We start from the raw sequence: 144179 nt of genomic DNA, 5'->3' as shown, positions 1-144179 counted from the left end.
AAGTGAAACTACCCACTTGTTAAATCTTATTTCTTGAGTTAAAAGGATGTCACGTGTTTGAATGGTGGTAGTGAGCTATGGGGCTTATGAAGCAATTTCTTAGAAAATGTCACTTGTCTAGCTTTCTAGACAAATGAAAAGGCCACATGTTGAAATGGTGGGGGGTTGTAGCCTATGGGCTTTAGCAGGAATTTCTCATATATTGCCACTTGTCTAGCTTTCCAAAAAATGAGAAGGCCACTTGTTTGAATGGTGATAGTGGATTGCGGGCTTTAACAACAACTTCTCAAAAAATGCAACGTGTCTAGATTTACAAAATAAAGAGTTCTAACATGATAGTTTATTTAGGCTTAGAATTCAGACATAAGCTCTTCAAATTAACATAATAAAGAGCTCTTAATATTCCAACGAGATCATATTAAACTTCAACTTAAATTAGGCCATGTTTGTATGGGATGACAATGCCAAACTGAAACAAATTTAATCTAAGTTCAACTTTGCAGCTATTTTGTAGGTATTGGATCGATTTTGCAATGTAAATGAAGGTAAATTTGTAGTCTGTTATATCTGCATTCAAAACAACGAGTGTGAAATTTAGGCTTAGTTTGGAAGGAGTATAAATACAATTATGTATAGTACAAATAATACAAAATACAAGGGTTTGCACTCTACAAATTTGTATTTATACTCTTTCCAAGCTGAGCCTTACTTCCAAAAAAAGTATAAAATTTGCACCGATGCATGTAAAGTGTGGTTACAATTTTTTTGGTTCGTGTAACTAAAAGCAGCCCTGCATTGTTTTTAATATCTATTCTTTCTTTTTATACATGTCAACCAAACAAACAACATTAAGCTTAGATGGACAAATACATACATCAGTGCAGAAATGTATTCAATGAATTTTGCACTTTGATCTTTTGACCCATTCATTCTTGTTGATGGATAAAATTTAGGCCCCGTTTGGTTCACAGGAATAGGGGTTTGGAATCAGAATTGGAATGGGCTATTCCAATTCTAACTATTTGATTTGGCATTTTTTATTTGAGGGAATGGACATTTTCTGTCTCTCTTGGGAATGAAATCTCATTTTTGCTGATTTTAATTTTCATTTTCATTTCTGTCTGAGCCAAATAGTTCATTCTGATTCCGATTCTGATTGCAAACCAAACAGACTGTTGGGCACTCAAAAAAAAGAAAGGTTTAAGGAACAATAATGGTCTAATTAATCTAATAACCAGCAGCTTATTTAGAAATGCAAAAGCTTATGGTGGCATTCAAGCAAAAAATGCAAGTTCAACAATGAACGCGCATCCAACTCCAGTTTTCTTATACCTCGCCATCCCAGAGCTCCTAATAGTAAATTGATATTTATTAATAATTTAAGAAGCATATATATATATATATATATATTATTTACTGTATTTATTATATTTGATATATATAGCATACGTACTTTTTTATATATGTAATAGTATCGGGCCAGGCTTATTTGAGAAAGCCCAAGCTCGAGCTCATAAGCCTTAAATTTTGTCCAAGCTTGAAAAATAACGGGTCAAGCTGGGCCGAACCATCAGGCTACCTGGCCCATGAATAGGTCTAATTGTATATATAAACAATTGTATACATAAAAAATCCTATGCAATAAAAATTTAAACATCTTTTTCAATTTTTTTTTTTTAATGGACCTCTCATAGCTTGGCCCAGTTTGTGGCATGGCCTGGCCCAAGTTTCGGCCCAGCACAACCCGATTTACACCTCTACTTGGCTTGGTCCGCTGCCGCCGCCGCCTCTACCTCCACCCACCTCCGCCCCAGGTCTACGAATCTCAATGACTACCATCCACCAGCGTCGTCGCCTCTACCCACCTTCGGCAACGTCGCCTCCACCTCTGACAACACCAATTAGACGACATGAGGTCACTGTCGGCATTGTCGGAGGTGGGCAGAGGCATTACCAGAGGTGGCACAAGAGGATGGTGGTCATTGAGGTTTGCAAGGCTGGGCTGGGGCAGAAGTGGTTTGGAAGAGGAAAAAGATGAACAGTGTTTTTGCCCTTATTTGATATATTTTTTAAACAGTTAATCTATTTTAGAAATTATATTAAAAATATTATTTTATAGATATTAGGGCCCAAAAGTTGCCCTTATCAGCTATAATCCCTTAAATCTTTTAGATTTTCCCATGCACCGCACGGGTCCCCACTAGTATATATTAAAATTGGTCTGTCCATGTCAACATGTCTCTCCTTTTAAAGAAGTATTTATCTATTTTCTCCATTTTTTGTATTTTTGTATTTTCTTTGGTTTTAAAATATATAACAGTAATCATTGCTTATCTTGATTAGATTAATAAAGTTGCACTAAGTTTTCCAAGGCCTCTTATTTTAACGCATGTTATTATTACATATGAAAAAAGACATTTAAGAGAGAGGGAGATCTTTGGGTTTTTCAAGGCCTCTTATTTTAATGCATGTTATTATTACATTTAAGAGAGAGAGAGAGAGAGAGAGAGAGAATAGTAATAATATAAATAGGTTGAGGTTAAACAAGGAAAAAATTATTAATTCAAAAAACCACTAAACTTTCACTAAAAATAAATATTAACAAACTTAGAAAATAATACAAATGTGTTTCAACCCCACTTAAAAATGCACACACACACACACACACACACACACACACACACATATATATATATATATATATATATATATATATTAAAATTGGTCTGTCCATGTCAGCATATCTCTCCTTTGAGAGAAATTATTTATCAATTTTCTCCATTTTTGCATTTTTTCTAATTTTCTTTTATTTTAAAAATATAAAACAATAATCATTGCTTATCATGATTAGATTAATAAATCTACACACTATTAGATAGCTTTTAGTTTTCCAAGGCCTCTTGCATGTTATTATTATATTTAAAAAATACATTTAAGAGAGAGAGACCTTTGGATTTTCTAAGGACTCTTATTTTAATGCAGGTTGTTATTACATTCAAGAGAGAGAGAGAAAATAGTAATAATATAAATCAAGTTTTTTTAAACTGAACCGAATAATGAATCGGTTAGAGGTCCGGTTCCTAGGTCAAATGGTCCGACCATTTGAACCGGATGGACGTCCCATTCTAACAAAAAAATTAAAAAATTAAAAACGGCCCAAACCATTGGACAATTTAAACAATTTGACCACCCGGGTCAGTGGTTTGTTGACCAAATCAACGATTTTTGACGAAATAACGGTTCTGGGGTAAAAGGGAACCAATCACCTGACCAGTTCCCGGTTTTTCCAGCTTGGTCCGATTTTGAAAACCATGATATAAATCAAATAATATAAAGAAGTTGAGGTTAAACAATCAAAAAATTATTAATTTAAAAATCCACTAAACTTTCACTAAAAATAAATATTAACAAAACATAGTAAATATTAAAAATGTGTTTCAATTCCACTTAATGAACACTATAAAAATAAGAAATTTAAATATAAAAATATTAATTGATAGTTTTAATAATATTATAGATAACTTATGAGTTGAGACCTTAATAAACGCTAATAAAAATATTAAATGATAGTTTTAAAATACCAACAATTAATTAAATATCCAAAAATTTCTAAAAAACTAAACATAATTAAAATATTAAAAATAATAATGAATATCAAAAATTAAGAATATTTTATATTAAAAAGTATAACTAATGGTTTATTATTATTAAAAATACCAAAAATTAATAAAAATTACCCAAGCTAGAAATTATTGAAAAATATTGAAAATCAATTGTATTTCTTGTTAATTGTGGTATTTTATTTAGTTATTTACTTTATTTTTACTGAAAGCAAAAGCAAATTTGTTTTGTAGTGACTAATATGCAAAAATAAATGATGAAAATACTTAAAATTATTGAAAAATACTCATATGAAAAAATTACTAGATAATAATGAAAAAACACCAAAAATTAATTAAAAATCCAAAAATTTTGACAATCCTAAAGCTTAATTAAACTACTAAAAATAATGTATTTTATTGCAAAAAAAATACTGAATAATAATGAAAAATATTGTATTTTAATTATTAATTGTAACATAATTAACAATAATTATTTTTAAACTATAATTAATAGTAATTATAATTTAAGCTATAAATAGTAGAAAATTAGATTTAGTTAGTTTTAGTCAAGAAATTAGAAATATTTCTGAAAATATGATAATTTCCATAAATTGTTGTGTTTTAAAAATATATAGTAATTTAATAATTACAATATTTTAATAGTTAACAATATTTTAATAATTAATAATAAAAAGTAACAAATCATTTATAACTTAACCTAACCCGATTAGATCTATAAATTTATAGGCTCAAGCAACTATTTTGTTTTGAGTTAGGTCTAACTAAGATATGTACCATGTTCACACATTATCTGTGATAATCATATCCAAAGTCTAATTGGGTATCAAACTTTTGGAGTCCAATGATGGCTTTAGCAGATAGGACCCAAGCTAAACAACCCCTAATAAGCTCAATTTGAAAGTTATATGCGTATGTGGTAAATACTATTATATAATATTTAAATAACAAATTTTTTATTAATATATATATATATATATGTTATATTTTTTTATACTAGACTAGAATTAAATAAAATTTTAATTAGTAAAAAGTCATAGTTTTATAATTAACATGGACCTCTTTATCAATAGAAAATTTGGCTCGGTTTGCAGCCTAGCCTGGACCAAGGTTCAGCCCAGCACAACCCGATTTACACACCTCTATTTGAACCCATCCAATACTAGGGACGGGGTGGAGAAATTCGAGGATTCCCAATCTTTGATGAGGAGTGGGGTGCCTTGCCCCTGAACTCGCCCAAGATTGAGGAGTGGTTGCCTTGCCTTGAACCCGCTTGACACTGGGGACGGGGCGGGGATGGGGTAGAGTGTCTTGACTGTGGGGTAGGGACAGGAATAGGGTGCCCCACCCTAAACCCACCCCGTTGTCATTCCAATATAATTGTTAATTATTAGTGAAATTAATAAAAATGTTTGCTTTTGTAATTATTTTTATTTATTTATTGTTAATCAAAATTTCATTTAAAAATAATAACAATTATTAAAATTACTACAAATTATTAATAAAACTAAATTTATTAAAAAATATTTGTTCATATTAAATTAACAATAATTATTTTATGTAAATCAACATTAAATGAATAATACAATTATTAAAACTTTAGATATTTAACAACAAATTTTGATTACTAATTTAATATTAGATAATAGTAAATAAAATTATTAAATCTTTCAGATTTTCCCGTGCATCGCACGGATCCACGCTAGTATATATAATAAAATTGGGCGGTCCATGTTAGCAAGTCTCTCATTTAAGAGAACCTATTTATCTATTTTCTTAATTTTTTGTATTTTCTTATTTTCTTTTGTTTTAAAAATATAATAAAATAATCATTGCTTATCTTGATTAGATTAATAAAGCTATAGACTATTAGAGACAGACCTTTGGGTTTTCCAAGGCTTATTATTTTAATGTGTCTTAAAAAAGACATTTAAGAGAGAGAGAGAGAGAGAGAAAGGGAGTGAGAGGGAGGGAGTAGTAATAATAATTACTGTATTTTAAAATTTATAGTATTAATAATAATTATAATATTTTAAATAAATAATAGTATTTTTAAATAATTATCAGTGTTTATTCAAAAACAATATTAAATAATGCATTTATTAATTAATATAATGTAAGTTATAATTTATTAAAAAATAGTATTAACAATTATAGTATTTTATTAATTAATAGTATTAACTGTACTTTTAATTAATACATTATTTTTAATTCATATAGTACTTTTAATAATTACAAAATTTTTAATAATTAAAGTATTTTAAATAATTAACATTATTTATTAAAAATAATGTATTTTTTATTAATAGTATTTTTAATAATTACGGTATAAATAATAACCATATTTTACAGTAGTTTCAATAATTGTGGAATTATTAATTACAATATTTATAAATTAATTGTGTTTATTAAAATGCTGTATTTATTAAAAAATATTAATATTTTTATTAATTTGTTAATTAACAGTTTTTAAATTGTTAATTAATGTAATTTATAATTTAAATTGTATTTTAAATATTATTTAAATTATATTTGAAACTATAAGTAATATAATTAAATTTTAAACTGTAATTAAAAGTAATTATATTTAAATTTAATTTAAGCTATAAATAGCAGAAAATTACATTTAATGAACAGCAATTAGGCAAGAAATAACCAAAAATAAAGTGCCAATAATTTTGTAATAATTACCAAAAATTATCCAAGAAATTACCAAAAATGGATTAACATGATTTCTAATAATTATGATAAATTTCCAAAAATTAAAAATAAAAATATAACCATTGAAATTACTTTTTGAAAATATGTACTAGTTGTCAATAATTTTCAAGAAATAAATGTAATTGGTTCATAGTATATTTAAAATACATTTGTTTTTTCGCATAAATTATAAATTATCTAATTTAAACATTACAATCCTTGCCTATAATGATATTAGTTTATAGTGTTATAATGGAAAATAGAAAAAAAAAAGTGTTTACTATTATTCACTATCAAGAAAGCGTGTGCATCGTACGGGTCCCTGTTAATAGTTAAAACAAAACAAAACTCTACATTGTGACTTCCAGAAAAACCTATGACACACTCAGCTTTCAAAATTTCAAACAAAACCTTTTTCCCAGTACTGATTTTTTTTTTCATAGAAGAAGAACAGATGTATTAATTCATGCATGAAAAATGCAAAAAAATGGAAAACAAAATGAAATAACCAAAAATTAAAATTCTCGATCACTTTCAGGCTGCACTCAGTAAAGCTGGATGAGGAGCTTAAAACTGTAGAGTAATAGTTTGTGAGCTGTGATCCTTTTTTTTAATTAGGTTTATAATTTAACCAGTGTGAGACGCACCTTTTGCATATTTTAAATTGTTTTAAAATAAAATTGGGAGTTAACATAAGGAACGGTGACAAAGGTGAAACCGTGAAATTAAGGACTTCCTCGTGAAGTATCACAATTTTTATTTTCTGAACATCCATGACAATGATTTGGCCATGTCCATGACCCTTGTATAGATCATCGATTATCAATTAGTTTATATGATGCATTCCCACAACAGAGAAATGATAAGAATATTTCACCGAATGATTTCAAAAAAAGAAAAAAAAAACCAATGACAATGAAAATTAAATAAGCCAAAAAAATGTTTACCAAATAGGTTGAGGCATGGACTGAAATGCAAGACAGAGAAAAAAACTAAGGTTGTATTTGGTTGCAACGTAAATAAATTTGTATTGATTCAAAATCATGACAGTGCAAATGATTTTAGTATAAATTCTGATTTATTTTTGTTTCAAATATTAGAATTTTTTGTTTGATTGCAGTACAAATGAAGCAAATTAAGACATAAAGCAGAATAAAGTAAAACCCAAGACAGAATTTGCATTTTTTTTTTTCATTTGAACTCTCATGTATTTGCACTGGTGCAAATAAAATTACACTTAAACCAAACGCATCCTAAAGATTAAAAAGGGAACGTATCTCAAAAAACCTTCCCAGCTAAAGATTAATCAGGCCAAAATCACAGTCGCATGCAGAACCTTCCCAGCTAAAAGTTGAATTTAATTATCGGGACCGATTATAGTTAAAATTATATATTTTTTTATTTAAATAATGACTTAAAATTTAAATTTTAATAATATAATTAAATTTTAATGATAAAAAATATTAAATTATTTATATGTTAATAAAATATTATATGTATTTAATAATAAAATAGTTGACTCTAGGTCTAAATAGGCTAAGGACAGACGAATGGGAGCTGATCCAATTATTAATGGGGTCAAAAACAGTTATATATAACTCATACATGCTGACATGCATAGAATGTAGAGAGGTATTCACGATGTATGGCTAAAATTAGTGTAAGGACCGTGTCAAGACCAATTTTGTGAGGACGAAGCATGATATATGTGCCAATCAGGAGGCTGTTTGGATTTGGCATTTCTTGCTCTACTTGTGGTGAATAACCATTAATTGTTGAAGTCTCCCTGTAACAATTTGTATAAATCAACCTAAATGTTTGGAACCGAAACGAAAATGATAGTATACATGGAAATGCCATAACCTTTCATAGTTAAACCCCTTCTATATTGTCCACTGGCTAACTGGTTATTCAAGTTTACACGGAAAATCAATACTTACATAGAGAGAGACTGAGACTGAGACATAAGGAATGGATAGGATCACATCAGCCGAAGCATGCGCAGACAAAGATGTGGTTGAGTGTATGGGTGTCAATTTCACATGATTTGGTCCAATTTAATCCGGTTCAATGTGAATCTATTACAAATGGATCAGACTTCAATCCAGTCCAATGAATATTTTGGATTGATCCAATTTAGTGTCAGGACCGCCCAATCTCTTGAAATTCGTTTTAATTTAGATTGTTTCCGATTCAAACCTGGTCTATTGACACCTATATTCTTGTCTTATATCCTTAATATTTTTATCTTATATCTATGGGCCAAATTTTGGCTTAATCCAACTCAATCCAATATGAATTCATTATGGATGGAACAGGTCCAATCCAATCCAAAAAATACTTTGGACCATTAAGTCTGGATTGGTCTAATTCAATATGTCTTATTCATCCATTCAATCCATCCAAATTGATTTTGGTTTGGACTAGGTCTGACCCCAAACTAGTCCATTGACATTAGACCTGTTCATGAGTTGGGCTTGTGCTTGACTTTTGTCAAAATTTGAATGGGCCCGGCCCAACACAATGGAAAGTTATGCCCAAAGCCCAGCCCGTAAACATGTATAATTGACACCCTTAGAATATGTTTCGCATCAATGTTGCAAATACAATTCTCAGAAGACGGTGTCTTTTTTCTTGTTTTGAAACATTGCTACCAGGTAGGATGTTTCCTGAAGCAACAGCACAACCTTCTGTTTGGTACCAGTGCTCCATATCTGTTTTCAGCATTGTACCCATTATAGGAAGTCCACGTTACTGCCACCTCATGTCATCGTTGGTAGCAACAAGATCCAACCTGAGAAAGTGTCGAATTCGACGTTGCTCCAAACCACGCCCTCTCGATTTCCAAGGCGTGGCTTGGAGCGCCGTTTTCTATGAAAAAATAGTTTCAAACATATTGACGTTTCCTAGAGCATTGATTTTCCAACGTGACACTAATGTGCCACCATTTTCTGGAGCAACGACATTGATGCCAAGCAGACACTTAGTTGAAAGAGCTCTACACGTTGCATCATTAATGGAGACTGGGAGATCGTCATCAAATCAATCAAAACACAGATCTCCCATCCACTAAACATCAAACATATCATCAAAGACATCTTGGTGCGTGTAGATTGGAGGGGCAAGAATTTAGGCCCCGTTTAGTTTGCATGAATAGAGGTCTGGAATCGGAATAGGAATGGGCTATTCTGATTCCAACTATTTGGTTGGGCGGAATCGGAATCCCATTCCCATTCCTGCTGGAATAGCATTCCCTCCCCCTCCCTTGAGAATGAAATCTCATTCTTGCTGATTCCAGTTCCTATTCCCATTCTCATTCCTGTCTGAACCAAATAGACTATGGGAATGAACCATTCTAATCTCAATTCCAAAGGATTTTGATTCCAATTCAAATTCTGACTCTGATTTTAAAGCAAATGGACAATTAAGTTAACCACACTCTTCCGGGAGGCTAATAATCATCTCGCAGACCTGATAGCTAATCTTCTTGGTTATACTGAACAAATAGAATATTACCAAACCAGTAGTATAGCAATGATAATAGAGAGGTAGAGGCTTGAAAATCATTGGGGTTGCACTATCCCACACCAGCTATTTTTCTCTTCCAAAGCCATTAGAACCAATGATAATGTTTCACGTCACTACGTTAGTAACAAATTCATGGGTCCCACTGTTAAAAAGTGGAAATCCCATGCATTTTATTACTGCCGAGGAACATTGGGAGAATGACCAATTAGCCCAGGTCAGATTTTTATAGCCTCAAAGTATAAGGGGAATGCATCCTGATCGCCAATTGATGCCAAATTCACAGGCAGGATGTGGTTTATAGGGGGAAGGGGGAGAGAGTTAGGGGGATGGAATTCAGAATTCTGCATACTTCTCCGTATTTTTTATTATTAATTCGTTCCAAAGCCAAGCTGTTCATTCACAGACCAGATCAGGTAGGCACAATTGTAGGAATGTTAAATGTTTGATGAGCACTTAAATTTTTTTTTAACACCTATCCCTTAATATTAGTCTGGATCGTCTGTCCGCAGGGGACGGAAAATTTTCTGTTCCAACCAATATAATTTGAACACGTCCTTCATTCGCTTGAAGCCAAGAGTTAACGGAGTCCAGGCTTTAAAGTCAAAAGAACTTAAATCTCGTTTGTTGGTTGTTCTAAACTTTTAATTTCTTGCCTTGCCCGTCCAGATTCATTCCATCTCAAACCTCTCTCTCTCTCTCTCTCTTTCCCCGGTCACCTCTGGTTCCGCCCTTGCTATCGACCACCAGAGACCACTGCTACCAACCGATGGAGGCTGCTTTCAACTGCTCGACGCGACCCTCTCTCTCAAACTTCATTCTTCTTCCCACCTACAACTGCTGGAAGAGAATAATTCATAGTATTTTCTCGTTTCTTGATATTTCTTTTCATCTTTGAATATTTTAAGGGACGGCCTACATTTCCCACTTGAAAACGGAAGCCCCGAGAGGCCGGCCTCTTCTCCTTTTCCCACTCTCTTTTTTCTTGTCATTTTTTCCTGTTATGGTAAAAGTCACAGTCGAACTTGACACTTTGGTGATTTCTACTACTTTCTCTGAGTGACAAACAAAGCAGGTGTTGTGCATTAGCTCACTGCTTTAGGAGTGGGAAGGTATCTATAGGAAAACATGGGAGAATTCTGTTATGGGGGTGAGAGAAGATGGTTTGTACCAACTTTCTATTAATAATAAGATTTCTACTGCTTCTACTTATGTTGATTGTGCTTTGTTTGTTTGTTTAGACTCTTACAAATGGCATTTGAGGCTCGGACGCATAAATAGAGACAAATTAAAAAGGATGTGTGACAATAGTATGTTACCTCAAATGGACAGATTTTAAAATTTGTGAACCTTGCTTGCAAGGAAAAATGCATAGAAAACCATTTGGAAAGGCTAAGAAATCTAAGGAATTCCTAGAAATCATTCATTCAGATGTTTGTGGACCACTTAATGTGAAAACCCATAGGAAGATGGAGTACTTTGTGACTTTTATAGATGACTTTTTAAGATTTGACTTTATTTATTTATTAAATAAAAAATCTTATGTTCTAGATAAATTCAAGGAATTCAAAACCTTAGTTGAAAACCAAACAGGAAAAAAAATAAAAATACTTAGGAGTGATAGGGGTGGAGAATACATTTCCGAACTATTTGATAGTTTTTGTTTAGAAAATGGAATTATACACCAATTAACTATTTCTTACACAACCCCAACAAAATGGGGTGGCTGAAAGAAGAAATAGGACCCTCTTGGACATGCCTAGATCTATGCTAAGTCATTCGAACTTAGGAAACCAATTTTGGGGGGAAGCTTTATCTACCGCAGTTTACATATTAAATAGAGTCCCTACAAAGATTAATAAACTAATTCCCTATGAATTCTGGACAGGTAGAAAACTTGATCTTACAAATCTAAAAATATGGGGATCTACTCCCTATGTTTGGGTACCTAACCAACTTAGAAACAAATTGGATCCTAAAAGCTTCAGAGCAACATTTATTGGGTATTCTGAAACATCAAAAGGTTATAGATTTGTGAGACACAAATCTAATGGTTCTCTTGAATTAGTTGAAAGTAGGGATGCTGAATTTTTAGAAGATAAAGTTGACCCTAACGATCCTAAGAAGTTGGTTGACCTTTTTGAGATAGAAAAAGAAAAGGTTGTTGAAAGTCCTATTGACTTTGAACCTCCTAATTTGGACATAATAACTAGAATACAAAGACAAAGAGTTCCATCTTCTAGATACAAAGACTTCTACTCATTTCAAAATGACTATATAACAGATTGTGAAGTTCATCCATTAAATTTTACAAAGGCAATGGCCTTTGCTGATCATGCAAATTGGAAAATAGCCATGGACGAAGAGTTTGACTCGATGGTTAGGAATCAAGTTTGGGACTTAGTAGAACAACCCAAGGATAAGAAAGTTATAGGGTGCAAATGGATACTTAAAAGAAAGTTAAAACCCAATGGGTCAATAGATAAATATAAAGCAAGATTGGTAGCAAAAGGCTACACACAAAAAGAAGGAATTGATTTTGAAGAAACTTATTCCCCAGTTGCTAGATTTACATCTATTAGAATAATACTTGCTATGGTAGCCTATTTTGATTGGGAACTATTTCAAATGGATGTAAAAAATGCATTTTTAAATGGAGAACTCAATGAAGACATATATATGCAACAACCAGAAGGGTATATTGTAAAAGGGGAAGAAAGAAAAGTGTATAAGCTAAAATGATCTTTATATGGATTAAAACAATCTCCTCGTATGTGGTATTACACTTTTCACAATGCCATTATAAAACTTGGTTTTGTTCCAAATATTTTTGATCACTGTATATATGTCTTGAATAGTGGGAGTTCCATTATATTGCTATCTCTTTATGTAGACGATATCCTAATTGTTGGAAATGATAGAAAAAACAAAAGACTGGCTAAAATCCCAATTTGAAATGAAAGATTTAGGAGATGCCTCATTTGTTCTTGGGATAAAAATAGAAAGAGATAGAAAAAATAGAACACTTTCACTATCTCAAGAAAAATATATAGATACTATTCTTAAAAGATTTAGAATGGATGAGTGTAATCCTATTGACACACCAATAATTCAGTCCACAAAATTGACCAAAGATATGTGTCCAATGACTAAACAAGAAAAAGATGAAATGGCTAAGAAACCTTATGCTCAAGCAGTGGGCAGCCTAATGTACACCATGTTGTGCACTAGGCCTGATTTAAGTTTGTCATTAGCTTAGTTAGTAGATATCAAAGCCACCGTTTTCAAAACCGGACTGGACCAGAAAAACCGGGAACCGGTCACCTGACTGGTTCCGTTTTCCTTCAAAACCGCTTTTTCCCCCAAAATCGTTGATTTTGGTCAGCAAACCGCGGAACCGGCTGGTTAAGCGTTCGAACAGTTTTGGCCGTTTTCCAAATTTTTAATTTTTTTAAATTTTTAAATTTTTTTTGTTAGAATGAGCCGACCGTTTGAACCGGTAATCGGACTCCTGACCGGTTCGGTCATCGGTTCGTTTTTAAAAACCATGATCAAAGCAATCCAGGAAAGCCTCATTTGCAAGTAGTAAAGAGAACTTTTAGATATCTCAAAGGAACTAAATGTTGCTAACATATTGTTGTGATAGCTTAAAAATATTATGATATTGTGATGCTGATTTTGCAGGGGATGTTGACGATAGAAAGTCAACTACTGGGTATGTCTTCCTTTTTGGAGGAGGAGTTGTTTCATTGGCCAGCAGAAAGCAATGATGTGTTGCAAAATTCACAATGGAAGCTGAATTCATAGCTTGCAGTACAGTAGCCTCAGAAGCTGTATGGATAAACAGGTTTCTAGAAGACTTCAAGATAAGAGAGTTGCAAAGCGATCCGGCTCAAATATACAATGACAATGGAGCTGCAATTCAGACGACAAAGAATGGCGAAATAGGCCCCAAGGGAAGACATATAGAACTTCAGTACAAATATCTATTTGATATCTACGAAAAGAAGGAAATCCAGGTAGACTATGTGCCTACAAAAGGTATGCTAGCTGACTCATTTACAAAGGCTATTGCAAGTAATACTTTCGAGAGGCACATTTACAGTCAAGTTGGTTCAAATCTGTATTCTTTGGCTTAGTGTCCGAGTGTCAGTCAAGTGTTTTATCTGCCCTCTATCAGTCTGCTGTTAGAATGATGAGGGACTAACAATTATTGCTTAAAACGAGTTAATTAAAGATAGTTATGTTTTTGACTCCAGTGAAAAAAACTTGGAAGAAAACTAGTTAAAACTTGCCGAGTAATTGACTGTTTCAAATTCATCCCTTTACTCTGATAAGTTAACTTGATTACCACTCAACTGGATCAATTTTGCTGGTTTCCTACATCAAGCCATGTCGTTTTTCTGTAGAGAAAGGCCGCCATTCGCGATTGAACTTGGGGTAGATACCACTTGTTTTGTAATTTGTTTTCACATGCATCGCCAACAGCACTCAGTTGTGCTCTGGAGTAGGTGGTTCATTGTGGGAGAGAGTTGCACAGGGTAGAAGGCCGAGTGAGGGATATAAAAAAACCAAAAACAGAACCACCGCCAAAGACTTTGGTCGGAGTAGACAACTCATTTGTTCTGAGAATAAACTTCTAGAAAAAGCTCGTGGGACCTCAAACTGCTTTGTTCAATTACGATTCAACTCGAAGGAAGCAGCCCTACGACTAAAGCATGTTTGAAATGCCGGGGACGAGAGACGAGAGGGAAGAATAAAGAAACAAAGTTTCTGGAGAGAGAGAGTGGGGGAGGGGAATGAAGGAAAAAAGAGGAACAGAGAGAGGGGGGCGGCTTGAGATGGGGAATGAACGGCAATTGAGACTTGAGAGCCGGCTGTTGCAGCAGACGAATGTACCGTGGTTGAGGAAGGAGATGTATTTTTTGAGTTTCAAATTTAAGCGGGTTAACAAAATTTGATAATTTTTTACTTTTGAGTTGCGATTGCCGTTAAGTACTTGACTATGTTAATTTTGAATTTGGAATGAAGTGGTGCCGTGGATACTCCTTATTGGCAGGGACAGAGTTTTCTGTCCCCTGGGGACAGACGATCCGGACAGAGACCGCTTTCTGTGCACTGGACACGTGAACCCGCCAATCACAAACGCCTACATCAGCGTGTTTAAAATTTACTAGTTCAACGGACGTTTATCCGTTAGTTAAAGAATCCGGTTGAACCGGACACAAAAAGACAAAAACGTCAAACGCACCTTACACTATTCTTCTTCCCATACTTTCCTCCGCCAACCCCTAGCCCAGAAGCATCCACCTGCGACCGACAATCTCACTGAACACAGAAGCCACTGGAGGCGGCACGAAATCAAGTTGATGCGTTCTCTTCTTCCTCCTCCTCCTCTTCTTCATCTTTTTCTTGACAAGATGACCGTCTTTGCCGCCATGAACGCAAGAATCATGGGTTCTGGCAAAGAAACTGTCATTCTTGCACATGGGTATGGAGGAGATCAGTCTGTATGGAACAGAATCCTTCCATACCTAGCTCAACGTTGCTGTGTCTTAGTCTTCGACTGGTGCTTTTTCAGGCGCCGTGGCCCATCTCAACCTCTTCGACCCTGATAGATATTCTTCATTTGATGCTTTTGCCAACGATCTCATTGCTCAGATACAGGAGCTGAACTTGAGCTCCTTTGTATTTATTGGGCACTCTGTGTCAGGTATGATAGGATGTGTTGCGTCCACTAAAAGACCCGATCTATTCAAGAGGTTAATACTTCTTGGAGCTTCTCCCAGGTAAATATCCTCTCGCTCACTCTCTCTCTCAGATTAAGTTTTTTTTTTCTATTTGTGTTGATATTAGTTACTTGAATGCACAAGACTATGAAGGAGGATTCGAGAGATCAGTTGTTGAGCAAATGTTCATGACCATAGAGTCCAACTTCAGCTCTTGGGTTCCAAAATCCGCCCGTCTTCTCATAGATGAAGAACACCCTCTGGCCTTGGAGAAGTATGAGAAATGTTTGGGAAGAATGAGGCCAGAAATTGCGCTTTCATTGGCTAAAACCATCTTCTTGAGCGATGTACGAGATGTGCTGGAGTGGGTTCAGGTCCCATGCACCATCGTTCAGACTTCGCACGACTCTGTAATTCCGATATCCGTCGCTCGCTACATGCAGAGCAAGATCAAGGGCGAATCGACACCGGAAATCATTGAAAACGATGGGCACTACCCGCAGCTAACGGCCCCTTGTTGCTGCTTGATGTTGCTGCCTGTTGGTAGAGTCATCGGCGTTAGTTTTGATGACAAGACTGAGCTACTATTTCCGGCAGCCGACGGCACCTCTGTTGCTGCTTGATGTTGTTGGTAGAGTCATCGGCGTTGGTTTTGATGACAAGACTGAGCTATCATTTCCGACAGCCGACGGCCCCTCTGTTGCTGCTTGATGTTGTTGGTAGAATCATCGGCGTTGGTTTTAATTCTTCTTCTTATGTTTTTGTGTCCGTTCAACTGGATTCTTTAACTAACGTCCGTTAAAGTTAATAAATTTTAAACACGCCAACATGTGTGTGTGATTGGCGGGTTCATGCGTCCAGTGCACAGAACGCCGACTCCTTGAAATATTGTACTATATTGTCAGAATATTCTGGCAACCATTACCCTCGCTTAGGCTTGAAACACTTGTTTAGGTATTCATTGAACGTCTTTATTATATTATAGACGTCATCATAATACATTACGGCACATCTCCCGATATTTACATGGAATTACCATCGGGAAATCTTACCAATACACGGCCGGAATGTGCCGTGGGACGTTATGAGGAACAATATTGTGGGGGCTGATTTAGTCTCTATTGCATCCGATTCCGTTTGTTCAATTAATCCTTGCTTAATAAAAGTATACACTTCGACGTGGCCGATCTAGGATATCCATTCAATAATGGATCATCCTAAGTACAAGACTCTGAACAGCAGTAAATCAGGATATCAAGTGCTAAAACATAAATCAAAGAATGCAGAAGGTCCACCGAAAGTGCATTACTTGACTACATGCTCTATTTCTTGGACTCTTTGAAGTATGTACGTAGGTTGTTTGCATCAAGGTTTTTAAAATTGTTCCGGATAACGAATTGATCAGAGGTCTAGCTCCCAGGTTGAATGGTCGATCCATTCTGAGAAAAAATAAAAAATAAAAAAAGGTCAAAACCAATGAAAGGTTTGAATAATTCAATTGCTTGGATCAGCAGTTTATTGATTAAATTAACGTTTTTTTAATAAAAATCTGCTTGTAGAAAAAAAAAACAGAACTAATCACCTAATTGATTTCTAGTTTTTTTAGTTCGACCATCTGGTTCGATCCGATTTTGAAAACCATGATTTGCATATCAGCAGGAACAAGCACTTGGCTCATTAACTAGCTAATATTGCAATGGGCCGGTTACAACCCACTTTAATGAACCCTATCACGTCATGATTGCGTTGGCTTTAATCGGATTTTCGATTGGAATCAGATTGAAGTCAGGCATTTCCAATTTAACTAATTAACATAGTAAGACTATTGTGATTTAATAGAAAATAAGAAATGAGAGATTAGTGGAAAAGTTTTTTTGAAATTAATTGTGAACCTTTTCCAACTCTCTGTTTTTCTCAAACCAAATACAGCAAAAGGATATTATTCGTGATCTGGGATAGATCAGATTTATCAAATTTTATTTAGTCTCGTCTGGTCATGTTCAGGTTTGAGTGACTTCACATTTATTTAGGTCCCAGTTGGTTTACAGGAATAAGGATTTGAAATTGGAATTGGAATGGATTATTTTGATTTCAATTATTTGATTGAGCGGAATCAGAATCCCATTTTCATTCTTGCTGGAATGGCCATTCCCTCAAATGTGAGAATAGTCATTCCCTGCTCTTCTCTTAGGAATGAAATCCCATTCATGTTGATTTTGATTTTTTTCATTATCATTCCTATCTGAACCAAACAGATTAGGGAATAAACTATTCCGATTCCAATTCCAGATATGAACCGATCCTTAGTCATTTATTTTGAAATCAATAGCAAGGTTTTTAAAACCAAACTAGACAATGAAGCATTCAAGGGTCCAGTTCTTGGGTTGAACGGTCTAATCATTCAAACCGAACGGAGGTTTGTTCTGACAAAAAAATAAAAAATGGCTAAAAATTATTGAATGATTTGAACGATTCAACCGCCCCAGATCAACAATTTGCTTACCGAATCAATGATTTTTGGCCAAAAGACAGTTTTGAAGTAAAATGGAAGTGACTAATTCCTAATTTTTTCAGTCCGAACGTCCGATCTGGTCCGGTTTTGAAAACCATGATCTATAGAGCAATTTTAAACTTGTGAGCCCATTACTAGAGAAGTTGAGCAATTAAACTATCAGGTTGTGTTTGGGTTGAAATTTCTGTTGAGTTGAGGATAATGGACCCACGCCCAGCCCAGTACAGCCTAAGTCGCGCATGCATTGTAGAAGTCCCACGTAAGTAATAAATCGGATTAGAGCTTTCTTATCCATGCACAGCTTGACAGGTAACTAAACACAGAAAATCTCTCAGATTAAATTGTTGTAACTCATCTCCTTGATTACCTATACTAATACAACAATTGAGCCACGAAGGTAGCGTTTGGAACGGCTTATATCTGTTGGGTTTCCCTCTTATGTGGAGGATGGCCCAAGAAGCTCATGTGGTATTTTTTAGCCCATGGATGAGGGTATTCTTGTTCAAATGAAAATAGGAAAATGAAATAACCTTTTAGTGGTGTTGGTTGCCAAAAAGATTGAGAGAAGAAGAAAAGAAAAAGGAAGAGAATCCCGTGCAAAAACGGAGAGAGAAAAGGAATGGATTCTTGAAATTCCAGTCTGCGCAGTTTTTCATCTTGTGCTTCGATCGAATGTCGTTTATGGTCCGATTGACCTTTTGCAGACATGTTCGCAATTTAAGGTTATTAAATCTGAACGGTGGAGATCTGGTTTGTCTAACTGATTTGTGAAATATGAGTCCTCGAACAGAGAGGATGATCATGACTCTAGTTGAAATTTAGGTTTAGGGTTGAAATTTATGAACATGACATTACTTCAGATCTAGTTGATGCTCGGGTTAGGGTTAGCTTTATGATTATCTCATACATTAATTTATTTGGATACATGATAATCGTATAGCCACCACCACATACTATCATTTATTTCATTTAAAATAATCACTTTACTTAATCATAATTGGAAATACTAAAACCTTGATAACATATTTTATGTTTTATGAAAATTTTATTCTTGATTTCCTCTCTATTGTTTGCCACCCATATCTTGCTGCCCATAAAAGATCTATTACAAGTCATTATAATAAATTATAGTCATTTCAAATACTTTTGTTTTCTGAATTTTATACTTAAAGAACCAATAAAAATATCAACAAACAAATACTAATAAAACATAAAATTAATATATGTAATGAAAGTTGAGTTAAGACCTAAGATTAAGAAATTTTACGAGATTTTAAGGGATGGGAAGAAGGTTGAGTTGGGTCCAACCCGAAGTTGACTTTGGGTTGGGGGTTTAGAACTTAGGATTGGGTTAGGATTGGCCTTAACCCAACTTAACCAGGCCCGACTTGCAACCCTATAAATGAAGGGAAATTTGCAGCCAATTACGTACCATAATATTTGCAATTAAAATGGGTGCAAAATTTTCTTTGAAAAAATAGTTACCAACTTTTCACCGATTGCATGGCTTCAAAATGGTTGCAAAATCTTTTGATCAATAAGACTAGAAAAAAGATGTAGATTTCTATTATATCTTTTTATGTCTGCGAAACAAATACGAAATAACATTAAACTTGTACTGCGATTTGCACCTATCCCATCTAAACAGGACAAATACATATACCAGTGCAAAATTGAAGGAACTTCGCACTGTGCTGTAATTATGACCGATTTGGAAATGCAAATGCTTATGGCATTCATACCGCTAGAACATACATATACATGTGAGGAACAGATCTGGTCTCACTCTTTACACCTCACCATCCCAGAACTCCTCTACGGATTTAAAGGGCCCATTTGCTGAGATAAACGTATCCCCATCGAATCCTCTACTCTGTGCGATCTGATTGATCTTCTCAGATTCTTCATCGCTCAACGCCCAATTGAAAATATCCAGGTTCTCCTTCAGCCTCTCCTCGTTGGAGGTTTTCACCAACAAACCCACCCCTTGCTCGTATACCCATCTCAGACAGATCTGCAATTCACCACTTGAAACCATTCCAGCATCAGCGGCGTCTTATTTGTTTCTCAACCATCACAAGTAACTACTAGACGAAGGTTTAGGTGGGGTGGATAATTAATGCAGTGTTATCACTGTAATTGAGGGCCAAAACAGAACAGAAGGGGAAAGAAAAACAATTAGTTGAATTAAAGAAGCAAAAGTGTTAGACCTGGGCGACAGACTTTCTTCTTTCTCTGGCAATCTCAAGGAGCAATTCACACTCCATCACTCGGTTGCTGCCCCAAATAGTTCCTTTGGCTCCCAGAGGAGAATAAGCGACCACAACTATCCCTCTGTCCATGCAGAAATCTCTCAGCTTCTTTTGTTGCCAAAGAGGGTTCATTTCCACCTTGCATATATATAGTCATTGATGATGGGATCAAATCAGAAATCACCTTTAAAAATCAGCAAAAAGGAGACCTAGCTATATCACTCACTTGATTGACTGCAGGAGGGATCTTTGCGATGGCGAGCAAATTTTCAAGTTTCTTGCAAGAGAAGTTGCTAACTCCAATGGACTTTGTGAGGCCAAGCCTTTGGCACTCTTCCATGGCTGCCCATACAGATTTTACATCCATTGCAACAATTACCTCCTTCTGCGGTGGGATTTCCAAATTCCCGGTCGGCTTCATGCTTACTGGGAAATGAATGAGATAGAGGTCAAGGTACTCCAACTGGAGCTTCCTGTAAACAATAACAATAAATTAAGATGAACGAGTTCAGCTGCCGCTGGTAATTGATTTTATGTTGAGATCTATCTTACTGTAGAGTTTCGCGAAGGGCGGGGAGAACAAGATGATGATGAGCATCGCTGCACCATAATTTGGAGGTAATGAAGAGTTCATCTCGAGATTGAATGAGGCCAAGGCTAATAGCTTCGGCTATAGCTTTACCCAAGTGTTGCTCGCTCTGGTAAAGGGCAGCCGTATCGAAGTGTCTGTAACCTAACTGGATTGCGCGGAGTATGGGCAACTTGGATGCTTCGGAAGCATCAAAGGGATAACTTGCCGTGCCCATACCCACGAGCGGCATCAGGTAACCAGAGCTGAGGGCCACCATGGGAACACTACTAGCCATCTCTACCTCTAATTCCTAGGTAGTAAAAGTTGTAAAATTTTGCAATCTATCCACACGCCATTTCCTGTTTATATACAGATGATCATCAGTCTCTACTTCCATCTGTAAAATTTATACAAGCACAAGTAATGAAGGAAGCCATTTCTGTTTTGGCTACTTCAAGGAAGGACGAAAGCATACGACTTGCTATTTGTCCACATCGATCAATATGTCAAGTTGTCAACTTGATTAAGAGGGGAGAGCCACTCAAAAGTCCAAACGAACCGTGGTCTCCCCTGGCCCACCTGGCCACCCACATAACACGTGAATATCTCATCGATAGATAGACACGGATAGCGTTTTTATGGCCAACAAATGCGGAGTAGAGAAAGTGACCATTTGGTTTTTCAATGCCACTTATTTTAATGCATCTTATTATTACATTTAAGAGAAGAGAGAGATAATAGTAATAATATAAATCAAGGTTTTTAAAACTGGTCCGGACAATAAACCGATCAAAGGTCCAGTTTCCGGGTCAAACGGAAGGCCCATTCTTACAAAAAATAAAAAAATTAAAACCATTGGACAATTCAAACAGTTTGACCGCCCGAGTCAGCGGTTTGTTGACCAAATCAACAGTTTTGGGCAAAATAACGGTTCTGGGGTAAATCGGAATCGGTCACCTAACCAGTTCCCACTTCTTTCGGTTCGGTCCGATTTTGAAAACCATGATATAAATCAAATAATATAAATAGTTTGAGGTTAAACAATCAAAAAATTATTAATTTAAAAATCCACTAAACTATCACTAAAAATAAATATTAAAAATGTGTTTCAATTCCACTTAATAAATGCTAACAAAAATAAGAAATTTAAATATAAAAAATATTAATTGAAAATTTTAATAATATTATTAGATAACTTATGAGTTGAGACCTTAATAAACGTTAATAAAAAATATTAATTAATAGTTTCAAAATACCAACAGTTAATTAAAAATCCAAAAAAATTTGTAAAACCTAAACATAATTAAAATACTAAAAATAATTAAAAATATTGAAAATTAACAATATTTTATATTAAAAAGTATAATTAATAGTATTTTATTATTAAAAATACCAAAAATTATTAAAAAATACCCAATATATAAATGATTGAAAAATACTGAAAATTAGTTTTATTTTTTATTAACTTTGGTATTTATTTAGTTATTTAATTTATTTTTACTGAAGGCAAATGTAAATTAGTTTTGTAGTGACTAATATGCAAAAATAAATGATGAAAATACTTAAAATTATTGAAAAATACTCATATGCAAAATTTACTAGATAATAATGAAAAAACACCAAAAATTAGTTAAAAATCCGAAAATTTTGAAAAAAAAACTAAAGCTTAATTAAAATAGTAAAATTAATTAAAAATAATGTATTTTATTACAAAAAATACTGAGTTATATTGAGAAAAATAATGCGTTTTAATTATTAATAGTAATATAATTAATAATTATTATTTTTAAACTGTAATTAATAGTAATTATAATTTAAGCTATAAATAGTAGAAAATTATATTTAATTAATTTTAGCCAATAAATTAGCAATATTTCTAAAAATATGATAATTTCTAGAAATTACTATATTTTAATAAATACAATACTTTAATAATTAATAATAAAAGTAACAAGTCATTTATAATTTAACCTAACTCGATTAGACCTATAAATTTGTAGGCTGTAGCAACTATTTTCTTTTGAGTTAGGTCTAACTAAGATATGCACCATGCCCACACATTATCAAGGATAATCAGATCCGAAGTCTAATTGAGTATCAAACTTTTAGAGTCCAATGATGGCTTTAGAGGATAGGACCCAACAAAACAACCCCTAATAAGCTCAACTTTGAAGTTATATGCATATATGGTAAATATTATTATATAATATTTAAATAACAAATTTTATATTAATATACATAGAAATGTTATATTTTTTTATACTAGACTAGAATTATAAAAATTTTAATTTATAAAAAATCATAGTTTTATAATTTACATAGGCCTCTTTATCAACAGAAAATGTGCAAGCTCGAGCCCAAGCCCGGCCCGACCAGCGGGCCTAGATCTTGAGCCCGAGACCAGCCCTTATATAGAGTCTGAAGCTCGAGCCCGAAGCCCAATCTGTACGCAAAATGTCTTATTTTCAGTATTGTTTTATAAACTAATATTATATTAATTTAGTAATAAATTAATAAACTAATTTATATTTCCTAATAGTAAATTGATATTTATTAATAATTTAAGAAGAATATATATATATATATATATATATTATTTACTATATTTATTATATTTGATATATATAACATAAGTACTTTTTTATATGTAATAGTATCAGGCCGGGCTTATTTGAGAAAGCCTAAGCTCGAGCCCATAAGCCTTAAATTTTGTCCAAGCTTGAAAAATAACGGGTCAAGTCGGGCCGAGCCATCGGGCTACCTGGCCCATGAATATGTCTAATTGTATATAGAAACAATTGTATACATAAAAAATCATATGAAATAAAAATTTAAACATCTTTTTCAATTTTTTTTAAATGGACCTCTCATAGCTTGGCCCAGTCTGCAGCATGGTCTGGCCCAAGGTTTGGCCCAGCACAACCCGATTTACACCTTGGCTTGGTCCGCCGCTTCTCCCTCCACCCACCTCCGCCTCAGGTCTGTGAATCTCAATGACTACCATCCACCAGCGTCGTCGCCTCTGCCCACCTCTAGCAACGCCCCCTCCGCCCACCTCCACCCCAACCCTGCAAATCTCAATGACTACCATCCACCAATGTCCCCGCCTCTGTCGCCTCCACCTCTGGCAACACCAATCAGACGACATGAGGTCACTGTTGGCGTTGTCCGAGGTGGGCGAAAGCGTAGCCAGAAGCAGTGCAGGAGGATGGTGGTCATTGAGGTTTGCAAGGCTGGGCTGGGGCGGAATTGGTTTGGAAGAGAAAAAAGATGAATAGTGTTTTTGCCCTTATTTGATATATTTTTTTAAAAAGCTAATCTATTTTAGAAATTATATTAGAAATATTATTTTATAGATATTAGGGCCCAAAAGTTGCCCTTATCAGCTATAATCCCTTAAATCTTCTAGATTTTTCCATGCACCACATGAGTCCCCGGTAGTATATATTAAAATTGGTCTGTCCATGTCAGCATGTCTCTTTTATAATAAAATTGCCCTTATCAACATGTCTCTCTTTTCTCCATTTTTTTTGCATTTTTTCTATTTTCTTTTGTTTTAAAATATAAAACAATAATCATTGCTTATCTTGATTAGATTAATAAAGTTGCACACTATTAAATAGACCTTTGAGTTTTCCAAGGCCTCTTATTTTAATGCATGTTATTATTACATTTAAGAGAGAGAGAGAGTAGTAATAATATAAATAGGTTGAGGTTAAACAAACAAAAAATATTAACAAAACTTAGAAAATATTAAAAGTGTTTCAGTCCCACTTAAAAATACACACACACACACACACATATCTCTCCTTTGAGAGAAATTATTTATCTATTTTCTCCATTTTTTGCATTTTTTCTAATTTTCTTTTGTTTTAAAAATATAAAACAGTAATCATTGCTTATCTTGATTAGATTATTAAATATTAGATAGCTTTTAGTTTTCCAAGGCTTCTTGCATGTTCTTATTATATTTAAAAAATACATTTAAGAGAGAGAGACCTTTGGGTTATCCAATGATTCTTATTTTAATGCAGGTTATTATTACATTCAAGATAGAGAGAGAGAATAGTAATAATATAAATCAAGGTTTTTAAAACCGAACCAGACAATGAATTGGTTAGAGGTCCGGTTCCTAGGTTAAACAGTCCGACCATTTGAACTGAACGGACGTCCCATTCTAACAAAAAAAAATTAAAAATGGCCAAAACCATTGGATGATTTAAACGGTTTAACCACCCGGGGTTAGCGGTTTGCTAACCAAATCAACGATTTTTGGCCAAATCATCAATTTTTGGCGAAATAACGGTTCTGGGGTAAAATGGAACCGAAATAATTGTCAGTGGCTTGTTGACAATGAATCGGTTAGAGGCTCGGTTCCTAGGTCAAACGGTCTGACCATTTGAACCGAATAGACGTCCCATTCTAACAAAAAAATTAAAAAAATAAAAACGGCCAAAACCATTGGATGATTTAAACGGTTTGCCCACCCGGGTCAGCGGTTTGCTAACCATATCAACGATTTTTGGCGAAATAACGGTTTTGGGGTAAAACGGAACCGATCACCTGACCAGTTCCTGATTTTTCCAACTCGGTCCGATTTTGAAAACCATGATATAAATCAAATAATATAAAGAAGTTGAGGTTAAACAATCAAAAAATTATTAATTTAAAAATCCACTAAACTTTCACTAAAAATAAATATTAACAAAACTTAGTAAATATTAAAAATGTGTTTCAATTCCACTTAATAAACAGTAATAAAAATAAGAAATTTAAATATAAAAATATTAATTGATAGTTTTAATAAAATTATAGATAACTTATGAGTTGTGACCTTAATAAACGCTAATAAAAAATATTAATTGATAGTTTTAAATACCAACAATTAATTAAATTTCCAAAAATTTTTAGAAAACCTAAACATAATTAAAATACTAAAAATAATTAAGAATATTAAAAATTAACAATATTTTATATTAAAAAGTATAACTAATTGTATTTTATTATTAAAAATACCAAAAATTAAAAAAAAAATTACCCAAGCTAGAAATTATTGAAAATTATGAAAATACCAAAAATTAACTCCCTTGAGAATGAAATCTCACTCTTGGTGATCCCGGTTCCTATTCCCGTTCTCATTCTTGTCTGAACCAAACAAACTATGGGAATGAACCATTCTGATTTCAATTCCAAAAGATTTTAATTCCAATTCAAATTCTGATTCCAACTGCAAAGCAAATGGACAATTAAGTTAACCACACTCTTCCCGGTGGCTAATAATCATCTCGCAGACCTGATAGCTATTGTTCTTGGTTATACTGAACAAATAGAATATTACCAAACCAGTAATATAGCAATGATAATAGAGAGGTAGAGGCTTGAAAACCTATTCCCACACCAGTTATTTTTCTCTTCCAAAACCATTAAAACCAATGATAACGTTTCACGTCACTACGACAGTGACAAATTCATGGGTCCCACTGTAAAAAGTGGAAATCGCATGCATTTTATTACTGCCGTGGAACATTGGAGAGTGATCAATCAACCTAGGTCAGAATTTTATAACTCCATAATACAGGGGAAATGCATCCTGATTGTGAATTGATGCTAACTTCACGAACAAGATGTGGTTTATAGGAGGAGAAGGCTAGTCAGAATTCTGCGATGTATCCGTACTTCTCCATATTTTTATTATTAATTCGTTCCAAAGACAGGCTATTCATTCACAGACCAGATCAAGTAAACACAATTGTAAGAATGTTAAATGTTTGATGAGCACTTAAATATTTTTTTAACACCTATCCCTTAATATTAGTCCGGATCGTCTGTCCCCAGGGGACAGAAACCAATATAATTTGAAGACGTCCTTCATTCGCTTGAAGACAAGAGTTAACGGAGTCCAAGCTTTAACGTCAAAAAGAAATTAAATCTCGTTTGTTGGTTGCTCTATACTTTTAATTTCTTGCCTTGCCTGCCCAGATTCATTCCATCTCAAACCTCTCTCTCTCTTTCTTTCTTTCCCCGGTCACCTCTGGTTCCGCCCTTGCTATCGACCACCAGAGACCACTGCTACCAACCGATGGAGGCTGCTTTCAACTGCTCGACGCGACCCTCTCTCTCAAACTTCTTTCTTCATCCCACCTACAACTGCTAGAAGAGAATAATTCATAGTATTTTCTCGTTTCTTGATATTTCTTTTCGTCTTTGAATATTTTCAGGGATGGCCTACATTTCCCACTTGAAAACGGAAGCCCCGAGAGGCCGGCCTCTCCTTTTCCCACCCTGTAAATGTTATTGAAAATGTTGAACTTTTTCAGATTAGAAAATATGCCAAGTATGAGAAAGATAATAAGATTGCTCGTTCTACTATTTTGATTTTTATGGAACCCGATGTTGAAATCTTATTTGAAGAACATAAACACACCAAAACAATATTTGATACTGTTACTGAAACATATGAAAAAGTAACATAATCTTATATACACCTTCTCATTGAAAAATTTTAGGGTTTTGAAATAAAGGAAGAAGATTCCATTATTGATAGTGTTAATAAAATGACTGTTATTGCTCAAGAATTAACTGCTATTGGTAACCCTATACTTGACAAAATTCAGGTTTCTACTATTCTACATAATTTACTTAAGTCATGGGAACAAGTAGTAATTTCACTTAATTTATCCGGTACAACTGTCACTATGCAAAATTTACCCATGTTACTTGTTGTTGAAGTTGAGAGAAGAAATAAAAAGAAGAATTCCCATGCCTTAATAACTAGTCCTACTCCACCTGAACCGTCTAAATTGGGTGAGAAACCCAAACCCAAGTTCCAAAAGGGCAAGGGTAAATGGTTCAAAAAGAACAACTTTAACAAAAAGAAGAAAATAACTTGTTATAATTGTGGGACTTTGGGTCATTCCAAATACCATTGTCCTCAAAAGAAACAAAAGCTTGGTACTAACACCAAGGGAGACCTCGGCTCGGCACCTTATCAACTAAGAGAGACCTTAGCTCAACTCCTCGCCTACTAGGGAAACCTTAACTCGACACTTCAGCAACTGAGGGAGACCTCGATTTGGCACCTCGACAATTGAAGGAGACCTTGACTCGGCACTTCAGCTGCTTGAGAGACCTACAATCAAAGGTAGCCGAGCTCAAACTCCCGAGCTTTTGACACGAGTTGAGCTCGAACTCGTGCTCAAGTCTCTAATTCAAATCGAGCTCGAACTTGATAGTTTATGAGCGAGCACCTGCAATGTAGAGCCCCCTTCGCTAGTAAATCATTAAAAGGAAAAAACTTTGTCCACGTTGATACCTCAAATCTGATGTGACATAGCTAGTCCCATGCGATTCAGATGAGTTACAAATACATCATTATTTTAATTCCAATGCAATTCAAATATGTTACAGATACCATGGTTTTCAATATAATATTCAACAGTCAATATTTATATAGATTTGTGAAGTAATGAATAAAATTGTCATTTCTGCAAAATTAAATACTTATTGAAGAAATATCTCGCCAAACACCCTCACCCCAACAAGTACTTAAGTATAATTAATTTGGGGAAGGAGTCACCAACTCAAACCACTTATTCAGTATTCACCGAACATAACATAAGTAGGTTGTAAAGGAAAGAACTTTGACTGTATGTTGTTAGCCTCTATTGTCTACACTCTAGAGGGGTTTTCTCCACGATGTGCAACGTGGTCCTATGCGATCCAACCCTAATGTGCTAGAAAGTTGTGCCATATCAGTGTTTTAAAAAAACTCAATACATCACATCGAGTAGACCTCAAAATTGAACTTGATAAGGTAGGTTCCAAGTTCTGTCTTAGAATCAAATCAAATCGACCCATAATTATACCCTTAGTTATAATTACAAGTTTATAAGTTGACAAATTATTCATCAAACTAGTATCTTAACTTTCCAACTTTAAAATTTCAAATCCATTATAAATTCAACATATGAAGCACAAAAAAATGTTATGTTTATATGTATAGTAATTTAGAATTTTAAAAGGATAAAAAGGCGTAGGAAATAATAAATCTAAGAAATAAATATTTCAAAATCATAAACTCATAAACTATCTTATTTACATTCAAATGGTAACTCCAAGTATCAAACTTTCATATTCATATTCAAATTCAACTATTAAACTAATTATCTAATTCTAAGTGTTAAATGGTTCAAATTAAAAAAAAAATGTCTTAATTCATATTTATTTTAATGATTCCTAAAATCGTGAACTTAGAAACAATTCATTCACATGAAATCATTATCTTCACAAATCACATATTGTAAAACATATGAATTCTTTTTTTTTTCTTCTATTTTTACAATTTCTTGAAAACAATTCATATATCTACTTGCTACTTATAATAGAGCAAAAGGAAATCTAATTATCTAACTTCCCAAGATAAAAATCATTTACAGGAACAAAATTACTAATTCTTTCAGTATTAAAATAGTTATCTTATGTTTGTTTTTATTTCAAAAAAAAATAAAAGATTCAGAAATAAATATAAATTTTAGTGGATTTATTGAAATAATAGCTCATCCACTCTTATCTAAACACCCAAGTCTCCAACACAACTTGTTTGGAACCTAACTCTTCTTCCAATAAGATCAAATTAAAGCTCAAATTTAATGATTGAGTAGATTTTACGCCTATACCATTTGTTTTTATTGCAACACAAGAAGAAAATTTTCATTGAAGGTTACTGTCCAAGATTATTTCTTTTCAATTTATAATTTATATTGTAGCGGATAAGAACCAGAAACCATCTTGTTTTAACTCCTCTCTAATAATACTGTTGTTATTTGTTTGGTGGAGTTGGATAAGAACCTTCACCACATGTGCTTGCTGTTATCAGTTTGCTTTTGGTTCTCTTTGGTGTTATTTGTTTACTTAATTTTTAAATTTTTTAAATTTTTAATGTTTTTATCAATGTAAGAATATTTAATATATATTTTATAATTTTTTAGTTATTTTACAATTGTTTTATAAAAAAATAATATTTATTGGCTAATATTAATTCATTGATACATTTTTTTGAAATATTTATCATAGAAAATGCAAAAATTAGATATTTATGATTAACTGTGTATATCATTCATAAAATGTACATGAGATATATGGAATCAAAAAATTGTGGTGTGAACTAGTCCATACCACACTACAGAATACCACTGTGGGTGTTTTAATGTTTTTATCAATGGAATAATATTTTTAAATATTTAATATATATTTTATAATTTTATAATTATTTTACTATTGTTTTATAAAAAAATAATATTTATTGGTTAATATTAATTCATTGATGTATTTTTTTGAAATATTAAAACAGTTATCTTATATTTGTTTTTATTTCAAAAAAATAAAAGATTCAAAAATAAATATAAAATTTTAGTGGATTTATTGAAATAATAGCTCATCCACTCTTATCTAAACACCCAAGTCTCCAACACAACTTGTTTGGAACCTAACTCTTCTTCCAATAAGATCAAATTAAAGCTCAAATTTAATGATTGAGTAGATTTTATTAGGGACACACATGTCAAACCGAAACAAAATTCCAATTTGATTTGGTTTTACAGCAATTCCCATTGGGTAGACATCCGGCTCTACAACTTAAATGAATAAGGCTGCAACTTGGGCGGGGTTAGCCCAAACCCAACCTGAAAAGATTGAGTTGGGTTGGATTGGGTTGATACTCGGGTTAGGGTTAGGTTGAAATTTATGAACTTGACTTTACTTCAGATTTGGTTGATGCTCGGGTTAGGGTTGGGGTTAAAATTTATGAACATGACTTTACTTCAGATCTGGTTGATGCTCGGGTTAGGGTTGGGGTTGAAACTTATGAACATGACTTTACTTTAGATCTGGTTGATGATCGGGTTAGGTTTAGGGTTGAAATTTATGAACATGACTTTACTTCAGATCTGGTTGATGCTCGGGTTAGGGTTAGCTTTATGATTATCTCATACATTAATTTATTTGGATACATGATAATCGTATAGCCACCACCACATACTATCATTTATTTCATTTAAAATAATCACTTTACTTAATCATAATTGGAAATACTAAAACCTTGATAACATATTTTATGTTTTATGAATATTTTATTCTTGATCTCCTCTCTATTGTTTGCCACCCATATCTTGCTGCCCATAAAAGATCTATTACAAGTCATTATAATAAATTATAGTCATTTCAAATACTTTTTTTTTCTGAATTTTATACTTAAAGAACCAATAAAAATATCAACAAATAAATACTAATAAAACATAAAATTAATATATGTAATGAAAGTTGAGTTAAGACCTAAGATTAAGAAGGCTTAAAAGGGTTTATTAGGCCCAATATATTAAAAATTGCTTAAGCCTATTTAGCATTTTAAACAATTAATTAGTATTTTGGGTTATTACTGAAACGCCCCTTCACTTTCTTAAACTTACCCTGACTTTCCACAGCCTCAAGAAACCCCCTGTCAGAAACCTACTGTTAGGAAATGAATGCTTCTTATAAAATTACTGTACTACCTCTCCCTAGTTTGCCAACGAAAATTGTGAGATGATGAGATTTATTATACTACCCATCCATATAAGATACTTATATGAAGGTTCATTATCTCTTCATCCAAATGGGTTTGGGACCTTTGGGTTGGAAAGGATAAAAGAAGATATATTGATTTTTTGTCCTTTCACTTGTTTTCTTTTGTAAACAATTTTTAACACAGCATTAGGGTTAGTTTATCATTAAAAATAACTAATGGCCTAGCTAGACAACTTCTGTTAGTGATCACTAATAGTGACCTCACAAAACATAAGTTTTAGATCACGCAAATTTTTTGACCAGGGGTCATGGAGGTTTTGAAAAATTATGATAAATTTAAGATAATTGAGGAAAAGTGAAGGGGAGTTTTAGATAATAACACTAATATTTTTATACAAATGTAAGTATGTAGTAAGATACGGTTCAAGTTATCTAAATTCTGTTGGCTTGGCTTATCTAAGAGTTAGGCATGAGGCCCAACCCAAAAAATCTATATCTATACTACTATAAAAAGTGCGAATGAGGTCATATTTTTTTACTTTTTCTTGACTAAATTACCTCTCTTTTTTTTTAATTTTATCTCTTTTAATTTTCTACTTTGTTTATTCAATTCTCTCTCTTTAAGTCCCATATTTAAGGTATTAAACCCCATTCTCTATCATTAAAAATCTATATATTTTTAAAATTAACACAAAAAAAGATTTTTTTTTGTTCATCTAGGTGGTGGGTTTGCAGTTCAACCATTTTGGGTCAAATGGGTCAGCCCATGATGTCATAGTTAAAAATAGAAAAAATACAAAGAATTATGGAAAACATAAAATTAAAGAACAATTTTAGAGACACCTCTATTATTATATATTAATCATATAAACAAAAATAAGTGTGACAATAAAAATAAATTTTATTATATCTACCAAAAATAATAACTTTTATTACCAATGGAAATAGAATGTAAAATTTAAAATCAATAAAAAATAAAGCAATTCTCCATCTACGTGGCGGGTCAACAGTTCAACTATTTAGGTCAAATGGGTTAACCCATGATGTGATAATTAAATAATAAAAATATATGAAATTCTAGAAATATATAAATTTATAGAAAATTGTGTGTACATCTTTAATATTTCATATTCTTCATATTAAAGAGAATTGATGTTTAATTCATCACCTTGATAACTATGTTAAATGATTCAATGGTTTAATTAGGCGTCTATTTGGCATCATTGTCGTTGCTCCAGAAAACAGTGACACATCAACGCCATGTTCGAAAAAACAATGCTCCAGGAAATGCCTATTTGTTTGGAACCATTTTTCCATAAAAAACAGTGCTCCAAGCCTTGCCTTGGAAATCAAGAAGGTGTGGTTTGGAGCAGCGCTGAATTTAGCATTTCCTAGATCTACAGCTTTTTGCTGCCAACAGGGACATGAGGGAGGCGGTAGTGACAGGGGCATGACGTGGCACTGGATAATTGGTACCAGTGCTGAAAACGTTTCCTAGAGCATTGGTACCAAACAGAAAACGTTGTTGTTGCTCCAGGAAACGTCCTACCCTAGCAGCAACATTTCCAAAAAAAAAAAAAGAAGAAGAAGAAGACACTATTTTCTCAGAACAGTGCTTCCAACCCACACATCAGCAGCACCGTTTTCTCAGAAAACGGTATTGTATCTGCAGCATCCCAAACATATACTAGATGGGTCATCATACTATACAATCAATTCAATGGTTTTTTGTAGGCAAGTAATTTGGTGGTAAATGAACCCAAAATCCTAGTTGGGTGACAAGTCAACTGGTTGATTTGATCCTAAGATAAAAAACCAATGTTAGAAAAAGCTAGTGAAATAATGTTTCCCTTATATATAGTCAAATATGTCAACTTGTGATGTCATAAAAATACATACTAAAAATAAAACTATAATTTTTTATAAAATTATAAAAATTTTAAGCATGTCTTTAATATTATATGTTCTTTATAGATAAAAATAATTTTGAAAATGAGAGTTATTATTGTTAAAGTGAAAATGGCTAAAAATACAAAAAAAAAAGAAAAAAGAAACTAATGTGTTACCCGTGGTCGTTTACCTAATCAAATATGATAGTGGTTCAATTAGTAAGGTATTCTGGTTGTTGACCAAGTCAATGCCTTTTTTATTTTTCATTTTTTGCAAAACAAAGTGGGATGAATTAAAATTTAAATACATACTCAAAATTTTGTTGTGGTGATAGGTGAACCGACCTAATTGTCCGATTCAACCACAAGCTACCATTGATTACCATTGAGATAAACTACAAGTATATAAGATATCTGCTAGTTAAAAAAAAAAAAGGATTGCACAATCACTAAGACAGAACAACATTAATTTGGTTTGGTAGCTAATTGCATGCATATTTTATCAAACCTCTTGTTTGGTTCAGGCAAGGAAGGTGACAATCACTTGTCTTTGTAATGATGATGATCACTGGATGTGGTGGTCTTTTTGAGGGCGAACATGTTAAGATAGTGAAACCGCAGCTCATTTATGAGGAGGTGGACTCAGGAAAAAAAAAAAAGAAAGGTTTGAGTCTTCGGGTACTCACTTCTGTGAGTTCTGTCTCCACTCTCTACATTTGTCAGATCATAATTCAACGGTTTCAGGGGCATAGAGACCATCAACGTGGTCGTGTCAGATGGGATTTTAGGGTGAATTTCACTGGTCCAGGGTACAGAAGCAGAGGAATAGATAGAATAATTAGATGGAATTTTTTTGATGTTGAGGTTAAAAAGATAAGAACCTCTAAACCCTATATGACTCTGCCTCTCCATGGAAAAAAATGCCTATTAATTTCGTTTAATTAGGATAAAAAAAAGCCAATTAATTTCAAACCAAGGAAGAAAGTAAAACAAAAAGCTGAATTCATTATTCAATTTTGTACTTCTCTCAGGGTCAAGTAGAAAGTGAGTGGTTTTTGAAACTTAAAAGAGAGACAACTAGCATTTTGTCTTGTTTTCTATTAACAAACAAACCCTAACTAGCTTTTCACTAAACCCTAAAAGCCTCTCTCTCTCTCTCTTTTACTAAACCCAATAAAGCATTTCAATTTTCTTCTCTCTCTCTGTCTGTCTACAGGCAAAAGAGTCACATACAGTCTTTTTGATGGTATAAATAAAAGAATAAAATTGGAGTTCTTTTATTTTAGGTGGGCAGGCGCACGAAAAAGATAGAAACTTGGTCATGGGTTTCATGATAATTCTCTCCATGTGAGACTGTGGAGAGAGAGAGAGAGAGAGCTAGTTAGCTATCAAAGGCTCTGAGAATAGCACGAAATACTTTGAATTTTCTCCCTCCTTTCAACGCCAACACTCAACAGCAATCATCATGCCCTCTCATCACCTCCCCGCCTCCTCACCAATCTCTCCCCGTGACTCTTCTTTCTCGCTATCATTACTTCCTAACTATCACTTGCTCTTTTATCACCCACCAACCTCACCCTCACCCTCAGTATCGTCACAAGGAGAAGAAGAGAAAGAAGAAAAAGACGAAGATGAAACAGAAGAAAGAGAAAATGGGTACATTGCAGGAGAAGAAGAAAAGAAACCTCCTGCAGGTTAATTCCAAGCTGGATTGAATGAATGAAGGGTACTGTCGTTCATCTCTTCAAGCCTGATCAACATCACTTCTCTTTTCTCTAGGGAAGGGGAATCAAGCATCTCGGTCCGATCGATCATTTGCTGGACAAGCAAATCACCCAACTTTGGAAGTTTTGCGTATGTTAATCTTTTGTTTCTTTTCTTCTTGTAAAACGTACTACTTCCTGTTAGATTTAGATACGCTTTTATAATATTAGGGCTTCCGCTTAGGTTATTGAAGAAGAAGTAGAAGAAGAAATTAATTAAGAAGACATGATTAATTATGATGATATGGTAACGTGTGTATGTGAAGAACAGCATGATATGATCTCTCTCTCTCTCGCTTATTTGCTTGGTTTGAATGTTATAATACGTTGGTGCAGGTTTATGGTATATAATTTGCGAGATTTTAATTATATCCATCATCCTAAGACAAGGAGCTGTCTCAATTCTCAAATTAGGGTTTGGTTTCTTTTGGGCTACAGAGATTTAGTGTTGTTGTTTAAGCTACAGTTCTTCGAATAATCTTAATTCACAGGCGAAACACCAGCTTGGTGATCGCAACTCACGAGTATAGAACCCATGGATGTACGTTCGGACATTCATGCATCTATTTGTCCAGGCATTTGTGTGTTCCTGCACACATATATATGGGAAAAAACATAAAGATGAACACATGAAAAGATGTGTATACAGATAGCGTATACATGTCGATGCATGTGAATATGTGCGCATGTATATGTAGGGAATAGATGTGCATACATGCTGACTACATCCATGGAAAATTGAAAACCATCCTTCTTCTATGCCTTTTTTCATATGAAATGGAAACAATGAAAAGTACAAAATTTAGGTTTACACATTTGGGTTTATAAGTTTTGATTTTTAATTTTATTTGTACACTGTAATCCATGTCATTTGTAATTTTTTCGATTCCATTGTAAATTTTTATTTTTAATTTTATTTATATATTATTGTATTTTTTTCAATTTCATTTTATTATTTCATAATTATATACTTTAAAATTTTTTCAATTTCAATTTCATTGTAATTTCGTTTTTCAATCTTTTTTCTTTCAATTTTTCCTTCATAAAAAAAAAAAAAAAAATCATGCCAACTTACATGCTGGACCCCTTCCTTACACCTAGAGATATTTGCCTTGATTCTCATGCAAATCATAATTAAAAGTTAAATCACATATTTATTAGTATCATATTGTATAAGAGTTTTCATTTTTACTCTTTCATCTTTTACTTCCATACATACATAGCACATGTACTTATACTAGTTTTCTATCAGTCAATGCCAACTGGCACAATATTCTAAATTCGTAGTGCCGCATGAAAGTAAATATATTAAAAGCTCATAACACTTTATGAATATTATTTATTATTTACAATGTTAACTATTTTTTTTTTTTGTACCCATTTTAAATATGGGCTCATAAGTGTATTAGAAATTTTGTGCTAAAATATTTGAGTTATACTCTCATCCCTTTTATGATGATCAAATTGTTTTCCTTGCCATTTACATCAAAACAAATTAGAAGGAATAAAAAATGATGTTATTATTTTAAAGTGGTAAGGCCTGTAGATTGTTGTAGCAGAAGGTTCGGGGGTTATGGGTTTGGGGAACCGGGGAAGGGCTACCCTCAAGTTGTGTAGCCTCATGGAGACATAGGAAAATGGTAGGAATAAATAATGACTGAAATATTTTACATGTATTTGATTTGATGGAGAAAATGAATGGAGCCTCGCTCACTGCATTTGGTTACAATGCAATATAATTTTAGGGAAAATTTTTGGTCAGTACCATCTACATTGGTTCAGTGACGATTTGGTCCCCAAATTTTAAAATGCGATTATCCAGTATCCAAACTTTTAAAATGTGACAATTCAGTATCTGTCATTAACCAGTTCGTTAATCAGTTGTTAAGTGACATTTGAAAAGTCAAAAATGCCCTTCGAATGCCATTTAATTCTCTTTATCAACCATCCAAACATTGACAAAAAACTAAACAGTCCCAAATTCTAGCCTCTTCTATTAAAAAACGTTGGCGACTATTTAGAAGAATCTAGAATTTGGGACTGTTTATTTTATTGTCAATGTTTGGATGGTTGATAATGAGAATTAGATGGCATTCTTAGGGCATTTTTGACTTTTCAAATGCCACTTAATGGTTGATTAACGGACTAGTTAACGACAGGTACTGGATTGTCACATTTTGAAAGTTCGAGTACTGGATTGTCACATTTTGAAAGTTCGGATACTAAATTGTCACATTTTAAAGTTTGGAGACCAAATTGTCACTCGGGCAAAGTATAGGGTACTGATTGGGAATTTTCCCATAATTTTATTTGCATTAGTATAAATGCATGGGTGTGCAAATGAAAAGAATGCAAATTCTGATTTAATTTTATTTTGGATTTTACTTTGTTCTGCTTTAGGCCTTATTTTACTTCATTATGGCAAGTGGCAACCAAACAACATAATGTAAACTTTGAAACAAAAATAAATCAAAATTTGCACCCAAATCATTTGCACTATGATAATTTTGTATTAATGCAAATAAATTTTCACTACAACCAAACACACCGGGAGAAAGCATTTTGCCAACACAATCATGACTGGACTCAAACAGGTCTAGTCAAGTTTGGGCAGATTGCCTCTTACGAGTCTTACCCATGTTTTGCACCTCTACTTTTTTATATGGGCTTTTAGTACAATTTAGAAATAAAATAAAAGAATTATATATGAAAATATCATTACAAAATATATGCATACATATATTATTACTAACGGGGCCTATGTGATGGATGGGATGGGGCACCCCTCCTTGTTCCTCACCCCCATAAGTCAAGACACTCTACTCCATTCCTGCCCCGACCCCAGTGGCAGGGTAGGTTCGGGGCAAGGCACCCATTCTTCATTGGGGATGGGGAATCCCCAAATTTTCCCCATCTTGAGGCAACCACCTAAAAAAATCTAATTTATGGATATTCTACAAATAGGATTTATGGGAATTTTAGGGTATTTTAGGAATTGGATTATGACAATTTGGGGGTATTTTATAAATGAAATTATGGGATTCTAGGATTATAAGAATACGATGAAAACTTAGTGATATTTTAAAAAATCAATATTAAATCTACATATATTTTACTAATTTACCATCGGATTCTAGGAAAAAATATTTTCCTTATCCCCACCAAGTTTCTACCTTGTCCCTGTTTAAGATTTGAGAAAACATGCCCCATTCTAGGTAGGGCAGAGTAGGGCCCCAATTTTATAGGGAAAATTGTCATCCCTACAATTCTAATAATTTTCTATAACTAATTAACTAATAGTACATTAAATAACAATAAATTACAATATTTTATGATAATTTCTAACAAATTATTGAAATTGCTATTGATTAGCAGTAATGTATAGTAAATTAATTATTTACAATAATAATAAATTAATGTAAATTATTTACTTTTTAAGCCTAAATTATTTACTATTAATCCAAGTAAATGTAATTATAGTAAATTAATGTAATTAAGGTAAACTACATTGCTTTTAACATAATTTTTGTAGGCCCGAGCCCAAGCCCAGCCCGACCAACGATTCTACAACTTGGGCCCTAGTTCGACCCTCATAAAAAGCCCGAAGCCCGAGAGAGATAGGGAGAGAGGAATCGACTTACAGAATAGAGAGAGAGAGAGACCGAGAGAGAGACAGAGACAGAGAGGAACAAAGAGAAATCTGTTCGACTTCTATGAGAGAGAGGAAGATAACAAGAGAGGGAGGGGGGAAGATAACGAGAAAAGAGAGAAGAGAGGACTTGGTCACTCCACTCGTCAACACTCAAACGACAAACAATTTTACTCTCTTTCGAGAAACCTATTTCTGTGAGACCTGCAGAAACTCTCTTGTTTTGTTTCCTGCTTAGATTTTCTAGGCAGTTTCCTTCTTTTTCTTCTAGCTTTTTCTCTTACCCAGTTCCTACATTTTGAATTCTTCTGGCTTTAGCTATTACGCAGGTTCAGAAGTTTGAATATTACACTAGGACCGGTGTTGTTTCTCTTACTTTTGCTTTCTCTATTCCTTTCATCCTCTGCTTTGCCATCATGGACAAGTTACACTTTCTAAGAGTCTTTCGTTCTTGCAATGATCTTCCCGTTTTGAGTTCCTTTATTCACTGGAACTACAACCCATCTTTACCATCGGTCATTGGTGGTGTCGGTTAGAGTAGAGAGTGAGAAAGAACGAAATATGAGAAGGGTTCGGTTTAGGAATTTAGGGTTTAAAAGATATATATATATATATAAAAGTCGGGTCGGGCTTTTGTGACAAATCCCGAGCCTGACCCGCAAAACAGTTGGGCTCGAGCTTTTAGGCATGCGGGCTAATAACTATGTGCAAGCTCGTTCGGGGGTTGGGCCTAGTCGGGCCGGCCCATGAACAGGTCTAATTAAAAGTAAACCATTTATTGTTAATTAATGTAAAACTAGGTATAGTCGGAAGTCAACCAAGTGGTCTAGATCAGTATGGATAGACTTAATAATTTTCCTAAATTATTTAATAATTATTTATTGTAATAATAATAATAATATATTGTTATTTAAATAATTATGAAATTGTTTCTGATAGATTAATTTCCTAATTTAATTTTCCTAAATTTTTAATAATTATTTAGTTGAATAATAATAATAATTAAATATTATTTAAATAGTTTTGGAGAATATTTTTTCATACATTAATTTAGTAATTCTTTAATTACTTATTTAAAAAATATTTATGAATTATTAGTTAAAGAGTTTCCCTAAATTATTTTATCATTGCTAACTATAATTATTGAATTTATATAAATTAGTAAATACACTAATTAATAATATATTTTATTAATAAATTATTATTGTAAGAAACTAATACAAATTTATTAAATTGCAATGATTAATGTAAATTATTCTACATGTTGAAATTTTAAACATTTATTAATAACCAAAAATTATTAAATAATGGATTGTTTATTAATTTTTGGTAGATTATTAAATTATTTAATATTTGTTAAATAATGGATTATTTCTGAAATAATTATTTCATAATTTTTTGTAGAATATTTTCAAAAAATTTGTAATATTTTTCATAACTAATGGATTATTTAATAATAAATTATTTAACGATATTGGAAGATTCCATGAATAAATAGGCAACATCAAATTCCCCTTATTCCCACCTCTCTTTGCTTGAAATCACGTCTATAGATATAAACATTGTTTGATTTGGAAAACCAAATCTTAATAAATTATGGCCCTATTTTTATGGGAAAGTGGAGAAAATATAGGGGAATTAGAGATAGAAGTGAAGGAAAGGATAAAACATACATTAAGTTAATTAAGGAGAGAAGTTAGGTTGTTATAGAAAGTGAGAAACGTGGTTGTGAGGGGAGAGAGAGAAAACCCAATGGGAAGGGAGAGGAATGAAGAGAGAGGGTGCTGAGATCACAAATTGAGAGTGGTGGAAAGGGGGAGGAGAGAGAGTCAAGGAGAATGCATGATTGGGATAATGGAGCAAGGAGAAGCCAGGTGATATGGACTGTCTTGCTATATATATATATAGTTAGAAAAAAGGAAAGAATAAATATGTATTTTTACATGTGTTTCTTTTTGTGCATCCAAAATAATTATATAAAAACAATATAATGTATGGAGCATACATAAGATAAAATATATGAGAAAAAATCGGATGGGCTTAAGCTACGGCTACCGAAGGCCCCAAGTCCAATCAGAATCAAGTGTAACAATACAAAAGTTTGGGTTGGAGTGGATCAAACTCAAGAGTGTGATCTCCCATAAATAATTCAATATCTCAATTCCACACTAAGATGGGTGGATAGGAATCTACTACCACTAAAACGCTTTCAATATTGTTTCAATAGATCATTGCAATAATTCAGTATCTGAACTTTCAAAACATGCCAATCTAGTACCAGTCGTTAACCAACAATTAAGTGGCATTTGAAAAGACACAAATGCCCTTCGAGTATCATCTTATTCTATTTATCAACCATCCAAATGTTAACGAAAAAATAAACAATCCAAAATCCTTGCCTCTTTTATTCAAGAAAGTTGGGGATTACATCTCAATGGGCATTTTGGTGATCCCAATTTTCTTAAATAGAAAAGGCAAGGATTTGGGGTTGTTCATTTTTTGTTAACGATTGGATGGTTGATAAATAGAATTAGATGACACTTGAATGGGCATTTGTGTCTTTTCAAATGCCACTTAATTGATGGTTAATGGTAGGTAATAAATTAACACGTTTTGAAAGTTTGGGTACTAAATTGTCATGTTTTAAAGTTCAAGAACCAAAATGACATTAGGGCTAGAGTACAGGTACTAATCAAGATTTTTCCCTTAACTAGTTGGGACATTATTGATAATGGATCAGAATTGGAGTTGAGTAATGTTTGATCATATTAGCAATGTATTGTTTCTAATGAATTGGGATCTTCTCCTCACACTAACCTCACAACTACATCCCAGAGTGTATTGGAAACATGGCGAGGATATGCTATGACCGAGGTCGGTGTAAGGAGCATTGAAGAGCATATTCAGACTTGTTTCCAATATATTTATGAGCCCAAATCTGCCCCTCATAGAATATGCCTCACATCGACCTCACATGTCATTGTCCCACATTGGGAATATCTCCTATATTTATATTTATTATCCATGAGGATGTTCCTACTACAAGGTGGGATATGGTTGTGAGGTGAGTGGGAGGCGCATGTTGCTAATACAAGGCGGGATGGAGACCGGATATGTTCCTCATAGGCACCTCATACGCATATTCTACCATGCATTGGGAACATCTCCTGTGCTTATTAGTTATTATTCACGAGAGATGTTTTCAATGCACGGTGGATGTGCCTGTGAGGCGCCCATTTATGAGGTGAATGGGAGGCGCAATCTGTGAGGAGCAAATCCCAATCTTATATTAATATGCGGCAACGGCTGTAGGTGACAGGATTTGCTCCTCACAAATGGGCACCTCACAGGCATATCCGGTCTCCGGCTGGCCGGTTGAAACATGTTGGGAGCGCGTTGTTGGTAGCACCGTAGCAGATCTGAACTCTGAAGCCCCTACCATTTTGTTGGAGGGTAATAATAAATCTAATCAGATATTTCCAAGGATGGATAATACGGTAGATTTTTCTAGCAATTCTTTTGGGCGAAAGCAGTGGTGATAGGCCCCTAAATTTTCTCACACTGTTATCGCTGCTTCCTCAACGGGTGGTGCGCGTGCCGTGTCCTCAAAATATTCCTTTCTTAATTTGTTGTTGCCTGAAGGTCCACGCACAGAGCCAGCGGAGTAGAATACCAGAGAGAGAGTTTCGGTTGAAGTCGCCATGACCGTTCAGGCGTCGTTTTACAGCGTGGGAGTCCCAAGCTTCGCAGCTCCACCACCAAATCGCTCCCGCCATGTAATACGGGCGAAAGCGAAAGGTAAAGAACCAATCAATGATTTCTTTAGAGGCGTCTAATTTGCACCAAATCGGTTCCATCATACACTGACTTTTCCTTTTTTTTTTTTTTTATCGATTCGAATTACTCTTTGCTCCCCTGCATCAATTTTTTCTCATTCAAATCTAGCTACACGACTTTGTGTCAGAGTCCATAGGTAAATGCAAATATGCAATAGGCAATAGCTAACCATTTTTCCGTTGAGCACATGAAAGGGGAAAAAAGAAGGAAAGAAGATGATGAAGTTCGGAATCACGTGGAGACAGGATGATTTTCTTTTAGCTTTCATAGATTTTGAATTGATTCTATTCGCGGATTATTTTATATGCGAAAAAGAAAAAACAAGTCTTGTAAACTTATATAAACTGTAGAATTCTGCAAGAAATGGAACCAAATGAAATAAAAGGGGCAAATTAGAGGAATTACAATAGGATTTTAGGAAGAACCATAAAACATTAATCTTTTAAAATAAAACTGAATGCAAATTGGCAGTGCTGGTTTGTTTAAAGAATTAACAACATACAAGGACAGAAGCCCAACATATTTCCTAAAGAGACTTCGAATGGACCTTAAATGAAGAAAATTCTGCAAATCTTGATATGGAGTAATAATGGAAGGAAAAAAAAAAAAAGAAAAAGAATCTACACAAAGTCCAGCTTATAGGACCTCAAAGGCCTTCCTGTCTAATGGTCATTGAAGCTGGAGGAGATAATAATACTTATGGATTTACAGAATTTCTTTTTCTAAGACATTGAAAATGCAGTAAGCATGTGTAGTAATTAAGAACAAGCAGTTTTTTGCATCGGTAGACATGTGGATAAATGCCTGTAAAAATATGTTCCTCTTGTATAATTTTGTTACATGGAAGTCTGTAGCTTTCGTAAATTTATAGGTTTACCTAATCACAAGTTTTTCAAGATCTAATAATTGAGATTCTGTTGAATCCTTGTTATTATGGTGGATCTATTGCCTTTTTAACGTAGTTACATCATGATGTTTCTCTTTTTCGTTTTTTTGGCAGTGGAGCCTTCAGAGAAGTCTGTTGAAATAATGAGGAAGTTCTCAGAGCAGTATGCTCGTAAATCAGGAACATATTTCTGTGTTGATAAAGGAGTCACTTCTGTTGTTATCAAGGTATGTAAGTTTTGATTGGTGGTGCATTGAAGAGCCATGACTTAACATGCATCGACTCTAAACATTCTGTCTATTTTAAATAGTTTTTCAGTATTTTTTTTTTTGTGTAGAATTGTTCATGCTTAAGTAAATTAATGCATTCAGAACCTAGAAATTTTCTCCAACAACTATGATGTTAATTGCTTGTGAGTTTCCATTTAATGGGTGCTCAGGAGATATTTGGTCTTTCTAATTGACATAAGTGGCTTTTTTGTCTCAATAAAATGGCAATTTTTTAACAACTATACCACTGGGGAACTTGTTGAATGATCAATGTAGGTATAGTTATACACATGCAATATCATGACCTACTTAGCTGGCTAATGGAATAGGAGTTACTTGTAACTCTTACCACTAAACAAGGAATAAGATTGAATGAGTTTCTTCCATAAAGTGATTTAGTGTATTATTTGACCTACAAACTGTATTTTAAAATTTGTATTCATCAATGTTTCTTTTCCCACATCCATTGAAGATGCAACTGAATATGATTGCTTATTATTGTGGAACTTACACAGGGATTGGCAGATCATAAAGATTCACTTGGCGCACCACTTTGCCCTTGTAGGTAAATATTCTAACCAATCCTATTTGAACAGAATTAGTTCCTGACTGCTGAAAATAGGTGTTGCATTGTATCCAGTATTGATTTTGTTGTATATTCACATGTCAACCTCTAACCTTTCATGTTTCAGGCATTATGATGACAAAGCTGCAGAGGCAGGGCAGGGGTTTTGGAACTGTCCATGTGTTCCAATGAGGGAAAGGTATACGTATCTTCTTCTATATAATCCTAGAGATTTCCTTTTTGGGTGACAGTCCTAGTGGAAAGCATCTATTAGTTATGAAGATAAAGTTATTTTACCATGCAGCCCTTATTAATTAACTTCGTAGAATGCATGAATGTTAGGTAGGGATCAGATATAGGAGATTCGTTTGCATTCATGGATTGGAAAAAAGAAAAACAGTACTGGATTTTTTTTTTGGGCATTTTAAACCTAGTCAGACTGAGACACTTGGACTGTTCCATCCACGACTTTGCAAATTCACTCAAGTTTACACAAAAAACAGAACCAGACTTGCCATTTGGACACTGGCAAACAGGAATGAAGAAGGGAAAGATTCTTATGGACAAATTTGCCTTGTTCAGTGTATTGTGGGTCTTGGGGGGGGGGGGGAGGGATGATATTTGAGGATAGTTGTTTGTCTGTTCCGGTCATGATTAATAAAGAGAGTTGTACTGTTACATATAAGATTCTCTCTTCAAAACTTCTTTAACATACTAGCTATAATGGTACTTTTCCATGACTTTTAGTGGTTTTCACCTGTCCCAATCTTTTTCTACTTATGTACTAGGGTTGCTTCCTATGGATCAGGAGATCAAAACTTTGGTGGATACTAATTGAGGAACTTAGGACAATTAAACATTGGAAAGATATTTCATGGTCAAAACGATGACATGATATTTTGTTTATTTGGGACTTTTAGGAGGAAAAATCCAAAAAGTGGAAGCATTTTCTCTTCTTTGTAACTCTAAGATTTGTGAGCTATTTAAAAAGATCGAAGTTAGGGTCAACTCTGGCAAGTCAAACAAAAGGTGATACAGGTGAAATGTTGGAATCTTGACAGCTTTTCTATATCAGAAATGATACCACCCCTTGCATTGTCCTTTATCAATGCTTGCCAAGAGTGGCCAATGATATTGAATAGCCAAGGTGAGATCTAGAAGAGATCTTTTATGGCTTCATCCATATCTTCCTTTCATGGCTGTTTGAGAGTTTTGGCTTTCTTTTGGTTCTGTACCATATATGTGCTTGGCATATCCTATCTCAATATAATTCATATGTGTGTGTGTAAAGCTCCAAGTGGTTTTTTTTTTCCTCTAGTGAGGGTCTGTCTGCTTTTTACTACTTGGAAGTGGTGATCATAACAAAAAAATTTAACCTTAAGCAGAGCTTTTTTAACTAAAGCTAGAGTAGTGTATTGTATTCATTGTGTAAAGCACTATATACAAAACATATACAGTGAATGTCTTTTTGGTGAGGCAAGAATTCAGTTGGTTCAGCTCTGGTGCATTTGCAACACTGGTTAGTGAAAGTGCTTCACATCGTGATTTTTTGGCTTTGAATGGAAGAGCACGTTTCTTGTTAGGAAGGCACATTTTGATACATGTGGATAACAACATTAAAATAACTGGCAGTTTTCATAACAATTTATCTAAGAGTCACTTGAAAACGACTAATAACTTTGGGAAATTTTAACTACTTAAGAGTGGAAATAGCGTACGGACAACTGTTTTATGCATAGTGCCTTATGTAGTTAGGGGGAGTATTGAGAATGTTTTATGTATAAAGATTGTAATCAAATATTATTTAATGTAACATGTGCTGGTTTTTCTGATGAAAAGAAATAACAAATTAGTTGTTTTGCCTACCTAAAGACTATTTGATTGAATTTTATTTTATCAGTAACTGTAAATTTTTATTGATAAATAAGGTAATATACAGAAATTATAAAGAGATTAGTCTACAAAAAAAAGAGAACTAGCCCATTGCTGCTCTCCCCAAAGAAACTACCCAAAAGCCCTAAGGTATAAGCAGTACCTCCTTTAGTCAAAAAGATTACCTCCTCAAATCAAATACTCTATGTTTTTCCTGTTCTGGCTGGTGAATCAGCAAGATTGATTGCTAACTGTGGCACCCATGCAAAATTTGCTTCCAAGATATTTGCTGACATTGAAAACCTATTTTCTCCAATCTGATGTTGTTTTCTTTGATCATATTTACTCATTTTCTAGCCATCTGATAATTGTTATTAAATCTCCTTCCACAACCAGATTTCTGTATGTCATTGGTCTTTCCAAGCTTAATTCTTGGAGTGCAGCTAAAAATTCTACTTTCATTTAATTTCCTTCTCCTATTGAGCCTGAATATGCCACTGGGTTATCTTCTTCATGATTTTTAATAGCATCACCAGTTCCTGATAGCCTTGGGTTTCCAATGCTACTTCCATCAAAACTCCACTTGAAGATGTTATGCCGGGGGGGGGGGGGTCAACTCTGAAGTGCTTCTGTTCCTTAAATGGGCGCTGTGAACCAATTTCTAAGAATATCATCCATGGAGAACATTGCAGATTCCTTCCTAGCCTTTACCCAATGGATGATTCTGGTTTTTATCAGATCACTTACATCTTACACGGCTTGATCTCTATCAAAGAACATCCTATTCTGCTATTCTTCCCAGTAGTCCATATGATTGTTGCTTGTCTGCATCTCCAAAGGATTACCCCTCCTTTCTTCTAGGGGAGAAGAAAGAAGGTAAAAAGAAGTTTCTTATATCAAGTGGAGGTGTCTACCATCCACTTAGGACCAACTAGAGCAAAGAACTGTTCCCAAACACTAGAAGATACAAATCAGGAGGTTAGAAAATGCACGCTTGTTATAGGTTTATAACCATGATCCCAGATTCCCACCAACAAATAGCAAAAGAGAAAAAGCTACAGAAAAAAGTGCACGCCCATGTTTGGTCCTTAGTTTTGGAGCTCCTTTCCCTTTGTCAGGATGCTTGTTTACTTCTGATTCTAGAATTTGATCCCCCTGCCCTTCCAGGTTATTCTCCTGTACCTCCTTGTTGTATTTGATGAAGGAAATTTGGTATCGGGCCTATTGTCCTGTGCCACAAAAAATGAGGTCTTTTTTTTTGATAAATAAAAAAAGGGCTTTCTATTGAGAGGTTTTTCATCAAAAGGTTAATACTTGTGAGCTATTACAAAAAAGAAGACCTGACAAGAAATATAAGGCAAGGGCAGCTACTTTTTTAAGCCTACTTTTTTTCTCTCTCCAACAAGAAAAATAGGGAGAGTAGTAGAATACTACGGAGATGTGCTAGGGCAGCTGCTCTTGGTCTTTTGGGGAGGAGAGGAAGAATTTTCCTGAATATGACAAGGCATAAAGAAGAGATATTGGAAAAGATAGTGGTAAAAGTTTGTCATTGAGTCAAGACTTTGAAGTCCTTTCATCCCTTCTCCATGGAGGATATAAGAATATAACAATGGGTGGTTGACTCTTTTATGTCAAAACCCAATGGGTCCATGCTGTGGTCTTGTCTCAAAATATTGCTTCCAAGTTAAATTTTGATGGCTGTAGCTTGGATAATCCAGGACCCTTAGGTATTGGAGGGGTTATTAGAGACTGCAATGATCACATCAAAGCTATTTTCCCAGGACTGGTTGGTTTTGGAAACTCTACAAGAGCAGAATTATTAGCACTCCTACACAGTTTAAGATTAGGGCCATTAGGCAGATCACTAGATATCATAACTCTGGTTATAGGGGGATTCAAGAGTAGTAGTGGGATGGATGAGAAATGGCAGCATGGGAAGCTGGCATTGTGTAGTACATGAGATGGAGATTAAAGCAATAACAAGTCCCTTACACATCACATGCTCATGAATTCATAGATCAACAAATGGCTTTGTTGATACCTTGGCCAAGGGGGTGTCAACAGAAATCAGCTATTTTGGGGAGAGTTATATTGACTGTTCAATTGGTGGGTAAAATTTATAACTTAGCTTATGTAAAATCTAAAATAAAATGAAAGTAAAAAGGGTATGGTTATAGTTCTCACATCACTGGGCTGCTTGGCAGTTTTATATACTTATATTTTTCCTAAATGAAATTTAAAGTTGCCAATCAAAAAAGGAAAAAAGTGTATGGTTGTTTCACAGTTTGTCTTATAAAGAAAAAACACATGTAGGGTGAGAGAGCCCAATTAGGTATTTGCCTTCAAAGGAGAAGACTCTTTGATTGCACTGGAGATGTTAAAATTGTTTATGGTAGAAAGAAATAATAATGCATAATCTTTACATGATGGAAGAGTGGTCAGGTTGGAGATATCAAAATAGCTTTGAGTGAAAGATCTTCTTAGCAAAAGAAAGGAAAACAAGATATTGTGGCTGGTACTAGGAACTGCTTAGAAGTCAACTACCAACTTTATGCAATACACAATAAGAGTGAAAATTGTATGCAGAGATAAAGAATGCAATTACTTAAGAAAAGCTGCTGATTGACATGGATTTGTAATTATATAGCAACACTCATCTTTTCCCCTGATTACATGCCTCTTTTTTGACTTCCCAAGATACTCTAGGTTAAGTATATATAGTCATTGTGTATTTGTTTTCTACCTTGCTTTTTTAGTCAGTCGATTGATTTTTTTTTTTCGCATCTCGTCCATGTTATCTTCAGTTCTTTACAATTAATCAAAGGGATCAGGCTCCAGTGTTAGGTTAATGATAAGAAAAGAGCTCTCTGTGGAAGTGGAAGAAATGAGATTTATCTTTGAATGAATGGTTTGTTCAAAAATGAAGCTACAAGGCTTCAAATACTAAAAACTGCAAAATTGACTTTCTTTTGGGAGGGGGGGGGGGTTATTTTGCTTGGGTTAATGAAAATAGACAGACACACAGATATGTGTGTATGTATGTATGTATATCTTAGTTGAACATCATTTAGATCATGAATCATAAGTTTATTGTTTAATTATTTCATCTAGTCTGTATATCTTAGTTGAACGTCATTTTGCAGGAAGGAGTGCCATTGCATGCTATTCCTAACACCTGATAATGATTTTGCTGGAAAGGAGCAGGTAATCTTCTTCTTCTACCCCAACTAACTTTTTTGCATTACTCATATGGTCATACCTTTTATTGTATTACTTCTAAAATAAGTTGTTATTGAATTTATGTTATTGACCAGATATCTTTAGTTTTATCCTTTGTCTATAAATCAGAAACTATAATTGTTAGTGAATTTATTGTTAGGTAGACACTATTTTCTTCCACATGTTGTCAACTTGTTGCTATAAGGTATTCAACCTTATGGTATTGCATAAACGAATTTATACCAGTGTATTAAATCCCAGCCTGGAGGTTGAACTGCATTCACCATTGGGCCAATGAATAAGTTGTTCAACTGTCTGGGTCAACAGGTCAACCTGTGGTGTCATCATTGTAAAAAAAATAAAAAAATGATGCAAAAAACTGGTGACCTTTTAAAAAGGTCAGGAGGGTCAATGAGCATTGACCAAGTCAGTGATTCTTTTTAATATAGCAGGTTAGAAGTTGAGATGAGCCAGAGTTGTGATCAGGTCACTCTATCATCGTTCTGACCATCCTGGTCAATGATGGGTTGAAAACACTTTGTACTGGTTCCATGACCTGTTAGAAATTAGCATTGAGTTTCTGTCGATGAGAATGAAGATGTTTATGAAATTCAATAGGGATAATCATGTTTATGTGTCATCATTTGTCGTCATAAAACTTTCTTTCAATACCTAAGTTATAATACAACCATCCATGCTATGTGTCAATCTGGCAATTATTCCCTCTCCCATTTCAAATACAATGTTAAACATATGGTCACTTGAAATCACATGTCTTTGTTTTGGTTCTTGATGTCAGACCCCCAAACAATAATCAATATCAAAAGGGCCATCACCCAATGATGGTCCTGGCAATGCAAGGTCTTGGGGGGGATAGATTAGATATAGACCTAATGTTTGGCATTTTTTTTTGCACAAAATGGCCACACTGAACTTGAGGTTGCATTCTCATGCTTGTCATCCCAAGATTTTGTCATTGCACCAAGCAATAGTAGTGGCTGGAAAAGATTTATATCAAGCTGAAAATAGACCACAAGGCCCTCAGCTCTCATTTGAGATTAGCTTTAGCATACCCAACTAAAGTGGTTAAGAGAACTAAAAAGCATCTTAAAAATCAGGAAAACAAAGGGAAACAGATACAACTATGTTGTTTAAGGACTGCAAAAACTTAATGACAGGAGCTATAAATAAATTAAGAAAGATAAAGAGGCTGATAAGAGAGGAAATAAGAGCTAGGGTCATAATTTAGCAATGCAGAAAGAAAGATCAATGGGAAAGCAAATCTGAAAACACTAATGATAGAGTGAAATATATGATGGGTGAAATAGACCATCCAGGTCATAGAATGGCTTGATACTTGTACATATTTCATTCTTTTCTTAATCAATAAATGCTGTTACCATAAAAAAAATCCACCAAATGGAATGGGATGATGGAACAGGATTCATGTAGCAGACCTTATATAGTTTGGTCAAGGTTTAGTTGAGTTGAGTTGAGATATTCAATAAATAGATAAATACCTATTGTAAACTAAGGTAGACCTTACTAGAGTCAGTACCACTAGGTTTCTCTAGGAGTCAGCACCAAACACATCAATAGAGAAAACTCTTTGTTCATTCATTCAGTAGCTCAAGCAAGAAATTATGTGGAGTGTTTATAGAGAAACATGGTGGATCTTCTAAGATTTACAAAATATTCGATTTTCTTAAACATAGAAATAAAAGTACTTGCAATTAAAAATCTATTCAGAATATCGTGAAGATCTGTAGTAAATCTTGAGGATCCACCCATTGTTCAGCATATATTCAGAAACCAATCAAAGATTTGATTAGGAAAATTAAATCCTAATCATGTGGGATCACTTGAGTTGATTGTATTAATGGGCTGAATTTAATGGACTCTTGGCTCAACTCAATGACTTGTTAGACTTGAGTTTACTGGTAACTTTTTAGGCCACTGCAATTGGACTGGATTCAGATGGACTTTTGAAAATCCAATTGGTGACCTTCACTTTAGCTACGTGAAGGCCCATATAAACTAGAGAAAAGGATGGATTTCCCTTTTTTTCTTCGACTTCAGCCCCACATCATTCTCTGAAAATGTCAAGTCACACTCTTGCTTCCTGCTGTCCAAGTTCCCCAACTATGCATCTTAGGTTTGGCAGTATCATCCCCTCCCTCTTGCTATGGTTGTTCCTCTTCACTTTGATAGTCTTGCTTCTATGAATTATCTATAAAGTGATTTTATCATTCACAATAAATTTCTCATATGAGTTTAAATGTTTATATTAAAATTTATAATATTAATATAGCAATGAAGGTTTATGATGGATCCTCGTGATGATGCATTTTTTATATGGGATTGAAATGCTCTCATAATTTCTTTATCTTTCCTCTATTTTTACCTGTTATCAGATTAAAAAATAACTGAACAAATCGGACATCTACTTTTGCATTTTTTACATTGGATTGAAATGCTCTCATAATTTCTTTATGTTTATTGCTTTTATCGATATCGCTCAAGTTCTTTCTTTCTTTTCAGGCCATCTCCTTGGAAGAAATCAGGGAAGCAACAGCAAATATGTAACCATCGGTTTATTAAATTCACTTGAGCAATATGCCCACTTGTATGTATGATTGTATCCAAATCAGAAAGTAGTGTCATGTATCCTTTGTTTTACTTTTACCACTACCCTCGTTCTTATTCCTCTTGGGATGCGCTTCTGTACATTCAACTCTGGCCTGGTGAGAATTAATCCAATAATGAATTTAAAGGATTATTAGGGTGCCCGAGTTAAAAAGTTGATTTCTTCTTGTCTATTCCAGGGTTTTCTGCATTTTGCACTAGTTCATGGCTCGAAAGAAACCCTTAATGGTTCAACAAGCGTTGGTCACATCCTGACCACCTTTGACACAAAAATTAAAGCCTTGCAACCAAAAATTAAAACCTGTATTCTTATCTTCTATCAATGAACCTGATATTGTTCAAGCCGACTCAATCTAATATAAACCCATTAGGGATGAATCAGGTCCAATCCAATCCAATAAATACTTTGCACCATTAAGTCTCGACTGGTTTAATTCAATGTCTTATTGATCCATTCAATCTGTCCAAATTGATTTTGATTTGGATAGGGTTCAACCCAAAACTGGTCCATTCACACTCTACTTACTGAGAGTCACTTAAAAATGGGTCATTTTGTTAGCAAGCCCCAGGCCTCCAGTCTTCCGAGTGGGGCTGGAGCCTAGAAATGATCCAGCCCTACCCGTCTACCACCTGGAACTTAGTTGTGTTTTTGTTAGGGATTATTATTTCTGTCCAGGCGTGCTAGGTCGGGCCTGATTGCTAAAATCTTTGGGCCCCAAAAGCCAACTTGATCTGGAAATTTGATATATATAATATAATGTGTTTTATATATAATATTTTAGGAAAAATCTATGATGCCAAAAAGACATGGTACCGGAAGAGTTTTGCATTTATGATATTGATAACTGGTTGATTGGTCATAAAATTTTAGAATTGTCTTTCCCGTGTTATAATTGAACCCTAATATTTATAAATTTTTGTAATTTTTGAATATAAATTTAGATTAGGCTTAAAAATATAATTTACATTTAAGTTTTAAATATTTAGAAAAAAATAGTTTTATTAACTTATCCGAGAAAGCCTATGATGCAAGTCAGATATTAGATTTGAAGAGTTTACACAGTTTTGGGTCAAATTTTAACATATATTAACCCAAAAATTCGGATTTTACCATCACACCTCACACCAACTTTACAGCATCATGCAGCCATGACGAAGATGTTTCAGATGTGTGGCTCCAACAGCCTCTGAGGTTGGTGTGGAGCGCTTTATGAGAGTAAATCCAAACTCTCAACCAAGCTCACTTAAAGCAAGGTGCCAATCTATTGGTTGATAAGATCTTCTGCTGCTTATAGCAGAGACTTGGAAATTGGGATAAAACCCCACCTGCACTTGGGTTAGGGGGTTTATAGGTTTGGGGGATGGGGGATGGGCTACCCCATTGTTTAATCCCTTAGAGTTAAAAACCCAAGCCCACTAAAATTGCACCCTTTTTTCTGGCCCGAATGCCCAATCCAACCCCGGCCTGGAATATATTATCAGGCTCGGAGTACGTTCACCCAAATTGTCGGCGGCTAAAATAGGGGTAAAAAGCAAATTATTTTTTATTAAAAAGGGGTAAAAGGCATTGAAGCATATGAATTGATAAAAGAACACGTGGCAATTTAAAGGTCCTTGTCTATTGGTCCTGTCACAGATTCTTCCACGTGGCATAACACAATGCGCATCGTTCAGGGATGTTACCAGTTGACAATATATGGAAAAATCTATGACACCGGAGAAACATGGTACCGAAAGAGTTTTTTTTCGCATAGAAGACAACAGAGATCGTTTGATTGATTAGGACCTGGCCCCACGGAACCCTTCCAGCGACCAATACAGAAGATCGTTCAGCCTGAAAAGACAAAAATATCCTTTAATCCTTAGTACCAAAATCATCAACTTCAGGGGCATTTGAGTCTCATTAATGCAGAGCATTCCTCGGAACCTCCTCGGTCTTCACCCCACCCTAACACCCTTCAGACACCAGAAAACAGAAGCCTCACCGCCGGCCAGGGTCTTTTGCCCATTGCCCTCTCGTACTCCGAGTTGTACCGCAGAGGACCAACGCCGCAAACAAGTCTCTCTCGCTCCCTCTTTCCCGCTTCTCTCTCTGTGCTATGTTTTCTGTTTATTTTTTTAGCTCTCTTTTCTCGGTCTCTTCTTCTGCTGGAAATATTTTCTGTATAGGAGATTAGGAGTCGCCGACGAATTTATTTGAAAATCATTAATATATATATCCAAGAATATGAAAGTGGGACTCCTCACTCCTCTCGTCTCCTCCTCCTCCATGAGACCCGACTCTCGTTTTCGTTTTTCTTTTGGTTTCTATTTTCTCGTTTCTTCCCAATGATGACTTATTAGGTTTTAGTCTGGTTTGATTTGAGATGTGGTGAAGTTTCTTATCTTATTTGACCATTTGTAGCCTTGGTAGATTAACCTGTCCAGGTGTTTCGGGGTTTCCGAAAGTCAACCGCAGCTGAGCTAAATGTCGAGGCCCCCGCCCCAGGTCACGATAACCCTGGGGCGTACTGGTCAGGTATCTAAGTGTACTTTCTCTTCATCTTTTTTACGGAAACTAGGGTTTCACAAGCTGAGCTCCTTCTATTCCTTTCGTTGTTATTTTTATAATGCTGTATATATTACTGTTCTTAATGGGTTTTTCGATTTTTTTGTTGATGATCAAACCCTAACTGCGTTAGTCCGCTCATTCGCTGTTTGTTGGCCTTTGAGTTGAGTTAATCGTTTAACTTTACTTTTCTCTTGAAATTCGAGGAGGTTAGGAATTTTTTGACTGAAGGTGTCTACTATAAATGGAAAGAAAACCTTTTTTTTTTTCTTTTCTTTTCTTTTTAATCTATATGCTTTAGGAAATGAGTTAAGTACTAAGTTATTTATTTTCGAGAGGATTTGAGTGCTTGGGCATTTTTGCAGGTCGTTAAGAAACCAGGACCCGTAACTGATAATGTCCGTTCTGATTATGTTCCATCTTCTGGGAGTAAGCGATCCGTAAGAGAGAGACTAGGAAGTAATTTTGACAATCCCATGCTGTATGGCAACCAACCTAAAAATAAAAGGTGCGTTTGCCACTCAAGAAATGTTATGAGATTTTGTTTTTTTCATCCGAAGCTTTGTGGTCAACAAGAAAAGGAAAAAGAACTTGAAGTGGGTTTTTGATATTACCTAACACCATCTTCAACATTGGATCAAATCAAATCTTTGAAAACAAAGTCCTCATGTATCCCTGGACTTGGGTTTGTTTTTGTAACATATGTAGTATATGTAGATGGTTCTGGTCAAGGAACGAGTTCTGAGCATTTATGTTTATTTTCCCTGTACAGTATTACTGTGGCTATTCGATCTCAAAATTGATGGTTTATTGTGTTTTGCAGACAAAGGAATGATAGTAATAGGTGGAGTCCAACTAGAAACGATTTAGCTGGTAACAAACAAGTCTATCCATTTCATGAGGATTGCAATATCACTGCACTCCTGTTGTTTCAAAATTGTTTGTCTCTATTACTAACTCTGGTTCCACTGATGGTTGAAAGGTGCCCAGGTGGGTAAAGATGATCTTCGGTTCAAGCTCATGCAGAAACACATGTCTAGGCGAACTAGAAGTGATGATGGTGACCAAAATAACATGGACCTTCGTGAAAAGTTGTCAAGGACAGCACATTGTGCAGTGGCAATTGATACTCACCACTGCATGCCTGCACCAAAGGCCACTAACCTTTTGAGGCAGATCCCCCCTACAAGGAGTGCGGATGATTTGCTCCACATGGACTCATTGAGGAAATCATACTCTGCCTGGAGTATGGATGGATTGCGACATAGATCTCCAGATAGAATTTTAGGTAACTCTAGGGGCTTCTCCCCTCCAATGAGTATGGCTGAGCTGCGGCAAACTTCATCAATTAGGCAAATTGATGCTTCAAGACCCTCCGCTTATATGAGCAAAGAAGTTCTTGACAATTCAAGGCCTACAGGTCGTATGCCACTTATGACAAAACCTGGTGTACCTCTTGAAGCTGCAAAACCAGTTGCCTGGCTACCTCCAGCAAATGGCATCATGCAAAAGAGTTCATGCATGGTAAGGCATGCTAACATTCCAACATTTTCTTTTATTTCCTTCTTTCCTTTTAAATACTTGGTGAGGGTGCATTTGGTATGATAAATTTTTATATATCAAAAAGTTGGGTTTGGTTCTATTCTTAGTTTTTAAATTTCTATAGAATTGTATTTGTTTTTATGACCTCTTGAAGTTGCAATCTGTGCCATTCACCAAATAAATGTTCTAGATGAAGTAGTGCACATTATAACTTATCCCAAAAAGAAAAACAGAATCCAATTTTGAGACTCAAACCATGATTAGACACTACTAATATGAGCACACAGTTTTCTGGAAGAAAAGGTGTGATTTGAATAGTTCTAGATTTTATGTGGCAGAGAAGGAGGCAACCACAGGTTTGGTGTTGAATTGATAATGGTAACATTGCAAACGCCAATTGTACTTTAATGCAATTGCACTTGTATGATGGTTATTCATTTCAACATTGATATTTAAGGAAAAGGTCATTGGTTGTTGTTCTCTTGAACTTGAAGGACAATTTTTTGTCATAAAAAGTATTTTTTTTAGATCTCTATTTCTTTTGCCATCAAAAGTATTATCTTAACTTTAACTGTTAGTGTGTTGCCCATGGATGAGGCTAAAAATGGAAGTATCCTTACTAGATCTGCATCTTGAGTTTTGCAATTTCTACTTTCTGTGTGAGTGTTCCAACACCAAACCAATAAGATGCTTCAATTTGGGAGAACCGGAACCCAAGAGAATCTGATCCTCCAGTTGCTCGTGTGCTTCAGTGGCGGAGATAGTAAACATAGGTAGGGGGGCCAAAATCTAAGTGCATTTTTGTTTGATTATTTTCGGGCTATGTGGTAGGGGTTTTTGTGATATAGAATTTGGGTTTTGGTAATGGTAATTGGGATGGAATTTTTAGGATGTCATGTTTGTTTGAAGGGTTGATCACATTATGCCTAAGGAGTTTAGGTGTAAGTGTGGGTATGTTGTTTGGTGGGTGATGTCTTATCACCCTGATCTTTAATATTTTCTTTAATAAAGTTTATTTTTATTTATCTTCAAAAAAATCTAAGTGGGATTTCAATGGGTATTATGGGGATTTTAAAAGTATAGGGGATCATGGCTTCCCTCTGCCACCCCCTGGCTCCGCCCCTGGTGTGTGCTTATACCTATCACTACTTGCCTAAGACCAGTTGCCTTCTGTTCTCTGAGTCTGTTGCAGCTAGATAGGCTTACATCTCATTATGCTTTGCTTGGTGGTTTTTTAGATGTTCTAATATTTAATAATACTGAAGGAGTTTTGCTTGTTGGAATTTCCTGGTTCATTAACAAAAGTATACAATTTTTTACTTTTACCTTTTTTAGGAATTTTTACTTTTCCTCAAGGGCTGCCTTTTGGTGTTACGTAATTTATATTTTCATGTGTTGAGGTTTGGTCCCTTAATGCATATTCTCATATGTTTTATGTAGGGTGAGGAACCACCTAGTGTTGCTAGCCTGTTGCATTCACTGGGTCTGGGAAAATATGCTGTTCTCTTTCAGGCCGAGGAAGTAAGTAACCTGTTCCCCCTAAATACTTGTAAATTGACATTTTTTATAGGCTTATTTATGCTGTTTTAGTTTGGTAAATTCTGCTTCTAGTGAAATCCTAAGATAGCTCTCCTTGATGAATGGTAAAGTGAAGAAGTCCATTGCACTAGTTTTACTCAATCAATTATAATTATTTGTATTTCTGGAAGTCTCAGCCCATTCGAGGCAGTTGGAAAAAACTAGGAATGTTAACTCTAAAACATGATATCCATAAATTTCCATTGGATTTGTTCATTAATGAAGGTAGCAAGTTCTCTCAATTGTGGGTAAAATCATTTTGTTCACCCATCAAAGTTTTCCAGCTCTTAGGTATCTTGGGTTGAGAAGCCTGTTTAATTTGCAGTCACATTGTTTTCCAGCTGAACTAGATTATTGCTTGAAGAAGATTAGCTACTTCAAGATTTTTTTTCTTTTAGGTTTACACCACTCTTGGGCAACGTTGCTTGGACACGGACACAGGAAATGGAATTTGAAGCATCTCTGGGAGTCTGACTTGACAAGAAAGAAAATATGAGCCTGTGATCAGTCTATGGAAAGAATAGCATTACTTTGTCCTTTTTTTTTCGCTTAATAATGGTTTCTAGAAAGAATAACATCACTTGTACATATTAGCTATTTATGTAAAATAAAAAGTAGATGAAGAAAAATGTTATGTTGAAATGTCCATCAAGAATTGACAGAATGTCAAAACCCCATGTGTCTGATAATGGACAGATCATCTTAGGAGAGCCCATGCAATGATGCAACACTGCTATTTGGGAAAAAAAGTTCTAGAAATAGTAGCCAAATGGTGACTTACAAGATTAATAGAGTGAAATAAATGATTGAATTTGATCATAAAATCACTAGAGGGTGATAAAGGTTTTTCAATAGAATTGTTATCGACGGTAAGGGTGTGGAAATAATGCATCTATAGTATGTAATTGGGTAGTTGACCAAGTGTAGCTTAGGCTGCCAGGCATGTATAATCTGAGGGGACAAGAACCTTCTGAATTTACTGGAGCAATGCATCCAAGATTTCCAGAGTTTTGAAGCAAGTTGAGATGGATGAGTGGCAAAACTAGAAAGGATAGAATTACAAATCTCATGGTGAGGATTGTAATCATCTATTTTTATCTTGTAGTGTCACTGCAGAGCTCTGGGCTTGGCTTCTGTCTTTGTTTGGGTCTAGTTGGGATATGCCAGCAGAAGTAAGCACAATCTTTAACCCTTCTTTCTTCTCTTGGCCCCATAAAAGAGGAAGGAAAATGTGGAGATGCTCACGAGCAGCATTGTTATGGACAGTATGGGAAGAAAGGAATGCCAGAATCTTCCAAGAAAAAGGAAAAAGCAGTCAAACCTTAAAGGACTGCATTTTGTCCAGGTCTTTACATTGGTTAAAGGCTCTAGAATTATTTAACCATTTTACTTTTGCTGATTGTTGGAAGGTGTACTGAGGAATGAGGCTGGAGAGGTTGTCTTAATCTACTCTGGCCCTTTAGGAGTTGGGAACTCTATCCGGGCAGAACTGCTAGCTGCAATACAAGGAATGCTTCTTGCAAAAGAAGTGGGCGTGGAGCAGCTTCTGATTGAAGGAGACTCTAAGACAGTGGTGGACTGGTTAAATAATCCGGAGGATGTAACTTGGGGCTACAAAAATGAGTTAAAGAAATTCAAATGACTGACAAGAAATATGTCTATAACAGTACAATGGGTTGGGAGATCAGCTAATGCTTTTGCTGATGTCTTGGCAAAACAAGGGATAAATAGGGAAACATTGTTCTGGGCACAATTGTAACTATTGTTTTAATTTCAACATTCATGTTTTCTCTGTTGTAGTTAATGTATTTGCTGTTTGGAGAGGCTGCTCCTTGCGCCTCTAAGGGGATCTTCTTGTATGTATTCATTATTTTAATGGAATTGATGTTATTTATCAAAAAAGAAAGGATAGAATTACAAACAAGCATAACTGTGGGGAAACAGCTATTGGGATCCAACCTTCCTGAGATGATGTCACCATTTATGGTGGTAAAGGGTGACAAACCCTATTTCCCTTTTCATTTATGAGTATGACGATTTTTACGTAAATTGTTGTCATTCTTACTAGATGTTGGTATCAGATTTTTTCACCTGAAGTCTTAAACAAATTAGTGAAACATTGAACTCTATTATCTTTTTCATTCTATGAACTTAGAAACCAATGCAAAAATAGAATTTACTTAGGCAAGGTTATTTCTTCTTGCTAATATCAGATGTGCTTTCAATCTCATATTCAGGTGGACATGACTGCACTGAAGCAGATGGGGGACAATGACCTCAAGGAGATGGGGATACCAATGGTATGTATTTTCAATTCATTATATTTTTTGGGTGAATCTATGATGCTGGAAAGGTATGATACTGGAAGAGCTTTGACCAATCAAAACCCCTGTCAATTTTGATGAATATCACCTGATTGGTTACTACTTTTATATACCAGTTGATTGGTTATAAATTTTTCTGGTATCATGCTTTTCCATTGTCATAGTGGAACCCATATTTTTATATCATTTATACCAAATTTCTTGCCTTATTGAAATACTAATACAATCCAATTTTGCGTTGCTTTCTCTTGGGGATGGAAACTGGGTATGATACCTACCCCTCATTTGTATAATGCCACTTTGCTTCATATTTAGAGTACTGTTTCATCATTCATCTTCAGAAAAACTGTTCTCATCCCTGTCAGGTTCACTACATAAAATGTTGAAAACAACAGATGGGAGTCCATCTCCCATGTTTCTTAAAATTAGTATAGACCAGAGCCAAAATCCTCATCTACTTGGTCCATGATGCGAGCACAATGCCTCGACCCCAGCTATGAGCCATGCTCTTGGAGCAGCAGTCAAAACATTCAACCCTAATCTGCATGCAACAGTCACCTGCCTCTGACAGTGTTGAGGTGTATGCAACAAAATTCTATGCAAAACTACAAACCTTACTTTTAGCAGGAAATTATGTGTGATGTTAAACGTTAAGATCTGAGTTTATTCTTTGATTATATATAATTAATTGTTGGGTGGGAAGATTCTTAACATAGTTTGACATTTTAACCAATTTAAGAACATCGGTTAACATTTTAGTGACAGCCTGAAAGGTATTTGAAGAGATTCTTTATCTATGTTTCTACTTGCCTTGGGTAGATTGGTTGCTGTAATCCATTTACGCTGCATTTGACATTCCTTATTTTAAGGACTTATCTCCTTTTTTGCAATTAAAAAATCAGTATTCATAGGGACATTTTAACTATAGAAAGGAGATAAGTCCTTAAAATAAGGAATGCCAAGTGCAGCCTTAGTGCTGTAAATGAGCCCACTAGCTTGGTTCGTGTGGGAGCCTGGCCCTTGTTTAGCTAAACAAGTCTTGGGTGGGCCTGAGCTCATTTAATATCGCCATGTTTAGATACTATATAAGATATATGATCTATAATTAATATGTTGCAAATGATTAAATGCAAGTATTAGTTATAGGTCTCTCAGAATGGACTTAAGTTTGGGCTCCAATGATCATAATATCAAAATTTTGTTGAAAGTAAGCCAAGCCTGAGCATGAGCTCAAGTGTTAATTCAGGAGCCCCGAGCCCATGCCTAGCTGGGCAAGTTCAGCTTGTTTACACTCCTAAATGTCTGAATGTACTTAAATGAGGTCGAGTGTTGCACTGTTATTATGTCAGCAGTTAAAAGTACACCTGGCCATCATGAAATACCTCTTTGCATCATTGTTATATTTGATCATTTTTCATTGAAGTTTGATAAGCTTTTCTCATGGAGGACGTATGGGGGTTTGCAGGGTCCGAGGAAGAAGATTCTCCTTGCTGTCTTGCCTCGTCTCAAACGACAACAACCATGATTACAAGCTTGGATGATAGTAGATAAGTGGTATTTTTTGGCTGCATGGTAGGAACCTCATTTTTAGAAATCCTGTACATGTCTACTTGATCCCATAACCATATATTTCTTTTTAAATTGGGGTGGAAGCTAGCCCATGAGCAGTTCAAATATAAAATCATAAAAGAATTCCTTTCTATTTCAGCCTTATTAAAGAATGACTTGGACTCTCTCTCTCTCTCTCAAACCATAAAACAACTCTATTTCAGCTGCAAATGGTATCTGAATTCTGAATTCGTTCTGTATATAATTGGATCAAATATGGATCCGCTCCTATCCGATCGGACTTTATTCAATTTGAAAATATATACTCGTATTATATATGTGAAATTTAATTTAGGTTGTTAGTAAAGTTGGTCTGGTTCTTGTATTTAACATGGGTTCAAGGTTCATACAAATAATTTTCAATTCATTTTGTTCATGAAATATAATATTAGTTCATTTTATTAATAATAAATAATGTTTTGATCATTTTTAATTTTATTTTTTTATATTAATTTATTTAATATTTGATTATGATCCTAATTCAATTTGAAGCTGCTAGATATCCAATAGATAGACATCATCTGATTCAAATTCGATCAAAAACAAATCAAATTTGGACCTATCACCACTATTCGATTGGATTTTGATTCGTTTGCAGCCCCATAAGTTCCAAAAGGCAAATATTGCAACAGATTATTTGGGGTAATGTGCTGAAGATCAATATTATTAAAGTACGAAGTCGTCAAGTGTTGTGGAGAGAAGTGGTGCGGTTGCAACTGTGGAAGCAGTTGAGTTTTTTGACGGTGATTTTTCTAATGAATTGTGCTTGAGAGTCAAATTGTAAAGATCAATATTGAGTTTTTTTGCGGTTGCAATTGTGCTTAAGAGTCAAATTGAGTTTTTTTGCGGTTGCAATTGTGCTTAAGAGTCAAATTGAGTTTTTTTTCGGTTGCAATTGTGCTTAAGATCAATATTAATAAATTGAAATTTCAAAATTTTCATAGAAGTTATCAAACTGAAATTTATATTGGTATAAGGTCCATAAAAACTAAAATCCTTCGATTCACTTCTTTAAACTACTTTAAAAAAATTCCTTGTCTAATTGTCCGAATTTAAACTGACAAACGAAGACTATTCTACATTGATAACAAAACAAGTTTTGAACTAAGTTTTAGGCTTTTACCCCGAAGGGAGAACTTCCAGAAATTCTCAATGGCAGGGAGAGACCCAGACCAAAGAGGGGGTTTGGAAATAGTTTTCAACCGGCAATTGACGCGCCTCGGTTATAACCTCACTAGCTGCGTCATTGCCCCAAGCGCAAAGATGTCTCTCCCCATTGAACCATGCTGTATTTATAACTAATCTCGTCTCCTCAAACATCCACCCCTAGACGATGTGGGATGTGGAGCAACATGCCATTCACCATCACATAACCATTAAAAAAAAGCTAAGAGCCAAACACAAATGAATGATCCATCAATAATAATTATCAATTTGTTCATTCAACAGGCTTTAACTGATGAGGAGGAGCGAACTGGGTTGTCCGAATATCCCTTGGAATTACTGTTCCTACCGCAACCATGATTTTTTCTTTCAGACAAAGCGACTAAGAACTTGTTGAAGGGATTGGGAGGAGAGCCTCCGCTGTGAGCGGCTGCCAGGAAGGAGGCGGCCTGTTTGCAGGCGTGGTCAGCAGGGAATCTGTGCTTCAGGCAAACCTTCTGGTTGCAGATTTTACAGGTGTTGGTATTGGAAAAGGTCAGAATCTGCTTGCAACGCTTGACTGGGCACTTGGGCTTACGGTTCTTTGATGGATCACAGTCTCCAGACCTCTCGTGCCTTTCTAAAATGGCCTTCTCGTCTTCCTTACTGTTTCCCGTCGTTTCTATGGATGACGAACAGATGTTGCAGATTATAACCTTTCTGCTGTTGAGGTCAGATTTTGGGCAATCGTGGGATTTATAGTTTCTGTGCTCCAAACAGAAAACCTGTGACATGACAAATTCGGAGAAGTAAGAAACAATTCGAAATATATCTAGCAATCTTCTATATATTGTTAAAAACATCATCAGAAGGTGGGGGTAAACGAAATACCAGTCGGCATCCATCGCACTTAAACGGAAGGAAATCAAGCTGATGGCAATCTGGGTGTTGGCAATGTCTTCCCAAATCCGGAAATGCTTCTGTTCCTCCTGCCATGAAGCTCTCGCTGTCGCAATTGGTGTATGAAGAAACGCTGAGAAATTTGCAGAGGTTGTTTTAGAAGGAAGAAGATGGTATATTAATAAGCTAATAACCTTGTCGGTCGTGCGGAGCTCGGATTTATATAGATTTTGCTCTTGGCTTGGGTCGCAAGATATATAACGTGTCTTCTTATTTGTCTTTGGTCTGATAACTCTCTTTCTTGGAAAATTCAACGTCTCTCCCAAACTACCTAACGCATGGGCGAAGCAGGAAGCACCTTCCTAACTGTTCTGGGAAGTTCTAGAACGATTATTTGCATCTAGTTTTTCTACTTGTTTGGGGAAAATTATCAAAAAGAAAAAAGTGATTTTATTTCAATTTCCTATATTACTGAAGATAGTGCACAGGATTTTTCATACCAATTTTTCTTATTTATGAGGTTATTATGCCCGTTGTCCTAAATATAATTTCTTCCTGCTTTTAGGAATGAATGTTGTCCAAAACCCCCAATTGATAAATGATTAATTAAAGAGAATAAATAGAAAAATAGAAAACAAAAGAAGATTTTATTTTAGCTTTATAAGTAAAAAAATAAAAAATGAAAGAAAAATAAGGAGAATACCTAATTTTTTATGAATTTCTCCTAAACAATAATAAAAAGCAATTTGGGGAGTGGTTGGGTGAAATCCCAAAAGCAGCTTGGGTTTCAAATGGACCTAGCCCTCTTTAAGCATTTCTTCATCTCTATACAAGAGGCTTGAAGCATCTCAAATGCATTATATAGATCAAAGTCTGGAGGAAGGCATCCAAGCTCCTTTAAGTTTGACAAGAAGGCACCAGGGCTGCAAGCCTGCAACTCGGCTGGGCCCAACCCGAGTCTGGCACTATCCCACACAAGTTTTTGGACAGATTGGGTCAGAATTTTCGGGCTGTGGATTGGGTTTCAGGCAAGAAATTTAGGCCTAAGATAAATTTGGGTTGGTCTTGGATTGAGGCCTTGGTTGGCCCAAGCTCAACAAGACAGTTCAGCCCAACTCAACCCTGAGGCTGTTCAAAGAAATATATACATATATGCACTTCTACATATAAAAAATGTCTTCTTTTTTAATTATATATCTATACATACATGTAAAAAATATGTAGATGTATATTTGTAAATAAAATTTATACATATTTATGATAAATTATACTTCAAAATTAGACTATAAATCCCAATAAAAGATAATTGCTTAAAAATATATTCATAAATTCTTTCAAACCTGACCAACTCACCGAAAAGCTCAAGTGAGCCCAGCCTAACCAGCCTGACCCAACCCAATACCGACTCTAATTGTGTTAGATTAAGTTTGGGTTGATAAACTCAAGCTTGACCTCAAATTGGGCTAAGCTCAACCCAAAAGTATGTATCTTTAGAGTTGGCCTGGGTTGACCCTCAACACCTGAATGCATGCACTAGGAAAAGTGGGAAGAAAATGCAACATCTTTTTCCCAAGGACACAATTTGGTTAATCATTTTTGGATCAAATTGGTGGGATTCATAATTTGAAGAGCAATTGGAAAGAGTTACAAATATTCGCGTTATTTTGAAGAAAAACTCGAAACAGTTATTAACAAAAATTTTGTAAGAGAATCGATTATCACTAATAAATAAGTGTATAAGGGCAAATTATAGAGGACAATGAATAATTATATAATTTTGTGTCATAAACCATGAAAACACGAAATAAAGAGTTCTGCAAATAGAAGACAAGATCTGGTGTTTTAATTTTGTCCCCGCTGCCAAATTCATTGTTCTTAGTTCATCCAAATAGTCTTGTCAAACAAATTAGTGCCATTTGGGATGGCTAAGGATCAGCAGCGAGGCCAGGACTATATGGACAGCTTATAAGCTATGTTTGGTGAAAAAAATCCAAAGAGCTCAAATTGGCTGTCAATCAGTCATTTGAACGAGTTGTCTGTTTCAATTTCTTTGAATAGATTATTCAGAATGTTTCAAATGAATTAATATTATTGAGATCTATAATCTTTTTAAACAAAATAAATAAATAAAGATTTGAGTAAAAGTAATAAAAAATGATTTAAGTATTTATAATTTAAAGATAAATATATATATGAGTATATGGATTAATAGCGAAAAATGATTCATGTAAGTGACCCCATATAATTGGAACAAGAATTAATGAAGATGATGATGTATATTTTTCACTTAAAATAAGCCAATTAAATAAACAAAATAATGAAAACTGTCTCTATCACTTTCTATATATGGCGAACGCATCAAGATTCAAGACCACCACAAATTAAACAAAAGACTTTTCTTCTCAATTAGCGAAAGTCAGTAGAAGCGACAAAACAAATACATACAAAGAGATATCTGTCTGTGCTTTTCCATAAGCTAAATCTGAAAAGACTTATAGCTGCCCTTCCCGACCATCTCTCTTCCATTCACTGAGTTGCAATCGAATGGCAACAAATATACTTTTCTTCTGTTTTTCATTTGTAACCCATCACGTCCAGTGACCCAATTCTAGCTACAATTAATTACGTCGCATTTTGCCATAGCTTAGTGAGTGGCAGAATCTTTCAAGGACAAAGCGTTGAGCCTGGTCACTGATGTTTGCATCACACACAGGACATGTGCAAAAATTGCAGTCTGACCCTACCAAAAGGGTTGATGGAGCTGGTGAGTCTTCTTTGCTTTGGAGTTAAAGCTTGCTGCTTGTGAGCTTTGCGTGCATATATTGCTCAGGTGGTCGGTCGTCAGGTCAGTTTATCAGCCAATGATGTCTGTTTCCGATTCAAAATCCATCATCTTTACATAATCCTTGCTTTATTCAACTTCCATTCAAAACCACATACTTAGCTTTATAATGCAAGTAAAGTGGCTTTTTACGCTCAAACACAACACAAGAGAACCATACACACGATCAAACCACAAATGCCCGTCGTGTATTAACTGGAATCTCTAATATAAAAATGAACTGAAATCATCGTTTGTTACTGCTAAAAACAAGCTGAAACTAATGATAGTCACATGTTACAAATTCTAGCACTGCTTTTTCTTTTCTTTTTTGTCAAAAAGTGTAGTGGAAAAATCCAAATTTACCAGAAAGCCTGCAGACACCTTTAAGACAATTTAATTTTTTTATTTATACAGTTGTACTAGTGGAGACTGTGTTTGCATATGCACAGGTACTATATGTTATATGCTGTGAGGTCGGTCTGAGTAGCAAATCCGGTAGGGCTGTGTCGGGTTGGGTCAGTTTAAGACATTTTCTTCAATTGCCCGACCAATCATGAAGCAAAACCGACCCAAACATGAAGGGTCGGTTTGGATCGGTTTATCAGTTTAAAACTAATATATATATATATATATATATTTATTATTTAAAACTAAAATATCTATATAAATATCTATGTATATTTAAGTTTATTTCTTTTTAGTTTTTATGCAAAACTGAAATATTTATATTTAACAGTTTTAAATATAAAATATATATTTAAATTAAAACTGAAATTTATATTTAAGTAGATTAGCTTTTTATACAAAACTGAAATTTTTTGTACAAATATATGTTTAAATTTATACAAAACTGAATTAAGTATTGTACCATTGTATTATATTTATATTGGTTTTACATTTTTAGGCTCAGTTTGGAAGGAGTATAAATACAAATTATGTACAGTACAAATAGATATAAAATAATACAAAATACAAGGTTTTGCACTCTATATATTTGTATTTGTACTCCTTCCAAATGGAGCCTTAATTTTTATCATAAATAACCAGATTTTTTTTCAAAGCTCAAATAAAATATATCAACATTTAACATGCGTTAAAATTTAAAAAATATTAAAGAAAAAAATAAAATACTAACCTATGAATGTGATGCTTGAGTCTTGAGAAGTTGAGAGAATGAGAATTGAAAAGAGGGGAGGAAAATGACAACACTTGTAGTTGTAATGGTGGATGAAAGAAGCCTTGAGAGTTGCAAACTTGTAGCTGTAGGTGAACCAGGTAGTAGAAGGATGAAAATGAAGATTGGAAGAACCAAAGAGAAATCAAGATTCAAATCTTTGAAACTCCAAGACTCCTATTCAGTGTAAAGCATGGAACCTCTCTTTGACTCGTCCCAAAAATGCAAGACCCCAAGTCTCCAATGTATCCACTTTCCAAAATTTTATTGAAAAAAACAGTTTTCTAAGTATAACAAGTCTAAAATTGTAGAGATTATGCTCGCAATGCTTACTAAATCAGGTTGGATGGGCATGACTTGGTGATTGGTTTGACATCAAATATAAACACCCGTAAGATGTAGACTCATAAAAAAAAACACAAAAGTAAAGATATAAAAAAAAATCATAAGAGAATATATTTATGGAGTGAGAGAAAGTAATAAGACTCTAAAAGGAGAGATAACCATAAGAGAGAATTTTAAGGAAAAATTGTCATGGAGCAGAATAGACTGAAAAAAGTAAGGAGAGAGAGACGGAGAGAGAGGGGGCGGGAGGTGGACTGTAGTGGTTAGTCATGTCACATGTCACATGTAATAGAAAAGTGATTGAAAGGAAAAACAAGAACCTGAAAAAACATAGAGAGCTTATACACTCCCTATGGTTATAGTATAGGTAATTAGATATTGACCATAGAGAAGCACGGTTTATAAAAATGCCCTCTGTGTCCCCATCAATTCCCCGTGGCCATGCAACAGTATCGATAGTGTTCGGTAATGGCTATTGGCTAACCTAGGGTTGAATGCTAATAAATTGTAATTTGAAAATTGAGTTTTTAACAATCAGCACCCAATTTAAGGTTTTTAAAATCGAATAGGACAATAAATCGGTCATGGGTTGAATGCTTTAACCGTTCAAACTGAATGGATGGTCATTCTAATAAAAAAATTAAAAACAGTCAAAACTGTTAGATCGCTTAGATCAACAATTTTTGCTGAAATAATGATTCTGGGATAAAATGGAATCAGTCAAATGATCGGTTCCTGATTTTTCTGGTCCAATTTTGAAAATCATGTTTTTACCCAAGGTTAAAAGTATTGATGTATAGAGATAGGCATGAATGTAGTAGAAAATTCAGATACATATCAATACATCCGGGAAACTCAAGTAAATCCAATATAACACTGAAGGTAAGTTTTAAATAACTATAAATAAGATAAATATTTTTTTTACCAAAAAATAAGGTAAATATGTACAAGAAATACATTTATATGAAATGTAAAATATCAAAACACACTTGAAAAATGTTATATATAAAAACTAAAATACATTAAGATGAACGTGCATCTTAATATATAAGAAACTAATATTTTGATTCTTAATATTTATAAATATACAAATTTTAATATTCCAATATGTTTTAAAAATTCTTAACATTCATGTACTAAGAAAAAAATGTAAAGTTTATACTTAGAACCCATGTATTCGTGACAATGAGTAATTAATTGAATATTTAAACGTGGTGAATTTATTGGTTTTTAACCTGTAGACTCAATTTGAATCTTCTTACTTGTAGTTTTTATACCATAAAATTTATGAGACTGATAGTAAGAACAAAGGTGTCGGATTTGCTTCTCACAGAGTGTGCAGGGGATGGTGGGAATCCTCCCCGATGGGACAGGCTTTTTTGCTTGAAGGATGGATTTTGGTTTTGGTGTAGGGATAGATTTTGGGATTCTATAACCCGTAAAGATACGGGTAGAGTACAGTATTAGGCTAAATCATACCCTCTCATCCACATATTGCATGAAAAGCATATAAATTTTATGTATTAAGTCTTGAATTTAATAATATTTTGAATTTCGGGTAAAAATAATAATAATTTATGTAATTTTTACATACTTTAATCAAATAATTAAGACTTATTATTTATTTGTATTATTTTACTTATTTATTGTTTATATATAACAAAAAATAATAGAAAATTAAATACAAGTTATAAATCCAATCCATCCCTACCTTTTTATTTCTAATTGAACATTGGTCCTCGTTCCTAATAGCCATATTATTTAAGACACTTGCGTAAGGTGTTAGTCCCAAAGAAAATTTTTGATGGGATGGGTGGGGGATATGTAAGGATGGCAGCACCAAGCCATCAAGCTATCAAGGAAAAGCTTTTTCCCATGTGCATATCACATGCCATCGAATGGTACACAAGATGTGTACTGCTATGGGTCATTGCTGCCTTGCTGGATAATTAATATAAAATCGAGACTCCGCAAATCAAATTTCTAATTTAAATTAATGATTCTTAGGGCTTCAAAATGTATTATAAAAATGCACTCGAAAGTGTAAATAATAAATCATAACCTTAAAAATAAACACAAAAAAATAATTGCAATTAATAATTCATGAATTGGATCATATCAGTATCAGACTGAAAGCCATATGGTCAGGCCGTCAGGGTGGGTTTTGAGAAATACATTTCGTGAAGCCAAATTGGATCAGGTTTACTTGTCAAAAAAATATTGGATCAGACTCGGGTGGAGGCTAGCCTCTACAAAATCCGGCCCATTGACATCCCTAAGCCCAAATTTCAAACTTGAGGGCATCTTTATTGGATGTAAGAGACTGCGGCTAAAATCATTATCACCCACTCATCATAAACAACAAACCAGATCCCCACCATCATAAACCACATGTTCGTTATCCTTGTATCTGGTGTTGGGGGCTTTGGTTATTCTATATTATATTTCACACTGATAATAAGAGGTGTGTTTGGATCTAACCTTACCCAGAGCTGCACAACGCAAGAAAAAAAAAAAATTCCTATTCATCGTTGGGACCCACCCCACACAACCTAAAATAAAAGTAGTAGTATCATATCTTGTGGAGTAGTACTGGGCTATGACGTAAGGGAAAAACTAACCATTATATGCATTGAAGCACAGGCTGTCAAATGAAACTAAAACTGAACTTCAATCAAAACAAACACATCATGCACAAACTTTGATTTTATATATAAAGCCGGCATCTATTAAAGCATAAGCTTTGGCTCTACCTTCATTATTTTATCCAATTAATTTATAATGGAATGGAATGGAGCTAAGACTCCAAGACCAATATTTGAAGTTTTAAAAAGCAAATAACTAAAGCTATTTTACATGAGATGAGAGAGCATAGAGCTCTTGATAATTTTTACGCTCAAAGTAAAAGTAAAAGTAAAAGAGGGGTCGCTTTCGTAGAGCTGGAGCTTCTCAAAAATGTCTTTGAACAAAATGTTGGATGAGCTATTTGAGTCAATTAGGACGTGTTTGACTTCAAAGTCGTTGAACCTCAGCTTTATCATTAGGGCGTCATCATGGGGAAACTGGATCCCGCGCGCATTAATCCTCCATGAAGTAGATCGGCTCTTCAATTCTAGGTTGCTTTGGTGGGTTCTGCTCCTCGCTTTCTAATTCGTGAACTAAAGTTCGACCTGTTGCCGAAGTGCAGCCCGCGATGATGGATCTGCCAGTAATCATATTGATTAGTCCACGGATTGGTCTCTCCTCAGGTAGTTGCCATGGCGGCTGCTCGTTCTGTCTATTACTGGACTCAGGAGCATTTCTTCTCTGGTCCCCCTACCGGTCTACTTGGTTTCTTTCTTCTCTTTGTATAAAATTTTTCAGAAACCTGCAACGGATGAGCTCTTCGATCTAGTCACAGAGGTTTCTACAGTTCTCTGTACTGTATCCGTGGTCTTTATGAAAGTGACAGTAAATGTTCCTGTTCCTGGTGGCGGGATCTCCCCTCAACCTAGGAGGCCACTTGACGAAGGAGGAGTCTTTGATAGCCATTAGGATTTCTCCTCACATAGCGTTGAGGGGTGTGTAGTTCGTCCTTTCTACAGGTGGGGTTCTGGAGCGCTGACCTGACTTGTGAAATCGTGAAGGAGATCGACTCCCAAAATTGTTTCCTCCCTTGGTTGGGGACTTACTCTTTCTTCTCCTATTCCCGTCATTACCTGTGTTGTCACCTTCTCTTTTTCTCTTTTCTGCTGGATTATCGGTCATCTGATTCATCTCTTCCTCGGTTCCGATGAACTGGTCAACGAGCTTAAGGAATTCTGTGATCTTTCGGCTTGTTGGCTACCACATGCCATTTGAATTCCCTGTGAGTTATGCCCTTCTCTGCTGCCGTGAATCTCACCGCTGGGTCTAGATCGGGGATCTGTAGGCATGTGTCATTGAAGCGCTTGATGTAGCTTCTGATGGATTCCCCTTCTCTCTAAACCACATTAAGGAGACTCTCTTGGGACCTCGGACACTTTTTGCTGGTGATGAAGTGCAAGGTGAACAACTCCACGAATTGCACCCAACTCTTGATTGATCCTGGCGCGAGGTTCCGATACCATGTGCGAGCTACTCCTTTGAATGTGGTGGAGAAAGCTACACACATGCAGGACTCGTCAGCCCCAGCTAGATGCATCTGGGACTGGAAGGAGTCCACGTGATCGTTAGGATCAATAGATCCGTCGTACTTGTCGAGGGGAGGCATCTTGAAGTCCTTAGGCATCGGGGTTGCCAAGAGCTCGGGAGACAGAGGGGACGACCCAGAGAGTAGAGGGGCGGTCTTTGTGGCTACCGAGCTCGCCTCTTCTTTACCTTTAACCTATTCTTGCTAGTTTGGCTTCGCGAGCTGGCTGTTCTGAGCTGAAGTTCGGCGTGCCTTGCGACGCCTTCGTTGTTGCTTTTTCATCGGCTCGACATTGGTGCTGCTAACCTCTGTATGGTCTGGTACTGCTCTGTTGCGAGGTAGCTCTTGATTCCTTGGGTTTTGATGCTAACTATCGTGGATAGAAGGGCCTTGCTTTGAGTTCGCGGCCAGCACCCCAAACCGGTTACCTGCGAGCGATCCACCTTCCTGATGAGAACGTCGAGGAAGAGTTATTCTATTGGGTTGTGTCTCCGGACCTGTTTCCGATATTGCCTTGTGATGCGGGCGGAGTGATCTAACCGTCTCTCCTGCCGCAAGGTGAGACTTGGCTCCCAAGAGGAAGTGGGACATGGGAAGTCTCCTCGCCTCAGTGGGGAGATCGAGTGTTCTGGACACGAGGTCTGCTAGGTGCCGGGGTGGAACCGGCTACTGGCTTTGCTATTTGTGGCAGTGGAGGGAACTGTTGCTGGTAGTACTGATAAAGCACATGTTTTGGTATTGTTGGAACTGTTGGACCTGCTGCATTTGGACTTGAATGGCCCACACACAGTGTACTAGGTCATCGAACTGGGACTACCCGACTCCGGGGGGAACCACAAACGGTTCAGTGAAGGTTGTGCCAACGACTGGAGGGAGCAGGGCATTTACCTGTATAGCGCTTTGTGGCACGGTCGGTGTTGGGATCCTAGCCGCAGTGAGCGGTATGGTGAACTAACCAATGCACGCTGATGGAAACTGAGGTTCCCCCCTAGAGACGTTCATTTCAGTGCTCTGTCCGGCGTAACCTGGAAGATGCCATTGATTTCAGATGAGTTGTTGATTGTGGATAAGGCTTTTTGTAGCGATTCCCACAGACGACGCCAATTGATGTTGTGCGATTTGACTACTCCTTGCTGGAGGATGATCTAGCTTCCAGTCGGACGACGAGCTAGGTAAATCTACAAAATAAGACTAGAGAACCCGGGGTGGCTAGCCCGGCGAGGTCGCTCCGATGCTTAAATTAGTAAAATGTTGCGAGATGAAATAGGTTTGAGAATGTAGAGAGCTAGAGAGCTGAGAAATCACGCGTACCTCATGCCATCGGGGTTGGAGCCTTTATATAGTTGAGTACTCGTGGGGCACACGAAAGAGTTCCGGGATATCCGAGATGTGGAGATGGAGTTCGCTCCGCTCCCGAAGGAACAATATACAGGTAAGGCTTATCTCGTTCCTCCTTCGATTCCGACGGAGTGAGGATAAGTGCTTATCGTGATCCCGGAAAGGTCGGGGTCTGTTAACTTATCGTGATCTCGAGGGATTCAGGAGTCGTTGGAGAGACCTCTGGAGTTGGTTATGTGGGAGTCAGTTACGTGTCGATTCGAGTTATTGGTTCCGAACTAGTACTTCGGCCTTTTAGTTCCAAACTGGCTTAAATACCGAGGTGCCTCGATGCCAAGGTGAAACCTACATCGAAGTGGCTTTGCTCCGAGATGATCCTTTAAGTCGTGGCCTTTATGCTGAGGTGATTGAATACACGAACTCTATTATTGCGAACTGGACTTATCAGGCTGTATTATCATCTCTTTATCAGGTCGTATCCACATGTCCCTTTTTATTAGGTTGGACCAAATCACCCTTCCTCACAAATAAATAAAGCTATTTTACATGAGACGAGAGAATAATTTTTACGCTCAAAGTAAAAGTAAAAGTGGAAATAAGCAATAGTTTTCACGCACTCACTTCTCAATTGCATATTTGCACTCATGCATTTGTACTGGTGCGGATGAATGATGAGTACGGCACGGCAGTCGGCAGAGTGCAAATTAGCACATGGAAATGGGTCCCTGGAACTCATCAGATTTGGTAAGTTAAGATAAGGAATGTATTAGCAACAGGGAACACGTGGACGCTTTAGTGCCATAAGCCCATAACTTGGAATAGATTGTGTATAAAATGTGAAGCTCTATCTAGTTTATGCATCTCCACAGTTCCACAGTTCCACTGCAATTCAATGCAGATGTATTCGTAACAGGACACCTGGAGATGAGGCCCATAACCGCTTAGCTGGCTACATATCCTAGATGTTTGACAGTTTAAGCCCCCATCGCCCCATCGTCCTATCTCTGTTACCAAATAAAACCGGGGGCTAGTGGGCTATATACCATATCGCAGCTTAAAATATTTTCAACTTTTAGCCTACAAATCTTAACCAGTAAGTAACCCATTGTGGAGTGATTGGTTCACTTTTGAGTTTATGTTGGGTCTAGGTCCCACACACCATAACCGATGCTCATCCCCAATCAGCAGATATCAAATTTTGGGGCACCATTTACACTTACAGGGCTTTACTTTAATACTTTCTTTTTTCTTTTTTTTTTCTTGTGTGTCTTAGAGAAAGATAACAACATAAGTGATAAAGCTTTTGCAGAGATTAGAGCAATAATTATTAATTTAAGCAATTAATTAATTAAAATTTATTTTTAATTAAGACAAAGGGAGATGAAGTAGCTTGCTTTTTTGGGGGTCAAATAATTAATAATTTAGTGATGGCGAAAAGCAAGTGGAATATTTGGCTTTACCAAACAAAGCCCTCGTGCATCATGGGAACTCGATCATTCCAAAACCTAAATCCAAAATCTACCGCCGTCATTCAATGTTTCAAATATATAGATATGGAAGATTATTTTAATCAAGTTTACAATAGTAAACAATAAAAAGCCCACATATCCTCTATAATATTTCAAATTTGACATTCTCTGTGTAAAAAAAAAAAATAAATGCTCATTGACCGTATCTCAGTCGTTTATACTCGTTATGTGGACACCAAAGCAACTGGGCCCATCCGATAACCTTGGCCATGTTAGTAGTTTTAAGTCAGCACCGAACAGATAATCAAAGCTGTCTCACACAAACCCTGGACAGATAAAACTACAAGACACCCTGGACATGAACACTTGATAAATATTTTGGCACGTGTTTACAACTTCGTGCCTACCTCATCCAAACCGATCATGAAGATCCTGATCTCGGCCTCTTCAAGGAAGCGATGTGCGAGACATGGAGTGTAATCCAGCCGGTTATGACACGTGGCTATTTAAGGCATTTCCCCTCAAGGTTTTTCATCTTTAAGATCTCTCACAACTTCTTGCCCTCTTGCTCTCATATTTCACCCCGGCCCGGATCAACTTGTTCTCAACAATTCAGGCCAATCAATATTGCCACTCTTTATTTATTTGACCATCGGAATGTCTTCCCCAGGGACCACATCTTCATGCCTCTGACTATAACTTTGGTTGCAAATCTGTTCGATGCACTACCTCGTTTTTCCACCTTGGCTCATTCAAGTTGATAGGATCATTTGTTATCTGTCCACCTTGGCTCTAATTCAAACCGAACATCACTTATAAGTTACGTGATATATAAGTTGAGCATGTGCCCCATCTCAACCTAAACCTAACTTTAGCATTATAGGGTCAAGTTAGTGTAGTACCAATGTTTTTTTTTTTTGTTAAATTGCAAATTAATTCCTTATATTTTAGGGATAGTTTCACTTTAGTACCCATGTCATTATAGTAGCTGAACTTCCAAAAATTGCTAGTTTAGTCCAACACTGTCTGTACAGTGACACAGACACAACATGTAACTGCCATATTATGTTTACATCAAGAAACCATATTATTTGGTTGAAAAAGCTACAATAAGTTGTGTTAAAAAGAGGCCACTTTGCTAGTTTTATAACCAGTAATGACATACAAATAGTAATATAAAACACTGATTATCTTCATCAACCGGATGAAACACAAATATAATCACGAATCGAACACTTCCCAAGTGCTTTTTGATGAGGAAAAATAATAAAAACTGTTACCAAAGTCTAGCACATGTAAAAAACCCTCACACAAAAGAGGGCTTTTTCTTCAAAAAAATAAAATAAAATTTAATTTAAAATAGAAAATTAGCTAATATCATCTCATAACAAATGAAATCCTATTATAAGTTACATACTCACATAAGAAACCCAACGTGATTCATTATAGTCTTATCTCACAGTAGATATGGAAATTTGAGACCGAATCAGCCCCCCACAACATCTCACAGTACATCATCGCTGTGTATTGAGAATATTTCCTAATGATGATATCATCATTCTTAATATTATCATGGGGAGATATTTGCAATACACAGCGGAAATGTGCTGTGAAACATTGTGGGGGGGCTGATTTGAACTCTAGAAATTTATAATTTGTCCAGCCCACATATTTACCAAAATTTCCACCTATTATACAATACCCTATTCTTTTATTTGAAGGTCATTTATTAAAATACCCCCTATAATTTCATAGACTTACTTAACCCTATTCATAGTTTACCTTTCACTAAGAAGTTATTGTAAATAGTGACATGATCATCTAACTAAGTGGAAATCTTATGATTGTTTATTTCAATAGTATCTTTACAATTTCTCTGTATAGAAAACAAAATTAACTAAATAAAGCTTGTGTCTTATCAGGGGAAAAATTGATATCTTCATTTTCATTAAATTTGCTCAAATGTATATAAGGGGGTATTTTAATAAAACACAACGGATAGGTGGTTTTGTAAATCCATGAAGCTATATGTTGGTGTTTTAATAAATCACCCTTTATTTCAATACCTTTCTCACTTATTGATCGCAACTGTAAAAACAGATAAAAATTTATGAGGCGGAGAATCAATAAAAATTCTTATATGATTATTTTCCATCATAATAAAATTCTCACCGTAATTACTTAATTTCTGTTCACACGAGGTTTTTTTTTTTTCAAGGCGTTAATAGGAGAAAATTTGTAATAGGAACAGAAAGGAATGGATTATGACGTAAGTGTCCTTTTTTTGTTATTTAAAAAAAGTGTTTTTTTTTGTATAAAAGCTAATCAATCCATTAAAAAAAAGGGGTAATAGCATATAAGGGCAAATTTTGGGGTTTAATATCAATAAAAGTAATATATTTAAAAAAATTTTCAAAAATAGGTTAATTTTTTAAAAATAATATCAATAAAGGGCAAAAATACTATTCATCTTCTTCTTTCCATTTGTTCACCAGAGTCATCGTCCGATGTTGCCCGCCGCCTCCAACAATGTTGCCGGAGGTGGCCGAAGGCAGAGGGCGGCTCTGGTGAACAAATGGCAAGAAGAAGAAGATGAACAATGTTTTTGCCCTTTATTGATATTATTTTTAAAAAGTTAACATATTTTTGAAATTTTTTTAAATATATTACTTTTATTGGTATTAAACCCCAAAAGTTTCCCTTATATGCTAGAAACCCATAACGGAGAAGTACAACTGCATTGCAGAATTCTGAAATTATAGTCCCCCTTATAAATTAGGGAGAATGACCGATACCCCAGTGTCAGAATTTGTAGGTTCAATGTACGGTCGGGGTAGGTGCCAGCTCGGAATTGATTCCAATTTACGGGCGGGCGTGGGTGCATAGAGTGTGGGTGTCGGTCCATTTGAATGTTTATAGCCCTACAATGTAAATCAGAAATCTGCATTGGGCAAATCTGTGCTTTTTCATATAAATTACATCTTCTTTGTGAATTTAGCATTAATCCACGGTTAGGATTCACCCCATCTGTATGGTAGAGCTAAGAATTTTGAGGTGGGCTGAACAGGTTCATGAAGAATCATGGTTTTCCAAACCGGATCAGACCAGATGGTTGGACCAGAAAAACCTGACCAATTCCGTTTTTCGCCAAAACCGGATTTTGGCCAAAAAATGTTGATTTGGTTAGCAAACTATTGACCCGGGTGGTTGAACCATTCGAACCATTTAACAGTTTTGACCGTTTTTTATTTTTGTCAAAACGGTCCGACCATTCAGTTCGAACGGTTGGACCGAAAAAATCGGGAACTAGTTAGGTGACCAGCTCCGTAATTTTGGCCAAAAAATGTTGATTTGGTCAGCAAATCACTAATTCAGGCGATTGAACTGTTCAAACCATTTTGACCATTTTTTATTTTTTTTTTAATTTTTATTGTTAGAACAGATAGACCGTTCGACCCGGGAATCGAACCCTTGATCGATTCGTTATTTAGGTCAGTTTTAAAAACTTAGAGAATGACTCTTCAGCCCACCTCAGAATTTTTAATCCACCGTACAAGTGAAATAAATCCTAACCGTGGATTAATGTCAAATACACGAATAGGATGCGGTTTATAGGAGTTCCAGAGTATGGGGCGGTAAGATATAGTAGTAGACTATAGGGGCTGTAATTTCAGAATTCTGCAGCGACTACTTCTGTGAGAAAATAATCAATCGACGTTGGTAAAATGCACAGATTCCAATAGGATAGATATAAGTATGATCCTTCCCCGTTGCAGACATCACTCAGTCCAACAGCTATCCTATATAATCAAGCCTATTTCCATATACTTTCCCACGTAGCAAGGGCCCAAGAAGGTCAAACTCGGCGTCCGGAAACGGTCAAGGTTTGAAATAATCAATGTCATGTTTGGTTATTTTGAGCCTTGTACGAGGGTATCATCGGTAGTCGGAAGAGAAATAAGGAATTAGAGAAGGCAGTTCCGTAAATAATTAACGAATCTCAGGTAAACAAATAAGTCGTTAAGATTGCTGGCTTGTGGCTTCTGAACGTAATCTCGTTTCTGTTGAAAGTTGCAGTAATACGGGAAATTAACAAACACCCCTGCCTCTTCTCCTGCTAACTTTTATCACTGCACCCTGCAGGCAGTCGCAGGCTCGCGGAACACCCGGAAGACTTTGATCTACGGTAACTTCAGCCTCATCTGTGCAGGATTATCAGAGAGATAACATCCGTCTTCTAGATTCTTTTTGCATTTTCGGCGCTGCAATTCATTTGACTTCATCTAATCGATATGTTTGTTTGTATGTTCGATCTGTCATCGAAACAATGAAAAAAGTTGAGATTTTTACTCAATTTTTTGGAATAACTTCGAAAAGAGTCACTCGAACTTCCATCCAATAAACTTCAAAGAGAGACAATAGATTGGAAGATTAATCGCATAGATGAAGAGTGGGAAGCACAAGTGGTTCCCTTTCCGCCGGTCTTCTTCGGGTGCCTTGAAGTCCGAAGCGAAGCAATCCCCGAAGGAATTTGTGTGTCCAATTTCTAGGTCTTTAATGGCGGATCCTGTAATTGTTGCTTCCGGTCAGACATTCGAGCGAAACTGCGTTCATGCTTGTAAGAAATTGGGTTTTACACCGATCCTCTTAGACGGTTCCAAGCCCGATTTCTCTACGGTAATTCCCAACATCGCCTTCAAATCGACTATTCTCAACTGGTGCGATAATTCTGGCGTCGAACGACCAAAATCCATGGAATATGCCTCCGCAGAGAAACTTGTTCGTGCATTAATGATGCCCCAGGAAGAAAAATCACAGGGCGAGCACGATAAGAAAGAGGAGGAAGATGAAAAGGATGCCAAGCTAGGAACTTCTGAAAAGGAGCTGCTGGAAGGGGTTGCAGAGAAACCTCCCGTTAAGTTTAGTCACGCGGAGACCGAAGTAAATCGACGGCCGACTCACTTCTATACTAGCTCGGAGGAATCGGTGACGATTACGATTCCCAGTACGCCTCTACCTCTTTCCACTCGACCCTCTTGTTACTCTTCTTCGTCCTCGTCTGAAATTACCGCAGATGACGAAAATCTAAATCCCAACTCGTCTGACGACGACGGGTTCGTTTTTAAGTTCAAGAGCTCTCAGGTATTTGAGCAGGAGGAAGCCGTGATCTCTCTAAGGAAGGTAACGAGAACCCAAGAAGAAATTAGGGCTAGCCTATGCACGCCTCGATTGCTGTCAGCCCTGCGACCTCTCCTGGTATCACGATATTCTACTATTCAGATAAACGCGGTGGCAGCATTGGTGAATCTATCTTTAGAGAAGATCAACAAGGTGAAGATCGTAAGGTCAGGGGCTATACCACCATTGATCGATGTACTGAAAGGTGGATTCGCTGAGGCGCAGGAACACGCGGCCGGTGCCCTCTTCAGCCTGGCGCTTGACGATGACAATAAAACGGCGATAGGGGTGTTGGGGGCGTTGCCGCCGCTTCTGCACCTGCTCCGGTCCGAGAGCGAGCGGGCTCGGCACGACTCGGCGCTAGCTTTGTATCACCTCTCACTCGTTCAGAGCAACCGCACCAAACTCGTGAAAATGGGTTCAATCCCGACGCTTTTAACCATGGCGAGGGCGGGGGATTTGGCAAGCCGTGCATTGCTTATATTGTGCAATTTAGCGGCGTGCGAGGAGGGACGCACGGCGATGCTCGATGCCAATGCGGTTGAGTGTTTCGTGGGGATGCTGAGGGGTTACAAGTTCGAGTCGGAGGCGACTCGGGAGAACTGTGTTGCGGCGCTATACGCCCTGAGTCAAGGGAGTTTTAGGTTTAAAGGGTTAGCGAGGGAAGCGGGAGCGGTGCAGGTGTTGAGGGAGGTGGAAGAGAGAGGGAGTGAGAGAGCAAGGGAGAAGGCGAGAAGAATGTTACAGATGATGAAAGGGAGAGATGAACAAGAGGAGGTAGACTGGGAGGACGTGTTGGAGTCAGGAGCAATGAGTCGGGCGCGTTACCGATTTGGTGGTTATGGGAAGAACGAGTCGGGTTTGAATTCAACAACGTTTTGAACTTTTGATTGTTTGCCACTGTCTGTAATTACGGCAGCATTCTTATTTCCTTTTTCTTTTTTTGGTGCCTGAAAGACTGAAACTTTGAACCCTTTTTATTTGCCGAGTTTTGTTGGAACTTGGAAAGGATGTAAATACTAAATAGGGCAGGAGTTGAGAATTGAGATTATTTTCAGATTACCATTTTTTTCTCTTTCGGGGGACGGGCTTGGTATTCTACATTTTATTTGCAGAAAAAAGGGTGCGGAATCTAAAAATGGGCTCACAGTTCTTTATAGGATTCCATCGACTTTGAGACTTTTTGAGTGTTATTATCGTTTGTTTAGGCGTATAAATACAAATATACACAGCACAAATGCATATAAAATATAAGATTTTGCACTTTATGTATTTGCATTCTTCCCCATACTGAGCCTTAATAAGCATCTTCTTCTAGAACTGGAAGTGGAAAGTATGAATGCAACTATGGAAACAGAAGCAATTTCTCGAGTAAGATTAGAATATAAAATATGCTGGGCATCAGGTCCTTCTTATTCTTAATTGTATTTGGTTTGATAGAAAAGAAGAGATAAATGGAAAGATGAGGAAAAGTTGCTTTCATCCAAACATGGCCTTTTAAAGGTTACCAATTTACTTTGGATTGGAGAAGTTCTTTCATCCAAGATCAAAGAAGTCGAGCAAGAATTAATTAATTGCTATGGAACAATTTTTCCATTCAAATTAGAATTAAAAATTCATATAGTATTTTCTTTTTTTATTTAAATGAACAATGAGCCTACAAGATGGTATTTTTCCCTTTCTTTTATATTTTAAAACACAATTTTACATTCTTAAATCAAAAAATTTATTCAAACGGACATAATCACATAATTAAATTTAAGTTTAATATTAGGTCAGGCCAGACCGGGCTATTTTGACAAAACCTGAGCCCGGCTTGAATTTATTGCGGGCTGGGCTTTTTAGCCCGAATTTAAACCCGCAGGCCTATAAACATATTCAAGTCCGTTCGGGGGTCGGGCCGGGCCAGGCCGGCCCTTCGGGCCACCCGGCCCATGAACAGGTCTATTTGTAACTTGGGGATTAGGGGTGTCCTTATTTGCGAGATTTCTACGGGGATAAAAGTACTCTCACGTTAATATGGGTCATTGTGGGAGGGCTTCAGTCTTGATTGAACTGTGAGAAGCTATCTGTCATAAGTAGCTTCACTGGGAAGTTAACGAGGGCCTTTTGGCTTTTCAACTTTCAAGTACTAAATGAGGGGAAAACTTTGGCTGTCGACAGGCGACAGGAATATCAACCTCCATATGACACGTGGCAAATTTATTTTCAACTTAATGCATAACTAACGAAACCTAAATCCGTTATTATGAAATAAAAGACATTTTTTATTTTATAAAATCTTTTCCGCATGTTTTTTTTTCATTTCGCCCCAGTCATCTCTCCCATTTGCCCCTTTCTTCCTCATCTCTTCCCCAACTCCATCAGATCAGCCACCACCACCTTTGTCTAAATATATGACCACGAGAGTTTTTTTTATCTGCTAAAATAAAATTTTACAAATGACTAAATTATTTGCACCTATCGATGAAAATAAAAATCAGCTAATCGGATAGATTAACTAAAAGATCAAAGCCAAGATAGAAAAACACAAAATCTATAAAAGTTACCTATATCTCTTTGTTGCTAGTTGCTACAAACAGATTGCAAAAAGATCATTGAGCAAATGCACCTCTAAACGTAGAGAAGAATTCATCCAAAAAACGAAAAAAAAATGAAAGCATTTCAAAATTACAACAAGAGAACTTAAGTAAGAAGAAAAAAACAATCTCAGCCTGGATTTATGCAGAGGCACACCTAGAACCAGACATGTTTCACTCAACAATGTCTCCAACCATGTAAGAACTATTATGAAATTGGAGATATGCAATGACAAGACAAATTGTAATATGATGTAGAGAGAGAGAGAGAATGATTAAAAAAAGAGAGTTAGGAATGAAGAGTTCACAGTAAAAGAGAAAGATCTTCACAAGTTATTAGTCAACAATTTGAGTAGAGTTTTCTGTAGAAAGAACAATTGGGTTCAAGAAAGTGATACCATAGTTAATACTAGACCAGGCCAGATACAGAGCAACCTAGAGGGAACTACAAAATCGATCTGCAACTCCAACACCACCTCCGAAGTCTGCAACTCCGACTAATGTCCCACTAAAGAATTGAAGAAATGGTCATCAATCTCTTATGGCTAGAATGAGGTCAGGTGACAAAGACCGTGGAAAACTCCGATCGAAGGTAGTGGGCTAGTCTAATGTGAGAGAGAGAGAGAGGGAGAGAGAGTCAGAGAGAGAGGCAAAAGAACAACAGAGCGGGCAAGACTGTTTCACTCAGATATTTTAAAAAATCAGAGTTTTTTTTGGTAAAAAATATTAGAAAAAACTATTTTCATTTGTAATAGGAATTTTTTTAGCTCCGGTTAGATAACTTAGATTATAATGGTTTTAGACTGTTAGACACGCGCCATATGGAGGTTGATAGGCGGCCTGTAGGCTGTAGGCAGCCAAAATTTTCCCTAAATGAGAGGCAAAGATGTAACTCAAGACTAATGTTGAACGGACTTCGGATCTCCTGCCCATAATAACTCTGCCCACGCCTACTCACAAATCACAATACACTAATACACTACCTCTTGTGAATTGGTAACATCTCCCCCTGCATAATTCTATGAAGAGGATGAGATGTTCTCCATGTGTGACTGCGATAAATATAGGCAAGAAATCCGAACTCTGTTGAGAGCCATATGTGCTCACCCTTCTCCTTTAGACAACGAGCAAGGTTTGGCCGAACGCGATGGCTGTTCGGCTGCCTGTGGAACTAATGTTGATGTTCTACGCTAGCAAGTAACAATAAATTCATGGGCCCCACTGTGATAGGTGTGGGCCCCATGCACTGGTATTCTGCTGAGCTCAAACTAGCATTTCAGTTTAGCTAAATTCTTTTGGGCCCAATTCACTCCCAGACATGCTGGGCTGGAAGTATCCAATGAACCATTTTGCCTTTGGCCCATCCATGTCCATCCCTATCTGGTGTCCACAGCTTCGTCATGAGGTAGCATATGGTAATTTCCCCAATCCCTATCTGCCTCTTCATGGAGAAGTGTGGTAATAAAAGGAAGAATCAATCAAAAGAACAATCTCCCAACAAATCAAAGAGTAGCAAAAACCAAAACACGGCGGGGGACCTTACCCAAACATACCCTCGACCAACCCCAGAAGAATGCCGAGCTGTTACTGAAAGGCCTGTCTGAGAAGAGGGGTAAATTATGCATGGAGTACTTGAGAGACAAATCAGTTTGAAGAAATCTCAAGGCCGAGCTTAATTTGTAGTCTCAAAGGAATCGGACCCCAAACGATAAATTTTCTCTTGACTTCAGTTTCTTCCTCACGGGTTTGGCGAAACATTTTGCTCCATTTCAGAAAAATGGAAGGACTATTATCGTGCTTTGTGATGATTCAATCGTTGAAGGTAGAACTTTGTAGGATCTGTTTATGGAGTACTTACTGTTTTTTATAGTAGTAATCAGTTTAGATGCTTGCTTTAGAGTGTAATGCCATGGTCAAACTGCTTTCTTGCATTCACCTGGTTGAACTTTGGAGGCTTGGAGCCTGGTTGAAATCATCAAATTCCTTTTCAGACCCTGACTGAACCTTTTCCTCCCCCCTTCTTTTCCTAAGCTTCACATTGTCATTGGACCATTAGGCTCAGTTTGAACAAAGTAAAAATACAAATATGTAAAGTGTAAAACATTATATTTTGTATTATTTTGCATGTATTTCTATTTTATATATTTGTATTTTTACTCTTTCCAAACATAATTTTTTGTCAATGTTTGGATTGTGTATAGAGAAAATTAGATGATACTCGAAGAGCATTTGTGTCTTTTTCAAATGCCACGTAATGGCTAGTTAACAGCTAGTTAACGGTAAGTACTAGATTATTACATTTTGAAAGTTTAAATATTGAATTGTCGCATTTTAAAGTTTGGGGACCAAAGTGGCACTAGACCCAAAATACAAGGTACTAATGAAGAATTTTACTTTATCTATAATCCCAAAATACATTAAAGGGGATACCATCTCCTTTGTAATAGGGAAACATTAGAGGAACACCAACAAAGTTTATATTAACCAAACAAATTTTTAAAAGGGATTCCATCTCCTCTCTCTCTTCATATGAGGAATGACAAGTACCATACTACCATATATTACAGGGAACGAAGTATGAAATCGTATAAGAAAAATAGCAAACACACAAAAAGATTCAGGACAAGCATAGACTTACTTGATAATTGAAGACAAACGAACATGTTGAAAGCTTATTTAAACCTGAGAAAACATAAAGAAAACGAAGAAAAAAAAGAGTTTATATTAATTTATCTTCACATTCATTGTTCAACCCAAGGTTTTAAAAACTGACCCGAAAACGGAACCGTTCTAGCTACCAATTTTCGGGTCAGCGGTTTGACCGTCTAGGTCAAACTGTTCGGATGGTTTGCATTAGGGCAAAATAGCAAATAGTTATATACTTGTATATGAGAAAGGAGAACCAGAGAAGAGAGTCTATTGTCGAATGAGAAAGAAGAAAAGAAGAAGGAAAGAAAGAAATGAAGGAGAGAGGAAAAAAAGGAAAATGAGAGAAAGGAAAGGAAGGAAAGAAAGAGGGAATGAGGGAAGAAGAAGGAAGAGGAGGAGAATGATTCGACGCTCACTGGCGACGGCGATGGCGGTAACAGCGCAGATGACAAATCTGAGATCTAAGAATGATCATATGAGTTCTTGGATCTCAGATCTGAGATCGATTTTTTATTTTTTTTCTCAAATCTCAGATTTTCATTTTTTTCTCAAATCTCATATCCGAGATCTAAGAATGATCATATGAGTTCTTGGATCTGAGATCTGAGATCGATTTTTTATTTTTTTTCTCAAATCTCAGATTTTCATTTTTTTCTCAGATCTCATATCCGAGGTCAATTATTATTCTTCTTCTTTGGATATCAGATTTGAATTCGTGTCTCATACTCAGACTCTTAGTTTCTCCCCTCTTTGCAATTTCTTAAACTGCAAACCACTGTCCAGGTCAAACGAATTGATAGTTCGACTGCCTGGGCCAATAGTTTTCTAACAAAGTCAATGGTTTTTTACCCAAGAACGGGTCAAGGGTGAAACGAAAACGTTCCGACCATCTAGGTCAACGACGGTTCAAAAACATTGGTTCAACCCTTAAAATGGATCGGAACACTCAATTTGGAGCTTAGATTTATAAATTGATTATAGTTGATTTGGACAAATATAGTCTATTTGAGTTCTAGATAATAATAAAAAAGGGAAATTCCCAATTAGTACCCTATACTTTGGGCCTAGTGTGACTTTGGTCCCTGAACTTTAAAATGTGACAATTCAGTACCTGAACTTTCTAAACGTGTCAATCTAGTACCTATTGTTAACTAGCTCATTAATCAACATTTAAGTGGCATTTAAAAAGACACAAATGCCCTTCAAGTGTCATCTAATTTTCTTTACTAACCATTCAAACATTGATAAAAAAAATGAACAATCACAAATCCTTGCCTCTTCTATTCAAGAAAGTTGGAGTCACAATGCCCATTGAGATGCGACCCCAACTTTCATGAATAGAAGAGCAAGGATTTGGGACTATTCATGATGATGCGCATTTTGGCAGCTCCCGGCTGGCAGGTAAATCGGATTCCTATCTAAATAATCCCTACTTGGAATGTGACTTGGATGCCTAGATGAATGGTTCCTACCTGGAAGGTGGCTTGGACGCCTAGCTAAATGGTGACGAGCTGGAGAGGTGGCTCTGATGCCTAACTGAGTGGTGATGAGTTGGAGAGGTGGCTCTGATGCCTAACTGAGTGGTGACGAGATGAAGAGGTGGCTCTGATGCCTAGCTGAGTGGTGACGAGTTGGAGAGGTGGCTCTGATGCCTAGCTAAATGGTGACGAGCTGGAGAGGTGGCTCTGATGCCTAAGTGAGTGGTGACGAGGTGGATAGGTGGCTCTGATGCCTAGTTGAGTAGTGATGATCTGGAGAGGTGGTTCTGATGCCTAGCTGAATGGTGACAAGTTGAATGGTGGCTCTAATGCCTATCTGAATGGTGACGAGTTGGAGAGGTGGATCTAATGCCTAACTGAGTGGTGACGAGCTGGAGAGGTGGCTCTGATGTGACTTGCAAGGAAACAGTGCAAGAGTGTCCGGGGTGGGCACTCCGATGCTTAAGTTAGCGAATCAGAGATTTTAAAATAGCTAAATGTGAGAGAGTTGGAGAGCTGCGAGAACTAAGTTGCGCATCTACCTGGGTCTCAGGGGTTGACGCCCTTATATAGTTGGGCTGCCGTGGATCTCGCGAAATGCTCCTAGAATCCTTGGCCCATGACATAGGGATATGTTCTGCTTTGGAAGGAGGATAACATGCCAGTTAATAAGGCTTACCGTTTCCCTCCGATTCGAGCAAGATGAGGATAAGGCTTACGGTTACACGATGTGATTCCGAAAGGTTCAAAGACAACTGGGAAGAGGCAGGTCGCTAGGTTGGCAGCAGAAGTAGGTCGCCAGGTTGGCGACAAAGGCAGGTCGCCAGGTTGGCGGCTGAAGTAGGTCGCCAGGTCAGCGACAGAGGCAGGTCGCCAGGTCGACACCATAAGTAAGTCACCAGGTCGATGGTAGAAGCATGTCGCCAGGTCGGCACCATAAGTAAGTCTCCTGGTTGGCGACAAAGGCATGTCACTAGGTCGGAAACAAAAGTAGGTCACCAGATCAGCGGCAAAGGCAAGTCGCCAGCTGGGACCCCATTTTGGCTAAGGCAAGTTGTCACCTAGGTGATGTTGGGATGTAGTCCAGTTGTTCTGATATGCCATGTGTCATGATGTCAGTGGAGGGCTAAATCTGCCCTCATCAATTGCCCCCCACTCCCGAGCTGAGATCAACTCAGCGAAGGGAGTAAATTTGTGCTTCGTCATAGGTCCTTTGGCTTGTTATCAACATATTTCGAGGTCGGCTTAGGGGTCCTTGATGCCGAAAGTGGTTTGGCTTACCCTTGCGATATGTGCGTCGATGTTGGAATTTAAATAGCAGGTTGGTGTCACAACTGCACTATGTCAGTCCTCTAAGGTGTTGGTCGTCTGCTCCTACGGTAAGCCACAAGGAGCTCAACCTGCGAGGGCAACTTTACTAACTGCAGGTTTCTAGCTCGCATGGGAACCTTGAAAGGCTCAACCCGCAAGGGCAACTGCAGTTCGTTGGGCGTTGACTCTCGCGGAAGCCACAGAGGGCTCAACTCATAGGGGCGACCTCACAAGTAGGGCTGACAAGGCTCGTCTGAGCTGATTACGTGTGTTGCCAGGTCGGCAAAGGTAGGTCACCATCTCAGCGGCAGAGGCAGATCGCTAGGTCGGTGGAAGTAGGTCGCCAGGTTGGCGGAAGTAGGTCACTAGTTCGGAGGCAGGTCTCCAAGTCGTCAGAATTTTGACAGTCTAGTTTTGCTCTCAACACCTCGGCTTACAGACACATTGTCACCTCGGCAGGATTGACTTGCGAGGGCGGCTCCACAACCTGTTGGCCATCAACTCCTACATAAAGCATGGAGGGCTCGACCAGTGGTGCGACCTCACAATTTGTTGGCTATCAACTCCCACGGGAACCACAGAGGGCTTGACCTATGGGGTGGCCTCACATTCTGTTTGCCGTCAACTCTTGCAGAGAGCACGTAGATCTCGACTTATGGGGTGGCCTCACAGTTAGGGAGATTCTGTCTGGGCAAGATTGCGAGAACTCATTTGGTCTAATCATTTTGCTTCTGCCCCCCTAAGGGGTTCTTTCGATCAAGCGTTATTGTTGTTGCTTGAAGATGTTATTACTCGAGGCTCAGAGAATCGGGTGAGAACATAGCCTTCTATAATGTTTTCCACAGATGATGCCAATTGATGATGCGCATTTTGGCATCTCCCAACTGGCAAGTGACTCGGATGCCTGGCTGAATAATCCCTACCTGGAATGTAGCTTGGACGCATAGCTGAATGGTTCCTACCTAGAAGGTGGCTTGGACGCCTAGCTTAATGGTGACGAGCTGGAGAAGTGGCTCTGATGCCTAACTGAGTGGTGACGAGCTGGAGAGGTGGTTCTGATGCCAAACCGAGTGGTGACGAATTGGAGAGTTGGTTCTGATGTCTAGTTGAGTGGTGATGAGCTAGAGAGGTGTCTTTGATGCCTACCTGAATGGTGACGAGTTGGAGAGGTGGCTCTGATGCCTAACTGAGTGGTGACAAGTTGGAGAGGTGGCTCTGATGCCTAGCTGAGTGGTGACGAGATGGAGAGGTGGCTTTGATGCCTAATTGAGTGGTGACGAGCTAGAGAAGTGGCTCTGATGCGACCTGCAAGGAAACAATGTCAGAGTGCCTCGGTTGCTTTACCCGGGTGGGCACTCCGATGCTTAAGTTTGCGAATCAGAGATTTTAAGATAGCTAAATGTGAGAGAGCTGGAGAGCTACGAGAAATAAATTGCACATCTACCTGGGTCTTAGGGGCTGATGCCCTTATATAGTTGGGATGTCGTGGGTCTCGCGAAACGTCCTTGAATCCTCGGCCCATGACATAGCAGTCCGTTCCGCTTTGGAATGAGGATAACATGCCAGTTAATAAGGCTTACCGTTTTCCTCCAATTCGGGTAGGATGAGGATAAGGCCTACGGTTATGTGGCTTGATCCCGAAAGGTTCGGAGACAACTAACAAAATTCTAGAGAGGTAGGTCACCAGGCCGGCGATAGAGGCAGATCACCAGGTCGCCAAGTCGGCGACAGAGGCAGACACCAGCTGAGACCCCATTTTGGCTAAGACAAGTTGTCGCCTAGGTGATGCTGGGATGTAGTCCAGCTGTTCTGATATGCCATGTGTCATGATGTCAGTGGAGGGCCAAGTCTTCCCTCGTCAATTCATTTTTTGTCAACGTTTAGATGGTTGATAAAGAGAATTGGATGACACTTGAAGGGTGTTTGTGTCTTTTCAAGTGCCAGCTAACGGTTGGTTAACAACAGGTATTGGATTGGCACGTTTTGAAAGTTCAGGCACTAAATTGTCACATTTTAAAGTTCAGGGACCAAAATGGCACTACGCCCAAAGTATAGGGTACTAATCGAGAAATTTCCCTAAAAAATGTGAAAAGGAAGACGATTGAACACAAATCTACATCTTTGGCAAACACAATCGATTTTAGTAAATATAAAAACCTCACCTGAAGTTTCTAACAATGATAAAAACCTCTCCTAAACTTTTGGAAAATCCAACACATACCTCCCTTCCCTCATTGACCCAAACGAAAAACGTTTTACTTATACAATAGCTTTTTCAAAATACCCATTTTACCCTTTTGTATATGATTTCATGTATAATTTTACTAAAATAACCCTAAAAAGAAACTTTAACCTGAACCACCCATTTGATGTCCTCTTTCTTATCTTTCAATCTCCCACACCTACAACTATATAATGTTTAGAAGTAGACCTGTTTATGGGCTAGGCCGGGCTGGGCTCAGGCCGGGTTTTTACTCTACATAAACAGGATTTTGTTAGGCCTGAGCCCGAGCCTGGCCCGACCAACGTGCCTACAACTTGGGCCTGAGCCCGAGCCTCCTAACTAAAAGATGGCTTTTTGTTAACGAGTTCAAATCACCTATCAAAAGACAAACCAACAAAAATACAATTCATTAACCCCCCTCTCATTCCAAAGATGACCAAAAAGCAGCCCCAAGCAACTCTACTAACACCCTTGAAAATTCAAGAAGAAACGAACCTAGTTCAAAATTCTTCTCCCAATGAGAGACAAGGTTCCCTCTTGGATCTTGCCTTGTCTGCAAACCACATAAGAAATGCAGAACCACACAATTTTAGCTTTCTTACACCCATTTAAAACTTACCAACATACAAAACTTAACTTTCAATCCTGACAGTTGTTAAGAATGAGTATTGATTCCTCATTTTATTTAGAAATCTGTGTGTGTGTGTGTGTGTATTTAGACCTTTTTATCTGCCTTTTGTTTCTAATCCTGTTGGGTTAACTGGTTTATCAATTTCTGTAGAGTGAGAGATCATATGACATGTTTACATGATAAACAACGACTACCAAATACAACATTTCGGATTGTCTAAACTTGTTTACAGGATAAACAAAAGGGGAAACTAGAAGAAAAATCCCTAGAATAATTTCGTAAATCGTAATAGCAAAGAGAAAGGGAAAGCAATAATTTCAGAATAGAACAAAAGGGCAAGCTTAACAAGAGAGGGAGAGAAAGGACTCACCGCCAGTGCCTGAGTTTGTCAGTATCTAATAAATGAGCCTGAGCTGAGATTCTGAGAATAAGTGAGAAGATGAACCATGAAGAGAGAGAGAGAGAGAGAGAGAAAGAGAGAGAGGACTCATCGTCGGAGTTCACTGGTGGTGCCGGTGAGAGTGTTCGCTGGGTGAGATTTGGTAAGTGAGAACTGAGAGTGTTTGCTTGTGAGTTTGTGACTCTGAGTGAGGAGTGAGATTTGGTTGAGTGAGAAGAGAAGAGAGAAGAGAGAAGAGAGGTAGCATTCAACCACCATACGCTTTCCCACCCTTAAAACTTCATTTACACACTACTAGAACCAACTCATGGTTTCTAGATTTCATGAGAGCATATAAAGAAATAATAAGTCCATTGTAAGGCTTGGAACCTGAATCAATCTCGTGGTTGAAAGTAGCAATTGCTTCCGCAATTTAGTATGTATTTGGTATATCTTCCGTTTATTAAATAAACATTTGTACTTGATTATTGTCTTCAAAATTGAGAAAAGTACTTGATAAACCGTTTATTAACAACTAGGCACCACATCAGTGGTTGAGTGAATAAATGCTCAACCGTTGGAGGAAGCATTAAAATAAAACTTCCCCCAACGGTTGGTGCACACATTAATCAAAACCCACTTTTTTGAATATCAATTCGTATGGAGAAAAATGTTGATTTAGCGATGACATTGTGGCATTTTGATAAATGCCTATCATGAAACGTCCACAGAAAAAAACACATGCTTAGAAATTGAGATGGGTATCCAACTCGTTTCTGGGATCCTAAAAGTTGAGATCATCTATTGAAGATAGATTTGGAATAAAGAAACAAAAAAGGTCACGACCATAGCCAATTGGACTTTGAAATGTCTCCCGTAAAATCCTAGCTAAGCTTCTCTCTTTAACAAACCCTCGTATTCTCTTTGATCTCATTTCTAAGACTCAGTAGTTTAAACATAGAAATTTACATCTCACTTTTGCAACCTTATCAAAGAGGTCCCCTTTCTCCAATTTTTGCACTAAAACAAACCCCACGAAGAGAAAAGAGGGTTAAACTTTATAAAACTCTTTCTAATCCTCTAATCAACATCTCACTTTTTTGCAACTCTATCTAATTCAACGGAACAGAGAAAAAAATACCCAATTTGTTTTGTTGTTTTCATCTTGAGTTTTTCAATCAAAATCTTCCTTTTTCTGTCTTGTTCCATAGTAGTGATTCAAAATTCAGGAGAAACCCAGTTGGGTCCTATTTGTTCACTCTTTTCTTAACGGGGCTTGTCTGGGTTTCTGTATAAAATGAGCCTACCACACCTGGAATCAACTATGTGTCAGAGGAGAGATGGTGAAGGCCTCAAAGCGTTTGCAAGGGCGAGTTTTCTCTCTCCACCCACTCTCCCTCTGAGAATCGGAGGCTCAACTGGCGAGGCAAAGACTATTGCCATGCCTTTTCAGGTTTTAAATGATCCAGAACTCCAACCAAAAACAAAGAAATTTATAATAGAGGGAGGATGCTTTCTTTTGCTTCTTTGACAACGTTCTTCATTGATGAAAAAATTAAGGTTTTTTTTTGTTAGAAGAATAATAGTCATAGGGAGAAGTTTCAAAGTTGAAACTACTGAACTTCAACTTGTAGAGATGCAATTTAAAATATCAAATGCAAGGGATGGAACTAAATTCCTTTTCCGTCTCTTCCAAAATCTTGGGTAACAAGAGTGGTTGCGGAAAGATAGAACTGAAAGGAAAGGCCTTGTGATTGGAGTTGCCGAACAGATATTTAGTGCAGAACTCGAGTAAGGGTATTTTTGGCATTTTAAAATCTATTGAAGACGCCCTAACGATTAATTAGGGGCAATTTTGTAACTTGACTATTTTTCTGTTTGGGTCAGCGATGAAAAAGAGGTATTTGTTGAGTTTTTTAAAAGTTCAGGGGAGATTTTTATTAAAGTGAAACCTTAGAGGAGGTTTTTATGATTATCAAAAACTTTAAGGGAGGTTTTTATATTTTACCCAAAAAATAATTAAAACGGATCACTGGTTTGAATTGATTTGAATTCCAGATCAAAAGAAATATCTTAACATGAATTACTTTCTACTAGGGGTGAGCAAAAAAAAAAAAAAACCAAGAAACCAAATTGATCGAAAAATCAACTAAAACCAAACCGAAAGATCAGTTAGCCAAATTGATTGGTATACATATATTTCTATATATTTATGTATATTATATTATATATATATATTATTTTTATATATTATAAATTGATAAATACGCATTACATATATAAACATACATACATATATATATATATATTTATAATATATGATATATTATTTATTATTTAAAATATAATATTATATATATATATATTTTTATAATATATATTGTAAAAATTAAAAAACCAAAAAACTGACAAACCGAATTGATCAATCAATTAACCGATTGAATTCAGTTTCGGTTATCAGTTTTCCAAAAACTGGTAGTACCGGTTTGGTTACAAGAAAAAAAAAAGGCCAGTACCCCTACTTTCTACTTTAGAACACGGATCTGCATATGGACGATTGCATTTGAGTTCCAAATAAAAAAAAAAAGAAAAGAAAATAGTTGAAAAATGGTTGATCTATAAACACATATCTACGTAACTCGGATCTGGAAGGAAAAACACTTGGTCTAGAGAAGAATGTCGACTGTGTATGATGACAGACTAAAACCCTCGACAAACGGTCTCCCCATTGGGAAGAATTTACCAGAGAAGATGGGATTTCTCTCGCTCAAACGATGCATTCAGCAAGTTTGCTTACATAGTTTTCTAAAGAATACAAGTTTGTATAAAAAAATGGATACAGAACTGCATTCCATTCACAATACCAAAGTGTCAGAGAATACATTTTTCCTCTCTTTCACGATTCAAATTTGTATGACAATAACGCTCACAAATCCAAATAACCCGGTTTGACGTTTGTATTGCAAATAAACGCAGCCAAATTCCCCCAAATGGGGAACGCCATTTCACCCGGAATCGGAATAATTATTCCAATTCAAATAAACCCTTCTTCGCGAGAACCAAATGGACCCTTATTTCTCGGCTTAAGGGTCAAGCCCGATTGCAAGGTCGTAGCTCGCGTAGTCTCTGTTAGTTAATTTTTGGCTTAAGATGCCAGCCCAACTCGATGGATCCAATTTATTTGGGCCCATTTCAATCACTATCTTCTTTCCTTCCCTCGCAGTTGCAGTTGTTCAAAACTTCAATTCAATCACAGAACGCAGCCCTGAAGTTTGAAAAAGGAGGTCGACTTCATGATCGGAATCCATGGTGAAGTCTCCGGCTAAGAGTTTGCAGAAGTAGGGGTAGTTACAGTGTTCATCCTTCGTCGCGGCTTTGCTTTTCACGCTTTAAATTCTCAACAACTCGAGTATCAAACAACTTTGCGCTGGTTAACCAGCAAACATGCGAACCCTGAAGCCAGGCGGTCCAGGCCTATCCTCAAGAGCTTTGTTCTCTTCCCTCTATTCTTCTGTCTCCGATGCACTTCTCTCGGACAAAGCTTACACCCTTCTGAAACGATACCCCGACCAACTTGATTCCTTAGCTCCCCATTTCACATCACAAGCAGCTTCCCAACTCCTACTCAAATCCCAATTCGACAAAACTATTACCTTAAAATTCGTCAATTGGGCACGCAACCGGGATTTCTTCGACCTCAGATGCAAATGTATCGCCCTCCACAGCTTAACCAGATTCAAACTCTACAAGACTGCCCAAACACTAGCCGAAGAGCTTGTCTCTCACGAAGTTGACAGCTATGCAGCAGTCGGTTCTTCGGTTTTTGAGTGTTTTAAATCTACTTACCATCTCTGCAATTCCAGCTCTTCTGTCTTCGATCTCCTGGTAAAGGCATACGCTCACTTGAACATGATTCGAGAAGCTTTGGATGTTATTAATTTAGCAAAATCTTCTGGTTTTGTGCCAGGGGTCTTGTCATACAATTCTGTTCTTGATGCAATATTCAGGTCTAAAGGCTCCGTTGAGTCGGCGGAGGAATTGTATGGAGAGATGATTAGGTCTAATGTTTCTCCAAATGTGTATTCCTATAATATTCTTATTCGAGGTTTTGTCGGAGTAGGGAAATTAGAGAAGGCTCTAGATGTTTTCAGTGAAATGGAGAGGAAGGGCTGTGTGCCGAATGTAGTTACTTTAAACACGTTGGTTGATGCTTACTGTAAACTGGGGAAGATCAATGAAGCCTTTAGGGTGTTCGAGTCAATATCTCAAAGAGGTTTGCAGCCAAATCTAATTTCCTACAATGTGGTCATCAATGGATTGTGTCGAGAAGGACGTATGAAGGAAACGGGTGATGTTCTAGAAGAAATGAACAGAAAGGGCTTGCTTCCAGATAAGGTTACTTATAATACACTTGTTAGTGGGTACTGTAAGGAAGGGAATGCCCATCAAGCACTTGTTATACATGCTGAGATGATGAGGAAGGGTCTGTACCCAAACGTTGTTACCTATACTGCATTGATAAATAGCATGTGCAAGGCTGGGAACTTAAATCGAGCCATGGAATTCTTGGATCAGATGCGCATAAGAGGCCTCTGTCCTAATGAGAGAACTTATACCACATTGATTGACGGCTTTGCCAAGCAAGGATTATTGGATAAAGCATATCAATTTTTGAATGAAATGACTGAGAGTGGCTTCTCACCTTCAATTGTAACATATAACACACTAATCAATGGACACTGCATTTTAGGAAGACTAGATGAGGCTTTGGGAGTCATTCAAGATATGGTGGTTAAAGGGTTAAACCCAGATGTGGTAAGTTACAGTACAGTTATAACTGGTTTTTGCAGAAATCAGGATTTAGAAAAGGCATTCCAAATGAAGCAGGAGATGGTCAGGAAGGGTGTTTCGCCAGATGCAATTACATACTCAGCACTAGTTCAAGGTCTCTGTGATCAAAGGAGACTGGCTGAAGCTTGTGATCTTTTCCATGAGATGTTGTGCATAGGTCTGTCTCCCGATGAAGTTGTATATACAACTCTGATCAATGGTTACTGCATAGAAGGTGATGTTAAAAAGGCTCTCCATCTACATGATGAAATGATTCAGAAGGGGTTCCTTCCTGATGTTGTTACCTATAATGTGCTTATAAATGGTTTAAGTAAGCAAGCTCGGACAAAGGAAGCCAAGAAGCTTCTATTCAGGTTGATTTATGAAGAGTCAATTCCAAATGATATCACATATGATACTTTGATGGGGCATTGCAGTAATGCTGAATTTAAGAGTGTGCTGGCTCTCATAAAGGGATTTTGCATGAAGGGTTTGATGAATGAAGCAGATCGAGTGTTTAAATCTATGTCTCAGAGAAACTGGAAGCCTAATGAGGCAGCCTATAATATCATTATACATGGTCATTGTAGGGGAGGCAATATACGAAAGGCACTTGATCTATATAATGAAATGGTGACTTCTGGTTTTGTTCCTAATACTATAACTGCTATTGCTCTCATTAAGTCACTTTTCAATGAAGGAATGAGTGAGCAAATGAGTAAAGTGATACAAAATATTCTAAAGCTGTGTAGGCTTCCTGATGGTGAGATCACAAAGGCTCTTGTCAAGATAAATCATAATGAAGGGAACATGAATGAAGTATTTGATGTACTTACTATAATGGCCAAGGATGGCCTCCTTCCTAACAGTGGGAGAATTTTCATTTCAAAGGAATAATTACTCTGGATGGATTACTCACTGGTTGAGCCTTTTCAAACACTCTACTGAACGTCTTCCCTTCCTATGTCTGGAATAGGACTCACCAAATAGCAAGAATCCCTATGTCATTCCCTTTTGATCATTATGGGTGCAAGTCGACATAGCGTGGGGCCTAGAGGGTCTAGGCCCGTTCAATTGTTTGCAAATGCTCAACCTGAGCCACGCAAGTTGCAGCCCTATTAATCATAGCAACAAATGCTTTATTGGACTTCATGCGGCAGATACTTCAAGTCTTTGCCTCCTTGGCATCTAGAAATTGAAAAGGATATAAGGGGGACTAATTAATTGAATATCAGAGTGTTGACTTTCAACTTCCCTTATGCTGTGTCTGGCTTGAAGGAAAAGGTAGGGAAACCTATACAAACCATAAAGGTGAAAGTAAGAAGCTATTATCACTGATCTCCTTCATTGGAGTTATTTCTATTCTGGTTCATTTTGTTTACAAGTATATTGTTGGACTAAATTATTGAAATTTCTATGAACAGAGACATTGTAATTGCAATTTCAGAGTTGAATCAATGGAATAGAATAAAAGTTTGTTTCGAAGTTACTAAGGGTAGGAGTGTGATCTTATTTTTTCTCTTCTATCTTTTTCTCAAGGAGTCTGAACTGTAAACTTTCTTCTCTCTTCCCTTTTTTTTGACTATTACAGATCTGAACCTCTTTTTCATATATTGAATCCTTAGTTCCCATTCTTTACCTATCACATTTTACTTTTACTTTTTTTGATAGTAAAAGTAAAAATTTTCATTAAAAAGGAAAAAAGATACAATCTGACCAGGTGTTAAGGCAACACCTTGGAACATCATGAACAACAGAAAAAACAATAGAATACAACAGATCAGATCATATTGTGCAAATTACAAATTTGAAATCCCAACACTTCCCCAAACCTGTCCCCAAGGTCTTTTTTCTTAATTTGTGTAAAATCAAGCAGCTCTATTTCCTCACCATATTCCTTAACAAAACTCTTCTTCTTCCTTTACTTAAACCCCTAACTTTTTCCAGGATAACTCCCTTCACCCTCCCCTCTTTACACTTTTGACAACTCCCTTCTCTCTTCCTCAGAAAAATCCTCTTCCCTCCCTTCTCCTTCGTCCCCCCACCCTCCCCCGTTTACTCTTTTGACAATTCCCATCACTCTTACTCAGAAAAATCCTCTTCCCTCCCTTCTCCTTCGTCCCACACCTCGCCCCCTCCCTGCTCCTTTCAAAATGTTTAATTAACTTTCTAACCACGCTCTCCCCAGCCAGAAAAAATAAGCCAAGTGATTTTCCAACCTTCACCTGTCTCTCTACTGGTTGTTCAACATCCACCCTTCCGTCGACGGCATTTGCCTCCTTTACACCCCTCCCCCCCCCCCCAATACCTCCTGTTCTTCCACTTCTGCCCTTTCAACCCCAACTCCTTCATTCATCAGTGTTATAATTCTTCTCTTTCTATTGTACTCCCTTTGTTGTTGCTCGACCCTTTCACCCACTTTAAAAAATTTTCTCTTCTTTTTGCTTCCCCAGTCTTTCTCTTCTCCAACATTGAAAATTCCATTCTCCCCTTCTTTATTTGAGGCCTCCATCACAATGAGAGAATAAGTAGTAGAACTTGCCTCAATGTTTAGACAGGTGACTACCTTGAGAGCTTTTGAACCAGGCAAGAATCTTTTCAAGTTCTCTACCATTGCTACCTTGTCCTCCTGATTAGCTAGCACTAACTCAAGCCCCTTCAGCTATTGTTCCCCCACTCAAGTCTAGTCTTCCAGCAACTAAATGAGATACCACAACCTGGTTCTCAAACATCAAGCTATTCTGCTTCCCTTTTTCTTTTCTTTTTTTCTTTTGATGTAGTTTTTCTTATTATCAATAAGAAACCCTGCAAAAAGGTTGGTGATACAACTAACAAGAGATTATAATGTCAAAGTACTAGAGACATATTTTCATGAATATGAAATAAATTGTACTGATATGTCTGCCTTTTGAGTTTCCTGAAGTTGTTATGTCAAGTCTAACACTTCATATCAGTGTCAATGTCCTCGTCATATAGCCCTATGTCATCATATTATAAAAGATTATGACTATATATGTGTGTGTCTGTAGTAGTAGTAGATTAAAACAAACTCTAAATTTGTTTTGGTGCTTGTTTTGCTACTGGTTTTCAGTTTTCTCATTATTCTTTGAATCCTTTTCACTTTTTGGCATACATATAGTCTTTGCTTATTAAAAATAAACAAATAAATGGAATAAAACAAATCCCTAGGGGACAGTTCAGAAATTCCTTAGGCTCAGTTTGGAAGGAGTACAAATACAAATATGTACAGTGCAAATACATACAAAAATAATACAAAATACAAGGTTTTGCACTCTACATGTTTGTATTTGTACTCCTTCCAAACTGAGCCTTATGTGCAGTAATGGTCCATATACAGCATTCCTTATGGTAATATAATTGCTCGTTCATGCTTCTGATATTTGGCCATATAATTGCTCATTCATGCTTCTGAGGATCTAGGAGAGAATCTGTTGCATAGAATGCCAAAAACCTCCAGAATCTTGGTAGCGAGGTATGTGGCACCCATCCACCCCCTAATGGCTAGACTTATGTTATTCGGATGTGGCAAGCATATGGCTGGATACAGTATCAAATATGAAATTTACAATAAAAGTTGAAGTATTTGGCATGATACAGCACCTTTGTACAGATATCCAGGTATCATACTACATCACTTGAAAGACTTTCTGTAAAATTTCAGTCACTTTAGGAGGGTTACCTGTAGGAGATCCTTGATTCTAAATTCAGTTGTTGCATTTGTTGCTGAATCTTGGAGAAAAACAAGATCTTACCAAGAGAAGGGAAGAAAAATTGGACTAAAATGTGCCGTATAGCTAGTTTATGTCATGTACCAACTAAGATCAACTAAAATGGGTTGTACCATTCACACAAAAAGTATGTGTCAATGGTATTTGAAAGTATTATCCATTTCAGGCCCAACTAAGATCAACCAACTTGCTCTCTAATAAACTAGGCAGATTGTTTTTGTTATAGTAGAAGAAACAAACCAACCAAGCAGCAAATTGATATCTAATGCACTTTTTGGGAATTTAAGAGATCTAAAAGAGCTACCGGAAGACTGAGAAGAACATAAGCTGATGCAGCAAGAAAGGATATGATAATTAACAATTTGGCACAGGCTGTCTCATAGATGGAATGATGAAATATGATTTATGCAGCTATCCATCAAGAAAACAGGATTTGTGTAGCTGACCTCATGTAAGCTCCAAATTAGCCTGCGAAGTTCTAAGATAAAGAGAAAAATCTGGAAAACAGTCCTTTTAGGGGAAACAGTGATGTACAACATAATTGGATCATGATATTTACATCTGAACGGAACTTTGTAAGTTTCCAACTTGTTAGTAAGTAGCCAATTATTTTATATCACAAACATTTGCCCTATGACTGTTTCTTTCAGTCAGTTGTTGCTTCTCAAACATTTGGGTTGATGCCTTCTATGTACATAATTGTTTTGCCAGTTACATTCTTGGAGAGCTGGCATATAGAGCTGCATTGTGTTGAGTTAATAAGGGACTCTGGCTTTTCAGGTTTTTCACCAAACATGACTTCAAGGCTTTCTATGTAAGGCCTACCCTGCAATGCCATAAGCCACTGCATGAAAACCCTCCCAAACGGGCACTAAATGAGAGGTATAGAAGTAGCCCAAAACGGGTATTGTACTCACCCTTCTCCTTTAGGCTTTAGACAACAACTGGTATTCTGCAACCTACCTACAAAAGTTTCTGGGACCAGGGGGTGCCCAAAAGTTTCTGGGCTGGAAGTATCCCATGAACCAGTTGGCTTTGGCCCATGTGCCACCCCTATTTACTCTGGTGTCCACAGTTTCGTCATGACTCATGAGGCAGCCTATGGTAATTTCCCCCATTCCCTGTTGAATTGTCATTTAGAGCTATGTTTGGTTCATTCTCTGAAGATCATGTTTGGTTCACTGCTATGGGCCTCATTCTTTTAGTTCTTGCTCACTCTAGGCAAGAATGGGCAATAATGAATAACATTAGAGTGTTTGGTTACAAAACCCTTGCCATTGGGCCACATTTTTTTTAGAATGAAAAATCAGCCCCATAGCACAAAAATTGAGTAGCCTATCACATGAAAAATAATCATGCCCCATCTTGCTCATTTTCATTCTTTAAGGAAACTTTGCCTACAAAGCTGCTACCATAGATGTTTACTTTTGTGAAAACACTTTTATGAAAGCATTTTTACAAAAGTACTTTTATGAAAACACTTTTACGAAAGCACTTTTACAAAAAACACTTTTATAAAAGTAAATTTATGAAAAGCGCTTTTGCGTAAGTAAAGTACTTTTATGAAAGTACTTTTATAAAAGCACTTTTATAAAAGTACTTTTATGAAAGCATTTTAATAAAAACACTTTTACGAAAGTACTTTTATAAAATTACTTTTACTAAATCACTTTTACAAAAGTACTTTTATAAAAAACATTTTTATGGAAGTACTTTTTACGAAAGCACTTTGACAAAAGTACTTTTATAAAATCACTTTTACAAAAGTACTTTTATAAAAGTACATCTATGCCAACTAGTAAACATTGATCGTCGCCCATCCACCAGTAAACATCTATGCCAATAGTTTGGAGACCTAGGTTGGTGGTTTATAAATACCAACATTGTTTTTTTTTTTTTTAAGAATGAAAATGAGCAATATATGACACTTGAAAGTGTGAAAATAATTCATTTTTAGGAAAAAAGTGTTTGGTTCATAGCAATATTTTCTCATTCTGCCTATTTTTACCCATTCTTGTCTATTTTAGAATTTTATTTTGGGTAAGAATGAGAAATGATGAGAATTGAACCAAACATGGCCTAAATAACTTTCCTAGTTGGAGGAAAAGTTATCAACACTTGATGGGACAATATTGTCTTTTCGGTTGAATCTTTTTTGAAGGGACAATATAAATTCACATTCTTGAATCTAATTTGATTACAATTTTTCCTTGAAAATGATTGATCATTGACCAGCAAAAACATAAATATGGTTGATTTTGGTGTAGAAAAATTCCACTTTAGTACCTTGAACTTTGGGGATTGTCAAGTTAGTACTTGAACTTTCAAATATGTCACTACAGTATCCAAACTTTCAAAAAGTGTCAAATTGGTCTTTGACGATTGTTAGTTATCTGATCACACGATGACATGCGCAACTTAAAATTTTCCAAAATGTCAAAATTACCCTTAAAAACAAAGCATTGTTCATTGTCTTTTACCTTGAGACTGAAGCTTAAAACCACTAGCGTTTTCTGGCTTTATATTTAATGTCAAGAGTGAAACGTTGGAAGTTCTCCCTCAAAGGGAAACTCGTGAAGAAGAAAAACCTATTGAACTGCATCTTCAATTTTTGAAATATCCGCAATTTTTCTTTTTTAATATCGAAGAGGAATTGCCGCGCTGGATTGTGTATACGGAATACCATAAAGGAGTGATAACATTCTATGTTCTTCACCCATCCATCAAGTGATGAAGATGGAAACGAGGGTTCTCAAACTGCTCAGACGTTGCAAATTCTCTCGTCTGATCGATCATCAATCATTCAAAGAGATCAAGAAAAGTTGGGTTTACATTTTTATTTACTTTTTCTATTTCTTTCTGGCAAAAAGATGGGTTGCACTACATTAAAATTCACAAAAAAAAGATGAAAAGAAAAGGAACAAAGAGACCACAACAGTTCCATAAAAAACACAATAACACATAAGACGGTATTATCATCATCATCATCACCTAGTCTTATTCGATCTGTTATTTGAGAAGTATGCTTTGGAACTTCTCTCAAAATCCGCTCTAGGAATCTTGTAGTTTTTGTAGGGGCTTTCATCATCTTCTTTGGTCGTTGTTCTTTGATCTTAAGCCATAATATCAGAAAAAAGCAAGAAACCCATGACGCTCACGACATAAGAGATAATGTTCTCATAGTAACTTATGTATGTTTGTATATGAGGATGAGTTCTCTTCAGCAAAAGAATGAACGAGGTGTTGGAAAATAGAAGAATCAGTACATGATATTTAACGTCCATCAACGATTTTGGATCAATGCAGTGACAGACAGGTTTAAAAGTTTGTATGGTAACTTGACACTACCCCAAACTTCAGTACTAAAGTGAAATTTTCCATTATAATATAACCGTCATTCTCCCGAACGCGCGGTTCCTTGGAGCAAACTGTGATGTAATCATATAAATTATAATCCCTCGTAAAAGAAGCTGGCAAGCTGCGTCCTCAGTCTTCATGGAGAGTTGTGGTGATAAAAGGAAGAACCAACCGAAAGAACCATCTCCCAACAAATCAAAGTGTAGCAAAACCGAAAACGCGGCGGCTTCCGAGAGCACCGAGGGACCTTACCCAACATACCCTCGACCAACCCCAGAAGAATGCGGAGCTGTTCGAGACGATTTATTGGCCCTACATGGCTTCCCTCAAGAATTCACCAAGTTCCGTACTGCTAGATACTCTCCTGGACCTGGTGTGGCTTCTTCCTCTCCTCTTCCGTTGGTGAAATCAGAACCCATACATGGAGAAGGAGATGAGTTCCTTTCCTGCCCAGAAACCACGCCTCTGGAATCTCGCAATGAGAGCGTTTTGGACGGTCTCGTCAGCACTCTTCTCTCTCAGAACACCACCGAAGCCAACTCCGCAAGGGCATTCGCTTCTCTCAAATCAGCTTTCCCAACTTGGGAAGATGTAATCAAACTACTCTCTCCATCCCTCACCCATACACACAATGTTGTTATGCAACCCATGTTATTTTAATTTTTCTTTTTAGGTTCTGTTACAAAAGTTTCATGGTTACAAAGGAAAGCTTTAGAAATTGAATTTAATGTTGTTTTCCTGAAGGTTCATGCTGCCGAACCCAAGTGTATAGAAAATGCCATAAAATGTGGTGGTCTATCCGTGACAAAAACTTCTTGCATTAAGCAATTACTGAAAGGCCTACTTGAGAAGAGGGGTAAATTATGCATGGAGTACTTGAGAGACATGTCAGTTGAAGAAATCAAGGCTGAGCTTTGTAGTTTCAAAGGAATTGGGCCCAAAACGGTAATTTTTCTGTTGATTTCAGTTTCTTCCTAAGGGTTTAGGTTCTTACTGTGCTATTTATGCTGAAAATAAACAAAGTAGAGATTTGGCGAAACATTTTGCACCATTTCAGAAAAATGGAAGGACTATTGTCGTGCTTTGTGTTGATGATTCAATCGTTGAAGGCAGAACTTTGTAGGATCTATTTATAGCGTACTTCCTGTTTTTGATAGTAGTAATCAGTGTAGATGCTTGCTTGAGAGTGTAATGCCATGGTCAAACTGCTTTCTTGCATTCACCTGGTTGGAGGCTTGGAGCCTGGTTGAAAACATCAAATTCCTTTTCATACCCTTAATGTCTCAACCTGATCAAACCACTGACTGAACCTTTCCCTTTCCCCTTCTTTTCCTAAGGTCTCGTTTGTTTGCGGTGTAAATACCGAACTGGTGTAATATTACACTCTGGTCCGGTTTTACAGCTGTTTGGATGGAGTGTAGTAGAACACCGATTACTGATGTAAAACTCCATTCACAAAGAGTTTTACACCAACCGGGTTACTCTTCTGTTCAAAGGTTCTTGAGTTTCCATGAAGGGAGGGAAGGTCAGCGGGGGAAGCTTGGAAAGAGGGAGGGAAGGTCAGTTCCTGCAAGCTAAAAGATGGAAGAAAGTGTTGAAGGTGGAAGCGAAGATTTTCATCTTGGAAGAAATCTGGACTAGAAATGGACTCTCTCTAAAGATTGTAGAATCGAGGAAAGCTTCTTTGCTTCTTGAAGGAAGGACGGTACCATGGTTCCAAGGAGTTCTTGATGGAGCTAAAATAACAGAAAAATCAAGGGAATGGAGGTGCTGTCTATTGGAGCAGAACAGGAAGTACGTGGCTGAAAGAAAAGAGAATAAGTACGGGAGGCTTTCGGGAGTGCAGGAACACTTTGGTGAGGGGCTGAAGCAGTTTACCTGTTTCCCTGAAGGAAGGGAGGCCTCGGGATGGGACCAGTTAGCAGAAGCAATTCAGGAGTTTATGGTGGTAACTAAGGACAGAGAAAGTGCCCTAAAAGATAGTCAAAAAATTAAGGAACAATCTGAAGGGCAGTCAGGGAAAGTTTTCAGGGAGATCCCAGGAGAGGAGGAGATAGGGACGGAAAGTAAATTGCAGATTGATGCTGGACTAGGTTTGGTGAAATTGTGGGTGAACAAACCTAAAGAGGATTGGCAGCTTAAACTTGTCCTCTCAGTAAACAAGAAAGTAAAAGATTGGGAGAGACTAGGTGAAGAAGTCCAACAGATATTGAAGACTACAGAGGTATTGCAGATTTCTCCCTTTGACGACCACAAGGCTGTAGTGTATTTTCAGGGGATTCCTCTGGATTTTGCTACTGTTTCGGCTGTAACAGAGCAAGGTATGGTGGTGTTGGAGAGTAGTCGATCAAGACTACAATCAGTCTTGAATTTGAAAGAAAAAAAAAGGAGAGATTTCAGAAGAAAAGAAGAAGAGAGGAAGAAAAGAAGAAGCACATGAAGGGATTTAGAAAAGAGAGAGAGGGTTGATCAATCAGATCTGCCGACCCACTCTTAATATTTATATATGTTGACTAATTGTAAAAGGGCTGAATTGCCCTTATTGCTTACATGGCAAATAAACTAATAATAAAGCTGAAATAACAAGCTGTAACAACAAACTGAAATAACTACCAATAACAACAAACAAAACATATGCTATGCTGCCATACGAACACAGTGGGGACCACAGCAGTGGGGTCCACATTAGTGTTCTCTACACTCCCCTCAAGTTGGGAATAGATATTTGTCATTCCCAACTTGCATAGGTCTGCCTCTAATTTCTTCCTTGGAACAACCTTGGTGAGAAGATCTGCGAGCTACATGCTGGAGGTGATATACGGGAGACACACTTCTTGAGGCGAAACCCTTTCTCTGACAAAATGTCGATCGACCTCGATATGCTTAGTTCTGTCATGCTGTACCGGATTATGAGCTATATTAATAGCAGCCTGATTATCACAATACAACATTAAGGGCTTCTCATAAGCAATACCCAACTCCTCAAATAATGACTTCAGCCATAGGATTTCAGCCACACCATTAGCCATAGATCTATATTCAGCTTCAGCACTAGAACGAGAAACAACACTTTGTTTCTTACTCCTCCAGGAGACAAGGTTACCTCCTACAAAGGCACAATATCCAGAGGTAGATCTTCTGTCATCAACACTCCCAGCCCAATCAACATCTGTATAGACCTCTATCTTCATGTGATCATTATTCTTGAATTATATACCTTTACCTGGACATCTCTTCAAGTATGCTAATATTCTCTCAACTGCAAGGAGGTGAGTAGTTCTAGGAGAGTGCATATATTAACTGACAACGCTGACTGCATAACTGATGTCCGGTCGTGTGAGACAAAGATAGAGGAGTTTTCCAACCAACCGTTGGAACATAGCTTTGTCTTCAAGAGGTTCTCCACCCTCTGCACTGATCTTGTGATTCTGTTCAATAGGTGTATCTGCAGGCTTAACACCTAACTTTCCAGTTCTGGGAATAGGAATATCAGCAATGGATGTAAGAAAGGACCTGTAAGAGGGGGACAGGCGATCATAGGACAGAAACTGGGAAATGCAGTGAGCTGTGGATGTGGTGCAACGTCGTTTGCCTTTACGGACTGCAATGGGGAGGTCAAGGTCATCCAAAGGAGGTAAAGTAGCAATAGTGGAAGGTATCTCAGGGGGACCTAGATCTGATAAAGGGATTGTGGTACCTGGATCTGGATCCGCAGAAGGAATTGGGGCTGGCCTGGACTGCTGATGACCGAAATCAACCTGCCTCCACCGCCTGTGATAGACTCTCAAATCCTGACACTTCTGACAACCCTCCCCATTACATGCCTCGTCACTCAACGGAACAGGTAAAGGAACTTTTGATGAGTTAACCCCACTCTCACTACTCTCCCCTTGAGGAGAAACCCTAGGGTAATAGGGTACCTCCTCAAAGAAAGTAACATCCATCGAGACAAATCTCCTCCTAGAAGTAGGTTCATAGCAGCAATAGCCCTTTTGAGTTTGTGCATAACTGAGAAAAATGCATTTGGAGGCCTTAGGATCAAATTTGGAATGATGAGGTCCAAGAATCTGAACAAAGCAAGTGCAACCAAAGCTTTTAAGGGGAACAATAAACAATTCTATATTGGGGTGTAGAAGGGTAAAGGGAGGCTTCATGTCAAGAACCCGTGAAGGAACTCGATTAATGAGATACACTGCTGTAAGAATAGCATCGCCCCAGAAAAGGATAGGCACATTGGAGTTAAACATAATGCTTCTAGCCACCTCTAATATGTGCCTATTCTTTCTCTCAGCAACCCCATTCTGCTGTGGTGTATAAGGACAAGTACTCTGGTGAATAATCCCATGATCAAGCAGATAAGAGGCTAATGGCTTAGTAAAGTATTCTTTCTCATTATCGGATCTGAAGATTTTGATTTTGACCCCAAATTGGGTTAAAATCATCTGATGAAAGATCTGGGTCAGAGCAGGAACCTCATCTTGAGAACGCATAAGGTAAACCCAAGAAAAACGGGTATAGTCATCAACAAACAACAAGAAATATCTGTATCCCCCCATAGAAGGGATGTGATACGGGCCCCAAACATCGGTGTGCACAACATCAAAAGAATTACTACTTCTTTTATTACTCAAGGAATAAGATGTTTTACAATGCTTTGCAAACTCACAACTCTCACATCTCAAATTTGACATCTGAACAGACTCAAACAAATTTGGAAACAAGCTCTTCAAAGACCGAAAGGATAAATGACCTAACCGATTATGCCAAAGCATAACCTGACTAACAGACTGAGAAACAAAAGACTTCCTATCTTCACGATCTTCCCAATGAGAACTCTCTCCAAGCAGATAGATCCCATTCGTCTCACGGACAGTCCCAATCACTTTCCTTGTCTCCAAGTCCTGAAAAATATATCGGTCAGGGAAAAAAGTTACTGAACAATTCTGATGTTTTGTAATACTATTGACTGAAAGCAAGTTAGTATCAAGCTTAGGAACATGCAGAACTGAAGATAAGGAAATGGTATTAGACAACTTGATGTCTCCCTTGCCAGAAACGGGAACAAGGGAACTATCAGCAATGGACACTTTATCTCTACCAGAAAATAAGTGATAGGTAGTGAACAGTGATGGCAAGCTAGTCATATGGTCAGATGCACATGAGTCTATTACCCAACATCATAGTCATAGGCTTGAGATAAGGTCACACTGTCCCTTGTTAGTATTTGCTGTCTCACAATATCATAGTCAGGATTCAGACCAGCTAGGAATTCAAAAACCATATTAGTTTCAACTTGCTTTCTACGAGTCTGTGCATCCTTCTGACTTTCCCACTCAAGTGTTTCTAGGTGGTCAATTTCATGCCACAAAGATTTCAAAGTAGAGAAGTAAACCGAGACTGGTTTCTCTCCTTGCTTAAGGTTATTAACCTCACACTTCAATTCATAAACATTAAGGGGTTGGGAGTAAGTCTCTTTCATGACATCCCAGATTTTCTTGGCTATTTTTGCCCACAAATAGTTCCAGTTGATATGTGGCTGCATAGAGTTGCACAACCATGTCATAACCAAATAGTTCTCCTGAACCCATTTGGTATATGTTTGGTCCTCCTTAGTTGGTTCTTTCACATCTCCCAACAATTAGCTGAGTTTTCCTTTACCCCCAATGGCTATCATGGCCGATTGAGCCCATTCTAAGTAGTTGGATCCATCAAACTTCACAGTTGTAATCTGAAAGGCATTCTCAGACATGTTACCAGAATTGCTAGTCCCAAAAACACCTTCCCCTTGATTCTTGAACTCCATTCTTGGTCAAGAATTAACAATAAAAAACTTTTGAAGCTACTATAATAGAAAACAACACCTAAACAACTGATAATAGCCGGCCTAGGTCTTCCAAAGAATAAGGAAAAACAGAATTCTGTATGAAACCAGTTCAAAATCTGATCTGAAACTAACAACAATTCTGAATTTTAGGGTTTTCTCTCAAAACCCTAGAAAGAAAAAAAGGTTTTCCAGCCACACCTCTCAGAATAGACCAAGATGATTCTTTCAAGGTTATTCTCAAGCAAAAAAAAAACTTACTTTATGAAAGAAAATCTCTGGCCGCCACCTTCTGTCTGATGCAGAACCCTAATCTTGGGGATCTGAAGCCTTTTCTAATTCTTCCTGACTACTGGAACTCTCCTAGCCTTCTACAATCTTCTTAGTAGTAGCCACACACTACCAGTAGCCTCCAAGAATCAGCCGATCCTCCTTCTTTGTTGAAAAACTTCTAAACGTAGGAAATTCTCATGTAGTCAATCTAATTAGACTAACATAAGACCTCCTTCTCTGCAACCAGTTTTAGGTTTTGAACAGAAATTCTGATCGCCACCTTCAGTCTTGATAAAGAAACTGATCTTGGACTCTTTATCTTCCTCTGATTCTTCCTGATTATCAAGAACACAATCCACTCTTTGGACAGCTGTTACAGTCTCTGATAACCTCCAAGAATCAGTCGAAAAGGGATCCTCTTAATCTTCCAGCCCTAGGCAACTCTCATGTGGTTGGCTAGATCAGACTCACATGAGAAGCCCTAATCCTTGCTCTGATACCAAGTAGTCGATCAAGACTACAATCATTCTTGAATTCAAAAGAAAAAAAAAGGAGAGATTTCAGAAGAAAAGAAGAAGAAGAGAGGAAGAAAAGAAGCAACACATGAAGGGATTTAGAAAAGAGAGAGAGGGTTGATCAATCAGATCTTCCGACCCACTCTTAATATTTAGCAACACATGAATTGCCCTTATTGCTTACATAGCAAATAAACTAATAATAAAGCTGAAATAACAAGCTGTAACAACAAACTGAAATAACTACCAATAACAACAAACAAAACATATGCTATGCTGCCATACGAACACAGTGGGGACCACAGCAGTGGGGTCCACATCAGTGTTCTCTACATGGAGAAATGGAAGCCTTTATGCAATGTACAGTTGGTGAAACCCACAGAACTTATCAATCTGAAAATTATTGGGTTGCCTTTCCATCTATGGAAGATGGAGGTATTCAGGAAAGTTGCGAAGCTATGTGGAGGCGAGATGGTTTCCTTTGATGCTTCCAACCTGAGTGCCATGCAGATTAATGTAGCTGGAGCAAAGCCAGAGCTTATCCCAAGGTCTTTGGATTTAACTTCAGATAATGTAGAACTCAGGGTTTGGATTGCAACTTCTACAGAAGCTAGATGGTGGAGATTGGGGAGGAGTGGGGAAGACGAAGATGACGTGGCCTCCAAGGTTCGAGTTAACACTGGGAAGGAAACTGTAAAAGCAAGGGATAGGAAAGCAGTACCCCAGTCTTCCACTTTAATTGGCAAATCAGAGGATCGGACTAGGACTTTTGCTCAGGTAGTAACGTCCAAAGGTGGAGAAAGTCTGTCAGAAGACTTTTTGAATTTGAACAAGTGTCCAAAGGTGGGGACAGGTGGAGTTAGATTGGAACAGCAACCAGGTGGATTGTCATTTGATATGGCCCAGGCCTGCAGTCAGGGAACCAATACTAAACTTTTAAAAAGATTGGGTCAATTTCAAAATTATAAGGATGGGCCAACGGTAGAAGTGAGGGGTACTGGTGGGCCCAATCTTAAACTTCAAGTGGATGGGCCTGGAAATAAGACTCCAACAGCAACTCATATTGCATCTTCTTCCTCCCAAGGTTTGGATTGTTTTCAGATTCAGTTTTTGGTTACTAACTCTGTTTCCCCAAGTCCTGTGTGTGTCTGGCCTACAGGTGATTCCAGCCCAGCTTTAAAGTCTGCCAATTCGTTTGATTCGGGACAAGTGACAGAGGTAGTGGGGGAGATAAATTCAGAAGCAGAAGAGAGAGAACTAGGAGACAAAATTTGGGAATTAATCTTGGAACTATTTAGAATCAGAATGGAAGAGGAGCTGAATGTGAAAGAGGGTAGGGTTGAGGAGGAGATTATTCAATTTCCCAATACAGTGGAGAAAAGTGGATACAGTGGAAAATCAAAAGGACAACGGAAAAAGAAGAAGGGATCAGGTAAGAAACTAGAAGGAAATGAGAAGGTGGAAGAGTCTAGTAAGAAGGTAGGAGAGCTTTCTAAGAAGAGGAAGAAGAAAAAGCTGAGTGAGGTGGAGAGGTTGAAGAGTGGGGTGGTTTATGATAAAGCGAGTGGGGGTAGGAAGGATAGAAAAAAGGAGTAAAGAGGGTGGTTTGGTTGGGGCTACCTGAAATGTTTGTCCATGAAGTTAATAAGCTGGGATGTAAGAGGTTTTGGGGAGTTCAAAGAAAAGGCGAGTGATCAAAGACTTCTTGAGAAGAGAAAATCCAGATGTGGTCTTAATACAAGAATCAAAACTGTCTGAAGTGGACAAGAAATGGGTGAGGAGCATTTGGTCAACAAGAAATTTGAGTTGGGCCTTTGCACAATCGTGTGGAGCTTCAGGGGGAATTATTACTTTATGGAGAAATGAAGACTGAGAGTGTGAAGAAGAATTAGTTGGGAACTTCTCGGTGTCAATAAAATTGAAGAGAAAGGAAGATGGGTGAGCTTGGGTGCTAACTAATGTCTATGGTCCCACCTCTTACAGGGAAAGGGAAGGTTTCTAGGAAGAACTAGCAGCTGTTAGGGGTTTGTGGGATGGCCCTTGGTGTTTGGGTGGGGATTTCAACGTAATAAGATTCTTAAACAAGTCCAATAACCCCAGTCATAGGATTACATCTAGCATGAGGAAGTTTAATATCTTTGTGGAGAATTTTGCATTGCGGGACCTCCCTCTTCAGCAAGCAAATTTTACCTGGTCAAACTTCCAAGAAAACCCTACCTATTGTCGATTGGATAGGTTCCTCTTTACAGTGGATTGGGAAGCTGAATGGGGGATTTTAGGTGTTACAGCATTGTCGAGACCTATTTCAGTTCATTGCCCAATCAGGTTGTCTCAAGAAAGACTAGATGGAGGCCCGTGCCCTTTTAGGTTTGAAAACATGTGGTTACTTCATCCAGAGTTTCTAGCTAAGGTAAAAGAATGGTGGGAAGTGGACCAAGTGGAATTCCGATGGAAGGGGTATAGGTTTTACAAGAAACTACAACTATTGAAAGCTAGACTCAAGATTTGGAATAAAGAGGTTTTTGGTAGATTAGAGCAAAGGAAAGTGGAAATCAGTCAAAGAGTGCAGGAGCTAGATGGACTAGGAGCTGAAAGAAGGTTGGGGGAAGAGGGTAGGGTGGAAAGATGGAATTTGAAACAGGAACTGGAAGATCTTCTTAGGAAGGAGGAGATAAGTTGGAGGCAAAAATCCATGTGCAAATGGCTAAAGGAAGGGGACATCAATACAAGGTTTTTTCATTCGTTGGCAAATGGGAGGAGAAGGAAGAGTTCTGTTTCAAAATTGGAGTGGGATGGGCAATTGCTGACAAGGGAAGATGATATAGCTCAAGCTTTGGTTAATCACTTCAAATTAGTGTATGACAACCCAGGGAGACCTAGTGAGAGCTTAGAGGACTTGGAGTGGAGGGTGGAAAATAGTCTCTTATTGGAATCTTTGGAAAGAAGATTTGAGGCCCAAGAAGTGAGAAATGCAATCTTCTCCATGGGTCGAGCTAAAGCTCCTGGGCCTAATGGTTTTTCGATGGCCTTTTATCAAGATTGTTGGGAGATAATTAGAGAGGATTTGTTGGAGGTTTTTGAAGAGTTCTATGAGAGAGGCAAATTTAACTCGGGAGCAAATGCAACTTTTATTGCCTTGGTTCCTAAGAAGAAGGACGCTCTCCAACCAAAGGATTTCAGACCTATAAGCCTGGTGGGAAGCATGTATAAGATCATCTCTAAGGTTCTAGCGCTAAGATTAAAAAAGATCCTCCCGTCTCTAATCTCACTGTATCAAGGGGCCTTTGTAGAAGGAAGACAAATTGTAGATCAATTACTTATTGCCAATGAATGTGTTGAGGTGAAGAGGAGGAGAAAGGAAAAGGGGTTGGCTTGCAAATTGGATCTTGAAAAGGCATATGACATGGTGGACTGGGATTTTTTATTAGAGGTTCTCAAGTGGAGAGGGTTTGGGGAGAGATGGTGCAGTTGGGTAAAGGGATGCATTTCTTCATGTCATTTCTCAATATTGGTGAATGGTGTAGCTAGGGGTTTCTTTCCTGCAAAGAGGGGTATTAGGCAAGGATAAGAGGTCGGAGGATTGGTAGGGAGGAGGTGGTGGTCACACACTTACAATTTGTAGATGACATCATCTTGTTTTGTGACAGGGAGGAAGGGGAATTACGGAACTTAAAGAGTCTAGTGCTTCAATTTGAAAGGAAGTCCAATCTTAAAGTGAACTGGGGAAAAAGTTGTGTGGCAAGGCTCAATCTAGGGAGAGAGGAGGTGGATTCCCTAGCTAGGATTTTGGGGTGTGAAGTGGGGGGCTGGCCTTTACGATATTTAGGGCTACCACTTGGAGGGAACCCAATGGTTGAGAGTTTTTGGTACCCTGTAATTGAACGATTCTCCAAGAGGTTAGCAAATTGGAAGAGGAATTACATCTCTTTAGGGGGTAGGATAACCTTAATCAAGTCAACCTTAGCCAACCTACCAGTTTATTTCTTGTCTACCTTTAGAGTACCAATGAAAGTAGCTAACCAGTTAGAGAAGATAATGAGGGATTTCTCGTGGGAACCAGGGGATACTAAGAAGGATCACTTAGTGAAGTGGGAGGTGGTTTCTAGGAGTAGGGATGATGGAGGCCTTGGGTTAGGAAATATAAGATTAAGAAACATGGCTTTGTTGGGGAAATGGATTTGGAGACTACCAATGGAGCATGACAGACTTTGGTCTACATTGATTGTTAGTATTCATGGATTGGCAGATAACAGTTGGGATGCAGGACTCGACCTTGGGGCTTCTCAGTGTTTTCCTTGGAAAGCTATTCAAGGTATTTTGCCTCTTATGCTTCCTTATTTCAAATATGATGTCTGCGCTAGAAATAAAGTCTTGTTTTGGGAAGATGTTTGGGTTGGTGAAAACTCCCTTAGAGATAGATTTCCTTCTATTTACTCCTTGTCTGAAAACAAAAGAAAAGTGATCTCTTCAGTGTTTGTTGATAACTCCTGGGATTTGGGCTTGAGAAGAGGTCTAAGGGATTCTGAAATGGGGATGGTTAATGATTTGATCACTCAGTTAGGGGAAGTCTTTCTTGATCAGTTCTGTAGAGATAGCAGAATTTGGAAACCTTCCCCTTCTGGTTTTTTCAATTGCTCTTCTTTCTATAACATTTTGCTTCAGACGTCTAACCTTGTAGGGAACTTTCCTTCAAAGGAGGTGCGGGGTAGCCCTGTACCCCCTAAAATTCAGGCCTTTTGTTGGGAAGTGGTACTCCAAAAAATCAACACATTGGATTTATTGCAGAAAAAGAGGCCAAATATGTGCCTCTCCCCCCATGTTTGTTGCCTCTGTTTGGGTTATGGTGAGACAATTTCACATTTACTAATCTTATGTCCCTTTGTGTTCTTTATTTGCTCTTGGTTCTCTTCTCTCTTTGGCTGCAGGTGGACTCCCTCCTCAAGCGTGGTGAACCTCTTTGATCCAACTTTTTATAGGCAACCAACGGTTCGTGGAAGGATTATGTGGAGAGCCACTAGAGCTGTTGTATTGTGGTCAGTGTGGGAGGAAAGAAAAAATAGGATCTTTAAAGGCAGATGTAGATCCAAGGAAGAGGTTGTGGAAGGAATAACTACTAAGTTTATCCATTGGTTGAAATCCTGTGATCTTTTTAAGGATTTCTCAGTTGAAGACATTTATAGAAGTTGGGGTATTGTGGCATCTACTACTACTTCCAAAGCTATGATATAGGAAGTTTGGTACCCACCGGCATAACAAAGGGTGAAACTGAACTTTGATGGAAGCTCTATAGGTAATCCAGGCCCATCTGGTATAGGAGGTGTTTTCAGAGATAATTAAGGCAAGATAATGGCTTTGTTTTCAGGTCCAATAGGAGTTGGAGATTCCTTAAGAGCGGAAATCTTGGCACTACATCAAGGTGTAAAACTGGCCAAACAGTTGGGGCTACAACAAATTGAGATAGAGGGAGACTCCAAGTTGGTAATTGGGTGGATGCAATCAGGGCAACTGGGAATTTGGCAATATAGACAGCTGATAAGGGAAATTTTTAGCATAACAAGGGAGGTGGGTGTTTGGTTCAAGTGGGTAAGGAGATCAGCAAATGGTTTTGTTGACGCCCTAGCAAAACAAGGGACTGTAAGGGAGTCTTTTTTGGGCAATGCTTTAATGTTTGATGTTTATTGGATCAACCTTTTCTAATAAGGGTTGAATTCTGTATTTCAGATTAATTTATCTCTAATGAAAGTTATCGTTTCTGATAAAAAAAAGAGTTTTACACCAATGGTTGAAGTAAAAAACACATCAATTTTTTTCGATGTAAAAGCTCTCTATTTCTCTCATCGATGAAAAACTCCTCCCGAGACTCGTTACACGTCTCTCTTTTCCATCTCCTTCCCACCACTCCAATGGTCAAGGGGCACCATTGTCCCCGTCTCTGCCATGCTTGATTTTACATATCTACTCTCTTCAGGCAATCTTCCAAGATTGGGTGTTGCGTATGCCGGTAACATGTACACTCGATCAAAACTCCTAGCTAAAATTTGGATGCATTGATGGGCTCTCAAGACCAAGTGAATTCTTTCGAGAGAAGGAAATCTCCAGAGGAGGAGCCCCAACCCTTGTATTACCAGAGACATACCTCGTCGACCCAAGGATTTGCTTCCCAAAAATCTTCCTTGGCAACAAATCTCTCGAAACATAAAAAAAATGGATTCTGAGAAAAAATAGTCTAGGTTATTGACGCTTGAACGATCCCTGTGTTAATCGCAACGGACCTATTAACCCTCGTTATATTCAATGTGAATGTCCCGACACCCATGGCTTCTGTTGCCAATGGCTCTTTAACCTACATATGATGGAAAATAAACTCGACTTCTAGTCTTAAATAACATAAATAAATCATTTTCTAGTACGGACTTTAAAAAAGTCTCCCTTGGCAAAACTAAATATAAAAAAAAATATAACAAATTAGAGAACTAATCTTAATTGAATTTATTTAAACCGTAGTGATTTGTAGAAATCATATAAAACGTAAGATTTATGAATCAAATCATAGGGTTCAAACAAAAATCATAAGATTTTTGCAAAAAAGGATTTGGACATAAAATGCGAATCGAAACCCTTGGGATTCATGATGAGGTGCCCAAAAAAGGAACAGAATCTTGCAAAAGTGTACAAGGGCAATTGCGATCTAGACACTTTGGGAAGAAAGAAATGCAAGAATTTTTTAAGAGGAAGAGAGAAACGGGGAGACATTAATTGATACATTACTCTAAGAGTAGTACATTGGGTGAAGACAATGAAACCCTCTTCAGACTTCACAATAGATGGTATCATCAGAAATTGAGGTGTAGTAGGGTCCTCGCCTAAAAAATTAAAAGCAAAAAAAGGACTGAACACCTCCAGATAATGGGTGGCTGAAGTTGAACTTTGATGGAAGTAGCATGGGTAATCTTGGGAGTTGAGAGGTTGATGATTGAAGGTGACTCATAGGTGGTAGTCAGCTGATTAATAAGGAAAAGAATGTGGTGTGGAATTTCAGAAATGAATTCAGGGGGTTCAAGTGGCTTTCAAAAGATGTGTAGATACAAGTGAAATGGGTATAGAGGTTAGCCAACTCTTTGGTCAATGGTCTAGCCAAACTAGGGGTCAATAGAAAGCAAGTTTTTAAAGGGTGTGGTAGGGTTGAATAGTGGTGACCATCCTCTTACCATTGTATTCACAACCTCTTGTTGTAACTGTTTTAATCTTTATTGAATGAACTCCTTTCTTTGTTGCTGATAAAAAATAAAATTGACTCTTAAGGTTTGATAGAATTTCTTGAATTAGTTTAACTTGGAAAAATTCACACTATTCATCTTTCCTAATATGATTCTTATCTAACCAATGAAAATCCTTTGGTATCTCCTCCCTTCGCAATATGATGGATCTTTTGGAAGGAAAGGAAATGCTAGTTTTGATAATTTTACCATTCCCATTCAATAGGTAAATAGGCAAGAGAGGGGGTATCAAGAACTCTACCAGTGTGAGCTTGTCTTACACCACAGGTCCCAAACCCAGATAAAGGAGGAGGGTTGTGTCATGTTGCCAGTAGGCATAAAACTTTTGCCAAACTCCTGTGGTCATGGATCCTGATTTGCCTTTCCTTGCTCATTATAGGGCATTTTGGCACTAAATAAAATAGAATGGTGAAACAGGATTCATGTAACCGACCCATATAGTTAGGATAAGGCTTAGATGATCATGATGCTGATGAGAGGGTATCAAGGTTACCATTAGTAGAAAAGTTTAGACAACCTGTTTTCATATAAAAACTGTAAAAGAAAGAAGAAAAGAAAGAGAAGAAAAGGTTTCAGCTGTGAAAGAGAGAGAAGAGAGATAGAAGAGAATGGGAGAAGCTCAGAATTAGGTCTGGCCGCCACTTTCATTAGATTATATACTTATAAATAAAAGAGAGTACAAAGACAAGTATGCCCTTAGTAAGTCAACTACTTGTGAGAACTTAAAAACACTCTTAACTTAAAACATAAACTAATGGGCCTAAGGCCCATTAACTTCCTAACTATGCTATGTAAATAAAAACATATTATATCAGCCCAAAACTCAACACTCCCCCTCAAGTTGGGAATAAATGTCACACATTCCCAACTTGCGTAGATCATGCTCTAGCTCATTTCTTGCAACTTCTTTTGTAAGAATATCAGCAAACTGCAAGTCAGATGCAACATATGGCAAGCAAACTTCTCCAGATGTCACCCTTTCTCTTATAAAGTGTCTATCCACTTCTATACGCTTCGTCCTATCATGATGAACTGGGTTGTAGGCAATGTTAATTGCTGCCTGATTGTCACAATATAGTATCATAGGTTCTTTGGCCTCAACTCCAATCGTCCTATCATGATGAACTGGCTCTGTATTCAACTTCTGCACTTGACCTTGCCACAACTGTCTGTTTCTTACTCTTCCATGACACTAAATTACCTCCAACAAGAGTACAAACTCCTGATGTAGATCTCCTGTCATCTAAACACCCTATCCAATCAACATCTGTGTAAGCCTCTAACTTCAAATGTCCATGGTCAGCAAACAATATGCCTCTACCTGGGTGTCCCTTCAAATAGGAAAGTATCCTGTCAATAGCCTCCCAATGCTGAACTCGTGGGGCATGCATGTATTGACTCACCACAGTTACTGCATAAGAGATGTTTGGTCATGTCATGCATAAGTAAAGCAACCACCCCACTAACCTTTGATATCTTCCAACATCCTTCACTAGTTCATCCTCTAAAGCATTTATCCTGTGGTTCTGATCAATAGGTGTATCAGTTGCCCTTGCCCCAAGTTTTCTTGTCTCCTATAGTAGATCTAGAACATACTTCCTCTATGAGATGAAGATCTCATGCTTGGACCTTGCCACTTCAATGCCCAGAAAGTACTTCAGCTCCCCAAGATCCTTAATCTCAAACTCTTTGTGCAGATTCTTCTTCAAGTATCAATCTCACCTAAATCATTTCCTGTGACTACAATGCCATCCACATACAATATCAAAACTGACACCAATGACCCCCTCCTCTTCACAAAAAGATTATGATCAAATTGAGTTTGAGTATAGCCAAACACAACCAATGCACTTCTAAACCTATCAAACCAAGCTTTGGGTGGTTGCTTTAAACCATATAGAAACTTCTTCAACCTGCATACTTTTCCTTTTTCCACATTATTGTAGAAGACAACTGGAAGGTCCATATACACCTCCTCCTACAAGTCCCCATTGAGAAAGGCATTCTTCACATCAAGTTGGAAGAGTGGCCAAGAGTATATAGCTACTAGTGATAGAAGAATCTGAACTGAACTCATCTTTGCCACTGGTGCAAAAGTTTCCAAGTAATCTATACCATAAGTCTAAGTATACCCTTTTGCAACCAGCCTTGCCTTGTACCTTTTTATACTCCCATCAGCCTTGTACTTCATTGTATAAACCCATCTGCATCCAATTGTCTCATTGCCATCAGGCAAATCCACAATCTCCCCTGTTTGGTTTTTAATCAATGTTTTCATTTCCTCCTGCATAGTTGTCTTCCACTCAGGTTTGGAGAGAGCCTCACTAACACTCCTAGGTATAGACACAAAGTCAAGGGAGGAAAGGAAGGTTTGGTAGGAAGGGGATAATCCACTGTAGGAAAAATAGTGTGAGATGCAATGAGCAGTACACTTCCTTTTCCATTTTCTGGGGGTTTCGATGGAGGGGATGGAAGCTGAAACAGTAAAGTTTTTGGAAGGGATTGAGCAAAGAGTTCTTATGGAGAGGGGGAAAATGGTGGCAAAAAAAGGAGGAACAAACTCAAAGAGAAATAAAGAAATGATGAGACTTACTTGGGGTCTGAATGACAAGGTGGGGAGTAGTGAAGGGGCAGCAAGGGGGTGTAAGAAGGTTTGAGGCGGGGGGGAGGGTGGTTGGTTGTTTCTAATAGTGTTCTCCATGGATTTAAAAATTTTATCTTGGAAAGTGTTAAAGTTCGGCCTACCCTAGAAGTCTGTTTTGTTTGTTAGCTGTAAAGTAAACAGCAAGAAGGAAGAAAGAGGAAGGAGAAGAGAAAAGGTCTGGTTCGAAATTAGGAAAAAGTCAACCCTAGTTTCGGCCAGACCTGTTATTATATTATTAATGTGGTTGGAAAAGACATAAGTGCCCTTATTTAAGTAAGAGGCACTCGAACTAACATAATAGTACACATCAGCACTCTCAACAGGTACAAAGACCAAAATACCCCTTCACTAACAGAAAGTAAGAGGTTTGGGTTCGGGAAGGAGAAGATTGGTGGTTTGTGACTCTTTGAAGGTGTCGAAGTCGAAGATTGTCCTGCTCCAAGAAACAAAGTTGGAGAAGTTGGATGCTGCTATTATCCAAAGTATTTGGGGGGAAGGTCAGATTAGGTGGAAGGCAAAGGCAGCTTTTGGGAGTGCAGGGGGCCTTCTGAGTCTTTGGGATCCTTCTTTTTGTAGCCTAGTTTCTAGCAGAGTTGGAAATTTCTCAATTTCTTTAGTTCTGGAGCTTCATGATGGCAATGCTATCCAAGTTACAAATGTTTATGGACCAACAGTTTCAAATCTTAGGGTGGTTTTCTAGGAGTTATCAGATATGAGAGGCTCTCTAACCCATCCTTGGGTCATTGGTGGTGATTTTAATGTGACTTTGTTGGTGGAAGAGAAAAATACAAGGAGTGGAAGAACAGTGTTGATGAGGTTGTTTGCTGATTTTATTAATAATATGGAACTTATGGATATCCCTATTCAGGGCAACAGATTCACCTGGACCAATAATCAAGAAAATCCCACCCTTGTAAGGCTGGATAGATTTTTGGTATCTTCAAATTGGGATGATATCTTCCCTGATTTTAGGCAGGTTACCCTCCCTAGACCTGTTTCTGGTCATAGTCCTATTCAACTTATATGTGGTCATCGTGAGAGAATCAGAGCTCCTTTTAAATTTGAAAATGCCTGGTTTGAGGATGACAAGCTTATTCCTTTGATGAAATCTGTGTGGAATGAGCTTCAGGTAGAGGGTTCAAGCTCTTTTATCTTGGCAAAAAAAACTGGGAGCTATCAAAGGAAAATAAAAAATTTGGAATTTGGAGAATAGATTGAACTCGGGTAATGAAAAGAAAGATTTATTGAGTACCATTGAAGAGATTGATAGAGTTGAAGAGGTGGGTCCCTTATCTGAAGAGTTGAGGCTGAAGAGATCCCAAGCAAAAAACATTTTTGATAAGTTGGCTGTAAAGGAAGAAATTAAGTGGAGACAAAGAGCTAAAACCACTTGGTTAAAGGAGGGTGACAAAAATACGCACTTCTTTCACGAAATGGCAAACGCCTGAGCTAGAGTTTCCACAATCAACAAGCTGGTGTGGGAAGATAGGAGTGGGGAATCATGTACAAAGATTAAGTCAGTAGCAACCTCCTTTTATAAAAATCTCTATAAGGAAAATTGGACCTACCCTTTCCTATTGACCTTCCTTTCAAGCAGCTGAATGAAGATCAAAAACTTTGGCTTGAGAGACCCTTCACAGAGGAGGAAATTAGGGCAGCAATTAAGAAGTTAGAAGGTGATAAATCACCTGGGCCGGATGGTCTTACAAACCTTTTCTACTTAAAATGTTGGGATTCTGTGAAAAAAGACTTATTGAATGTGTTCTAGGCTTTTCGTTCAAATGCCTCTCTGCAAAGAAGTTTGAATGCCACATTTATTACTCTCATTCCAAAGATTGAAGGGGCTGTGAACATTAAAGATTTTAGGCCAATCAGCCTCCTGCACAGTTTCTATAAAATCCTGGCTAAAGTTCTGGCAGAAAGAATGAAAGAGGTGTTAGGCAGTGTAATTTCTAATAACCAAAGTGCATTTGTTCCGGGGAGGCAAATGGTAGACTCAATTCTCATTGCTAATGAGTTGATAGATTCTAGAAGAAGAGAGGGAACCCCGGGTGTGATTTGTAAACTTGATATTGAGAAAGCATATGACCATGTCAATTGGAATTGCTTGGATCTGGTGTTGGAAAAAATGAATTTTAGGCAGCAATGGAGAAATTGGATTAGAGTTTGTGTTAAGACCCCTAAATTTTCAATCCTAATTAATGGCCAATCTACGGGGTTTTTTGGCAGTTCTAGAGGCTTGAGGCAGGGAGATCCTCTTTCCACTTTGCTGTTATCTGTGTCATGGAAATTCTCACTCTTTTTAGTAAAAAGGCTGCAGATTCTAGGTATTGGGATGGATTTGCAATCTCCCATGGAAAGGAAAAATTCAATATCCTCCAATTTGCAGATGATACCCTATGTTTTGTTGATGCATCTCTGATTCAGTTGGAACCAATGCTTGGGATTCTGAGCTGGTTTGAAGTGGTGTTTGGTCTCAAAGTTAATCTGAGTAAAAGTCAGATCATCCCTATGGGCCATGTCTCAAATTTAGAAGAATGTGCAGAAGTGATGGCTTGTCAAATCGGTTTTTCTCTTGGTAAGGTATTTGGGGCTACCTCTTGGGGTTAAATACTCTTCCTCCTCGACCTGGGTTTCAATTATTGAGAAATGGAGAAAAAAATGTCTTCTTGGAAGGCAAAATATCTGTCATTTGGGAGTAGAGTGATGTTGATTGAGAGTACCCTTTCTAACCTCCCTACTTATTTCCTCTCTTTTCCCCATCCCAAACAAAATAGCAAATAGGCTGGAGCAAATTCAAAGGAACTTTTTATGGAGGGGATGAGAAGATGAAAAGAAGATTCACATTGTAAAGTGGGAGCAAGTGTGTCCCCCTAAGGAAGTTGGTGGATTGGGAATAAGAAATCTGAAGAAATTTAATTCTGCCCTTCTCAGTAAATGGTTATGGAAATTTGCTACTGAAAGGAATGCATGGTGGAGAAACCTTATTGCGGTGAAGTATGGGATGGAGTGGGGTGATTGGAGATCTAAGGATCCTCATCCAAGAGGGGGCAGATCTCTCTAGGCAGGCATATTGAAGAATCTTCCTATCCTCTTGGATGGGATCAGACTTAAGGTGGGTAAAGGGGATAGAATTAAGTTTTGGAAGGACCCCTGGTGTTTAGAGGGCTCCTTGGCAGATGCTTTCCCCCTCCTTTTCCAAATCTCTGTGAATCAAGATTCTTCAGTAGCTAAGAATTTTAATGTTTCTGGTGATTCCATTATTTGGACTCCTCCTTCTAGGAAAAGTTTGTTTGATTGGAAGGTGGAAGAGTATGTGGCGTTGTTGGGGCTGCTTCAATGTCAGATGATAGATTTGAGTCAGGAGGATGAATGGAGCTGGAAATGGAATGCAGATGGTTGTTTCTCTGTTAAATCCTTGGTTCTTAAGTTGTATAGGTCAGGTCAGGTGGATTTCCCTGCCAATTAGATTTGAATCCAACTAGTCCCTTCAAGATTAATTTTCTGGTTTGGACAATGGCTCTTGATAAATGTCTAACTAAAGTTAATCTGGAGAGATGTGGCATTCAGATTCTGGATCATTCTTGTGGTTTGTGTGGAACTCTTGCAGAAACTATAGAGCATTTGTGTATCCACTACCCAGTTTCTTCTATGGTATGGGGGCATTTCCTAAAGGCTTTGGAGATTAGTTGGGTTATGCCAAAATCAGTGAAGGAGCCGTTGAACTGTTGGAGAATTGAGGGCCTCAGCAAGAAAGGAAAGCTTGTATGGAGTACCATTCCAACAGTTGTGTTATGGTTCATTTGGATTGAGAGAAACAACAGAATTTTCCGTAGTAAATTTAAAAGCCCGGATGAAGTAGAGTTGTGGGCAAGTTATTCTCTTGGGTGTCGGTGACTGAGGAGTTCAAACATCAGAGTCTGTCTCTTTTGTTTTGTTCTCAGTCCTGGATGAGTTTGTAATTTGATTTGTGCCCAGGCAGTCTTAGTGGTCTGGGTTTTGATGTATTAATCATCGTTTTCTATGCTAAATAATGTACTTTACCTTTTTCCAAAAAAGGGTAGTAGTATCAATAGGAACTAAACCATCGGGGGGAACAAGAGGCATACTTGGGTCTATGTCAGTCAAACCTGGAATCTCCAACAAGCCGATAGGGAGTGACGTGGGTTCCTCTACTATGGAATCAACCTCCTTGTGAGAGACATGACAGAATGGAGGTGGCAAAGTGGGTGAGATAGGTAGGTCAGACACTGGAGTAGACGAAGGAGCTGGAACAAGAAGTGGTATAGATTGCTCACTTCATTCTCCAAAGCACTCCCCTTGAGAAGAACCCCCCGAGAAAAAAGGTGACATCCATAGTAACATATCGACTCCCGGAGACTGGATCATAACAACAATACCCCTTCTGATTTCCTGCATACCCAAGGAAGACACATTTCTTCGCCTTAGGATCCAATTTTGAGTGGTGAGAACCAAGAACATGGACAAAGCATACACATCCAAACACCCTTAGAGGAATATGGAATGTCTCCCCCTCAGGAAAAAGAAGGCTGAACAGAGTGCTATATCCAAGAACACGAGAAGGCACCCGGTTAATCAAGAATACTGTTGTAAGAACTGCATCACCCCAAAAACGAACTAGAACTGTAGAGCTCAACATCATGCTTCTTGCTACTAACACAATATGTTTGTTCTTCCTTTTTGCTACACCATTCTTTTGTGGAGTGTATGTACAACTGCTTTATTGGATAACTCCATGCTCCAATAGGTATGATGCCATGTTTTTTTCAAAGTATTCCTTGGCATTGTCTAATCTAAAGACTTTCACTCGTACCCCAAACTGTCAGCACCATCTAATGGAATTGTTGAACCAAAGACGATACCTCATCACGAGATCTCATCAAATATATCCAAGAGTACAGAGAATAATCATCCACAAACAGAAGAAAATACCGATAGTCGCCCATAGAGGAAACATGGTATGGCCCCCACATATCAACATGAATAATATAAAAAACAGAAGAACATCTTTCATTACTTGCTTTAAAGGAATGTCTACAAAGCTTTCCAAGTTGATAGCCCTTACACTCCAAACTGGACAAACTGACAGACTCTAGAGAGGTTGCAGTAGGTGGCCTTGATAAATCACCAACCACTGCCATATTCACATTTCCCTTCTTATTTCTGAGCTGGCTTGGTACAAGGTGTGGGTAAAGCTTCTAGCAGTTATCTCAGGTATGTTTGGGTAGTCACAGATCAGGTCCCTTTTGTCCTCCTTCCTCGGTTCATTTCCACCCCTGTCCCCACTCGGCTTAGGCTTCACTGTGCTAACCATAGCTGACTGCTTAAGGCCTGTTCCTCATCATCACATTCCTCCTACTCTCCTCTCCAAACACAAAAGCATATGCCTGGGAGAGAGTTACATTGTCTCAGGAAAGAATATGTTGTTGTGCAATATTATACTGAGGGTTAAGTCTAGCTAAAAACTCAAAAACCCTATTCTTCTCTACCAGCTTCTGATAAGTTGTTGCATCTTTGCTACTTTTCCAAACCACAGTCTCCAAATGATTTATCTCCTACCATAAGGTTTTGAGGGCTGAAAAATAAATAGCAACAAACTTATCTCCCTGTCTAGTAGCAATCACTTGGTTTCTCAACTGATAGTCTCTAACAACATTCCCATTCTGTGAATAGGTTTCTGCTACTCCATCCCAAATCTCCTTAGTTGTGTTAGCCCATAAAAAGTTCTTGCTTATATGAGGCAACATGGAATTACACAGTCAAGTCGTCACCATGTAGTTCTCCTCTACCAACCAGGAGTGGTTAGTTTCAGGTTTCTTTTCCTCACGGGTGACATACTCCAATTTTCCATGAGCACCAATGGCCATCTTTGCAAATTGTGACCATTCTAAGTAGTTTGTACCATCCAATTTGATTGTAGTGATGGCTCCGGCCCCGAAGAGATCTCCAACACCTCCTTCCTTGTATCTCATTTCTCTTGTAAATTTGTTTTCAACTCCACAACCCTCCATAACTCCCATAATAGATTAGGAAATCAATTTGAGATAAAAAGAAAGGTATTTATCTCCTCTAGAAACCTCAAACACCCTCCCAGAACCCTAGAAGCACCTCCCTCCAAATATTCCTTTTTTCGTGGGAGCGGGAGAAGAGAGAGAAGAGGTTGTCGCTCCCTCCAAAGACCTCCAAAAAGGCTGGGACTTGAACCGTCCCCTTCAGAAAACCTCAAGGAACCCTAGAAAACTAGAGTGCCACTTCCTAGGTCAAAATTGAAGAGTCCTACTAAAATAGGACTCTCCCCCTTTCTCCAGTTCTTGCTGATTTTGGTGTAAAACCCTAGACCAGCTACAAGGGATTGCAATTCCACTAAAATATCCAAAAACTAGGCTTACATGAAGTCTTCGATCAGCCCTTTACCTTATCATGCAGTCGGACGATCTAGGGCTGCATGATGGAGAAGCTCAAGAAATCTTTAAACTTGCTCTAAAACCAAGTAGAAAAGTTTGGACAATCTGTTTTGATATAAAAACTGTGAAAGGAAAGAGAACAAAAGGTTTCAGTTGAGAAAGAGAGAGAAGAGAGATAGAAGAGAATGGGAGAAGCTCAGAATTAGGTCTGGCCACCCCTTTCATTAGATTATATACTCATAAATAAAAGAGAGTACAAAGACAAGTATGCCCTTAGTAAGTCAGCTACTTGTGAAAACTTAAAAACACTTTTAACTTAAAACATAAACTAATGGGCCTAAGGCCCAATAACTCCCTAACTATGCTATGTAAACAAAAAACATGTTATATCAGCCCAAAACTCAACACCATTTTTAGGTCCTGTTGTAGTATAAAGGAATTTGTCTTTTTGTTTTTTAATCATTAAGAATTTTATTTTTCTTGTTTGAGGATTACTTGAATAAGGTCATTTTTCTTTGTTTTGATTTATTGTGAATTTTATAGTCTAGCTGCTATTTACCTATACAAAACAACTGATAAAGTCACTTTTTTTTTCGTTTGGAATAGTCTCCTTATATTCTTTTAACAATGCAAATATTTTCATAATTTACTAGTAAAAGATAATAGCTGAGCAATTCTTTAACCGTCAATGTCATTTCATTAGAAAGCATACCTAAAGCATTTAAATTTGGATATTTATTAAAAAGAATTGATTTAAGCTTACAAGATACCTATGAACCAATTTTATCCAACTTGGATTCCACTAAACAAATTGGATTTATATGGGGTCAAGTAGGGAATCTCCTAGTTGGAGGAATCCTGTGGCTAATCTGCAGTGTCCATTGGATAATTTGGCACGTTCACTCCTGCAGTCCACTTCAGTCTGTTCTGTATCCGATCTTGTATTGGAGTTTCCCCTTGGTTATATGATCTGTCCAAGGTTGATAAAGTGTAAACTGTAAAGATACTTCAAGATTGTGTTGCAACCATTGCATAATATTAGAATACAAGGGAGTGAAATGGTTATTAGAATGGACATGTTGTTAACTCAGCAATCTGTTTCCTTTTTTTATTTTTATTGGGAGGGGGGATAACTTTTTATCCTTTAGAAGGATTTTATGGTTTATCTTGTTGATGTTTCGGAGTGGGGATTCTGCTCCCCTTTTTCTCTTTTCTTTTGATGTAGTTTTTTCTTATTATCAATAAGAAACCCTGCAAAACGGTTGGTGATTCAACTAACAAGAGATTATAACGTCAAAGTAGTAGAGACATATTTTCATATGAAACAAATTGTACTGGTATGCCTGCCTTTTTGAGTTTCCTGAATTTGTTATGTCAAGCCTAACACCTTGTATAAGTGTCAATGTCCTCATCATATAGCCCTATGTCATCATATTATATCACTATAAATATATAGATTAAAATGAACTCTGAATTTATTTTGGTGTTTGTTTTGTTACTGGTTTTCAGTCTCCTCATTATTCTTTGAATCCTTTTCATTTTTTGACATGCACATAGTAAAAAATAAACAAATAAATGAAATAAAATAAAGTCTTAAGAAGCAATTCAGAAATTCCTTATGTGCAGTAATGGTCCATATACAGCATAGCTTATAGTAACTTGGCTATATAATTGCTCATTCATGCTTCTGAGGATCTAGGAGAGAATCTGTTGCATAGAAGGCCAGAAACCTCTGGAATCTTGGTAGCAAGGTATGTTGCAGTATGGCACCCATCCACCCACTAATGGCTAGACTTATGTTACCCGGATGTGCAAGGATATGGCTGGATACAGTATCAAATATGAAACTTACAATAAAAGTATTTGACATGATACAACACCTTTGTACAGGTATCCAGGTATCATACTACATCACTTGAATGGCTTTCTGTAAAATTTCAGTCACTTTACTAGGGTTACCTGTAAGAGGTCCTTGATTCTAAATTCAGTTGTTGCATTTGTTGCTGAATCCTGGAGAAAATCAGGATCTTACCAAGAGAAGAGAAGAACATTTGGACTAAAATGGGCAGTATAGCTAGTTTATGTCATGTATTGAACATTAGTTGCTGGGGTTTTATTTTTGTTCTTTTTTTCTTAATTGTCTAGATTAGTATGTCATATCTCATATGTAGACATGTAGTTAATAATTTTGATTCTTAGCTTTATAGGTAAAAAGGATTTATACAAATGTTTTATCAAGTTATGGTTTTTGTACATTCTCTCTTTGGTTACAAATAACCAAAACCAATTGCTGTATTGGACATTTTGTCCTACTTCTCTAAAGATTGTTGGAGAGTAATATTTTTAATTCCTTTGCTTTATCAATCAAATAAATCAGATCATTTGTTACTGATTAAAAAAAAAAAAGAAATCCTTCTTCAAGCTCTCTATTTTAATGGTATGGCATGATGCCACCCAAATCTTGATTCATGGTCATTATGATTCCTTTTGTTGTTTAGCAAGGAGGTTAGACTTACCAAGTAGCTTTCTTTGCTTCTTAGAACTTAGGTTCTTGTCTTAATTCCTGTTTTTTGAATTTTGAATTCTTGATTGAAGTTGTTGAACCATGAACATACCTACAGGAGACATATTATCATTAGAAGCCTGATTCTAGAGATTGCTATCCTTAGATCTAACATATCCTACAGAAGATATATATCATTAGAATCCAATAATACATGGTTTGTAGCTCCTTATCTGTCATTGTCGTATGCCAATCCCACCTAGGGATGTCAATGGACCAGATATTGGTCCAATCCAATCTGGTCCAGTATGAGCCCATTACAGATGGACCAGATCCAATCTAATCCATTGAATAATTTGGACCATTCTGGACTGGTCCAATTTAATATTTGGACTATCCAGCCTGTTCAAATTGGTTTTAATTTAGATTGGGTTCACCTAAACCTGGTCCATTGACACCCGTGCTCTTATCGTATGTAAATGGACCCAATATTGGTTCAATCCGACCTAGTCCAATATAAATCCATTATAAATGGACCAGGTCCAACCAATATGTCTTAGTGGTCCATCCAATCCATTCAAATTGATTTTGATTTGGATAGGGTTCAACCCAAACCCAGTCCACCTAATTATTATTATTAAGTTTCATATCCATCCTCTAGCATGGTAGCACTAATGTGGTAGTTGTAACTGTTCAAGATAATGAATAATGAATCACTTAGACAATTTTGGCTTTGAGAGTTGAGCACTTGATGCAGAAGCAAGCAAGTTAAAATTGGAAATTTCTGATTTTTATGTACTTTTTTATTTTTAGGCAGTAGCGGTAAGTATGTTAATAATTTTGCTACAAAAATCATTTTATATGTATGTACTATGAAGGAAAAACATGGTTAATGATTTTTGAAGTGAACTTTATTGTGCTATCATGAGTGGTTTCCCTATACCCTAGAATTATCTTATGTGCTTGTTAAGTGTCCAAGTTCTTTCTTTTCTCTTTTTTTTTTTTCAATGTACCTTTTCTGCAAGCTTTCTGATTCAGCATTGATTTTCTATCATGACCATGGGAAATATCATAAAATTACATCAATAAAGGTTTGATATCGATCATAGATAAATTCTTTTATTAGTTTTCCCAATACCCAGAATTCCCCTTTTGACATTTTTCATCCTTTTGTGTCAAATCACTTCCACATCTCATGCTAGGTTGCCCCCCCCCCCCAGGCTTTAGACTTTTCTTCACAAGACAACATTTGTGTCTTTGTATGCTAGACCTAGAAGCTTTACAAACTTGGTTGCCCCTACAACTTTCTATTATGAACATTCATAGAAAGCTTCTGTTGGATTGAAGTCTTTGTATGTATGAGTATTCGGCTGATAAGAGTTCTTATTAGCCTATACTTAAGTTTAAGTTGTCCTGTACTGGGCCTTTGTTAATGGGCCTAATCCTGTTTAATGTTTTAAGTTGTCTGGGTGTCCCATCACTAATCAGGGGCATTCTAGTAACTTCCTGTATCATTGTACTACACCATAATATAAATAATAGTACTGTCGACTGAGTAGATAGTTCGACATTCCTGCATCTTTTCTTCTTCTTCTTCTCTTTTCTGCTACTTCGGCTACAGTAATTTAGCTTTCATGGTATCAGAGCATTAGCTTCTTCCTGGTTTCAGCCGGCACACACTCTCTTCTCTTGTTGTCTTTTCATCTTCTCTCTCCCTTTTCTGGGTTGCTGTAGAGAAGACCTAGGGGTGTAAGAGTAAAGCAAGTTCGAACCTAAGGTTTCTCTTGGTTGTGGGACTCAAGGGAAGTAAGACCCAGAAGTAGATGTCCTACTAGGTTATTTCCAGCAAATAGTAACTATTTGGCTACTAAGAGAGGTCTGTGTAGGACAGACCTAGTTGAGGACTGATTTCAGCAGTCCTAGCACTAGCTGAAAGGGGCTTAGCTACTTCTACAGTTACAGCTTCGGTGCTCCAGCAAGACTCGCACAGACTTAGCTTCTTCTACAGAGCCTACTGTTCACTTGCTACTGTTGCGGCCTCGAACTGTTCACTCACTACTGTACCCGAACTGTTGCAGTTTTTGGTTCAGCCCAAGTGAAGTCTATCTAGTGTTCTACCAGCACTGTGAACACTTCTACCATCATAGCAATGTGGCAAACAGCTCCAAGTTCAGGGTGGTTATCAGTCCGAAACCCCTCACCACTGCTGTGAGATTACCTAGGGAGTTGCCAGCTCCAGATTGTTCAGCACTGTGAACCCTAGTTGAGGACTGATGTCAGCAGTCCTAGTATTGGCCGCAAGGAAGGGCACTCTCTTTACAGTTGCAGTACTCAAAGTTCAAGTGGAGTCTGCATAGCACAATAGTTGAGAACCCTTAGCTTCAGGTCGGTTACCAGCCCAGAACTCCTTGCTTGCTGTTGTAACTGAACTGTTTCAGAACTGTGACAGTCTCGGCAAGTCTGAAACTGTGTCGAGTGCTGTCAGAACCTGCTGTGGTCATTTCAGCTAATCAGATCTGCTCCAGAACTGGTTCAGAACCTTCAGAACTGCTTCGGCTAGTCTCAATCAGTGTCACCTACACAGTGGCTGCAGTCAAGATGTCTTCAATACCCAGAGATGTTTCTTCTAGAGATAACAGGCCTGCGGCAAGTGGGAATTTTGTCACCAGCAACAATGATGACAACTCACAAAATACACCAACAGTGTCTTCTTCTCCTATGGGACCGGTTGTTGATTCCTCTGGAACTGGTACATTGGGCTTCTCTGCTAGTGAGGTTGAGATCCTTAGTAGGGCATTAGCCCGTCTAAGAAATAATTCCTTTGCTTCTACATCTCTTGCTAGATCAGGTACAGCCTCTGCCTTCAGTGCCACTAGCTCTATTGACTCTACTTCTTGGGTTATTGATTCCGGTGCTACTGACCATATGACACATATGTCTTCCCTATTCTCTTCATATCATTTGTTGTCTGGTTAGGATAAGATGAGAGTTGCTGACGGGTCTTTCTCCACTATCTCTGGAAAGGGAATTGTTGACCTAAGCAAGGACCTCTCTCTTAAATCAGTTTTACATGTTCCCAGTCTTACCTCAAATCTCTTGTCTGTTTCAAAACTTACCAAAAATTTGAACTGTAGTATAACATTTTTTCCTACTCATTGTGTCTTCCAGGACAGATTGACAAGGAGAACGATTGGGTGCGGTCATGAGTATGGAGGCCTCTACTACCTTGATGCAGACATCGGCTCAGCCTTACAAGCATCTGCTGCTAGTAATCCGGAAAGTGTGGAGTCAATAGCTAAGCTGCATCTTTGGCATGCTAGGCTAGGTCATGTGTCTTTCTCCTCATTAGAAATGTTGTTTCCCGAATTGTTTAAGGGCATTCCAAGTTAGAGTCTAACCTGTGAAGTATGTCAAATGTCAAAACAATGTAGAACTGTGTATCCAATTTCCAGCAATGAAATTTGTGCTCCTTTTGATTTGGTTCATTCTGATGTCTGGGGCCCTTCACCCATTGTTTCCTTTGATGGCTTCCGGTACTTTATCAGTTTTATTGACCACTACTCTCGTTGTACATGGATCTACCTGTTAAAAGGACGGGATGAAGTACCACGGATAACCATGGCATTTTGCAAGATGATTGAAACACAGTTTAATAAGAAGATTAAGCAATTCATGTCAGACAATGCTGCTGAATACTTTGAAAAATCCTTGAACTTATTCCTGGAAGATGCTGGCATACTACATCAGTCATCCTGTGCTTATACTCCTCAGCAGAATGGAGTTGCTGAGCGCAAGAATAGACATCTATTGGAGACAGCTCGAGCCTTACTATTCCAACACAAAGTCCCCAAGCAATACTGGTCTCAAGCTGTACTTTCTGCATCATATCTGATAAACCGGATGCCATCTAAGGTGTTGGGTATGAAAACCCCTTTCTCTGTTTTGTGCCCCACTCTTCCAGACTTTCCCCTTCCTCCTCGGGTCTTTGGCTGTATATGTTTCATACATGTGAAGGATCCAAAGAAGACTAAGCTAGATCCTAAGGCTACAAAGGGAATATTCTTGGGGTACTCTCCTACACAAAAGGGTTACAAGTGTTATGACCCTGTCTCCAAGAGAAAGTATGTCACCAGAGATGTGGTGTTCTTTGAGTCTCAATCCTATTTTCAGTCTTCTCAGAATCCTCTTCAGGGGGAGACTAGTGGGATGGAAGAGGATTCTCATTCTCCCTCCTTTTTTGTTCCCCTATCTACCTCGGGTCTTCCATCCTCTCCTCCTACTCCTTGTTGTGACATTCCGGGTCAACCCATTGAGGCTCCCACTATGCCGGTTACCTCTCCTGATGCTGCAGATGTTCTTGAAGGCTCCAGTAGGCAACAAAAAGAGATACTTACATACAACATAAGGAAAAGGGGTCCTCAACCTCATGACAGCAACCAGTTGGACTCGGATCAATCTGTCTCTACAATCCAAGGTAATTTCAACTCTCATACTTCTGATTTGGATCTTCTTATTGCTCTCCGTAAGCCTATCCGCTCTTGCACCACCCGGCACCCCATTGCTGATTTTGTTTCTTACTCACATTTATCTCCTGCCTATCACTCCTTTGTGTCTGCTCTTTCCTTTGTGCGTGTTCCTTCTAGGTACTCAGAGGCTGTGTCTGATCCAAGGTGGAAAGAAGCTATGAATGAAGAGATGAAAGCCCTAATGAAAGCAAGAACTTGGGAATTAGTGGATCTGCCAGAGGGGAAGACCACTATTGGGTGCAAGTGGGTGTTTACTGTAAAGCACAGGGAGGACGGGTCCATTGAAAGGTACAAGGCCAGACTTGTGGCAAAGGGGTTTACTCAGAAAGAAGGGATTGACTACAAAGAAACCTTTGCCCCCATAGCAAAGCTCAACACAATTCGGGTTCTATTGTCACTAGCAGCAAATTTTTCATGGGAACTTCATCAGCTGGATGTGAAGAATGCCTTCTTAAATGGTGACCTTCTTGAAGAGGTATTTATGGAACCTCCACCAGGCTATGACTTTAGTAGAAAGGTGTGCAAATTGAGGAAAGCATTATATGGGTTGAAGCAATCTCCCCGTGCATGGTTTGAGAGGCTCTGTGGGGCCATGAAGAAAGTGGGGTACACTCAGAGTGGTGCAGACCATACCTTGTTCATAAGGAGACAGGATAGCAAACTTACTGCACTCATTGTTTATGTGGATGATATGGTAATTACCGGGAATGACTTGGAAGAGATAAAAAGACTGAAGGAGTTTCTAGCTTCTGAATTTGAGATCAAAGACTTGGGTCATTTGAGATGTTTTCTTGGGATTGAAGTTGCCAGGTCAAGAGAGGGAATCTACATATGTCAGCAGAAGTATGTTCTTGACCTCCTAGAGGAAACAGGCATGATGGGGTGTAGGCCAGCAGATACCCCAATGGAATAGAACCATGGCCTGCAGGAATCAGTAGGGGAGGACTACTATGATAAAGAGAGATACCAAAAATTGGTAGGGAAGTTGATATACTTATCCCTCACTCGGCCAGATATTGCTTATGCTGTGCATGTTGTCAATCAATTTATGCACTCTCCAAAGATTCCTCATATGAAAGCAGCTGAAAGGATTCTCAGATACTTGAAGACTTGCCCAGGGAAGGGAATTCTCTTCAGGAAAAACAATAGAATTGAAATTGAAGCCTACACTGATGCAGATTGGGTTGGGTCTGTTGGAGACAGGAAGTCAACCTCGGGTTACTGTACATTTGTGGGAGGAAACCTGGTCACATGGCGCAGTAAGAAGCAGAATGTAGTGGCTAGATCAAGTGCAGAAGCAGAGTATCGAGCTATGGCCCACGGGGTTGCTGAACTCTTATGGCTCAGAACTCTTCTTAATGAACTTGGCATTAAGGCCGAAGGTCCTTCAGGCTGTATTGTGACAATAAAGCTGCCATCAACATTGCCAACAATCCCGTGCAGCATGACAGGACAAAACATATTGAGATTGATCGGCACTTTGTTAGAGAAAGAATTGTCTCGGGTGAACTCTGTGTGCCTTATACTCCATCTGAGATGCAAATTGCGGATGTACTGACTAAAGGGCTGGCAGCAGCAAAGTTTAGGGACATGCTTAGCTTGAGGGGGAGTGTTGGATTGAAGTCTTTGTATGTATGAGTATTCGGCTGATAAGAGTTCTTATTAGCCTATACTTAAGTTTAAGTTGTCCTGTACTGGGCCTTTGTTAATGGGCCTAATCCTGTTTAATGTTTTAAGTTGTCTGAGTGTCCCATCACTAATCAGGGGCATTCTAGTAACTTCCTGTATCATTGTACTACACCATAATATAAATAATAGTACTGTCGACTGAGTAGATAGTTCGACATTCCTGCATCTTTTCTTCTTCTTCTTCTCTTTTCTGCTACCTCGGCTACAGTAATTTAGCTTTCAGCTTCATTAGAAAATTCTGTACCTAGACTGACCCAATTATGTTAGCTTTGGTTTCTAAGCCTTTTGCCTAGCGCTATATACCCATCTTAAGTTGAACTTTTCCAATATTAGCTTCGTATCAAATTAGCTGGTTCTACATCACCACTCTTAATCAGTTTATTTATCAAATTTTAGATATATCAGATCTGTCCTGGTTATTAACCTGGCAGTTGGTGGATAAGATGATGAATAATCAATTACTTTAACAAAGTTGCATGTAACATCAGCTTTAGCAAATATGCTTCATTGATCTGTTGGTGAGTAGAGCTGCAACTTGGGCGGGCCCAACCCAACCCAACCTGAGTTTTTGCACGAGTTGGTCACTTGGATTTGAATTTTTGGGCTCCCAGCTGGGCCAGGACCAGAAAACTCGGGCCATATTTGGGTTGGGCTTGGGCCAACACTGTATGACATAGATGTCTATATTGTTTGTTTACAACGTGTATATATGTATCTATAGTACATATTTACATATTTACACTATCATGTACAACCTAAACTGTATTTAGTTATTTACAATATGTATATGGTTAGCCCAAACTCACCCATGTACAAATATGTGCAAATGCATATAGATAGATAGATAGAGATAGCATAGAGATAGAGATGCATTTGTGCATATCTTCAATCCGTTCTACTTTGAAATTGGGTTATGGGTTGATCCTCAATCACACCCAACCTGCTTAAGTTGCACCCATATTGGTGAGACCTGGCTTGTGCACTAGTTTATTTGAAAACTGATTGCTCCCAGAGATAGCACATGTGCTCGAGTATTCCAGTTCATTAAGATGAGGGTAAGGTGGAGAAATCAATGTCAAAACAAGTTCAACATGGCATTAGTATTTTGGTTTCTGAAAGAAGCTGAAGACTATACATGAACATCACTTATTAGGGGTGTAATTGGGCCAAACTGAACTGAACTTTGGCATGTCTTGGTTTAGCTTGACTAAAATACTACTAGGTTTGAGCTCTAGTTCGAGTTCGATTTGGACTCTATTTTCTGGTATAAGCTTGGTTTGATTAAATATTCAATGAACCCAAGTTTGGCGTGAAAACTCGAAAATGAATATATTTTTATCTTTTATGAATATATGATATATTTTTATAATATATAGTATATTCTTATATTATATAATATACATATATATATATGTATGTATGTATGTATGTATGTATGTATGTATGTATGTATGTATGTATGTATGTATGTATGTATGATATATATGATATTTTTATAATATCAAGGCAGACCTGCAAGCTTTCAACCCTAACTTTTTATTGGTCAAGCTTGAGTTCGAATAACTAATCGAGCTTACCCCAAGATTCAAACTCGAACCAAGCCTAGTCAAACTTGAGCCCAAACAACTCGATTAGAGCTCAATTCAATTGCACCCCTATCACTTATAGTAATTACCATCATTTGAGTTTTAGTTCCTGGGAACTGTAAAGTTCTCTGATCTCATTAACTACTTTATGTTTAAGTGCCAAAGGTTAGTCTGTGCCCTGTCTTCCCCTTCAAGATCTTGGATGGCCAGGATTAGCGTCGATAAATGACCTTTAAATTTCCCAGGTGTATGCAGGCTTAAATTTTTTCTGGAAATGCACAGCTCTGTCATGAAAATTTTGCCTAGTCACTGAAATTCACACAAAAGCATGTGTCAATGGTATTTGAAAGTATTATCCATTTTAGGCCCAACTAAGATCAACCCCAACTTGCTCCCTAATAAACTAGGCAGATTGTTTTTTGTTATAGTAGGAGAAACAAACCAACCAAGCAGCAAATTGATACCTAAAGCACTTTTTGGGAATTTAGGAGATCTAAAAGAGCTACAGGAAGACTGAGAACATAGGCTGATGCAGCAAGAAAGGATCTGATAATTAACAATTTGACAAAGGTTTTGTCTCACAGATGCATTGATGAAACAGGATTTATGCAGCTATCCAAAAAAAAGGGATTTGTGTAGCTGATCCCATGTAAGCTCTAAATTAGCTGCCTGTGAAGTTCTAAGATAAGGAAAAAAATCTGGAAAACAATCCTTTTGGGGGAAACAGTGATGTGCAATGTAATTGGATCATAAAGTTTACTTCTGAACGGAACTTTGCAAGTTTCCAAGTTGTTAGGAAGTAGCCAATTATTTTATATCACAAACATTTGCCCTATGACTGTTTCTTTCAGTCAGTTGTTGCTTCTCAAACATTTAGGTTGATGCCTTCTATGTACATAATTGTTTGGCCAGTTACATTCTTGGAGAGCTGGCAAACAGAGCTACATTATTCTTTCTGATTGGAAAATGCTAAATAATGCAGGATCTACCTTTATAAAAGCAACTCATGGCTTTTAACACCGGGATTCTGCAATCCACTCTGTTGAAGCTGTGCTAATTTATGCAGCACCAATTATTTGCTTGCATCATGGCAGTGTTTGGACAGAAGAGCTGTTTAATATTGTAACTTGGTAGTCTCTTGATACAAGCATCTTTGGAGGTTTGTTAAATATGTTTTCTATACTATATTAAGTACAATTTGCTTCCCAATGGATTCCTGTCGTACATAATTTAAAGTTGTTGGATTTATAGTTCGGATGCCTTAACCACCAGATATGGTGAAAGATTCCTTTGACGGATGATCTTACCAGTTACCACATGACAAGCTCAAGAACTTCTCTATGCATAGCTCCTATTGACAATGGATGACTTGTGCACTGTGCCGTTTTGCCCTCAGCATTTACTTTTATGAATGTGGTTTGCCTGGATTTGACTTTGTCAGTGCTTGAACTTTTTTGCCTGCCTCATCAGGATGAAAAGCAATCATGTGCATTTTTTTATTGTCAATTATGAATTTCAAATTTCAAATGCTCTTTTAGAAGGAAACTCCACTACCACTTGAAGATTATTTATTAAAGAAAATTTCCCCAAGTAACATTATTATTGTAATGCTATCTTCAATTATATATTCTTCTGCTCTAAATTGTTTAGATATGTGAAAGTTGACAAAATGGATGACAGGTGGCTTGTGTTCTCATGTTCCATCTTCAGCAAGATGATTTCCCTGTGGACACACACGTGAGTATAAAACTACAAATATTCTTAGAGCCTTTCTCACACAAAAGTTTATCTATCCTCGGATTCCTTAAATAATTAATTATGCATAACTGGAATACAGGTGTTTCGGATTTCAAAGGCCATGGGTTGGGTACCCACGAGTGCTGATAGGGAAAAGGCATACCTTCATCTGAACAAACGGATTCCAAACGAATTGAAGTTTGATCTCAACTGTCTGCTTGTGACCCACGGCAAGCTCTGCGTGAAGTGTGCAAAGAAAGGGGTTCACCGGAAAAAAGTAACCTCCGACCAACCCTGCCCTCTATCAAAATACTGTTGCATTACTGAATTCAAACGCATAAAAGAATAAATAACTGGTTACAGGGGGGAGAGGGGTTTCAATTTGACAATTTCCATCTCGTGGGATCTGAAGTCAATTTTGGCATCCTTACTATCCTCCGGAGGATATGTGAACCACCCACCACAATCGGGTTCTCCCCCCTAGACGGTATCTGATTCCGCATATCAAGACAGTGAATGCTTGATGACTTAGCATGGTTATTGGCTACTTGGACTTCTTCCCCTAAGCAAGAAACCAGATTTTATATATATTAAAAAGGATAGAAACAGTTGGAGAGAGAGAGAGAGAGAGAGAGAGAGCTATCGGTGGAAAGAGTCCCCAGTAATGGATCTAATATGAAACAATGGAATAACAATCTAGCATGTCTCTGAAGTTTTAAAAAGTGGGTACATTTGGAACAACCACCCAAGTCCAACAAAAATGCTATGGTTGTTTATTCAATGGAAGCTGATGACCTAATTCGGCTTTAAAGTGTAAACCTCTGCTTTTGGGTATTTGTCTTCCAAGAAGATATTCCCAGATCTCATTGAAGACTCCTATTAGTATATATGCTTACATCATTACCCACCTCAAATATTCCTTCGTTTAGCATCCAAGAGCATTCCCAAAAGATGGTCAAAATTGACAGTTTTAGGGTTTGTTTAGATCCATTTGGGTTTAAAGAATATTTATAAACAGCCTTCTTTAAGTGCCAGATAACCACCAAACTACAGAAACATAATATTTCAAATAATACATAGGGTCTCATTGATTGAACCCCGTGGTGGGTGGGACTGGGTACCCACAGGTATGATTTGCATATATTTTATTGCTTTTCGTGTTACATGTTGATCTATGGTCGAGAAGAAAATGCACAAATACACTGACTCGTTAGGTGGTCAGGAAAAATGTGCTTTTATATTCAATTTTGGTACAGTGGGATTGGTAGATTTGTTTGCACAGTTGAGAGACTTCCTCCCAGGTGGGTTGCATCTCTCTAATCCTCTTTTTGACTTTTGGAACTATAGAGCAAATCTAATACCATGCTCTTCTTCTTATTACATGGCCATAAATGTTTTAAATGCCCAATTTGGTAGAATAATCGCATCTCAGCATTGATTATCGTAACACTTATAGTTATAGACCGGGATCTCTCCTCAATTAGACAGACTGAATCCCCTTTGATGGGGGGAGTTTGTAGCATATCTAGTTTAATATGGAAAAGTTCTAGCCCAATACTGAATGACGGCTGCTTCAATCTGAGTCATCTGGCCTATCCCCCCCCCCCTTTTGTTGACCCTTTCGGCACGTCTATTCTGTTCATGATTATAAAATTCATCTCGCTTGGGTTCATTGCACCATTGGATCCAAACAAGCTTCCTATAAATTGAAGAGAGATCAGACAACTGATAGGTGTCTCGGTTCCAGTACAAATTAGATCCCAATATCCCCATCTTCAGAGAGAGAGAGAGATGGAAAAGGATGCATTAGAACATGGCCTTGCTTTCTCTTCTGATCTATTACCTCCCAAATGGGTTAAAGAAGATGGCCTCCAGCTCCAAGTTAAAATTCACAGCGAAGAGAAGAAGCTCCGATTGTTCGGCTTCGAGGTGGATCCCTGTGCAAATGATGGAAGGTGCTCTAGAGGGTCGGAGGAAGGAGATGAAAGTTCCAATTCATCAATCACAGTTTCATCTCAGACTCGGAGGGAGAAGCCTTGTAAGGAAAAAGCTCCAACAGCTGAGCTGGAAGACAAGAGGTATGAGTGCCAATTTTGTTTCAAGGAGTTTGCCAATTCACAGGCGCTAGGGGGTCACCAAAATGCGCATAAAAAAGAGAGACTGAAGAAAAAGAGATTGCAGCTTCAAGCGAGGAGGGCAAGCGTCAATTATTATCTCCAACCGATGCAGAATAACCAAGCTTTCATTTACCATCCTTCAGCTTCTCTCTTCTATGATCCTTCTGACTCCACACTGGTTGAAGAGTCCAATATCAGTTTCAACCGATTTGATCAGAAAGCGTTCCTCAGTGGGACCAACTTATCAAAATCATATCCTCTATCCAATCATCATTTCCCGCTCCAACAAGACACTTGTATGTTCACTCCGACACAGACAAACAAGCTCAGCCAGAATAGGTCAATAGTCATTAAGCCCTCGCCCTTGCCCGTTTCAAAGCAAAGCTGTAAAAGTTTGGATCTTCAACTGGGGCTTACTCTGCAATCCAACATCTGCAGCTCCTCCAGAACAGGGCTTTAACAGATGTACAGGTAGACGGGGTTTAGCTTTAACATCTGCAACCATGGCCTCTTGTATGCTCAACATGGTTTCAATCAAACTATGGATAGTTGGTTGGGACGTAGGGTTTTATAGACTCTAGCAGCTATCAGTGGTCATCACTGAAGACACAACACCTCAGGCACCTCCATGGCTAAATAAGGTTTGAAGATTTGAGTTATCGTATTACACCATAAAGCACGAAGCATAGTTACAGGAGGCCCACAACTGGGTCAATCATAGTATCAGATAAACAGGTTTTACTAATAAACCACCTAGAAATACTGAAGATGGTTATGGCCACAAGGAATGTCTCATGTGTTTACTGTAAAGTGTAAACCATGTATTTATATCGTATACAGTGTACAAGCATTCAATTGTGAGTTGTGTGTAATTGACTTGTTATCATCTTCAAACCCAAAACCAAATAGGGGATCCATCTTCCACCACAGCAGTAAGAGTGAAAATTTGTAAAAAGTTCAGAGATGTTTCCAGCCTCCTACTATTTTCCTGATAAATTCCTTATAAAACAAATTGTTCCAGTAATCTCATCTCCATTGTTTGCTTAACATGCAATCATCTTTATTTAAATTCTAGTTATCTCAAAAGAAAAGGGATGGAAGAGTAACGTTTCTTCATACCTTAGCCTATGATATATAATCTATAACCATGAAATTCTACAGATTAAACTAGATATACTTGTTAGTAATGAAATCTAAGGTCGAATAAAACATGGTTAACCAGAAATTGCTCAAAGGCTATGCAGGTGTTTCATGCCCAACACTTAAACGTGTAAATTCATCTCCTCTGACTTGATTTCTTTTCTGGTTTTCCTTTGTAAATTAAGATTTCAAAAGCCTAGGTTTGTGCATGGGCCTATTTTTGCAGGGTAGTTGTGCTTCTTGGCTCTTTGTATTTGCTGTGTAGGGATGGTCATCTATATAGGGACTTGGGTTGTCTAAGGTTTTCTATTGTTCTAGTCCAGGTGCTTTGCACTTGCTTTATATACACTTGCATTTACTTATTGATACAATATTTCTTCTTCTAGAAGAAGTTAAAATAAATGAAAAAGAAAACTGCTTCCTTAGCTTATTCTATTGATACAGATGTTTGATATGTCTAGATGCAATGACTCAGTGCTGCAAATCTGCAATTGGTTACATGAAAACAATAGGCTTATCTGTCATTTTGTCAAAAGGCCTAATATTAAAATCTGTTAAGGCAACTTGTACATTTACATCAAAATAAGAAAAAGATGGTTTCTTAATACATCTAGGCTGACATTATAAAATTTGATCCATCATCAAATTAAATAATTATTGATATTATGGTATTGCCATGTCAGACTCAGATTTCTGATAGGGATGTAGGGAGGTTCCACATAAATGATTCATGATTAGTTGGATCCAAATAAAAGTAATTATGAATTTCAAACCTAATCCAACTAGGTCATGACTCATGAATCATGTAAAATGTGCTATCAATTATAATAGTGTCAAGTTTAAAGCTCATTCATGAGTGACCTTAGGCCCGTAGGTGCTGGATTAAACCTACTAGGGAAAATAGGCACTTTGACATTTTGATTGTAAAAGTTCAGTGGCAACTTAAAACTCATTTTTGAGCTTGCCTTACATAGCCTATTCAAACCTGGATAAAAACCAGAAATTGCCATAAAAAAAGTTTTTTAATCAATAACAAAACTTTCATTAATCAAAAAGGACAATTAATTACAAAGAAGGGGAGTATCTTAACTCCCTTAAGAGAGGCTAGGGCCCCCAAAAGGAAAAGAGCCAAAATTACAACTGAGCCCAGAGTAGGAAACGCGGTTTGGTTGAGTTGAATTGACCCATAGCTTCACATAGCTCTTACAGCTCAAACTGAACCTCCCTTAGGTAAAAGAATTTAGAGTTCAACTAGAGTATTTATTAGTATTGGCTGTAATATTAAATCTAGATTTCAACCAATCATGTTAAAATCTGTTTATTTCATGTTTACCAAGATATATTTGCCAGCACATTTAACCAATTACATCTCTTACTGCATGATGCAGCAGATGCACCATGGACTTTGCCAAAAACTTAAAAAAAAATGTCAACCAGTGATATTTGTACTAATAAGCTGAACCCAAATAATTGGGACAAGGGTATATTGAGTTGAGTTGGTGTTTATACATATTAACACGACTAGGGCTGTCGAGGCTTTTTCAGTGGGCTTCATAATTTGAATCTAGAGGAGGGAAACTTGGCCTTTTCATCCGTTCTCTCAGAATTTCTTTTGCAAAAGCCTGGATTCCCGGTTAGAAGAAGCCAATTCAAACCCAACTGAAAATGAACTTTTAGGCACGTGTAATGGACATCCTAAGGGGGTGTTTGGTATCAGGGTGTTGTGTTTTAGTTTAGGGGCCTCACTCCGCCTCAGTGCCACTTTGGCTATCCAAGCTAAACAAAGGGCCCGTTTGGTGTGTCTTTTTGGGAAGATCTTCTGATAGTTCCGACAGTCAAAAGATGCAATGAACTTTTGCATGAAGATCTGAGCAACCCGAAGCTAGTTTGGAAGTATCATGTCTTTCCACATGAGAATAAAATGTGAAAGACGTGAAAAACTTCATTTGGAGCTTCCCAAAATCAGCCCAAAATGGGCTTCTTGCATCTTTTCGGTGCTCCAGCTTTTGACGACTAGATCTTTCATGAACCAACCGGGAATAGACCAAAATTCGGTCTGTCAGGCTTATAAACAACCAAAAGAATACATGGAAAGACGCACCAAACTGACCCAAAAATAAATCACGTTCGGTGTCTGGTGACTCCTGTTTGAGGTGAAACAGGTTGTAAAATACCTTGCATTGTAAATGAAAACAGCAACTCAATGCAATAGGTGTTGTATATCCACTAAACGGAAACCCACAAAACACCATGCTACCAAACACCATTTAAAGTTGCAATGTGATTAAACTATTAGAATGTAGAAAGGAACTTCATTCTTAATTCCTTTCCATTTTTTCTTTGAACTTAAAAGAAGCAGCAGAAGGCTACAGAAGAAATGGGGAACCTTCCAATACGGGCTAATCAAGAATCAGAGTGGTTTAGCTTTTCTTTTTTCAGGTAAAATGACTTTGGGTAGACTTACCAGTGCTTTAGTTTTAAGGCTAGTAGTATTGGCTCTAAAGATTAAAGAGCAAAGCCCGCACCAACTGAAGGGTGGCTCAGTTGTTATGTT

The 144179-nt window shown here is 37.3% G+C and overlaps 8 protein-coding genes and 2 pseudogenes across 13 annotated transcripts; 7 read left to right on the top strand and 3 right to left on the bottom strand.

Annotated features, from left to right (window-relative positions):
* The first annotated feature begins 13547 nt into the window (after nucleotides 1-13547).
* Nucleotides 13548-16585, top strand: LOC104607966 (strigolactone esterase D14-like; annotated as a pseudogene).
* A 3045-nt stretch (nucleotides 16586-19630) lies between these two features.
* On the bottom strand, nucleotides 19631-21296 carry LOC104607965 (non-functional NADPH-dependent codeinone reductase 2-like). The gene is made up of 4 exons (XM_010273765.3): nucleotides 20891-21296; nucleotides 20565-20811; nucleotides 20297-20476; nucleotides 19631-20100 (listed from the first exon to the last, which is right to left on the bottom strand). Exons 1-4 carry the CDS (start codon nucleotides 21202-21204, stop codon nucleotides 19876-19878), a joined length of 966 nt encoding a protein of 321 aa, XP_010272067.1. The 5' UTR covers nucleotides 21205-21296; the 3' UTR covers nucleotides 19631-19875.
* A 20989-nt stretch (nucleotides 21297-42285) lies between these two features.
* On the top strand, nucleotides 42286-52218 carry LOC104607964 (ferredoxin-thioredoxin reductase catalytic chain, chloroplastic-like). The gene is made up of 6 exons (XM_010273764.3): nucleotides 42286-42568; nucleotides 43608-43720; nucleotides 44278-44327; nucleotides 44455-44526; nucleotides 49343-49403; nucleotides 51960-52218. Exons 1-6 carry the CDS (start codon nucleotides 42472-42474, stop codon nucleotides 52002-52004), a joined length of 438 nt encoding a protein of 145 aa, XP_010272066.1. The 5' UTR covers nucleotides 42286-42471; the 3' UTR covers nucleotides 52005-52218.
* A 1573-nt stretch (nucleotides 52219-53791) lies between these two features.
* LOC104607963 (uncharacterized) lies at nucleotides 53792-61777 on the top strand. 6 transcript variants are annotated; one of them, XR_016085515.1, is made up of 9 exons: nucleotides 53829-54123; nucleotides 54478-54582; nucleotides 54978-55120; nucleotides 55436-55485; nucleotides 55595-56136; nucleotides 57595-57675; nucleotides 59970-60032; nucleotides 60372-60634; nucleotides 61522-61777. XR_016085515.1 is itself a non-coding variant. In XM_010273761.3 (8 exons), the coding sequence occupies exons 2-8, from the start codon at nucleotides 54532-54534 to the stop codon at nucleotides 61579-61581; spliced, it is 990 nt and encodes a 329-aa protein (XP_010272063.1). In that variant the 5' UTR covers nucleotides 53838-54123; nucleotides 54469-54531; the 3' UTR covers nucleotides 61582-61777. The 6 variants fall into 6 exon arrangements, 2 of the variants coding, with proteins under 2 accessions (XP_010272062.1, XP_010272063.1); XR_016085514.1 differs by having other exon boundaries at nucleotides 53830-54123; nucleotides 54469-54582; XR_016085516.1 differs by having other exon boundaries at nucleotides 53792-54582; nucleotides 60452-60634.
* Nucleotides 61778-62743: 966 nt separating this feature from the next.
* PMZ (zinc finger (AN1-like) family protein) lies at nucleotides 62744-64054 on the bottom strand. Its single transcript, XM_010273759.3, has 2 exons — nucleotides 63699-64054; nucleotides 62744-63592 (listed from the first exon to the last, which is right to left on the bottom strand). The coding sequence occupies exons 1-2, from the start codon at nucleotides 63801-63803 to the stop codon at nucleotides 63107-63109; spliced, it is 591 nt and encodes a 196-aa protein (XP_010272061.1). The 5' UTR covers nucleotides 63804-64054; the 3' UTR covers nucleotides 62744-63106.
* LOC148792029 (U4 spliceosomal RNA) lies at nucleotides 62787-62929 on the bottom strand (annotated as a pseudogene).
* Nucleotides 64055-79028: 14974 nt separating the features above from the next.
* On the top strand, nucleotides 79029-81250 carry LOC104607960 (U-box domain-containing protein 40). Its single transcript, XM_010273758.3, has one exon. It carries the CDS (start codon nucleotides 79451-79453, stop codon nucleotides 81065-81067), a length of 1617 nt encoding a protein of 538 aa, XP_010272060.1. The 5' UTR covers nucleotides 79029-79450; the 3' UTR covers nucleotides 81068-81250.
* Nucleotides 81251-94386: 13136 nt separating this feature from the next.
* On the top strand, nucleotides 94387-97751 carry EMB2745 (Tetratricopeptide repeat (TPR)-like superfamily protein). Its single transcript, XM_010273757.3, has one exon. It carries the CDS (start codon nucleotides 94881-94883, stop codon nucleotides 97161-97163), a length of 2283 nt encoding a protein of 760 aa, XP_010272059.1. The 5' UTR covers nucleotides 94387-94880; the 3' UTR covers nucleotides 97164-97751.
* Nucleotides 97752-102726: 4975 nt separating this feature from the next.
* Nucleotides 102727-141368, top strand: LOC104607958 (DNA glycosylase superfamily protein). Its single transcript, XM_010273756.3, has 4 exons — nucleotides 102727-103963; nucleotides 104117-104317; nucleotides 138312-138368; nucleotides 138469-141368. The coding sequence occupies exons 1-4, from the start codon at nucleotides 103511-103513 to the stop codon at nucleotides 138715-138717; spliced, it is 960 nt and encodes a 319-aa protein (XP_010272058.1). The 5' UTR covers nucleotides 102727-103510; the 3' UTR covers nucleotides 138718-141368.
* LOC104607957 (uncharacterized) lies at nucleotides 140018-141460 on the top strand. Its single transcript, XM_010273755.3, has one exon. It carries the CDS (start codon nucleotides 140160-140162, stop codon nucleotides 140943-140945), a length of 786 nt encoding a protein of 261 aa, XP_010272057.1. The 5' UTR covers nucleotides 140018-140159; the 3' UTR covers nucleotides 140946-141460.
* The last annotated feature ends 2719 nt before the right edge of the window (nucleotides 141461-144179 follow it).

The sequence above is a fragment of the Nelumbo nucifera genome, chromosome 4, assembly GCF_055504915.1.
Source record: "Nelumbo nucifera cultivar China Antique chromosome 4, China Antique-T2T, whole genome shotgun sequence".
Classification (NCBI taxonomy): Eukaryota; Viridiplantae; Streptophyta; class Magnoliopsida; order Proteales; family Nelumbonaceae; genus Nelumbo; species Nelumbo nucifera.
The sequence above is the reverse complement of the archived record's forward strand: the minus strand, read 5'-3'. Positions and strand labels throughout refer to the sequence as shown.

Bases quoted from the DNA above. Each gene is read 5' to 3' on its own strand.
- LOC104607965 (XM_010273765.3), bottom strand. From the start codon at position 21,204: ATGGCTAGTAGTGTTCCCATGGTGGCCCTCAGCTCTGGTTACCTGATG. The intron at 20,812-20,890 runs GTAAGATAGATC...TATTGTTTACAG, and splicing joins GCCCTTCGCGAAACTCTACA to GAAGCTCCAGTTGGAGTACC. The intron at 20,101-20,296 runs GTCTAACACTTT...GGTGAATTGCAG, and splicing joins GAAGAAAGTCTGTCGCCCAG to ATCTGTCTGAGATGGGTATA.
- LOC104607964 (XM_010273764.3), top strand. From the start codon at position 42,472: ATGACCGTTCAGGCGTCGTTTTACAGCGTGGGAGTCCCAAGCTTCGCA. The intron at 43,721-44,277 runs GTATGTAAGTTT...GAACTTACACAG, and splicing joins TCACTTCTGTTGTTATCAAG to GGATTGGCAGATCATAAAGA. The intron at 44,328-44,454 runs GTAAATATTCTA...TTCATGTTTCAG, and splicing joins GCACCACTTTGCCCTTGTAG to GCATTATGATGACAAAGCTG.
- LOC104607963 (XM_010273760.3), top strand. From the start codon at position 54,532: ATGTCGAGGCCCCCGCCCCAGGTCACGATAACCCTGGGGCGTACTGGT. The intron at 54,583-54,977 runs GTATCTAAGTGT...GCATTTTTGCAG, and splicing joins CCCTGGGGCGTACTGGTCAG to GTCGTTAAGAAACCAGGACC. The intron at 56,137-57,594 runs GTAAGGCATGCT...TGTTTTATGTAG, and splicing joins TGCAAAAGAGTTCATGCATG to GGTGAGGAACCACCTAGTGT.
- PMZ (XM_010273759.3), bottom strand. From the start codon at position 63,803: ATGGCAGGAGGAACAGAAGCATTTCCGGATTTGGGAAGACATTGCCAA. The intron at 63,593-63,698 runs GTATTTCGTTTA...GTCATGTCACAG, and splicing joins AGTGCGATGGATGCCGACTG to GTTTTCTGTTTGGAGCACAG.
- LOC104607960 (XM_010273758.3), top strand. From the start codon at position 79,451: ATGAAGAGTGGGAAGCACAAGTGGTTCCCTTTCCGCCGGTCTTCTTCG.
- EMB2745 (XM_010273757.3), top strand. From the start codon at position 94,881: ATGCGAACCCTGAAGCCAGGCGGTCCAGGCCTATCCTCAAGAGCTTTG.
- LOC104607958 (XM_010273756.3), top strand. From the start codon at position 103,511: ATGGAGAGTTGTGGTGATAAAAGGAAGAACCAACCGAAAGAACCATCT. The intron at 104,318-138,311 runs GTAATTTTTCTG...AATGGATGACAG, and splicing joins AAGGAATTGGGCCCAAAACG to GTGGCTTGTGTTCTCATGTT. The intron at 138,369-138,468 runs GTGAGTATAAAA...ACTGGAATACAG, and splicing joins ATTTCCCTGTGGACACACAC to GTGTTTCGGATTTCAAAGGC.
- LOC104607957 (XM_010273755.3), top strand. From the start codon at position 140,160: ATGGAAAAGGATGCATTAGAACATGGCCTTGCTTTCTCTTCTGATCTA.